The sequence below is a fragment of the Limanda limanda genome, chromosome 3, assembly GCF_963576545.1.
Source record: "Limanda limanda chromosome 3, fLimLim1.1, whole genome shotgun sequence".
Classification (NCBI taxonomy): Eukaryota; Metazoa; Chordata; class Actinopteri; order Pleuronectiformes; family Pleuronectidae; genus Limanda; species Limanda limanda.
This window is the reverse complement of record NC_083638.1, coordinates 31,730,110-31,874,288: the sequence shown is the minus strand read 5'-3', so window position 1 is coordinate 31,874,288 and position 144,179 is coordinate 31,730,110. Positions and strand designations below refer to the sequence as shown.

The 144,179-nt window shown below is 40.6% G+C and overlaps 4 protein-coding genes across 7 annotated transcripts; 1 reads left to right on the top strand and 3 right to left on the bottom strand.

Annotated features, from left to right (window-relative positions):
* Nucleotides 1-2,879: 2,879 nt before the first annotated feature.
* abhd17c (abhydrolase domain containing 17C, depalmitoylase) lies at nt 2,880-16,617 on the bottom strand. Its single transcript, XM_061068092.1, has 3 exons — nt 15,773-16,617; nt 5,168-5,347; nt 2,880-3,729 (listed from the first exon to the last, which is right to left on the bottom strand). The coding sequence occupies exons 1-3, from the start codon at nt 16,255-16,257 to the stop codon at nt 3,510-3,512; spliced, it is 885 nt and encodes a 294-aa protein (XP_060924075.1). The 5' UTR covers nt 16,258-16,617; the 3' UTR covers nt 2,880-3,509.
* A 12,642-nt stretch (nt 16,618-29,259) lies between these two features.
* arnt2 (aryl-hydrocarbon receptor nuclear translocator 2) lies at nt 29,260-89,774 on the bottom strand. 3 transcript variants are annotated; one of them, XM_061068062.1, is made up of 19 exons: nt 89,544-89,774; nt 82,538-82,649; nt 78,666-78,713; nt 75,895-76,108; nt 74,983-75,196; nt 67,314-67,416; nt 61,658-61,723; nt 59,067-59,152; nt 56,960-57,036; nt 53,962-54,096; nt 52,598-52,672; nt 50,703-50,854; nt 44,124-44,199; nt 43,452-43,575; nt 43,196-43,298; nt 42,933-43,071; nt 42,373-42,523; nt 32,307-32,452; nt 29,260-32,127 (listed from the first exon to the last, which is right to left on the bottom strand). In XM_061068062.1, the coding sequence occupies exons 1-19, from the start codon at nt 89,572-89,574 to the stop codon at nt 32,029-32,031; spliced, it is 2,151 nt and encodes a 716-aa protein (XP_060924045.1). In that variant the 5' UTR covers nt 89,575-89,774; the 3' UTR covers nt 29,260-32,028. The 3 variants fall into 3 exon arrangements, with proteins under 3 accessions (XP_060924045.1, XP_060924047.1, XP_060924046.1); XM_061068064.1 differs by having other exon boundaries at nt 43,196-43,262; XM_061068063.1 differs by having other exon boundaries at nt 75,895-76,096.
* Nucleotides 89,775-121,654: 31,880 nt separating this feature from the next.
* LOC132998472 (cortexin domain-containing 1 protein-like) lies at nt 121,655-121,837 on the top strand. The gene has a single exon (XM_061068141.1). The coding sequence runs from the start codon at nt 121,655-121,657 to the stop codon at nt 121,835-121,837; it is 183 nt and encodes a 60-aa protein (XP_060924124.1).
* An 8,025-nt stretch (nt 121,838-129,862) lies between these two features.
* fah (fumarylacetoacetate hydrolase (fumarylacetoacetase)) lies at nt 129,863-143,940 on the bottom strand. 2 transcript variants are annotated; one of them, XM_061068138.1, is made up of 15 exons: nt 143,786-143,940; nt 143,490-143,615; nt 143,225-143,335; nt 142,078-142,199; nt 141,345-141,394; nt 140,463-140,553; nt 138,987-139,084; nt 138,358-138,410; nt 138,108-138,207; nt 135,992-136,122; nt 135,005-135,080; nt 134,314-134,360; nt 132,877-132,978; nt 132,317-132,434; nt 129,863-130,614 (listed from the first exon to the last, which is right to left on the bottom strand). In XM_061068138.1, the coding sequence occupies exons 1-15, from the start codon at nt 143,864-143,866 to the stop codon at nt 130,538-130,540; spliced, it is 1,383 nt and encodes a 460-aa protein (XP_060924121.1). In that variant the 5' UTR covers nt 143,867-143,940; the 3' UTR covers nt 129,863-130,537. The 2 variants fall into 2 exon arrangements, with proteins under 2 accessions (XP_060924121.1, XP_060924122.1); XM_061068139.1 differs by lacking the exon at nt 143,490-143,615 and having other exon boundaries at nt 143,786-143,938.
* Nucleotides 143,941-144,179: the final 239 nt, after the last annotated feature.

Genomic DNA, 144,179 nt, shown 5'->3' with positions numbered 1-144,179 from the left:
CTTGAAAGCTCAGTGTAGCATTAAAGTGAATTTCAGCTGCTATGTGAGGGGGAAACAGAGGAAACTGTTGTAAGTGTGAATGTGTGACTGTAACTGGCTGTGAGAACTTTTCGTGTTGCTTCTCATAATATTTAGCTCCGAACCTTTGGTTTCCGTGACAGGATGGAGAGGGAGATGTGCCTGGCAGACAAGTTGTGGATGTGGTGCGTTTGGGTTTATTTGTGTTACAGTTTGCTGCTTTTATTACTAACCTACAGGTCCACTCTCTGTGAAGGGTCACATTTGACCAGGAACATTATATAATATATTTAATGTTAAATGTTGTAAAACTGCAACTTGCTAAATACAGCTGAATGTGATTGTACATTTAGGAAATTCATTTTCTTGATGTTGATATTTTTAAATGACGTTCTTCAACGTCATTTAACTTAATGACAATCAATTAAAAAAAGAACACTGCTTCTTAGATAATTAGTTGTGTTTGCTCTTCGCTGTCTTCAATGACAGGAGGAGGCAGTGAGTATTTTGAAAACAGCATGTCGCTTCCAGCAGAGCTCAGAAACTAAACACAGCTGGTGCAGGACAGAAACCCATAGAATAGCTGCTGCTGTGAACTCACACTGACTCTCACATTCAGCTTCCACCCACTCCTGCAGAGGTTTCCACAGAACAGCTTCCTTCAACAAACCCTTCACTCCATGGTGCCATTCACTCATTCTAATGTATCATGCATAAACATAAACGCACACTCGCATAGTCAGGACCAGAAGTCCTCATGCAGAAGAAATTGATACAATGCATGGAAGTCAACATAATGTAAGCTGTACAAACTTGTGAAATATAAGGACAAAAGTGGTTCTAAAGTGCAAAAACTACAATAAACAGGAGTCAAATGTATCACAGTAAGCATTCAAAGCGACATACTGTACGTGAATTCAGTAGCAGGAGGCATTAGTAGGAATCTACAGTCTGCTGCACGGATGCTGCAGGTGAAACCGTACTGATGTCACACTGTAAATGAGCCAGTTCATGTAGTGAACCAAGCCTCTGGAAAGTAAGGACAGGTAATAATAAAGGCCGACTGTAAAAACGCAGTGGAACAATAAGGTCACACACACACACTTTCATGCATCCTTTATTAGCATTAAAACATCCATTGTGCTGCCTTCTAGCGACAACCATCACATGTATAACAATCTGTTTCATGTTAAGGCTTATTTCATTTTTTTTTAAATGTTACACCCATTACAAATCTGATTCTACAAGCATCATGTCTTATTTGCATATCGTGAATCCAGTGTTAAAATCAATAAGACTAGACTGCCCTGTGTAAGGGCTAATATGTATAGAGAAGGTATTGAATTATACCAATACAGAGTATTATGATACGAACTGGCTTCAGACAGTGTAAATCTATCAACATTAAGTTTGGAAAGCCTTTGTAAAAATGTCAGTATCAAAATAATGGTCAGGGTGTTTATTTCCTTTAAAAAGAGGAGCTAGAAGAGATAGATGAAGAAAGGCTCATTATCCAGAACACCGGCCCAACATTAGATAGAATCAGAAAACATTACTATCCGACTGACAAACCACTTCACAGCAATACACAGATCAGTCAACGATCATCACAGGTTGCTATGCAAATATCCTTCAAACACACACTTACCTCTGAAGACATTTCAGCTTATTCGTCAATGTGGTAGTGTTTCACGTATTTTTTGGTGTGATTTAAACTTCATCCATTAGTGTTATACTTATACCCCCCCCCCCCCCCTATTTGTTTTGGTAAAAGAACAAATTATTCAAATACTAGTTGTAATGTCCACAACACTCAAATGTGATTTAATTTCCCCTTTATAAATCTCTCACTTGTCTTTGTTCTTATCCCAGCTTCAACTCCAGACTGTCACAAGGCTCAGAAGACAACAATGTTTTTAAAAGAGGGGCATTCAGAGCTCCCATTACAGGCGGGAACACATGGGTGACCGAAGGGGACGGTGATGGTCAGGCTGAAATTGGTTTTAGTACCATGCTGTCATGTCAGTACCCCCCACACACAGTGTCCAGCTGTCATGAGAGACTTATTGATTCCTCTGATAAATAGCAGCAGTTATCAGTCCCACAAGAGGCTAGAAATGTCTAAGTGAAATGTGTACGAAACGTAAGGCTTTACTTGTAGTGTGACACGACTTATATATTAGAAATACACATCCAAATCCAGCAGCATGTGCACCTAGAATACGTTCACATAGAGCAGGGTTCATAGTTCAGTGTCCGGAGGTAAACCCAGCACCATGCTGCCTGGATTCAGTTTACAGTATAGAGTCAAGTGTGTTCCTGTTGGAAACAGTTGTCAAGTCTCATTAGCACATGAAGTCCAGTTAACAGACATGCAGCCCTGATACATGCTGCTCTCTCTTCTTTTGAGGTAAACTTCTACAATACCCAACATCTGGGATGTTCATTGCTGCGTTGCTTACTTGCAGTTTCACACACTTGCATTTGATGCCAATATCTCAATGTCAAATGGCCCACAGATTTCAGGTTGTGTTTTAATTCCTACAACATAGTTAGATAAAATCGCTACCAGAATTGGCCAAGTGTGTGTGTGTTCCAATAAGCAAGGCATGTTGTAAAATGTTATATTTCTCAATGAAGTTTGGTGCAATCTTTCTCCTGTATGCCCGGTGGTGCATGCACCAGGGACCACAAAGATCACAGCTATAAAAGGCCAGATGCGCAGGGGTGCACTCTGGTTAACATGTTGTAAACACACACACACGTCTGGAAAAAAAACTAATAGAAGTTAAGAAAAACATGGAATGCCAATAAGAAAAAAATGTATATAAACATCTTCAAAAGACAGAAGAAAAAAATCATTACCTGAAAATGTCAGCACCTTAAAAGTGCAACTGTTTAATCAACCCTGAATGGCAAATTAAAAATACATAAAAAGTACAAAACTTCTATTTGTAGTTCTTGGTGCAAAATTGATACTTCTTCACCTGGTATAAAAGAATACAAAAAAAATCAAGCTTGAACATTGCAAAGATTCAGTCAAAAAGAAAGCAAGGGATCGTGGGAAAAGCAGTGGGAGAGAAAAAGGAAATGTGACAAAGTGACGCTCACATTCAGAGACACTAAAGACCGGGGGGGGGGGGGGCTGGAGTGGAAAATTAGTCCAGATTCAGCAGCGAGTGCAAAGAGTGTCTAGGCCTGGGCTCATTGGTAGACTGGGTCCACATGAAGGAGCATTACATTTAAAGCCAAAGCTGTATTTCTTGCTGGGACTAGTCTTTACCTCAGCTGCACCTCAACAATCTAAAAGGAGCTCCTCTTCCAATGTACAACATGTTACCAGCATGAAACAGCTGCAGGCACAGAGGAGCACAGTGGGATGAAGCTGCTCCAGTCCTGTGCCCTTTGCCAACAATGGGAGCTCGAAGATGATAAGGATGAGGCTTCTTGATTGTGTAGAGATGAACCCCAGCCTGATGGCTGAGCTCCCCTCAGGAAGTGGGAAGCTCGAAGGAGATGAACTGCTTGAGTCTCTCCAGGTACTGGGCATACAGTTCGATGTCGTTGTGGCCAGCTCCCTCCACCCACAAGGGTTCGACAGCACGGGGGCAGCGCTCGTACATGGCCAGACCATGAGAGAAGTCGATTACCTCATCCTCCGTACCATGGATCACCAGCACGGGGGATGCCACCTTGGACACTTTGTCAATACTGCAGAGAGAGAACAGACAGAGACATATCAAGGGCTAGTATGAAAGGGCGACGGGCTAACAGGAAAAAAATGGGTCAAACCATGAAAACATTTTCGGTTCTGTCAGTTTGGATCAGAGTGCCGACCACAGCTACTCTTCACGGTTATAAATGGAAGATTTGGACTCACTGGGTTGGAAACTAGGGGACTTCTCTCCATATATAAAATAACTAATCTGGGGAATCTCAGAGTACACTCAGTGTCCGGTTTTCACAATATTAAATGGTATAAAAAATTGATAATTATCATGCAAGATAGTCTCTCTCCCCATAAAAAGAAGGAAAGCAAAGGCATGGGATCATGGATGTGAGGTTTCAGAAGGTGGAAACACCTGTTCATACATCTTGGAGACAACCATCCCTCTGTGCAGATTACAGTAGGTGTCCCGTTAAACTAATTATTTTCCACATCACAGATACTCACAGATCCCCACATCTCCTCTGTATGTTCCATAATGAAACCTCTGACTTGCAGACACTGACCCTGATCCTAAACACAGTCTTCCCCAGTGTAGATGCCATTGACTGGCCCTCACAGATGCAAAACTAGAGAAGAGTCAGTCAGGAAGGATAAGTAGAGCAATTGTCTGTGGCCACCACATGCAAAACCATTTCCTTTTTTAAGGTTGTCTTGATTTTGCCTGTCTATTGCACCTGTTGTCACTTTAATTTGCACCAAAGCATGTGAAATTGATTCACACTTGTAAAGTAAATGGCGTATTCTTCTTCAGACGTAATAAACTAAAAACACAACATGCCTCCATACGGCTTGTGTGATGTCATCCAAGTGTCCGCAAGCCCCAACATTCCTATTAGACTCAAAATTATGTATTAAGCCTAAAAGTCCACCGTAAGAAGCAAAGCTAGGAGACGTAGCCACACAATGGGATGTCAGAGGGTCCGTGAATGCACCTTGTAGGAAGATATGAGCATGGTGTAAATGACACCATTAAGTCAAATATGAATGTTGGGGCTTTCGGACACTAGTTGACACCAATTGAGCAATATGGGGGCATGTTATGTTTTTTCTGTTGTTTTACTAAGTCTGAAGAAGCACTCACCATTGGCTTCCAATGTATTGGATTATGCTTCAACAACGTTTACCCCCGAGACTCCAATAGTTTCATTTTTGAGTGAACTATCTCTTTGACGTGTAATGTGAGTGCAGGTCAGTTGGGCAGTGAGGACAACCAGCTGGGTGATATGACATGGAACAAAGCGTAAACCTGAGAGTTTGTTAATGCAGGAATTGGGTAAAGTATTAACCAAATTAATTGTCATTACCAAAATTAGGTCAGTTAGAAGTTATAAAAGTTGGTTGGGATAAATTTTCGGCTTTTTCCTAGCCCTGTGGCTTTAAGTTGGCAAGATAAATGTTGCTGTGGTGTGCGAGACTCACCTGGGGAAGGCATCGAAACAGTAGGTCTTGCGAGTTTCAGGGAAGGCCACCCGTAGTCCTGACATGAGTGGAGAATGTAGGATGACAGCGGCACATTCATAGCGAGCAGCCAGGTCAATGGTGGGCACTGTACCAATGCTCTGACCGTACAGGATGATGTTCTCAGGTGCTATACCGTACCTGTACAACAACACACAGCGAAGCAAGATTTATGTATAACATCATTTTAATGAACAAATTAATTTAACATTGGGAAATATTTTAAGGACTTTATGTTTCAATGTGTGCAGGTGTGCACAGACATGGTGTTTAAGTCAAAGTATGCCACTGCGGCAATGACTACTTTAAACCATTAAGTGTCTCTGCTCTTCCACCTCCCTCTCCTGAACTGCCCCCATAAAAAAAGACAGCATTAGTGTCAGCAGGCTCCTCATAAAGAATTCCCTGACTGTGCAGGAGATTTTTTAGCCATATAAGCTCTGACATTCAGTAGCAGAAAAAAAAACGTTTTAACACTAAAGCATGGGAATAAGGTGGATCATAGGCTTAGAGATTCATAAGTCACATTTCCAAAAACACTGTACATGATATGTTAGTCAGTAATTCTGACTTTTATTTCCAACAGGATCATTAATATAAAGCCCCCTTTTACCATTTGGTCTACTGAAATAATGTGAAGTCTTGCTATTGTTTCCGATTTATTTCTATATTACAGATTCATACTCATTTAAGATCTGAAACAGGACATCTTTAATGTTGGCTTTGTCAAATAGTTGGCAGGTCCAAGAAATTCACTATCAACTAGTATCTAAAACTGTTACACTATGATAAAGCAGTGAGAAGGCCAAGTTTGAAAGTCTCAGATTAATGCAAAATCATTAGTGATTTATTAAAATACTATGGGAACATGTCTAACCCTATCCCCAACTTTATTCAAGAGTGTGGTTTTTAAGTTGAGAGCAGGATTTACTGATTTCACAAATGTTTTAATGCTCTCACTCAAAAGCCTGCTCCTGTTTGCTGTGAAAATGTGAGGAAGTGAGTGTATAACAAGAAATTGGTTCTTGGACCTGGGGAAAGTGTTTAGTCAAGATTCACAAAGTTTGATATTATGGAGCTCAATCACATTGAATGGTCTTCAGACAACACTGTTTCCCAATGAAGACCTTTGGAGATGTTTAAAAAGGAAAAAAACTTTTAACCTTGTGACCACCGTTATTGGACACTTCATATCATTGCAGGTTTAGTGCAAATGTGTATTCATACATTGCTGAGTGAAGCCACTATATGTTGTATTGTAAAAGGCAGATCAGTAGATTGCAACTGATGCAACCTGTGCAAGCTTGTGGTAAAACGTATTAACAGTCCACAGTTGCCTGGACCACATGACATAACCCCATCCTATCTGAATATTTGTAGCTCAGTGAGCTACATCTGGATTCTTTTGGAAGTACTTGGAAAAACATTGTAGAGGATTCATGGATTCAGGTATGAACTGTTTGATTTACAATAGTGAACTCTGACCTGAACAGTGGCATAGCTTTTCCCAGCCTCTCTTATGAAACACTATGGGGTCAAAGCCAGTGCTGATAGAAAACAGACCTGTCTAGAGGACAGGCATGCTCCCTTGGCAGAGCCCACAACCTAGGAAGCTTTAAGCAAACTGTCCCGTTTCCTGACAGTGCTGGAGATGCAGAGAGAGGCTGAGCAGACACACTCAGCAGCCCTCTGCCACAACACGTACAGAAGGATTAGGCCCTTGCTTAACAGACAGCCATGACAAAGGATTTGGACAAAAGGTGTTAGATTGTATGTGTCCTATGAAGTGATGCCATCATAACAGCTCTTCAGATAACAGCTTGAGTGTGACTAATCTGCTGGCCTAGACAAATCATGCCTCTGATAAGCAGCAACCCAACTGAGCAGTCATCCTTATAGGAGATTATGACCCCATAAACAAAGTGCCTACAGGCTGCCAGCTGACTCACCAAACACTAGAACGCCTCTGACAGGACACCTCACCACTGTGAAGGTGATAATAGCTCTAACGATCATGAAAAAAAATCTGACTCCAAAAAAGACCCCAAAATGGAGTTAAGACTCTTGTGATCCTACAGACACCATTACAATCCCAAATGTGTTGTTCACATCTGAGAATATAGTCTTAACGGAGACAATTCAAGCAAGTACTTGTTTGAAATATTCTTCAAACTTTAATACATAAAACATATACATACTTTGACATTTGTGTAAATTATAACTATACAATGTTTTGTAGTAGCCAATGTATACAAGTTTCCCAAACCCACAACTAGAGATGGTATGAAAATGTATCGCGATTATAGTGAACAAAATGATCATCGTTGTCGGTATTATCGCTTTGTGGTTAAAATGGGTTGTCAATGTTCAAAAATTACTGATACACAAACTATATATAATTTCTAAAATAAGTTTTATATTGACATATACATTATCAATAACAATGATGAAAGTATTTTCATCATTTCTTAATGGTCAACAACTTGTTACATTGATGTGGACCTCAAATGTCAGGATAAAAAAAATCTGCATTTGTGTAGTTGCATTTTATCATACAACAAATGCTGTGTGTCCTGACTTTGGATATGGGTACATCGAGCTGGTCATTCTGCACATGCGTCAATGCGTTTAAAAAATTAACGCGCTTATTCCACAAATTAATCATCCCGTATTAAAGCGTTAATTTTGACAGCCCTAAAAATAATAAATCAATTGTGGTGTTATTATTATTCTTTATATTTTAAAGCTCTACACATCAATGCACAAATGGTTTGTGCGGTGAAAAACTCTGATGAAATCTTTTTCTGTGTCCGGTGGCCTCGCTGGCCCCCTCTTGGCAGCACCACTGCATTGAGGCACATCACTCAGCGCTGGTCAACAAGCAACTCTGCTCCTTTTTCTCTTTTCTAATCACTCACACGCACAATTAATCTTTAAAAAAAACTGCTGAATTCATATTTGTTCATGGATAAACTGAGCAATGCTTTTTGTGCAACAATGAAGTGTCTGCAGGAGTGTGTGCGTGTGTCTACTCATCTCTGACGATCTTCACACAAACTGAAAATCACATTTAGTTATTAATCAATGGTGTTGGATCATGAATCTGGAACGTTCGGGTCACTTTAACACTGATGTTCTGGCTTTGCAAGTCATATCTTATCTCGTGTTGTGTGTGGCAGGTGAACTTTGGAAAAGGTTGGAAGTTTTAAATAAATTTGTTTATGTACATCCCCTATAAAAGAGTGAATCAAACAACCACAAATCAAACTTCCCAAATGCACATAACAAAGCCCATGGTGCATGTGAGTGGGACACTGTTTTTACCATAAGCTTTACATCATGGTAATCAACTGCGGTTTTAATTATTATTTTAATTTCACACGGTAATGCTGACATCAGGAATTTCATTGCTATTAACCATGAAACCGGTAACCGTTTGTCCCTCTTGTCAAGAATCTCTAGGACAATTTCTTGTCCAAAACAGTCAATGCCATTTTTCAGCTATAAGATGGAAGTAATGTGGTGTGATATCTGCTCTTTTGCTTTTAACAATTAAGTTCTTGCAACTTGTTTCAAGATAATCAAGGATTCCTGCAGGAATTAGAATTTTTGTTTGGTTTGGAACTGTTAAAGAAATAGTTCACCCAGAAATAAAAATCCACCCATTATCTACTGGTCGATGTGTTTGAGTCCACAAAACACTTTGGAGTTTAGTTCAATATCTGCTTGCATGTTATTAATTTAACATGCAGGTTCAAACTGAAGTATAATCCCACATGATTCTGACATGCTTATTAATCTGAATTGACTTTATCATAAAATGTGGAAGTCTACAGACTGCAGTTTCTGTGACAGGGTCGTAAGTTAGTATTTGCAACTACTACAATAGGTAAAAAGTTTCAGCACAACATACAGTTCGGTGGATAAAGGTTTGGTTTTTAAAGAAACGCTCAAAGTCAATGAATAAACGGTGGACAATCAGACAACCTACAACCAACTGCTGGGTGTGTGAAGTTAGATAAAGAAACCTAAAACACAGACATCCATCAAATTAGCCCTGTTCATACATGATGTACATGGTGATTCTTAGACCCCATTCAGACCTTGTAATAACATCCATCCTGAGAGATCTGATCACAAGTGGACAGCTGTAAGTACAAGTCTGAACAAACCCAAATGAACAGAGGCAATGTCAGTTTAACCTTACAGACCACAGAGAGTTTGTCTAATCTGCTTCATTTATTCTAATGTCAATTAGATAATATTGATTATAAACCAAGGCTTGTGTAAAACAAATACAAGTATAGTTGATTACCAATTCTTCATAATTGCACCTTGATTGAGAAAGGAAGGCCAAATGTGCCTGTGTTATGTTTTAAAACGGCTTTAACCTTAAATAAGACGCGGAAAATGAGCCAGTTAAATACTTCAAAATAAAAACATGTTTGATTAAAAAGAATAATGACCTTCATTATCTCCGGCATAATTACTGAGCGAATCTACTGATGCTACTCACTGTTCAAGGAGTGGCAACAATTGTAATGAACTATGTTTATTCTGTGAATAGAGGGCTACTTCCAAAGAAACAGAGATATAGAGGGAGAGAGAAAGAAAAGGAGAGAAAAATGTTTCCACATACAAACTCAAGCCAGTATAAAATGGCTTGTTCAAACATTTTTGAACAAATTCCATGGAAACATCAGGACTGGTGCAAAAAACTGGAAGACAAAACCAAGATAGAACAGTCTCCCAATGGAAGAAGCAGTATTTTTTTGCATAAAATGTTTACTACAGGTCAGATTATATAAGAAATAGTAAGGATTATTAAATAGTTGTATCCAGTACAGATAATAAATCCTCTTACTGCTTTCAGAGATGGCAAGTGATCAAAGCAAGTGATTGCATACATTTTCTGCCAAAACGACAAATTTTCCTTCATCCTGAAAATAATTCAACTCAATACAGAATGAAATATCAAAAAAACTATCTTTTTTTTTTTAAAGGAAAAACAAGCAGAACATCCTGTACCTCTGTCACGCGCCGTTATTGCTGCAAAAAGACTATTTGTTAATAATTATATAAAAAAGTAAAACGGTGTTGTTAAACAAGACCACAGACACATCAAACACAAAAGCTTTTCAGTGAAAATGATAGTAACAGCCAGTGTCATTTAGATGAAATATTGTTTCATCAGACATTGTTTCGAAACTGTGATATGCCGCTTAAATCATTCTACTCCATTAAAGCCTAGTGGGGGAATTGTATAAAAAGGCTTTCCGATACAACTGGCATTACAAATCACTTTTGATTAAGGTCATTAAATAGACTTGGTGGATGACATGTTGGGTCTGTCCTAAGTGATGCCTGAGGCATTCAGGTGGATTAAAAAAGGGGAAATTATGAAGGTTGAAAAAACGATGTTCATATTCTGAGATAAGGTGTTCTGTTAAAATTGATTTTAAACAATGCTGTGGGAAAATATGATCATCAATAAAACACAGCCAACAGCTCATCATTACTCACAAAAGAGGAGGAAAAGAGCAGTCATCTAAACACAACATAACATCGAGCTTTACTCTTGGATTCTCAGACTCTGTCTAATGTACCGCGAAGGTCGACAGCAGATTAACCTTTAAGTTGACATAAAGGTATTTGTGTTGTTATTACAGGAGACTTGAATATTATGCAATGTCAGTGCTGGAGAATGGTCAGGCTGAACACTGTGGCTTGTTTGCATTTTTTTAACCAATCACAATCCTTTTGGGAAGGACTAAGCCCAGGATGCAGTGATAGTGCTGCTGCAAAATAATGTTGGAGGTAGGGATGTCCCGATATGATATTTTGGTACTGCGATCATTGTCAGAGGAAATATCAGTTTCACGATTATCAATTCTATAGAAGTAAGAAGACAAAAGCAATATATAGCCTATATATAGCTTATAATATAGCTAATGAACTAAAATATGTATTATTATCAACTATATCCAGTTAGTTTTTATAGTTTAAAAGTAATTAATGTAATCCATTTTATTTAGTTGCCTTATTGTGGAAGGTTGGTCAGTGAATTTGTGTTTCCTGTCATCATAAGCAGTGTATCTGTTTGGGACTTTTATTAGGAAGGGTCACGGATGGAAGTTAATCTGTTTTGGGAGAGAAGTGTGACTAGTTGTGAAAAACATTCTTCATGTCCTTATTATACTTTTACTTCTTAGTACAGGTGAAGTAAACTGCCATCTACATTTACTATGGTTAATAGGAAGAGACAGAGAGAGAGCAACAGACAGATGTGTCAGCCGCTCCTTCAGAGCTGGTCAGAAACCGTAAACAAGGACCTGATGGAGTTTTTTGTCCGGCGTTGTAGGAAATAAGGCTGTTACATCAGTTCCCTCTTCGCGCACACAAAACGTGACTTATGAAAGATTTCACCGCACAATGCACACACAAATGACCTGACTCACGAGAGGCAGGACACCCTAGTTAGATATTGTAGGTTTTACAATTCTTACGGTTATGAAAATGTGACTTTAAGAAGACGCGGTTATCGCAAAACCGGTTATTCCCCGACATCCCTAGTTGGAGGGACTGTGAAATGACTTGCAAACAGAAGGCATGGCAAAACTAGGAAAGGAATTTAAATCAAATTCTTTGTGTACCTTGATATGTTCGGTATTTAATTCACCAAACCGGCAAAAAGATACTTCAAACTACTGCTTCATCCATCAATATTAAGGGTTATTTTTACTATATCATGATATATATCAACATTGCAATATGCAATTGCAAAATACAGTGATAGAGGATTTTATCCATAAATTTGTATCTATAAGATACCAACAATAATGGGAGTGCCCATTGTACTCTACAGCACCATTGTTCTAAAATATGTTCACAAAGTATACTATAGCAAAGTCACACTTAGGAAATAAGGAATTTTTGAAGACACCAAATTCCAACCTGTTTCTAAGAGACAGCAATTTATATAATGATATGTAACAAATTGTACATTTCATTATATTTTTACAGTGAAACTTCAAAGCTCATGCTAATAAAGGGCAGTGAACCTATAGACCCAAAAAAGATGAAATCCAATACAGCGTCCCTGAGCTAGGTATGGTAAAGTTAAATATTATTCAATGGGACTTGAAATGCAGGGGAAATAAATGCAGGGAAGATAACTTGATGCTTCTCTAGATTTAAATAAATCTCAGATTGTGCAGGCTGGAATCTTTGCTTAGGCCACTTGGGAAGTTGCACATCATCGGTACAGGGTCACACTGTCTGTTCTGCCAATACCAGCCACATCAGAGACAGAGCAATGTCCAGCATAGACAGAATGAAGCCAAGGCTCAGAGGCAAGATATTTCCATGCTTCATTTCTATCTCTCAATAAAAGCACGGGAACTTCCCCCCGGGCTGCTTTTCAACCACCAACCACAAAGCTCACATTCTCAGTGATATGATGAGGCCTGTGTAACCATAATGAAAGAAAATCTTACTCAAATTGGCTTATTGGAGTAACCAGCTGAGCTTTGAGGTCTGTAAACCCAAATGGTGATGGGGTCACAGATTATCCTACTTTATTTGTTTTAAGACACACTCCCTGTTTTTTTTTATTACATGTTTCCGCTAATTCAGTTTGATTTCTCAGTGATGTTCCAAAACCATGACCATAAAGAGAACTGGGGTGCAGAGGAACTCTATGGTCATAACGGGAGTGTAGTGCATCTTTAAAGTCTACTGTCTGGATATGCAATTTAAAAAACGAGGACAATAAACTCAGCAATAACCAAAATGTAAAGACAACTGATCTTTGAGCAAAATGAATATTTTATTTTAGAAGTCTTTATGCCCTGAAAGCTGAGTAACAGGACGAAGTTGTGTTTAAAGGCACAGTCTGAATGATTTCACAAAATGTGATTAAAAAGATATTGAATAAGTATAAACCTTCTCCTCAGGTGCTTAGTTCCCCGAAGAAGAGCCTAATGATTAAAACAGTTACACTGAATGCTTGGCTAGCTCACTCTACAAAAGGGCAAGGGGACAATTACATTTTTCATTGTAAACAGGTATGTGGGGAGAGACGGTATTGTTTTTCTTTCAGTTACTGTAGACTGTCTGTCGAATGGAACATTAATCTCAGGCATGTGCGGAATGAGAAATGTATGGCTTTGCTTAATTTTATATGGAGTAATGATCAGCCTTTGGCCTTTATCATTATTTGATAGCAAAGGGACAATAACAATAGGACAATTACACTGTCGGCTCTCTTTCATTAAATATGCATTACATTCAGAAGTATTCGATCAGTTATACAACAGAGGCATTGGGATGAACATCAGACCACCTCGTACCAGGTATATCTGAGAGATTAGTTGATATTGGTATTGTCTGTATATTTATAAAGCACTTTTCTAGTCCTGATGACCACTGAAAGCCCTTTACAGTACAGTTTTACATGCACCCATTCATACAGTGCATCACTATCTTTATGAGAAGGGGCAATTTTAGTATCTTGCACAATGACACTTTGTCATTTAGACTTGGGAAAACTGGGGTCAAACCAACGACCTTCTGATAAGAGGATGACCGCTATAACCCCTAAGGCACAGCCGCCCTCATCTACATACTAATTCTACAGTCTGTATCGGTATGTATGTGGACCATTCTTCTTATCAAATTCACACTTGGCGCGTGTATTCTTAGTGGTAACGGGAAGTTCGGTGCCAAGTTTGGGGCACTTGGGCTATTTGGACACAATATGTTCAATATTCATACAGATTTAATAAAAAGGCAACTAACGATCTATAGCAGTCAGTGTGTGCGTTTTAGCGGGGATAGGGGGTCTGTGGACCCACTTGCATCTTCTTCAATGTCTTTGGATAAAATACAGCAGCAGTTGCCGACTGGGTCAAATTGCGGGTGATTTTGATTTTAGACTGATCTACAGACATTCTCAGGTGCAGTGGGTGCACATCTCTGTCATGAAAGTAACGTTGAAATGAATCACCTCATGTTTGTTATTTTTGTCTTGAAATTAAGAGCACAATTGTTTTTTGCTGCAGTGGTTCATATCAATCAGAATGACAGAGCTTCCATTTTTAAAGAATGATGAACTTTCTGTGTGTCTATGCTTACGCCAAGGTCCATTAGATTCGGAATAGCCGCAGAGCAGCTTGGTTTTCATTTCCGCGTCCATGTTAACAGATAAGACCTGACACACCGGATGAGGCGCAGGTCAGCTCAGCTGCTCTCCTGGAGGATGGAGGTCTTGCTGATTTTTTCTGCGTTTCGAGCAGTTCTCAGCAAAACAAATTTTGTCTCCCAAAAAAGCTTGGGACAGAATCATATTTGGTTCATAATTGGATCTTTTCATACATGTCGGCTCTGTCATTAATTTACTGCTCCTCTCTGTCTCAGTTTGGCTGCGCGAGCCAAACTGAGTGCGCACGTGTCCGATGACAAGGTTTGTTTGCAGCTATGAACAAATATTTTACTTATTTAAGAAAAGTATCGATCATTATGTGGTCAGTATTGAAATTGTGGCAGTGATTTCGAACAAATTAACGTTTAAACTGAAGTGAGTCAGAGACAACAGCTGAGTTGGTGTCTGTATGTGCGTCTGTGTTTGTGTGTCGGCTCATTTTCACTCCCTATCAACTCGCATCTAAAGTGTAATCTAAATTATGCTTAACATCCAGCATTATCACGCTTCAGAGTACAGAGGTTACATGGCGTGTGTGTCCAAAGGGAGTTAGTCATGATAAATTCACCAAATGCTAAAAGCGTATGTGTGATCATCATTTTATGAAGTTATGGTGTTCAGCAGCCCTGTCAGCAGCCCTAGAAGAGGCATGGCACTCAGGGCGCGTGTCCCAGTCACTATGGGTCTGCTTGCAGCCCACAAACTGGGATGCAGTAATTTGCCATGTCTCAATAACAGGGCAGCATCTTTCAGAGGATCCAGTCACACAGACAACGCCATTGGCACCTCACCATGTAGTTAGCTGTTGGATCGAGTTCTTACAATGACAAATCAATTGCTCTTACATTTTCCCCTCGCTTTTTGCCACCATTACCTCTATGAATACCAGATAGTCACATCAGTGCAATGACACATGGGATATGTTGGGCCATGGAGGTTTCACTTGGTGGAGCATAGGTGGAATGCCTGCAACATTAGGAGGAGCCTTTGAATTGTGATAGTCTAACCCCTTCTAACCGCTGTGATCAGTCAATCGGTCTTCAAGCCTGAGAAGGATAAGGCCCCGAATTGAGACACTGCCTCTGTTCGTTCTGCACCTTGATTCATGGTTGGGTCTGTGAGAGTGCAGATTAATCATAAATGTGATGTGTTCAAATTCATTTTACACAAACATACCAGCACCGGCACCCAGTACACACCAGGGTGTAAAGCACACATCTCGTCTGCAAGCCTTCGCTGCTGTGTCAGTTGACTAACGGTTATCAATGATAAACAGTCAGCACTTTTTTATTTAGAGTGTACGTTTGTTCATATGACCGTGTGTTATCTTACTGCATGAACTGCTGATTCAATAGTGAACTCACTTGTTCCTCAGGACCTGCCAGGCCGCCTCGATGTCCGCGTACAGGTTCTTCTCAGAGGGTTTACCGGTGCTCACGCCGTAGCCTGAGTAATCGTAGGAGAACACGTTGCAGTTGATCCTGGAGCCGAGGCCGATGTAGAAGCTGCACATCTGCCCCAGGTCCACGGCGTTACCGTGGGAAAACAGCAGCGTGTAGCGGCTGTTCGGGGCGCAGCGTACAAACATGCAGCCGACCCGGTTCCCCCGACTGCTCCTGGTGCTGAACACCTCCACTGCGTCGAGCTCTCGCTGGGAGTACTGCCAGTCCGCCCGCTCGGTTAAATGTAAGCTAGCTACCCCGTTAGCATCGGTGTGCACCGAGTACGTGGGCTCCGGCGGGAGGAAAGCTAGCTTGGCCGCGATGCGGCTGGGACAGGGCGGACAGCAGAAGAGCCAGCACAGTTCACCGAGAGAAAACCCATTCATCCTGGGGCCTTGTGGGGGCATTTAGACGCGGGGGGCTCCAGATATGATTGCTTCCACTGAACCAGAAAAAAACAGAGTTCTCCTTTGGTTTGAGGTCCTACCTATCAGCCATGAACCGCCTGGAGAGAGCCGCGCTGGGTGACAGGTGGCTCCTGTCTCGGCTTTGCAGCTAACACGTTAGCCTGCTAGCAGATAGCTAATAGCACAGCTCACACTTCATGCAAATGAGACATATATAAAACTGTTGAATTCATACTATTTTACAACACAAGGCAGTGAAGCGACTGCTGTCCCCAGAGTTATTCTGCCTCCAAAACAGAATATATCGTGTTAGCCAAGGTCTGCTGTATAAAGAGAGAGCTAGCAGCCATATCTCCAGCACTGATGACACCGGTTTCCGGTTCAACGGATATCCTGCTTGTCGTTGGTTTGCTTCCTTTCCGGTTTTTTCAATGTAAATTTATTGTAGTCATTGTATATTAATATATAATCCAAATACAATACTTACTGAGTAAAAACCCCTAATACATGTGAATACATATAACAAAAACAACATAAACCAAAGTAAAACATATATATATTATATATTATTATCATTATAATTAGAGTAAATCTACCTCATGGCTTCACATTCAACTGAACATGGGACCCGAAAAAGGATATTTGACTTTCCTTGTATATTTCTGGTAAAATAAATCAGCTGCAAATGATAGTTGTTTTTTTCACAGTTAATATAAATCGGCCACATTTTTTACATAAATAATTTTCCATTATAAAACAAAAAGCGGTGCCCCCTCTTCAGCATGCAGCTCTCCAGTCCTCTTCCTCAGCTCTCCTTCTGTCTGGTGTTTGCCCTCTGGCTTGCCCATATCAGGTTGAGTCGGTCTGAGACTCCATCCATTAATTTTCTTCCACTTATCCGAGGTAAAATGTCTTGGCCGCAGGCTTAAGAGGGTATTGCAGACATCCCTCTCCCCAACAATGCTTTCCAGCTCCTCCTGGGATTCTGAGGTGTTGCCTGGAATCACAGGTCCTGAGATTTTCAAATACTAACAAATAACGCCTGTGCCGAGACAAACAAAAATTCAGATTGATCCTTTTAGCAAAGGGTTTAAATTTTACAAACTCAAAATTGTTTATCTTGGCAGCATTACCACAAAATCCCAACAAATCTACATATTTGTAAATTGCTAATTAGTTGAATATGGATGTAAGATTTAGAAGACTCCTTCACAACACCTGAACCGCCTGTTGTATAAACCCATACACCAGTTAACATTAAGCAGAGAGTGTTCAGATTCAGTAACAGTAGAGGAATGTGTCCTCAGATAGCTGAAGCACTTCAAATCCACCTAGGGAGAAGAAAATCCACTCCACACACTTTTCAGCGCTGCCACTAATAACCATATGGGGACAGGACTCAGCTGTGATTGTTATAGCCTGGAGGAGGAAAGCTATTATGAGATAGTCTAATGTGTTAAAATCTAACAGACTGCCGTGATGGAGTCTGGGACAAGCTTCCCATACAAATGTTCCAGAAGAAAGTGCCAAGATGAGGTAAAGTTATGTTTTTTTCCAGGCATAAGACTTACCTGAGGCTGAAAAAAAGCTTCAGACTGGATATGGGTCCCAGGTCTTTTACAATTTATATTCAACAGAAATAAGAGAACTTGGAATGCACCTGCCAACAATAAACATCAACATCTCTGGAGGTAAATGGTTCCATTCCTGGCTCCTCTGGTCCACATGCTGAAGTGTACTTGAGCAAGATACTCACACCTAAATTGCTGCTGATGGTCATACCATTAGACATGTAGTGTGAAGTGCTTTGAGTGGGTGATTTCTTTGACTAGAAAAGTGCAATAAAAGATGTTTTCCATTTACCATATAGGTTGAACTGTTCCTTTTTCTCTTGCCCTCATTGTATAACTTTAATTGTAGGCAAAAGGGTTCTTCAACATATTGCTTCTTCTTCTCCATCATGATGCATCGTAAAAGTCAGAAGAGATCTTCCACATTGGTGAGAACTGGTGTTAATGTGTAAAAAGTGACTTAATATGAAAGTCACTCGATTTGTTCAATGCGATATATTTTATATCTTCACTTTATTATAATATTAGTTTTATAGGTTGCATTCTAAATTGTTTATCACAATACCAGTACTTCTCTTCTTCAGTGAAAACTGAAATTTATTATTTCAAGTGCAACGTTTTTAAATAGGTTATTAAGTTTTATTAAATATATATTAAGTATATATTATTTTCTATTGCACTTTTCAAAACAAGCTTGTACATTGCTTTGAGAAAAAGCAAGGTAACAGAACAGTTAATTAATGAAATAAGTGTTTATATTAAGCTAATAATACATGAGGACCTGAGGTGGGCGAAGAAAATCACCTCCACCATCAAGAAGGCCCAGCAGAGGATGTTCTTCCTGCTGCAGCTCAAGAAATACAACAAGGACAAGGGCAGACTTCAGTGGATCATTGGGTCAGCAAGAGATCCAGGCAAGATCATTGCTCATCCTTCCCATCCCGGTCACCACCTATTCCAGGGACTCCCATCTTGCAAAAGGTTCCGGGCTATCAGAAACCTTACGCCACCTGAAGTTTTCCCCATGGCAGTGGGGCACCTTAGCACCGTACGTGCCATAACTTAGTGCTCTTACTCTATATATTGTTGTTTTATGTCGGATTGTTGTTTTATGTAAATTGCACCAACCACACCAAGACAATTTCCTGTATGTGTAAATATACATGGCAATTAAAAGAATTCTGATTCTCATTCTGATATGATCAGAGACAGTTCCTCTCAATGAGAAAGGATGAATTCAGACACATGGGACGGATGGTTGACAGCTGAGGCACTTTTAATGCTTGTTTCAGTTTTTACATGCTGCAAGAATATTCGACCAAGAAACCAGCTGTCTTTTCGGTCTCCCATTTGTTTCTTTTCTTATTGGCAGCTATGATGGAGTACCTCTTAATGTTGTTATATGAGCCATACACACCACTGTCTATGTATGTATTGTAATGGTTATTAAGGTGGGGAGGGCTTGTTAACTTGTATATTTAGTTTGAAAATAGTGTGTGTATGTGATGACAGCATGAGGATTCTTATAAAGTCCTGATGGGGGCGCTGTACTTAGCTTCTGCATCAATTGACAGACATGGTTGCTATGGGGCTTTCTAGTTGGGCAGCGTGGACTGGGATTTGGATTCTTTTTTTTAAATAAGAAAAATATTTTTCTTTTCCCCTTTGTGATAAATTATGCATTCTTTAGCCTGAAAACATTTAAGCACATAATCCATCAATGTACATGTCTTTGCATAATTTCTTGAGCAATTTTTGCATTACATCCAATGTAATGTAGATATTAAATTCATGTGGGCCATGAACATGTGTTCAAGTAGTCGGACACGTAGAAAAAGGAAAGAATGACACTGGCTGGTTCTCTAATATAATCAGATGGAAATCCGTGTACAGAGGGCCTTTCCAAGCTCCACTCAGGGACGACAAACAAAGCAAGGTTGTCACATTCAAAAAGAACACATTACAGATAGGTCTTGGGGATGGGAGGACAATGGCAGTTTTAAAAATGAGTGATACAATTAGGTGCAAGGCCCATTAAAAGTAGGATAGTATGAATCTGTGAAATATGTTGTTCCTGTGTTAAGTAAGTAATGTTTACTTATGTCTTAAAACAAACCGTTGCAGAAGCAAACATATGAGGCCATGAATCGATGCACGAGAGGTTTGTTGCTTCCCTTCCTCCTAGACCAAAACTGGGTTATGTAACAACACAGTTTTTTTGTCTAGGAGGAAGGGAAGCAGCACAGCACCGATGGTGTCTGGCAAAGCAGCCTTTTACTGTTAACACTTACACAAACCCCCTACTAATGCACAATATTGGTCAAAAATGACCGGCATTAATTTCCTATGTAATTTCATGCATGGCTGAGGAGTTCTTTGCTATATCTTTGCAATCAATTTATTTAATATTTTAATATTCAAAGTATTCATTAAATATCTTGTTTTTGATTACCACAAATCATTATTTAAATGGTTCCTTTCTTACTTTGAAGAAGAAACATGATTTTTGTATTTCTTCATAAATTTTACACACTTTGGTCAAAAATTACCCATACAGCATGTATTCAGTACGAAGCACCTGCCATTCATTTCACACAGCTGCTTTTGCACATCTGATGCATTAACATCTTATTTTACAGTCCGTTACTAGTGAGAAAGAGAAATATGTACAATACTAACTAGCTGTTTACACATTCTTTTCTAGCTTGCAAACCATAGATAGATCAACCAAATTTATTTTAAATAGATTGATGTGCATGAAAAACAGGATGAGAAAGATGTGGCTGTTGGTTATTCCCTAAATGGAGGGATGCTTGTTCTAGTTTGACCAATTTTTTACTCAATCTATTGGACTTGGTCAGAGTTTCCTCCTCACTAAAATAATTTACTGCAAAGATATAGAAAATTAAAACTGAGTCGGGTAACTTTTAACCATTGATTTATATTTGCAAGAGTGAAAAGTAAAAAAAATGAGATTCGAAGGGTTGGGGCAGAGGGTGACGCCAAATCATAAAATTAACAAAAAGCAAGCCCTCTTCCTAAACCCTGTCTGTACTCCACTGACTGACAGTTTCACACAAAAGAACACCAGAAAAACCTGTCTACCTAACTAAACTAAATTCAGGCCGCCACCCATAAAGCCTAGTGAACTAACACAAAGAATCTGGGTGAAGTGCACAATGAAATAAAGACAATAACAAACTAAACTAAAGCCCAACAAGAACCCTTACTATCACAAAAGGAGTGCTTCACAAGTTAACATTCACTAAGTCCAAGAGTAAATCGATACTCATTTAACACACACACACCAGAGTTAACATGACACAGCGAGAGGCACCGAGGTGGACAGATCACATGAAATCTCAACACATAGGGTTTCTTAAATTCTTGACCACAAGGACAAGGGAGCCCGGACGGGTACTCCAGGAAGTATCCGCTGGAGTTGCGTAGGGTGGAGGAGGGGTTCACCTGTGAGAGAATAAAACAGTTTGCCCCACATCTTAATCGGAAGCAAGGAAACAGCCAAGGCCCGTAACAACAGGTTTTAGATTAGGTAATCACCAGAGGCTGCCACGTTCCAGTCGGGCACAGCAGCGGGTGTTGTCTATGGTCCACAGTCTTGGTGACAATAGAAACATCTTGGTTGTTTTTGTGTGTCATTATTGTTGGTGGATACTGCCATTGTTGGACTGCATATCATTCGTTTACAGTACTTTAGGAGTAGCCTAGTACTACACATTTGAATCAAAAATGTCACTCAATAGAAAAAAAAGAAATGGTGGCCATGTCTGCCAACATCTGCCAACGTTCTATGGTTGAGATAAAAGTTGAGGAGGTAAACAATCTATGAATTCTGGATGAAGTCTTGAGTCAGCTGATGAGCCTTAAAAGGAAAGTCTGAGTTTCTAAGAAGCACTCTCAGTGGTAGAAGGAACAGGTGTAGGTTTTTTTATGGCAACTGGTGACCCTCCCGTCAAATCCCTTCATCTGACATGTGTCTTTCTTCGTTTAAGTTTTGATAATTATTGTTTGTTTTTCAGTGAAAATTGTTTTGCTCTTTACCTGCATCATAATGCAGCTGTGTGACAGGAAACCCTGCTGTCTCTCAGCTCCACAGCCAGACAATCCCCTGTGAGAGGCTAAATGTGAGAGTAAATCAGCTTTTACTGCGATAACCACAGCCTCCTGTATTAGCATAATAAGATAAAAGCCAAGTCAGCCTGATGCTGCCATCAAAGCAGCTTTTCATAAATTGCAGCTCAGCACTCAGCAGCTTTTGTTAAGAATGGAGGATCACAACAATCAGACTCCCTAAAAACAATAATGTTCCATCAGCATCAAAGAGGGTTAGATGAACAGCTGTGACTGTTGCTGGGACGATGAGCTGCTCGATCCATCCTCTGCACTGACTAGAAGGGCCCAGTGTGAGTGTGCATGTGTGTGTGTGTGTGTGTGTGTGTGTGTGTGTGTGTGTGTGTGTGTGTGTGTGTGTGTGTGTGTGTGTGTGTGTGTGTGTGTGTGTGTGTGTGTGTGTGTGTGTGTGTGGGTGTGTGTGTGTGTCATGTCCTTTTCTGCCACACTAGACGTGTTCACCAATCGTTAGTAGGTTCTGATTGGAAAGGCTTATCATAGGACAGAGCAAGACAACTCTCATCTCTGCTGTAACAGGTAACGTGGTGTTTTCTTTAGCCTTTGTGATGTAAAGAGATAATAAACCTCTTGAGTCTTGTGGATGGTTTATTTAATCATCTGACTATAGGAAGATAAAATGCAGAAGGCATAAAAAGAAAAAAACTCTTATGGCAAAAACTACAATGTTGTTTGAACCAACCACATGAGGATGACTTCATACCTTACCACTGCTTTGTTCTGTTAAGTATTTATTATTTATTCTGCTAATCATGGCTCCTTTTTACTGTGGATACATATGACTGTGCACACAGCATCTTCATCACTATTAGATATAACCTTCATCCATCTTCAAACTCTTGTTCTGTTTTCATGTTGTATGTTATTGTGACGACTGGAGGCAGACCTAAACCCAAACTCGTGTGCAGGAGAAGTAGATAAACTTAACTTTAGCGATGAAAAAGAATCACGGGAACAGAATGCTCGAAAGCTAGACAGAAAGACACTAGACAATCTGGCAGAGAGTGAATGCAACCGAACCGCTATAAATACATAGAGGGACTAATGAGGGACTGGGATGCAGGTGAGTATGTGGGTGGGGAAACTTGGGAGAAGGGAATGAGATAAGAAGAGGCTTGTGGAAGTGACTGGATCTGAAAAGACAGGAGAACAGAGACAGGATCAAAACAACAACAAACAAGCATGGCAGACTAGGTTTCTGCAGTTATGTTATGTTGCATGTTTTTGCACATTTCCTTTTCCTATTTACTGAAGTTGACTTGAACTTGAACCTGAGACTGATTGTGCTTTTTTTCCTTCTTAGATCTGGTTCTGGAAAGTAGCGGGAGTGTTTTAAGATCTGATTTCCAATCAAGGACTCCTACAAAGACAAAGCTGGATGTGGGGAGGTATGGTGGACAACTGGATTGCAAACTTGAGACACAGTTAAATAGGCATTGTACAGGACTCAATTGCTGAACTCCAATTCCGGACCTCACTCACTGGGTTTGGTGAGTGACCTTCTTTGTGATAAAAGGAGCCAGTTGAGGCAGTTTGCCACGATCAGGACACCTCCTGGACCACTTCCTAGAAATGCAGGCAGGATATGCCAGGACAGCCCCTGGCAACATCATAGAAGGATTATAAATATCATCTCATCTGAAATGAGCACAAAGACTTAAGAATATAAAGAACAAAAAAAAAGAACAATGGCGTGTTTACATGGAATGTGAAATAAATTATCCATTCTCACGATTCACGCGGCAGGATAATTTGTCTCCTCACGCCACTCTCCTGAGCAATTTGACTAAATACAACCCACAAATATTTGCCTGTTCTCCTCCGGAATGTAGGAGAGGAAAAGTACTGGCTGGAGTGAGAACAGCTGCTAAGTTGTCCATGCTGTGGAGAAGTCATTGTGTGTGGGTCCTAAAGAGCACACACAACTGTTTTCTCCAGGAACTGCATCTGGATGAATCCTGCGTTACCTGAGGCTGATCAGTGGCCGGACTGATGGCCTGCTGGTTTGGATTGGTGCCAGGAGTGCAGGGAGTTTCATTCTCAAAAGCTGATTGACTTTGGAGACATTGATTGGTTTCAGTTTAGCGATTAACAGTTTGCACCATACAAGTAATTAGAAAACATGCATCTATTTGCATGTTTTCGTCAGCAGCAACATCATTGACTATGTTTATGAGTGTGGGTTTGCATCGCATTTTGTGTGAACGTAGCATAACACTAACTTTATGGTTTAAAGAATCTGTTCCAGACATCGTAAGCAGCTTAAATACATGTTCATACAAACAACAACAACAAACAGACAGAGAGCATTCCTAAAAACAAATTTTAAAAAGTGTTTTTGAGAGGAAGCTCTGTTGAGTGCCATTATGTGTCATCGTTGATATTGGCATGAAAACGTAATGTTAATGTTAACGTTCAAGATGAATGTTGTCATGCCACCACTTTATGTGTAAATATGACAACAAGATAAGCATCATTACCTTTAACCAGCATATTAAACTGAGTAGGCTATTAGGCAAACTGTAACTGCTAATTGAGTCATAATTAAACTGAGTGCCTGTTCGCAACATGTGCAGCCGAGGGAGAGGAGGGTGCTGATGATGAGTGAAGGTGCTGGTGTCAACTTTCCAAACACATGCAAAACACAATGGCATCTGATTCACAATATTAGAATAAACCCTACAAAATATTGTTTTGTCACTAGTGTTTCAGATGAGCTCTTGCCATTGGTATAGTTTGGATGAGCTAAACACAGTCCATGTGAGTTAGTACAAACTGTCTGTGGAGGTGAGGGGGCTGAGAGAGCAGCTTCCCCTGCACCACGGGGAAAATACATTTGCAAATAGTTAGCGTTTCTATTTCTACACTTAATAATTTATTGAAATTACCTTTAAAAAGACCCACATGTTACAATGTGGGCCACAACATTTACTTTAGATCACTTTGAGGACTTCTTGCATGTCTTCTGGATAACAAACATGGTATATCAGTATCATGCTGACATGTGTTGTCTGAACAGCCTCCAGCAGCATCAGAAACCTACAGAAAACAATCCCCCATACTGTATGGATTTCTGTAGCAGTATATTCGGCTATGTTTTTTAAACATGGTGCATTTCACGTTCAGAGTCCGCAAGTGCAGCTGCCATACTGCATACATCTTAAAGCAGAACAACACATCCAGCTTTGGTCTTTACAAGTGCTTTCTTGTGGCCTCGTGTAATCCCTCTAAATTCCATTGTAAATTAGGGGTGAATAGACCGACAACTACACAGCACCAACAAACAAAAGATATTTCCAGGCTCTCGGCTAAACTGATTAAACTAACTGAACTGCTTCTATAAATAATCTCACTGCCGTAAACAGAGCACTGTTCAACAAACTACGATAACACAACTCAGCAAATTCCAATATGATGACTATGGAATGTTATTGAGCTTTTGCTTATGACAAGAGGAATAACACGTTCCAAAGCTAATTTGCCTCTGAGGACTTCCATATGTTTCTGTCTTTAAGAAAACTAATAATATGTTTGATAAATTTCAGTCAGGTTTTTTAACCCTTCAGTAAAAAAACTGCTTGATCTTAGACCAGCTTTGATGCAATTGACCACACAGATGTGATGGCTTGCCTTTAAAGTTAGTCAGCCCATGGGATCCCTCTTTTTTCTTGGGCAAGACACTAAACCCCAAATGGCCTATACATAAATTTGACGATGAATACAGACCTTTTACCATTTACCAAATAAAAATGTATTATTATTTTTGGTCAGCAGGGTTTTGAGGTGAGATTAGGGGAAGTCAGCTGCCTGTCAGTGTTCCTTTTTGATAATGATATTATTTGTTCACTTTACCTGCATCGGTTCCAGGGGACCTGTTCTCTGTGCTGGGCTGCGGCACCGTTTCGTTCTGCCAAACTCTCCTGATGCCTTGTGAACACAGAGCGCTGACCAAAAACAGTGGGAATATGAATGCAAGACTGAGCTGCATAGGTGGAAAATAAAAAAAGTTGTGTTGCGTGTGTAACTGCAGGTAAACAGGCAGCAGTGTTGATGGGCACATTGGGTTGTTTTTCTCTGTGTGGTTTGAATGCTGCTGTCAGTGTGTTTGGAGGAGATTCTCAGCAGCATGATTTAAGATAGACCTGTCAGTGAGGAGACACTATGACTGCAGACGAGCATGCAGCTACGCTCTGCCAACCACAGTGCACACACACACACATGCACACACTCCACAACATCTCAGTGGCTTATGCAAATCAAACACTATCGCACAGAACCACACACCCTCCGACATGCACGGCACAGCAGAGTGTCTCAGTGATGGTTTCAGGCCCTGAGGTGAAGCTCTGTAAAGACACCAGATGCCATTCGGAGGCTATTTACAACACTCGAGTTGGGATTTTGTTAAAATAAGCTCCATCTTCTGCACTTATCATCTCATGACAATCAGTCAGGAGACATGGAGTGGAGCCAGACGAAGGCAGCATGTAGATGCAGAATGAAGACATCGTGAGAATGAAACGTTCCTCCCTCCCTTCCCCTCCAGTCCATCACAAATGCTGCAGAGCTTAGCAAATGTCAGAGGGGAATTTAAGAGGCTAATCGGAGTGCATGTCATGTCAGGAAGGAATGTGGGAAACTATTTCTCTTCAAATCACCTACCAGTTTGTTCATGAGTTGAAGCTGAAGAAAGGTATTAACGTGCCAAGCAGGAGAGCTGCCAAGAGCTGCCACTTCGTGTTAATGAGAAGAAAAAGAACAGATCTGAGCTTTGGCATTCCACTGATACTTGACAGGGTTTAGAAAGGTTTTCACGGCATATGTGCAGCTGATATAGGCGCGATGGTGAAATGCTACAGCACATGTAGAGGATATATATGTAGTGTATGAGTCTTATATGTTATATTTACACAAAATTACAGTTAAGATGTTACAATAAGAGTCCTCTATTAGAACAGCACAGCTGTCAGGGGCAATTTGGGGTTCAGTTTCTAGCCCAAGGACATGTCGGCATGGGGTAGCCTGGGATCGAACCACCGACTTCAACAGCCACCCTGACTTACTGCAATAAATGGAGTCCAATTCACTGCTTGTGTTTGATCCTAAAGGTTGAGGATATGAACACATTTCCTGATCACTTAGTGCATATTAATGGAAATCTATGCAACAAAATAACAACACCACCGATACGTTCATAACTCAAATACAAATATAAATCTTCGGTAAACAGCTGACTCTTGCAGTGATGTCATTTCTCACCAGGCTGCAGTGATGAGCAGGTGTCCAGGTCTCCATGGCACCATGGTGGTGGTTTTGGTTATAGTAGCAGTAAACAGTGACGGTAAAAGTGATCACAGGTGAAACAGGCTCGACAACGCAAGAGGGCCAGAGGAGCATGGCTGAGAGCGATAAGGCAAACAACCAGCACTAGCAGCACCTGACTTGAACCTGATTTAAAAAAAAAACGATATATCTGTTGTTAAGTCTGTTTGTATAAATGTAGATTTCTCTCGGACCACAGCGTCTGTCCAGGATCTGTTCACAGGTCTGACAATCTTGAGTGAGGAACGAAAAAAATATGCCAATGTGCCTACAATTACTATACTGCTACCAAGAGATTACCCCTCATTACCTTGTTATTCCCAGGCCTGAATGTGAAGTGGTGCCACTGAAAGCTACTGTATAGATGCAATGCCTCATTGATGGACAGGTTCAAAGAATAACAGCTTTTATGATATTCAGACGTTTGTCTCCAGACCTGCTGAATATCACAGACACCTAAGGCTCTAATGGAGAGTGGTTCGAATTGACAGTTTTGTTGCGTAACTGATTATTCCTTTTAATTAGCTGAGCAGGAGGCAGCACCTCATAGGCACCGTACATAAATACATTCACTGTATCTGTCTCCTTGAAGCATGTGCAGACATGTCACTAATCACTTGAGTTCACATGTTTACAGCACATGCATCCTGCTGACGGAACAAGTCACTTTGACTCTGTCACAATTGAACAGCAGTTATTGAGGATGTTAGTACAGTGTGTGATGGACAGAAACCTCCTAAACAAAACAAACAGGAAGATGTAGTCAAGCTGTCTTCACATTCTTCTCAAATTACAGTTCAACGTTTCTTTTGGGATGGACAGAATATTTCTCCTCCAGCTCGCTGTCTTGGTCCCAACGACTTTACCTCCCATCAGTATAGAAAGGATGGGATTGTGCTTTAGCTCTGTAGATTCCTCCTCTGAGACCATTTGTCATTGGTAAAAGTTATAAAGTCATCTGAAGATATACACGTTCATTCATCATTAATAAAAACAGTGGCAGTAATGTAAGAATGAAATGTTGTGATAATAAAGAAGACAGGAAATCCTTGTCCGTTGTCTTGAAGTGACAGATGAGGTTGAGTTTAGGTCTGGACTCATTGTGACATGGTTTACCTTTGAGCACTGATGATGCAAAGTGACATCACGGAGCCCGATCCAATCAATTACCTGTCAGTGCACTTGACTCAGTGTTTAGACATCAGAGATCACAAAGGTAACATAACTGCAAAGATTGTTTACAGCCTGAAAAACTTATATACAGGATCCGCATTAATGAGGCATTTCCCATTCAGAAATAGAACCGCAGCTCTGCTTGGCTTTTTGGAGCTTCATAATGACTGTTGTGTCTGAGTTGTTGTCAGTGAAAAGGCTTTGCATGCGGCCAAACAGCAGACAGGCACATTCAGAAAGCAGCTGGCAAACTCGGTGGAGCATTTAGCTTCTGAACAGCCAGACATTTCCCACAGGAGGTGGAGGAGACCAAACTAAGAACAAAAAGAGAGGGAGCACTGGACTTTCGTTAAACTTATTATTTCTAATGAATAATAATGTTGTTTTATAAGTCCTGGATGTGTAATTAAGCAAGTGTTTGTTCTCCATAGTTCAACATATCAACTTGAAAAGTGATTGTGTGTCAGTGTTATGTTCACATCTGGAATCTGTGTGAAAATACTTAAGTTCAAATATGCAGTTGTACTAAGAGACTTTGATGTATGCGATTGGCACAGTTAACATTAATCATTATCAGAAAGTTAATATTGTCATAGGTAAAAGAACTCACGTAAATTATATCCAATATTATTATCATCTCATGTTATTGCCTGTGTGAATCTAGTTAACTACTAAAAACTCCAAGACAAAATATCCTCTGAGATAAGCTTTATACCCTAAAATAAAAGATTTGTTCTGAATTTAGTGTATGAACGATGGAAGAGTAAGACGTTGAACAGAAGCCACGTAACCAATAAGAATTTATTGTCACAAGCACAATTTGTTACACAAAAATAATGGGTCACATTTACACCATTTGTACAGGTCTAGAACTCAATGTACAATGAACAGACTAACTAAATACCAATAGTTAAATATGTAGTCACATTGCACACAATATCATTAAAACCTACACAAAAGAACATGTACTGTGTGAAAGTAACACGAGTCGACATAAAAATCACATTATTTACAAAAAGAAAACATCAATTTGAGATCTTTAGCAAAATGATTCGACGTCTGTTCACGCTTATCCATCCGTCTGTCAGGGACATTATACAATCTATCATGTAAAAGCTCCCCTGCTAGAAAGTATTATTCAGTCTCTTAATAGTTGAAAAGATTATAAAGTAATTAAGTCAAGTAGCGAGAGCTGAAGAACACCAAATACACTAGTAAATACTGCGATTTGCTTGGACGGTATGGCGGTTTTTCCCTTATAAAGCAGGCTGGTGAGATTAGCAGTTAGCTTCATGAAGTGCACTTTAAGCCTTTGCTTAATAACTGTCTGCAATGAGTTTATTTCATTCTTTTTTGTTTCATGTATACATAGAATCCTTCGGTGCTCGCATCTGGACATCACTACATATAGTATAGTATCATAAGGTTGACGGAGAGAGTGAGGTCAGCAGCAGGTGGAGTGCAGCAGCATCTCCTCACCTGCTGCTGTTTGGCAGAGTCAGTGATGGTGCGTGAGAGGCGGCACCAGGCAGATGGAGGTGAATGTCTTCAGCGCTCAGACATTTTACTTCTCGTCATTGACATCCCTATTGTTGTCCACTGATGCTCTCTACAGTCACTGCAGGTTTTACCAGGAGGTAACTAGTCTCCTACTAGTGTATGGGTCCTATTGTAGTGTGAGGTAAATGACATCCTGTCTGGGCTGACACTGGCGGTCCAAATCATAAATTGCGATTCAAATAGCAGAACTATTCCTACAGTCGTCAGCTGACTTAAAGAACAGTTTCCATTTTGTTAGGTCATCATGAAAATATGTGCACGAGCACACAGACACAATTTTTCTGCAATCACAATGAACATGACTGAGCTGACATCTTTTAGTTACACTTCCACTGCCTGACATTGTTGAGCTGTGACAGACACCAGCCGTTCTAATGCACTGGTGACTATGTGTTAACCTGTGTGCTCACACAGCAAATCATGTTTTACAGGAAGTGTAAAAAGCTGGTGGTAATGCTCTCAATCCCAGTTGAGTTGAAGTCTCAAACATTTGGGAAACTTTACTGGAAAAGCAGACCTAAATTCCTCCGTAGATAAGTAATGATGAATCCCTATGGTGTAACTTTAGCCTATTTACACTTCATTGACATGTGGATGCTTTTACCTGTCAGCTGCACGAGTGAAATATTAAATCCAAAATAATTATCAGGCCAGATTTATTGCAGATATTTCATTTGACCAGAAACAAGTGTGAATTTTCTGCATCACATTAAAAGTCAATCTAATTCAACAGCTCGGGAGCAATATTAATTTATTAAATAGTCACCCTGTGTATTTCTACATGACAGAGCATCAAAAACTTTAAATTTTCTGTTGAGTTTTTTCCTCAGATATCATTATTCCATCTTGAAAATATGTCATAAATGGTGGTCACCTGCGTGAGCAGCTGAGAGAAATGATGTCTGGGGGACATGGAGGTTTATTGAAACCTCCTCTTATCGGATCTAAAAGAGAGGAAGTGTATAATCTTGACAATACTCAACCAGTGTCTGACACGTCCAGCTGGAACCTGTTGGCTGTCCTCCTCTGGTTGTGCTGCTGACTGCCGAGAGCTACAGATTTCAACTGCTTGTTATAAAGGCTCGAGACAATGTCCATCCCTGTGACGACAGACAAACAGCTGATAGACTGATGCTAGCTCGTGTTCCTTCCATCTGACCGCAGTGCTCCTCCTAACAGCAATGAGGTATGTGTATTTTCACAGATACATACTGTAGGCCTCGGGGAGGGGCAAACGCCGAGGGCTGTGTGTGTGAATGACAAGTGCACCCAGACATTCACTGTGTTGCACATCATCTGTGTGTGTATGTGTCACCCAGTAAGATAGACTGCGGGTCAAATGTTTTACAACACCTCCATTTTTGAAATTAAAGCATCGAACAAAAACAATGTCTTTTTTTTTTTTTTACAGGATAGATCATGGGAATGTTTTTTAACTCAATATAATCTCCAGCAGACAAACACACTCATGATGTTCTTTCTGCAATGGAGATGAAACATTGTTCAGAAAAATACACAGTTTCACCACTAACATTTTAGTTTTAGTTTCATCCTCTGTCCCCTTCATCAAACCTCGTGCTGCTCTTCCTCATGTGAAGCATCTGTCTGCTTCTGTTCTTATCAATAATAATAATAATAATAATAATAATTCAATTTTCATGTCATTATGTTGTTGTAGGATAAAGCTATGTCCGTCTTCATTTGTTTTCCTTTTCTAACCATTCTGATAGAAATATGCAGAATTACCTCCTAGATCTTTCTTTTTCATTTATCTAGGCCAGTTTGTTGCTGACCTTTGTTCCACTGAAGCTTATTCACTGGACTTGAACTGATGAAATTTCATAAAAACTGGAAAAATGGGAGTGTTGCTGAACTTTTGACCGATGGTGGTAGAAAAAACGAGACAGAACATGAGCGATGAATGAAAACATTAGTCTAGTTCTGAGAGGGGGAGTGATAGAAAGAGAGAGAGAAACACACAGAGAAGGGGGGCTGGTTACTCAGAGAAGGGTGGGAACATGCCGAGGTCAGCAAAGTCCTCAATGTTGTAGTTGGCTGTTCCCTGAGTGGGATCTCCAGCCATGGGTAACATGTCCTGCAGAGACATAGAGAGGAAGGGGAAGAGGTCAGGGGTGTGCTCAGGACATGCAGGTCTTATCAGACATATCGCATATCTGTGCACACTGGTCAGCAGCCAGCAGTCGGACATGCTGTGGAGACACATTGCAGCACAGTCCAAGAGCAGCAGAGTGTGTATCGGAGTTTGTGTGTTACCTGGAAGACTTCTGTCTGGCTGGGGTTGGGGTGTGTGTGCTGTTCCCCCGGCTGCTGGGAGTGATGCTGGTTCTGCCACTGGGACCAGACTTCGCTCGGACGACCCTGGAACTGGGCTCCACTCTGACTGCTTTCCCCCGACACATCTGGAAACACACACACACACAGCAGGTTATAATACCATCTCATAATTTACTACAGGCAACCTCTTCAATCTGAATTCAAACACTTTGCATTACTTTTGTTTAGAGTATGAGACAGTTCGACCATCTTTATCTTCCCCTCCGTAAAACTGTTGTTATTATGACCACTACTCCCTCATCGACAGCTCATTATTATTGTTTCACTTTCTTAAAATAAAACTGTCACTTCTCTATTGAATTAAAGATGTTTAGTTAATCTAGTCTGTGTTGCTGTATCCTCCTCCCTATAATTACAGGACCATTGTCAGCTGACTGATGCTGTGCTGCTCTCCCCTTTGTTAAATTCTTAATTTTGGGGAGAGCTTCTCTTTCACTTGCCTGTTTTTAAAAACAACAAAAGAGGTAAAATAATTAAAATCATCTCAATTAGCGACAAACAATTAGCTGATAACTAAATTAATCAAAATTGTTTTTGATGACTGATTAAAGTAATTTAGAAAGCATCTAATATTGTTATTTAAGATGTAATGTTATGATTGAAAAAAGAAAAGACCTGACACAGACACAACCTAACTAATTGTAGTGTATTTGTAACAGCAATTAACATTAATTAGACTCATTACTGGTTAATTAACATCCTGGATTTGAATCTCTCAGATTTCCACTGTGCTGTTTTGACACATTGATGTTGACTGCTGCTGGTGTTAGTCATAATATCTCATTAAAATGTACACAACTGCAACAAACCATCGCCAATTCATACAGATAGGATTGACAGAGGTTGAGCATCTGGGAGTCTGATGATTTTTGAGGTCTATTAAACTGTCGCTGTTCACATCTTCCAAGATAAACAGATGAAACACAGTTGGGAAATCTAGAAGTTTCTCTCCCATGTTGACAGATGCACTGGCAGTTGTTTCCATTCTGACACGACCATTAGATAAATCCCTCTCTGAGAATGATGACATATTTCTTTCATGCGGTGCCAGCTGTAGAAGGCCCACAGGCCGCCTTTGCTCTTCATCTCATATGTAACTATCTAACACTTGTTGCTGTTGCTATATTACCCTTCATGATACCCATGGTGCACATCAGGTGGATGGACGAGTCTTCACCTTTGGGCCAAACTTGAAAATATCAGATGGTTCATGTGCTCTTAGCCCTGATATCAGTCCATGGTTGAGTTTAAACAAACTCAGTAGAGCGCACAGCTCTGCCAAAGCCACCTCGAAAGTTGTCTGATTTCATACATTAACATCGAGATACTGAGAAAGTGATGTCATCAATGTCAAAAAAGATTCCCCCTTTAACTGGATCAGCACCAACATTTACTGGGTTTTTCTCTGGCCCAATCACTCCACACAGTTTGGTTATCAGGTCAGCAACTTTTGCATGATCCTGCTGATAATTAAACAAAACCTAAACCAACAAACACGAGGAAAACATGACCTACTTAGAAGAGTAATATTATATTATAGATATGACACTATTAACAGTAGCAGTAAAATAATATCTCATATTGATTTTATGTTGTATCAAGTATTTAGATATGGTCACAGATTAGATCACTGTGTATATCAGAATTTGTCTGAACAATCCAGTAATGTTAACATATTTATTATTATGATTATTGTATAATGATGCAATGATGGAAGCTTATGGTCTAAAGCTTAGGGACCATGTCACTTTAAGATGTGTCCAAACTAGGGCTGGATGATATATTGGAACTGCATGCAGCTCAACGTGGCGAAGACGAGGGAGATGGTGGTGGACTTCAGGAGGAACAAGCCCCTGCCCTCTCCTGTCTGCATCGGTGGGACGGATGTGGAGGTGGTGTCTGCATACAAGTACCTGGGTGTCACTCTGGACAATAAACTGGACTGGTCCACCAACACAGAGGCCGTCTACAAGAAGGGCCTGAGCCGGCTTTACTTCCTGAGGAGGCTCAGGTCCTTCAATGTCTGCAACAAGATGCTGCAGATGTTCTACCAGTCTGTTGTGGCGAGCACCATCTTCTTTGCTGTGGTGTCCTGGGGTGCGGGTATCAAGGCAAAGGAAGCCAACAGACTGAAAAAACTCATAAGGAAGGCAGAGTCTGTGGTTGGCTCTAAGCTTGTCACTCTGGAGGAGGTGGTGGAGGACAGGATGCTGGCAAAACTGCTGGCAATCATGGACAATCCCTCTCACCCCCTCCACAAAACACTGGACAAGCTAAGGAGCAGCTTCAGCCACAGACTCATTCAACCCCGCTGTTCTAAGGAACGTTACAGGAAATCGTTCCTCCCAACCGCAATAAGACTGTACAACTCATCTACCTCTGTCAGAGCCACCATCACAGAACTGCACTAAACCTGTCTCCTTGCACTGTGTACCCTGTACAACACTCCGCTCCATATACACTTACTTCACATCATATGTGATATGTGTTCATATAAACCATATTGATATTATATATAATTTTATACAATAATATTGTCTTTTGCACTCATATATACATATTCTTACACTCATAGTATATTATATTACCTATTGTATAGTCAAATACTTATATTCATACCTCTACTATATATCATATATTATATCATACTCTCTGTATATTCTTTGTATACATAAGTCTATATACACATATTTATACATCTGTACATGTTATAATTACTATTATTATATCACTATTACTATTATTATTATATATACTGTTGCTGCCATTATTATTATATACTGCTTTTATATTGGTACAATTACTATCATATATAAATATATATTATGTTATATTATATACTATATATACTGTACTATTCTTATATACTGTCTAACAATAACATTACCATCATATCATCAGTACTATTAACATCATCTTGCCACTGCACCTTATCTACCTATTTTATTTTATTTTATCTTGTGCTTCTGTTTTTTATTCTTTCTACCTCAATATTTTTTATTTTATTCTATTGTATTGTATTTTATTGTATTCAAATATACCGGCTGCTATGACGACTTAATTACCCTTCGGGGATGAATAAAGTACTCTATCTATCTATCTATCTATCTATCTATCTATCTATCTATCTATCTATCTATCTATCTATCTATCTATCTATCTATCTATCTATCTATCTATCTATCTATCTATCTATCTATCTATCTATCTATAATTAACGGTTATTCCATCACTTAATCACCCGATTAAATTCTACTGTGGATACTTCTAGTGATCACGTTTGTCCCAGTTCAAATTCATCCCTATGAACGGTTGATTATATAAAATAAATTTGTAGTTATTTATGATAGTCCGAGAACCTGAGGGAAAAGTAACGCACTCTGACTCCGCTGCGCTCTCTCTTTCTCTTTTGTCGACTCTAAGCACATTGTACACCTGCCAATGTAGGTGCATATCATTCTCTTGATAATGTGCCTTAAAATAATAGTGAAATACTGCAGAACTGAGTGACTATTGTGATGTCCAGTCAGCAACATACAAGGATTCTATGAACAACGTTAATGTGTGTGACAGACGTTCTTCCACTCTACAGTAGCATCACCCTACAAGCCTTCTCCCCTTCATTCTCCAGTGAGAACTTCATTCATATAACATAAATTATTGAAGCTGATCAGCTTCATAGTTCTGAACCAGGGCCTTCAGCAAATTAAGTTATTTGGTGAGAAATACAGGTTGCCAAGTCTATCGGCTACACCTGTTATGTCAGCGTGCCAGATCCATATTTAATCAAATCTGCAAAGCCTCTGTCGCTGTGTTAAAGTATGTGACAGATTTGAGTCAGTACTGGCAAGTACCCAATAATAAAGGTTTCAGGTCTGGATCAGGGCCCACAGTAGAAAAAAAAATGATCAGGACATTTCCTAGAGGAGATGTTGCTTTTTATTATCTGCATGTTAAAAAAGGGCACCTATCTAACATAGTTGAGAGAAAGAGTTATTAACTCTTTCTCTCAACATCAACACAAACTGATAATAGCAGCAGTGTCAGCTTCATGCCTTTGTTCTTAAAGCTGTCCTTTGTTCATAAAGCAGCTACACACACTATGTGAATAAACAGATCTGCACACACACATATACACTATCTCCCTGCAAGGCTGTTTTGAGAGTACATTAAGAAAAGCTGATTGATAAACTGTCGGCCTCCCCTTGCAGAGCACCCTGCTCGCTGATTGACAGTAAAAAACTAAATACTCATCTCCACGCAGATACAGGCAAGAGGCTGAGCTTGGGATAAAGAGAGGAGAACCAGATGAAAAAGTCATTCACCAACACAGAAGAGTATTGGTTGTGTATACATGAAGTGGAAAGCAGAGGAGATAAGGAAAAACAACAGCTTATTAAACATGAGTGAAGGCTGAAAAACATGTGCAACAACAGAGTGAACGAACAGCGCTTGCTGCAACTGACTTCATCCTTCATAATGGCCTGACAGGCAGAGGAAAACTAGTGAGTAAAAATATGATACATAAAACCGCCTTAAGCTGGGCATACACTATACGATTTTAGAAACACTGTTATTAAATTCCAACTCATACTGTACAAGTAATTGTCTACTATGTGATAGGGATGCACCGATCCGATATTTGTATCGGTATCGGTACCGATATTGAAGAAATTTCTAGATCGGGTATCGGTGACAATGGGCCGATCCATATCGGCGGATCTATTCAGTGTAATTCTATGCTGTGCGCTGTGACTGACGTCATACACAAGCATACACAGCGAGCGAAAGGATCAGCTCCCCCGTGTCACTTATGAGTTTAACAGCACACTGGGGGGGGGGGGGTCCGGTGGCGCCTCACGGCGTCGCTGGTGCGGGGGGCTTTTTCTCATTTTCTTGGGACCGCGGGTTGGTGTCCCCCAGCGGGCGACGTAGCTGAGGTGATCCCCGAGAAGGGCCCGACACGCGTCCAGAGTCGCCGCCGCTGCCGACCGCCGTACCCGGTCCCCACCGACGGCCCGCCTTCCGCACCGGCAACGACTCTGGACGCGTGTCGGGCCCTTCTTGGGGATCACCTCAGCTACGTCGCCCGCTGGGGGAACCCTCCGGTCCGGGGGGGGGGCCCCTCCGGCGGTGCGCCTCGGCTGGCGCCTAGCAGCTGACTCAGAACTGGTGCGGACCAGGGGAATCCGACTGTTTAATAAGTATCGGTATCGGATCGGTATCGGCCGATACTAAACCTCAGATATCGGTATCGGAGGTGAAAAAAGCGGATCGGTGCATCCCTACTATGTGATGTACTAAGGGTTAAAAGAACATAGAAACCTCACAGAGCCACATGTGAGGGATCCCATCTCCCAGGACGGACAGAAGTGCAATAGGAACTAGTGTTGTCACGATACCAAAATTATGACTTCGATACTATACCTGCCAAAATATCACGATACTCGATACTTTCGATACGATACCACCAATACGATACAATACCACAAATACGGTACGATACCACAAATACGGTACGATACCACAAATACGATACGATACTGGTATATTTATTTATCATAGTAATAAATAAAACATCGTTAAGGTTCCCTTTTTTACCAGCTTGTTCCTGCCCAGCTTTTTGAACACTTAACAAATGGTATTCATATTAGTATTATAGAAACAACGACTTGTTTTCGTGTTCCGCCGTGTAAGAGATGCGGACGTTACAGTCCTGCGTCACATCCCCCCCCTCTCCCGGTGGCGCGCTCCACCTGTTATGTCTCCGCCCGGCCGCGCCACAGTTAGAGAGAGAATCACTTTCAACAAGCCGAGGACGGTCGGCTCGGCCAGGTCTCTCTGAGATCACTCGCTGTGAGTGACGGCTGCCTGTTGCATGTGTGCGAGCTAGGTAGCCCCGCCCCTCGCAGTCAATGCATGCAGTAAGCGGGACAGGGAGCGGAGCAGAGAGTGCGCTCTCTTTGCCTGCTATTTTAATAAAGTACCGGTACTAAAAATATGCTAAACCGTATCGTTTTTAACGTAAGGGTACCGCAGTATCTTTCTAGTACCGGTACACCGTGCAACACTAATAGGAACATCAGCAAGATAAGAGTATTTGCAGCATTGATTAGAATAAACACTTTGTAGCATAACTGAAGGTCAATGAATTGATGGATTATTGTCAGTAATGGTCGAGTATCTGAGGAGAAATATTGTATATCAAGCAGTCTTGTTGTTATCATAGTCTATGGTCAGCAGCCACCACAATCATGATCCACCATCAAGATCTGATGCCACTATAGTCCACAGTCATGGTCCACGCCATCAGGATCCATTGATCCACCACCATTATCAGATGCCAACACGTAAAAGGATCCGTCATTATTATCACGATCAGCCTGCACGATACAGAATCCGCCAAACAGGATCCACATAAGGCAAAAGTACTCCAGAGATGAAGTCAAGTCAGTAACATGTATTGATGAGATATTAATTACTTTGATGTGATATGGAGGGAGAAGAGGAAGGAGAAGCTGGAAAGTGAAGCTCCGGGTGTCATGTGTCCCCTGACATTCTAGATCTAAAGCAGCATAACTAAGAGCAGGTCTAAGACAAGCCTGGACCGGCTCTAGCTATAAGCTTTAGAGCTGCGCTGTGGCAGACAAGGATAGAGCCCTGTGTTTTCATTGCTTATTAATAACAAATGTTTCCGATGGTCAGAAGCAATACATTTCTGCTCATTCTCCGCTGAACACTGCAAGGCAAAAAAGCACAACAACGCTAAAAATCATTTGACTCTTTTAGGAGTCGTACAATTCTCAGAGTTCGGGGCAGATATTGGCTAAAATCGCACAGTGTATGCACAGCGAGAAAGAGACAGATAAATCATTTGGCTAATGTGTGTTTCCATTAAAAGGCCATCAACATGCTTTATTCCTACAGCTAAGTAGACAACAAACAAAGAGAGTCCTAAGAAACTGGTTAATGAACCGTCACTGACTCAACACAAATTAGTTCAACACACACTAGTTCAACAGTCCAGGTTTCAGTCCAGCCAGTGGTCTGGGAAATAACATTTTGGTCAGTCGGTCAGTGGTTGATCACTGTGGTCCAGAGGAAAATGCCTCTGCTAGCATGCCACCTTCATTTTAAGAGATGATAATAGAAACAATTCTCTGGTTATATCTCACTTTTTTACATCTACTTGTGAAGTTCATAAGGGAGTGACTTGACTTTTATATAGGCAAGAAACCCCTCGCTGACTAGGCTGTACAGTACTACTATATTTACCCAGACCTTACACCAAATACTAGGGATGGGGGGAAAAATCGATTCAGTTACAAATCGCGATTCTTGTGAATGACGATTTTAAATCGCCATGCTGCCTCCCAAATCGATTAAAAAAAAAAAAAAAAAAAAAAAAAATTAAATTTTTTTTTTTTTAAAACATATTTATTGGTTTACACCAGGGGGTCTATATGGGGGGCGCAACATCAACCCAGAGCATGTTGACCAGCTCTTGTTTTTGCACAAGAATCTAAACATACCCAAGCACTAGCTTTGCATCGCCTACATGCAAACAACAATAGCCTACTTTTAGTTTATTTCAAAGTTTATATTTTAAGTAAACTTTTATTCATTCTATTTAATTTACCTTTTATTTATTGTTTAAGAGTAGCCTAAGTGGCATACATTTCTTAATCTGTCAGTTTGTGTGCAGTTGACTGGGGCTATACAATAATAGGGCACATTTTTATTTATTTTCTTTATTGGCTGCCCGGCAGTCATTAAGTTAATGTTAATATTTGAAATAAAACTTGTAAAGCTCTAAGTGAATTTGACTGTGTTGTATTTGAAGGTAGGATTCAACATTTTTCCATGGTCCAGTATTTAAAAAAAAAAATAACCAAAAGAAATCCCAGGAAATCGTAATATCGAATCGCAATACTTACAGAATCACAATACCCACAGAAATCGCAATACATATCGTATCGCCACTTAAGTATCGTGATAGTATCGTATCGGGAGGTCCCTGCCGATTCCTGTCCCTACCAAATACACATAAAACTAGTTGTAAAACTACAAAGGTCACACATCTGAGAAGTTGACCTGTCGAGAGGAAGCACTGTGACTACTTCACTCTTTAGTGGTTTCCAACTTGCACATGCTTCAAAAAGATTAAATTCCGTCTTTAAACAGCTTTATCTCACTACCCTTTTTCCTTTTGCTACCTCACAATGTATATTTTATGGTTTTAATTGCTTAATTGTTTAGATGTTGCCAGATGTTTGCTCATCTATTTCCACAATTGAAAGTAGAAAAACACCGGCAGACCTTATTGAGTATCATTATTTCAGTGGGATCTTAGGTGAGTATTATTTTTACCTAATTGTTATATAATATAAAATGTATTCTGATAAGTTTAGGTCCAGGTCAATTCCGACACATACATAATTGACAGGCATACAAGGAAACAAAACAGCATTCATCGTGGACCTCAGAGCAACATTGTTTAAAACACCAAACATTACATTACATTTGAATGACACTTTTGTCCAAAGCGACTTGCAATAGGAGACACAGCCTATTTGCTATGAGTGAGCACTGTTACATTAGTATCACAGTGGGTGTGGAGCAGCGGTTATTGACACTTTCCAGCAATGAGGTTCTGGGTTTAAACCTGCCAGTTGTAGCCTTGAGTGAGTTTAATCTCTCACCCCATGTCTTCATGGGTTTAATCCAGGTAAATCAGCTCCAAAGACATGCAGGTTAACTGGAGACCTCATCAACAGTGATGATGAAAGAACCAACACAACAGCTCTTGCAGGTAGACCGCTAAACTAACACCAGCAGTGAATCCCTTTTCACCAGGGCTGGGTGATATGACCAGGACAAGATATTTCCTCTAGGATTTTTTAAAAACTTTCATGTTCTGTACATGTCCAAGTAACTTCTGATTAGTGTTGGTGTTCATTGCTAAGGTGTAAAGTGTAGAGGGAGGAAAGTATTAACCATATTAACTGACATGAGCATGATTAAGAAGTTATAATGACGTTTTTTATACGTTTCCGGTTAATTGCCCAGCTCAAATTTTCAGGAGTTTAGTTGCAGGGGAGAACAGTCTTCGAACACACAACAATCTTGTTTAATCCTTGTGGATATAAACTCACTGTTAACTGCAACCAGACAGCATTTATTCCCTGCCGTTTTGGGGCGAATTAGTCCATCCACCTCTACAGCAATGTCCATTATGTTGCTGTGTTAGCCTGTTTCCATGAAATGTAGCCAAAATGTCTTCTGATATCTTCCTACGAGGGGCATTCACGGCTATGGCCTCTAGCTTTACCACTTCCGGAGGACTTTAAGGCTTAAAACAAGGTGTAAATTACCTTGTTTCGAGTAGAATTTGAATGTCAGGGCTTGTGGACAATTTGGTGACACCGCAGGAGCAGTATGGAGGTATGTTAGGTTTTTCTGTTGTATTATTATGTCTGTAGAGGGAGTCCCCATTGACTTCAATTGTATTGGATTCTGCTGCAACACTGTTGTTGAGACCCCTGATACTCCAGAAGTGGAATTAACACTTCATCCACCCCTCCATTGGCATAGTTGAGTACATAAAGAGTGAATATTAATTTTTCATTGAACTATCCCTTTAAAGGTGCTCCAAAAAAACGCCTTAAATAGTTGGTCTGAAAGAGGCCATCAATTACTGCACTACATTACACTCGTCATCATGGTGACTTAACACTACTTGTATAGTCGTATTGTTTTTAATGTCATTGCCAAGCCCCACCTTGCAAGATCTTTTAACAGTGAGGTAGGTATGTGTCAATATCAATGTTGTTCCTCAATCCCTATATTCATATGATTGGGTTTGCAGACAGACCAACACACAGAACAACAAACCAGTGTCCAGAACTCCACAGCAACACAGGTTGTCCAACACAACAGATCACACAGCAATAAATGAGGATAAAAGATGAAGACAAGAGCTCACCAAATGCTGTGCTGCGGTTTGTCAGTCCTGAGTAAGCGTTGCCACTAGGAGAGGAAGTGGCTGGTGATGACAGAGGACTGTAGGAGGCCGGGTCGGTCTGGTAGCTGTGGCCAGAACCAATGCCAAATGGACTGGACTGGGCTTTACTGGACTGGAGAGCACAGATACAGAATATTAGAGGTGTTACTAAACACAGTGGGCGACTCAAGGTTCAGTGTAATACGAGATTCAGAGTTTCAGAGGTCAGTGTATTAAACTTATTTTAACTAAGTTTCCTGAAAACAAAGAATGAGTACTTATTTAAACCTTTCATGTGCAGAATATATGTTTGAACCTTCCTACAGCTCTTCACTTTTTATACCATTAACTTAATTAAGTTAAAGCTGCATTTAGTTTGTAATTGTTATTTAGTATAAATATTAGTGTGCAGTAACTTTACAGAACACACACGCACACGTCTTGGTTACATGAGTTTGGCAACTGTGGAGATTGCAAACTTTTCTTTAAATGCTTTCACTTCAGCAACAGATACGTTTTGTGCAAGTGTTTGTGTGTATTACCTGTCCCGAGAAGGGGGGTCTGTTGCCTGACCATGCAACCTGGCCTGGATTGAGCTGCCTAGAAATCTGAGCTAGATTCTGATTGGATGAACCTGATGGCTGGATATCATTAACACCAGGGACGTGGATCACAGATGAACTGTGGGCACAAAAATATACACACATAGACAGAGATCCCTCAAAAAAATCTTGTGAGTTGTGAATCGTCAAGCTACACTTTTCTCCAGAGAGACATGCTGCTATCACATATCACTGGCATGTACCTGAAGCTTTTGCCAGAGTGTCCCTGCTGGAAAGGAGAGCCCTGGGAGTAGAGCTGCTGTCCTCCAGCTGTGGAGGAGGGAACCATCATTTTCTTATCTCCCGCTGTTCACACACACATACACACACCCGCATCAGCATGATAAAAATAACAGGGAAGAGATCACTCGTGGTTAAAAGAAGTGCAACGCAAAAAGCAACCATCAGGGCGTGTGTATGAAGCTGATGTTTGCTTATTTCTGTGTGTGTATGTCTTACAGCCAGAGATGCCGGTGTACATCTCAGCAAAGCGTGGGTCTCTCTCCTGGGAGAACAGAGCCTCTGTCTTGTCGATGTTCTTTCCTGCCTCATGGACTCCACTGCTGACGCTGGCCACAGGCACCTGAGGGAGGGAGGGAGGAAGTGCATGTCGGGGGGAGGTAGGGGTAGAGCGGGGGAAGGTGTGGGAGATGTTTGGGATTATTTGTTTTTTGTCATAAAAATGCCAGACACACACAAGTTGCACCTACACAAGTGAATCCGATTCCATCCACTTTTTCAAGCTAATTAGAAGCTTTTTAATGAAGCTCTGATTAAAGGACAATTCCAGTTTTTTTCTACAGCCTGGGAAGTGAACATTTTTAGCCAGTTATCAAGTCTTATTGTTAAACACCTGATGCACACTGTGATAGAAAATTTCTCTTCTATTATAGCTGTGTTAATGAATAACATCTTTGCTCTTAAATTTGATTTGAGCAATTTATTTTGTTATGTATTTCTTTACATGGACTGCTCTGTATGGTGCAGGGCAAATTCAATTTACAACAAAATGCTTTTTATGAATAAAATGCACACAATATATATATATATATATATATTGATTCAATCCAATCTTTAACTGATATTCATTATAATTCAGAGGCAAATTGCAGTTCTTAAGTTGATTGTTACCTGGGAGAGATCGTAGGCAGTTAGTCCATCTCTCTGGTGAACTTCCAGCTCTGCTTGCTGCTGCTGCTGTAACTGCCTGCAAAAATAAGTAAATAAATGTGTTAGAAAAATAAGGAAATGCCGGTTCTTTTCTGGCCGACTATGACTATGCTAAAGTCCTCCACTGTCCAACAATAAAACACCACCAACCAGTGAAGTTGTTGCAATTTCGGTCACTATCTTCCTTCAAAAGTATTTTGGCAGGACGCTATGATGTCACAGTGAAGTTAACCTTTTATCTTTTGGATATGAAATAAAATGTTATCATTTCATTATTTTATGCTATTAGACATTTGTGTGAAATGTTGTATTCCCTATTTTACAACTTTTTCAACACAGGATTGGAAAATCCTTGCTCATACATACTAGTTACCATGGTTAAACATCATCTTGCATTATATATCACTTGTCCAGATGCGGTCTTGTGACTTCTCATGATCAACAGCTGTATTTAAGAGTAGAGGGTCAGGGTTCCATGTATGACTTTGGGAACTTTTTTAACCATTGATTTATTAGTTCTGCAAATGCTAAGATAAAAAGTAGAATTGTGACCATTTTCCTTTAGAACTTCATCTGATGATGAAGATATATGAAAATCTCCAGAATACTTAATCAGTGAAATAATTGTGATTGTAAGGTATGTTATGAATTCAAAGTAAAATCATTTTATGATCTTAAAGGCCTGTTGATCTGCTTAAGCCTCAGAATATTCTGTTAGTTTTCAGTCACACGTATCTCCTTTGTTATCTGGAGACATTCCCAGACCAGATGGGATATGTAATCACTCCAGCATATACGGGTCTGTTTTGTATAACTGGGAGGCTCCTGTCCTCCAAGTTGTACAGTTGGGCATGGATGAACTCCACAGGGAGGCATGCAGGAGGCATGAACATCTTATCTGGATGTCTGATCTTTTCTTTCTGTCATCTTCACATCCATTGAACTGGGTTTAACTCAATGTTGTCCAACCATGTCTAAAGGCAAGAGGGCTTATACCTATGATCAGCGACACTCTAAAGTGTAGCGAAAACCTTGGAATTACAAAGAAGAGCAAGATGTGCTAAAAAAACTAAATATATTATGTAATAAAATGCAATACATGCTGATGAGTGCTCTGCAGAATCTGGTTGAACAGTGACTGCCCCAAAGGGACGTTATAAGAAGCAGAGTGAACGTGCCCATAAAAAGGCAGTGCAACAGTATATCTGAGTTAAACAAACAGTCTTGATCGGTAGGAGAGCAAATTTGCACTTGAGAAGGTACTATTTGAAAGAAAGAGTTTTAAAGGAAGGCATAACAAAATGTGAATGTAAATGGTAAATGGATTTGTATTTATATAGTGCTTTTCTAGTCTGATGATGACCACTCAAAGCGCTTTACAATGCAGTTTCACATTCACCCATTCATACACACATTCATACAGTGCATCTATTCACAGCACTTTGTTATTCTATGGGGGGCTATTGAGGGTTCAGCATCTTGCCCAAGGACACTTCGGCATGCAGATGGTTCAGACTGGGGATCGAACCGCCGACCTTCAGGTTGGAGGACGACCACTCTACCCCTCAGCCACAGCCGCCCACGTGAATGTGAAATGAATAAATAATTGTCTCGAGATAAAGGAGACGCTCTTGATTAAAGAGGAAAGAAACTTTATCATTGCAATGTACAGTAGATGTTCTTGTCTGATTTTAAAAAGGGCTCAGACTCCCTGTGGAGAAAACTAATTTCTGCAGAATGTATGATCTCATTCTTTCAGCAATTATTGGTGTGCTCTCAAAGGCAGAACAACTGGCAGATCACCTTCGCCTCCATGCTCCTGTCGTGCTTTATCACAGAAGCCCAGTCCAATGCTTGCATTACAACCAACATTGTACTGATCCAGCTGTCAATCCCATGCTCCATGTGTTGGTGAACCTTAGAATGGAGGCACATACAAACCATGCAGTAGATAAAAGAAAATAAGCATAGATAACATGTTTTAAATGCAACAGACTGGAAGGAATTTTATGGATACACTAATGGTGTGATAGTTTTGGATTATGAAGTCTACATGAATCGGTGAAGATCTCTTACCGCTGATTCTTAATTTGATATTTATAAATTTATAACACAGATTCTTTAGTTTAAAATGAAAACAAAAGAAAGAAAGAAAAAAGAAAGAGATAACTGCATTTACACCTGTTAAATTGCATCACAATGAAGACTTGACAACCTCTGGAGTGGGTTTGGCCTATCGGGTTACCATCTCTTCTCAATATGTCCATTTACACCTGTACTGTCATCTGACTCCATCTGATCACCCAACACACATTTCACTAGAGGTGTTTATTGAGGAGATCATACATGAACAAATGTGCTGTTGTAATTGATAGTAACTTTATACTATTTGACATCACCAGCTGTACCGTCCTTCTCTCAAACTCGCCCACACACTCACCTTACAATATACTGCAATCCAACAAACAACTTAATTCACTGAATCGTTGTTATTGCAGAGTTAAGACAACACATCTCTTAAAATGTATGCGAGTTTGCTGAGTAAAATAAATATATAAATAAACTATAGATGAGGGTTGAGCCGAATACTCGGATGAAACGAGTATCCAGTACGGATAATGTACTTTTACGAGTACTTGTTCTGAATAGTTCTCTTACTCTTGTGATCAAAAACATTGATATGAAGCTCAATTCTAAGGCTGTTCTGTAAATAGTTTTCTATTCTGTGTATCAGCAAAAAGAGCAGATTAGTAGTCAAATCCTCAAATCTTATGAAATATGGCAGATCTTACCTGAAGAGCCACATTTGTAATGCTGTATGTGGATTTTTGGTTAGATGCCATTTTTCTATTTTAACACAACACCTAATATAGTAAGTCAGCATCCCCTGACTTGTAGAAAATATTCAGAAAATATGGTCAAAAATTTGCATTTAGATTGTCTACCATAAGAGAACTTAGGTTTATTAATCAAAAAACACAGTGTTTAGCGAGATGTAGCTATGTACGAACATGCTTGTCTTATATTGATTTTCACTTCTTCGCACATGTGCAGTGCATTGATGTGATCTGACAAAAGGGCTTGGGGGCCATAACACCACAGCAGGATATGACAAGTTCAAGTCGCTCACTCTCCACTGCCTCCTCACATTCAGCTTATCCAGCCAAAATAAGCTGTAAATCAGGCTCTGCGGAGATTTACTTTATGGTTTGCCTGAGAAGACCAGATGGAAGGTCTGAAAAATTTGGGGGCAATTTAGGACAATGCACAACAAGAGATTAGAACTGTATCTATTACAGCTGATGCATATAAACAATGCACAACACAATTTTCCAATTATATTCCAATTTCTCTCCCACATTCAGGGATCTGCTTTGTTCTTGTGATCACATAAATTTCATAAACAAACAATGTTCTATTATATCTTGTAGATACTTTACAATGCAAATCATATTAGGCAATAATTAAATGATAACATTTTTCCTGGAACAAATTTATACCGCATCACTAATATCATCACAAACAACTTTCAGTATTTATTACATAAGATTGTCATTGAGTGCTGTATCCACTGAGCTCATTAAATTAAATCATCCCTTCCCTTTTCACTTTATCGTCTCACTGGCCTGTATCAAACTGAAACACAACTCTGTGCAGCAAAGAATGAATCAGCGGCGTGCACATGGTTTGTAAACACTTTCCCAGAAAACGTGTCCCGTGAAGCTCATGCCTCACAGCTGAGCAGTCTGCATATAACCAGAGGACACTCAAACGACCGATATGAGAGTTGAGCAAACATGCACCACCTGAGCACACACAGATGTTCACTGTGCACACTGAGCTGTTCAAAAGACAGCTCATCAATATGCATGTTCAACAGCGTAAGGATATTGCCTACTCTGCTACCGCTAACACATAACATACATCACATAACATGTGCAAACATGCAAAGTTTTAATCATGCCGTGAGGACCTTGAGAAAGCCATCTGCTTCTCAACTCCGTAGTTTTCCGATAAATTTGATTCTTATCATAAATCTAACATATATACTGTTATAAGTGTGCCTGCCATCGCAGCCTCAGGGATCTGTTGGCAGAGATTCATGGATGTGATCACACACACACACACACACACGCATGCACACATGCTATTAGCTGTATGTTTACACTGGTAATTGGTTGAGCTCACGGCAGTCCTTCACTGATGATGACAGCCAAGAGCACATACAGGAGGGACAGGACACGAATAGCTGCACATGGTGTCAAACACAGTGGTGCTATTTTCCTGTAAAGCACAAACGTTATTTGCTCCACTGTACTGTTTCAGATCTTAGTAAATGGTCATGCAAATTCTGTGCAGTTCGTCGCCTACTGGTCAGATGCTCAGTGCACTTTGGTTTCACCATATTTCCCTTAGTTTACTAAATGAAAATCACATAAACGCACACAAGGCAACATCTTTATATACAATCTCCTGTCTATTTATTTTCTGTTTTTTCAAACAGTGGACATATGATCATGCAGACACATTTTTCTTCTTGACTGGCAATAATGACAGCTAGACAGGACAAATTAATGATTCCTATCAGCTTCATAATCCACAACAGTTAGTAGGTAGTCTATACTGATGGCCTTTCCTTCACCTTGTCACTGAGTGCCTTTACAGCCGCCTGAAGGCAGCAGGTATCTGTTCCATCTGTCTCTCACAGGAGTAATGTTGTCTCTGTCAGACCAACATGACATACATCACATCTGCTGGTTACATCTTATGCAACAAGCAAACAGGCTGCTGCAAAGGAGACATACAACCCCTACAAGTATGTGCAATAAACTTGCTTTAATAAATTATTTTAAAGTTTTTACTACAAATCAACATGCAACACCACAAATGTAAAACTTTTAATATTTTCCATGCTGGTAATTTTTTGGAACAGCTGCAGCAGTTTCTCATCTACAGTTTCAGCATCTTGACTATTTTTCAAGTGCGATTCTCACTAAAGATTTATATTATTATTATATTTTCATCATGTTAACGTCATTAAACATCTTTCACTATTGAATTTTTTTAATAATTTTTTTACATGTGTATTTCACAAAGGACAAACAAGAGGCAGGTGAGATTACAGAGAGTGAGACTCTGCACCTTTCATTTCATCATCAACAAAGACTGTGGTTGAATATCATCTGCCCTGAGCGTTCTTGGGACAGACACTATTTCTTTTCAAAGATCTTAAAAGCCTCAGTATTATTCCTGCTGGTAAAGGCAGCAGACTTCATACAGGGAATGGAGCGAGGTGAGAAAAGTGACATGTCAGGTACAATCAGAACACTCTAATTTCCTACCCAAGGATATAGGGTTAAACTCAATATAAATCTGCTCTGAGTGGAATCTTAAAACAACCTGTGTGTAGAATTACATGTGATGTTATGAACAACTGCTACTACTCACAACAACTGGTGCTGTTCACTTCATGCTATTAATATCTATTGTTTTTTTAACATCTCTGCTTGGCCCTTGCTTTATTGAGATGCAGCTGCAGGCCTCATGACAACACATGGTTAAAGCGAGGAACACTGACCAAGATAAGTCATTCCATTTAATTCAGTTAGTAACTTGAAGAGGTAAGAACTCAACTAACTGTAATGCATGGATTTGACGAAATCTAAATACTGTTTCTCGAGGAAGAAGTTCATATTAATGACCCAAGAAAAGCCATAAACTAATTTAATCATCAGAGCAAAGTCTTCTAAAATTCACTTAAAACAAAATGATGTTACCTTCTTACCTGATAGGCCACTGATGTCCTTTCATATGGCTTTATCAACAAATATCAGTGATGTTTATTGAAAATGATATGATAAAATGTAGCTCTGGGTTTGGTTTCCCTTCTATCTTTGCAGTTTTCTACACAGTGCGTGTGTGGCGTAGTGATATTGTCCTTTTCAGTTGTGCCATTAAAATATTTAGGCACAGTGATCACTTTATTTGTCCTCAGAGGACAGCTGGTTGCTCTTTAGTGTATCAGTCTTCAAGGAGATGGTATAATCCAGCTTCAGCTGTTTACATGGTTACATTTGGTTTCTAAATAGGAGCCTCGGTGCTTTGCTGTCTCCTGCTGTCATTAGAAATAGAGATGAAATGTTGTCTTTTTTTAAACTTGGCATTTCTGTTAACTTTTATTCTCTTTAATCTGGACTGTGGTGAAAAATATTTCATCATTTCCAAGAAAATCAATGAATACATTTCTTAATTGAACAGACATATGCTGGTGAAAACTTTTCTAGGTCACCTTTTCCTGTTTGGAACTTCAGTTCACTGAAGGGAAAACCCTAATGTAGTAGCATATGTTGCTACTTAAGACAAAAGCGAGAATGTTCTGTTCTTGTGGCTGCCACGCCACATGCTGTGTGTGTGTGTGTGTGTGTGTGTGTGTGTGTGTGTGTGTGTGTGTGTGTGTGTGTGTGTGTGTGTGTGTGTGTGTGTGTGTGTGTGTGTGTGTGTGTGTGTGTGTGTGTGTGTGTGTGTGTGCGTGTGACCTACTTGACGTTGGTGTTGGTGCAGATGATGTACTCTATCTCGTCAGAGTATGGGTTCTGGAAGGTGAAACTGCTTGTTCGGATCAACATCCACTCTCTGTTCTTCATTCGGAAACGATACATCACTGACAGAACTTGTCCCTTCAACTTCACCACCTGCAGAGGAAAAAAATCCCTGGTCATCATTGTTTCTGTTGTGTCTTAAATATCTGGCTGGGTCCAGATGTGAAAACAGAGGCAGAGACTGAAACTACTGTCACAACTTAGTTTTATGTATTTTTCATCAAACTACATTTTCTTCAACATCTTCCATTCTGTTCATCTGGAAGTTAAGACTTTAACCAGGAGAGTGAAACATTCACTGCGACACATTTTCATTTCATTAGAGCAGCCTTTGCTCAGACAAGAGCAGATGGGGACACATTTATTTAAATTGACACTTTAAGAGTGTACAGAGCAGCTGTGTAAAGGCCCATATTAATAAAACCGATTCTAGGTTTTGAACTGTGCTGTTACATAGTCATGGTTTGTGCTGTGTTATTTACTCTGTGTGACAGGCTGCTGGTAATAAATACTAGGATCTTTCCCCTCTCAGCCCATCACTCTAGTGACTGTCAGTCCAAGTAATGACAGCACTGCACTTTATCCCCATGTGAAATTGAACTTAAACGACTTTGAAATGAGCTGCTGACGAAGGCCAGAGCAGCTGATTACAGATATGGACAACTTTTCCAAACCGTGAGGGGGAAGGAAAGGAAGGAAAATTCAGTAGTAAGTGACTCGTTTTGAATGATGCTGTTACGCAGATTAATGGGGCAGATACTGGTCTCTTTGACTGCATATGAGAAAACCAGCTCAAAAAACACCAGATGAAGAGAAAACGAGATAACCACTACAACTGAACCTGATGAATAGATTCCCTGATGACATAATGTAACTATCCATATCAAACAAAGCAGCTATCCAGCTCTAATCAACCAGAAACTCATCCCACCCCATGAGATTAGGCATTACTGTATAATTGAAAATGTTGGACAATTTTCTTTGTATCTATCTACATGTCACAGTATCCACATTTCTTTTTCATGCAGAGCTGCTTCAAGTACAGTATGTGAATGAAACAAACCTAGTTATCTCTTTGAGTATAGATTGGACCTTATAACTATTGATTAGTGTTGGTGTTTATTGGTAAAGGGGAAAGTGAGCGCAGGCCAGCAGGAGTGGGGGGGAGGGAGGACAAAGCAACCTGTGCGTCATCCTAATTCCGAAGTAGCAGTGGTGATAATGTTGCAACGGCAGAGGAAAGCTTACAGTGAATCAATGGCCATCTAAAGACTATAGGTTTCAGATCAGATTTTTTTATGGATCTTAATGAGGAGCACCCAGCAACATGATGGCAAAGAAAGAAAAGACTACCAGTTGTTTACGTCCCGTCAATCTGACTGTAGAGACTCAGTGAACTCTAACTGAGTGTGGATTTTGTGAAGGAAAGACTTGTGGAATATATTTGAGTGTGTGTGCATGTGAGTGAGCTGGATGAGAGCCAGAGGTTTCCACAGTTCATGCAGAAGGAAAACATTCCAGGTGGTGTTGACATTTTGCTCGATCAAGCTGTTGAGGGTAACAGAGTGGGTAACATTCGTGTTTAACTGTATGGATTCATCTCTATCCATCACCAGTGTCTACGCAGAACAAGAACATGCTTCAAACTTTGTTGTTAAAGGGATCTGCACACTTTACTCGTCTAAAGCCTACCTTTCTTCATCCTTTCTGTAACTTGGTTAGGAAAAGTGCCATTAAAAGTAAACTTACAGGTTATTTTTACAAAAAAGAAATGAGCAAAGCTTTGTCAACTTTTTTCTTTTCCCATTTCTCCAATTAGGACAGTCCATGTCTTACCTGTTGGAAACTTTCTCTCAGGTGACTCTGATCCTCAGGATGACAGAACTCCAGAATATCTTTTCCTAACAGGTCCTACAGGACAGAATAACACTCAGTTAATGTGGATACCTATGGAATAATCAAATAAATACTCAAACCGAATTACAGATTGTATCCTATGTACAGAGCTTTGTCCCTACATGTGTCCCATGCTTGTTTTCTTTAATACAACAGATTGACGGGTTTGTTACATTTGATATATTCAGAGAAAAAAGTTATTGAATCAAGACACAACCAGAGACCACAAACTAATGCTTCTGAAAGAGGAAGCTGCAATGTTCGACACTAGATCTGAATGTCACTTTGTGATAAATTGAACACAAAATACTGAGTTCCAAATCTAATTTTTTTTTTGGGGTCAGATTCTGAAATAAAATGATTGTCATTCATCGAGCTGTTTAATGAGGTGAGAAAGTGATTTAGAGCCGACTGCAAAACTTTCAAATTTCAAAAGGTGAGAGCAAATTGCAGATGTTATGATGTTGGTGAGCCAGTAAATGAAATGCCAGAGATTCCACCTTATAAATAAGACTAATGTTTTGCAGAAAAGGACAAGTATTGTTGAAGAATCTGCTCTTTTTATGGATAATAACGAAGATTTGTTTACTTTCTTTCTTGTTGAGTAATCGGGGACACATTCATTGTGAGCAGCCACAGGACTGTCTTTACCATAAAGGACCAGTGAGGGCTGTCGCCTTCGTCAACACAGTTATTCATGTGCTTGGCTGATAATTAAAGATAACAGGAGAAAGAAGAACTGGGCAATAAAACAATATCAATAATTACCACAATACATTTTCAGCAATAGAAATATAATAAGAATCCAATGATTATTGATAGCACATAATTGCTCTACCTCGAATGTATAAAATATTTTTCTGTTCATCAAGTGTTTGTAATTCTCTGCTAATAAAAACTTTAAACCAAAACCTCAACTCAGGAGCAGAAATCTGCAATAACCTGACATTTATTTTAATAATTATCAATCGACTGAAATTTCTTTATCTTTGTATAATTTGTGGCCATATCACCCAGCCCTAAGATGAAGAGTGAGCTGCAGTGTGTGGTTAAAATAATCAAGACAACAAACATGGAGGATGCAAAATCCTGAGTATAACGTGTAACATACACTAATATATGCTTGTTTAAAATGAGTACCTGGTTCGTTGAAGTACATTTTTTTACGAAAACCTCAAAAAAGATCAATGTTGGTAGTTCACTTTGCATATTAATAAGCTGCTAGGACAAAGTGAATTTTCCTTGCATGAAACTTAAGGGGTGGAAACCCCACTGTCTCCATTATAAATGTGTTCTTTGTTCACCTGAGGCTGATAACCAATGACGTTGATACAGCGCGGGTCAACGAAAGTGATGACGCCATCTGAGTTATGACGTGACAGGAACTCTGTGGGCACCGACAGGCCATTCATATCCATGGAGACCGGAGAACTGGTCACCTGAGGGAGGCACACACATATTTAAGATGAAACATTTTATTATAGAGAAAATTGAATACCAAACCTCAGCCACACTCAGTTCATGACTATGATAAAATAGCCTGAAACTGTTCCCTGGGTTTATTTGTAACAACTCAATAAAACTTACTTTGGCAGACAAAAAAAGATGAATGTATATCAATAGTGAAAAACACAACATCTGTGGTCAATAATTCTTCTTAATTGTTTTTATTTCTTTCAAAGATGGTGAGGAACAAATGAATAGCTCAAAAGAAACCGAGAGGAAAATGTATTTACACGATAAATAAATTTGCGAAAAAATGGGATAAATTAGGTAATCAAAGCATCATGAAATAACAGAGGGATTAAATTATAGCCAATAACAATCAACTAAAAAAACAATAGTCCAACTGAAATCTTTAGAGTCACAAACACTCATGTCATGTCAGTAACTAATTAGAACAAAAGTGACCTTTTTCAATGGCAAATAGAAAACACTGACACCTTCAGCTTCTACATTTAACTTATGCTCAAACTGTGGCTACATCCACCTGTGAGCCCAGCTACATCCCCTCGTGAAGCTCTGTGGCTCTGATTGGAGCAGCCAGATGAGAAGTGTCTGATGCTGGAGGAGCTGTTTAAAAAATGTCCATGTAAATACCATGTGTACCTGATTTACCATGTCTATCCAGTGTTTCCCCTACCACTATATTAGGGGGGCGCCCCTCCCCAACGGCACCCCCCGCCCTCCTGGAAAATCAAATTATTATTATTATTTTTAATATAGCGCCAAATCTCAACATAAGTAATTTAAGGTTACCTTTCCTATAAAAACAGTCTATAGCTTGCTCTTTTATTAAACAAACTAAATTGCCTTATGTTATTTATCTTATTTACACAACGGCATGTCATTTCTGTCTCTACATGGTCGCCAGTTAGATTTCTCCTCTGCTCTCTGTATCGCACACGGCGTAGTTCCATCCTGAAGCGAAGACACGCACACAAAGACACGTGCCCGCATACACACACACACACACTGACACGTGCACGCACACGAAGGTGAGCACACTCCCACCAGCAGACAGAGAGCATCCGTTGTCATAAAAACTCAAAAGAAGTTTAGTTTGTCCAGTTTGAGCAACTGTAAAAAACATGGCTGCCTCCGTAGAGAGGACACGCTCCTGATGTAAATACAAAGTCTTTAAATATAAAGGGCTCTTTCATGGGTAAGGAAACCAAACATTTGTACAGTTTATATGAAACACTAGTGAAAACCTCACTAGGATTCTTTTATATTCAATTTCTGCCAATAGATCATCTTCACCTAAGTCTTACACACTGGACCTTTAAAGGCTGCTTGTTGTTGATGACCTAATGTATCACAAGATGACATTACTTCTCCCTTTTTATCAGTTTGATCATCTCTCGTGTAAATACTGTTTAAAAATTGTTCTAAGAGCACTGCCTCATCGTGTCAAGATTAAAAAAAAAAATGTGCATGAAGAACACAACCTGAACATGATTGGATCCTTCAGACCACATGCGATGGCGGTCTGGCTCCTATTCTGATAAGATCTTAGCGAGGTGTGAATGCCATGAACAGTCTGGATACATTCTTAAGAACAAAGTTCACCCAACATTTAGGAAGGTCACACAACTCTTCCTGCTCCCGTAAACTGACTGTCAACAAGGTCCAATCGAGCTCTTCATCAGTGAAGGGAAAGAAGAGGCCGCACAGCAGCTTCACTTCAGACCCTCTCGAGGGAATGCAACAACTTAAAAAACAAGGGTCAAGTGACTGAAAAGGGAAACCAAGCTTCTCCGTTGGCTCTGACTATCTCTTTAGACAATAAAGCCTCTTTTGTTTTTTTCTGACCAAACAGTTCCTGGAACCAGAGAAAATAACTCTGAGTCAAGAAAACATGGAACTAAACGTTTGTTTTTGCACATTCCATCCATGACGAACCATGAAGATTAGACCAATTAGACCAATGACGGATTAAAAAAAACAATGACGGCATTGAAATGCATCTACACAAATAGAAAGTCTTGCAATCCAGTGTTGCATGACTCTGATGTTTTGAGTGGAATGAATAAGAAGGAGACACATGGGTTTAACAGAGACTGAAAACTCCAGATTGTCTGTTCTGCAGTCAAGAATCTGCTGAGGGTTAGATGATTATTTATTTCCTGCTTTAGAATGGAACCAAAGTGAAACAATCAGTAAATAAAGTTTAATTTCTCTAGACTTGTTTTGTCATCGCAGCTTATTCTCCCGCCAGCTGTCTTCATCACTTCTCTCTCTCCCTCCCTTTCTCTTTCACTCATACTCACAGCTCCTTCATGCAGACAGTATCTCTTTTTTTCAACCTAGTCTTTAAACATGACTAAACATGTCCAACTCTTATCCTAACACTGATATCAATGACAACATGTGTTTCCTCATTTTTGTAAATGGATATGTACACAAGTTCACCAGGTTCAGGTCTGTTTGTGACGGTGAGACTTGCTTAACTCAACCAAGAATGTTTGAATTGGAACTAGTTTTATTCCCTGTTTCCCACTCTTTCATAAATGTCTGCCTTTTATACAGTTGACAATAACGACATGATTGGGGATGAGGAAAGGGAGAGATGGGAAGTGACAAGCAACAAAGGCACCGGAGTCAGAGGATGTTCGTGTGTTTGTGATGGTAACAAGAACAAGGAGGAAATACGAGAAAATGTGTTAAACCCATCTGCTCCTCTGCATAGATCAAACATACTTCCCACCACACACACATTCACAAAGAGACAGACGCATACACAGACACACACACAAGAAAAGTTTTATCTGGAATAGGTCAACAAAAACAACTACACACCTGCAGTCTTCCGATGGCCACTAGGCAGTACTTCCCGGTCTGACCCGCCTCTGTATCTTCTTCTGGTATAGTCATACCTGAGGAAAAGAGATAGGCAGAGAAAGAGAGAGAAATGTTGAAGAGAGACATTTAACAAACATTCCTCACAAAGCGTGAACACTTATTTTTCCATTTGCTACTTGAACTTTTCAGCAGTGAGCGGTAATCTAGTGCCGAAACAGCCACTGCACCTTACAATGATTTATAAATCATATTTTAAACATCAAGCCTCCACACTGTTAGAATGTTTTCTGCCCAAACACCAGACTTCTGCAACATGTTTTAGAAAATTCCACATCACAATCTTTCTCTCATTTTAAAGAGAGCTGCTTTTACTTTACTATAAGCTTTGGCGTGGATTCACATAGTTACATGTGTGTCCTTTCTCTTCAGGCCCAAGAACATACATATATATATATGTATAGGAGAAGAACTAGAAAGGAGTGCTTTTATGACACCACCAAATCACCCCATTAACAACACCCACCACCTCAAAGGTGCATGTGGAACCATGGAAACCCCTAAGGAGCCACTTCATTTCCTGAATTTCACTTTACTGTCTTCATTTCTTGTAATAAACTAAATATTCTGCCTTAATTTTTTGACCTCGATTCTCACAAACCTAAAAAGACCTTTGAAAACCCATATTCCAAACCTTGTCTGGATCTCAAAGAAACCGAGACAAAAATCCCCAGTCCATCAAATGTCCACAGGGAGGAGTATATTAAGAGTAATAAAACGTCTGTAATATATATCTTTTTTTTGCGGAAATTCCTGAACAGTCATCTATGGCAGTTTACCAGACAGCGGAGAGAGTTTAGACTTTGTCAGGCAAAAACATGACCCTGTCCTCACTTGTGGACACATTCCTCTCCTCTAACACAGTTTTCAGTCTGCAGACATTTTACTGCTGCTCAATGTGCAAGGCATCTGTGTCTGCGCCACGTCTCTATTGTCCATCTGGGACTTATAAGTGTAACGTGCGTGTGTCTAGCATGATGACTCTCTGCCAGCAGCATTTTGTCCAAAATATTCCAGAGGAGTATTTTTAGTGCAAGGAAGCAAAGCATGTGTCAATGATTTCAAGACACATATGGTGAGTGTGTTGTGTGTTTGTGTTATTGCTTACAATGTTCCAGCATGACCTCAAAGTTTTGAGAGGCGATTTAGATGTGTTTTACTTGAAGTTGTTCAGCTTCAACGCCCACCTACACATCTGGTCTGAGAATGTACATACATAGACACGTTTGCGTCTGCAAACGCTGCACCCTCTGTGTTTGTGTATACTGAGAGTTCATATGAGGCCTTATTCTGATACAGCTACTAAGATGACTGAAAGTTAATAGGAATAACTAACTACTTCTTAAATACTTCTTTCTTCTAAAACACATTCATCTAAAATTTGATAACATTTTAGCTTAATTTTTTCTGGTCAATAACTCCCAAGTAATGACCTATTAGCAGTCCCAGAAAGAGAGAGCTAGAGTGATGTGACTACAAGGTCGGACTGGTTGTGGATGTTGATTTTGTTCATGTCAATGAAGAAACTGATTTTTTTTTCAAATATTTGCAGCTCTGTGGCAAAAAGGAATAAGATACACATAATAGTTTGTCGTTTAATCGATTCAGTTCTTAACTCTTTATGCGACTTGTTGACAAACAGAAAATAAAACTAAGAATAGCACCAAACCTGTCCTTTAAATGCAAGTCCTGAATTGAAGTTGTTGAATTGTAAAATTAGTTCAGTGTCTGCAAGGGTTTTTGTCTGCAGGTCAGTAAAACAGTTGGACTGGATGCAAGTGAGCTTTAGGGATTAATTTAGTGCAAAGTAACAAATGTGTATTTTGGCTGACCATAGCAGCTGTCCACTACGTGCTTTTTAAAGTCCCTTCCAAGCACCTCACACCCAGTGGATAGGATACCAGAGCTACACAAGCTGTTGAAGACTTGTGGTTGAATCCAGGTCAGGATCCAGAGCCCACAGCTGCTTTAGGTGAGGCCTGGCCATGCTCACTCAGAGATGAAGTTTGGGTTAAGCAAGGATAGAGACAAGTGGATGTGTACAAACCTGCAGGGGGCCAGGCTTTGATGTAGCCAGTGCAATGCACCACAGAGTACTGAGCTTCTCCTTCTTTTGATGGTCCAAGGCCATTCCTGTCCGTTAAACACAGACACACACAGACACAAACACAGACACAGGAGCATGTTAAATATTCAGACACAGCTGTGAAAGACCTTTACAAACAATACTCTACTTCTTAGACATTTAGACCAGTGGTCCCCAATCCCCGGGCAGTGGCCCGGTACCGGGCCGTGGGTCATTTGGTAACGGGGCGCACAGAAAGAATAAACAACTTATATTTTTTCTGTTTTATCTATTATCCGGTCATTTTTCAAAATAAAACGCTGTCATAACGGGATCCTCTCCGTTATGACTCATGCTTTACGCATGTCAAGACGCTTGTCTCGTTCATGTCACTTTTTCGCTGAACACAAACCAACGCGGTATTTGTCGGACCCATTTGTCAACAAACCAGGTGAATCCAGCATGTCGGTTTAAGAAGAAGATCAGCTGCTGGAGATCGCAAATGACGGCGACCTGAAAAGTATGTTTGAGAAAAAATCATATCTGTAGTGAAATCGGTGGAATTATTTTAAATTAACGAATTAATTTTTTATTTTAAATAACAAAAACAACTAGGAATGTTGGAAAACCTTCGGTGGACCTCAGGTAACATAAAAATGTTACACTCTAGAGTCTGTGTTTCGATTTTCCCATTCGGGGCTATTGTACAGACATGGCAGTCCAAGATGGTATCCTCTGTAGGGAAGTTAAACATCTCCACATTGTTGTGTGCCTCACTGTCAAAACAGTAGTACAACTTGCATCATTTGATCCTTAGGTACCAGTTATAATTGAGTATAATTACATGTTAGGTAGGAGGGAATTGCTGAAATTGATTGGTGTTTTCAGTAGCCTATAACGCTAAATGTGAATCACTCCCTCACTGCAGCAACATAAGACACTAGGCACTATTTATTTTCAGCAATTCCTTTATTATATTTGGTTTCATCTTCCTGTTTAAGTAATGGCTTTAAGGCTCACTTGTATATTAGTTGTGTAACAAACAGCTAATCACTTCATCTGTACATATTAATATCTGTATTCAGACTGTATTGGAAGTGAACATGGCTTGTATCAGAGGCATGTTAATTATGGTTAAATGAAGAGATGAATGGAAAGGCAATGTCTCTGACGAAAAATGAAATTTTTAAAAGTAGGAGGTGGTCCTTTCAAAGCTTCTGTGAAAAAAGCTAAAAATCCTAAACGCTGTCTTGGCTCATAAACATGCACCATTGAGAAAGTCTCTAACTTGGACTCTCCCGCTTCCAGCTCCAATTGACAGGCTTTAATGTCTAAAGACGGGGTGATGATGACCTCTTTGTTTTCAGCCTCCAGCACATTTGTTAAAGGTTTGGCAAATCCTCATCATGAAAAGTCAATTTGCTTTGGCTCCTTGCAGCGTCTGCTCACACTGCTCAAGACCTGCATTAAAACTAAATGACTAATACAGATCTAAGTCTGATGGTTATTGGAAACGATTCACTGAGGGAGCACCTGAAGGTTAGAATTCTAAACTGATGCTTGGATTGTGTCATGTTTTAATGACAGAAGTTTGTGGTAAATGTGCCAGATCATGGAGCTGCAGCAGAGGATGGTGGTGTTGAGTAGACAAAAGTCCAATGTTTTTCGAGTCTCTTTACTCTTCTTTGTATTTTCTCTGCATATTCAAATAACCTGTTATATTTGTTAACACCCACACTGTGTATTTCTCATAATGGCTCCATTTAAATATGACAGGACTGTTATGGAACGAGCTGGAAAGCATGCATCATATTTGACATCTGGTATTTGAGAGGGAGCTTTGCCACTAAATAACAGTATCAACTGATGAATTTGTTTTGGCTGTTTTATACAGTCAAAAAAGCAGCAACAGAGCATTTCAATTGTGACTCATATTTAATTCATATTTCCTCTCACATGCTTTATGGAAAACAATTTTCAGGATATTCCTTGGGTAATGAAAGCAGTTGGCCTGCAAGAAAGTAAAAAGAAAATTGAAAGCCTGATGGTCTGATGATTATTGTGGTTTACCAAAGTCGGTTTATTTTTCCTTTTCTCTTTCTAAGCTGATCCGCCACGAGAAGAATCATCCTCACAAATCAAAAGTGGCTTAATGAGTTTTGTGGTTTATTACATTGATTTATTTGTCTTGGCACATATCAGTGCTATAATTAAATCTCCCAAGGTGGATTTAACCTTTCACTGCTGAAACCTTTACATAAATGTGACAACAGATTCAACTTGAGCTCTGTTTGACATGTAACAGGTTCATTTTCAAAACCTTCTATTAATTCCCATATATAATGCTGCATTTATATGCAAAAATATGAATCTAGCAAATAGCAAGATGCAATATTATGATAGAAATGGTTTTCTTCTCTTTAGATATAAATCATTAACCATTACCAGTTGTACATTAAGCGATATTAGAGAAGAAATATCAGGGGGTTAAGCCTAATCCTTAATGGGAAACACATGAGGAAGAAAGATATTTTAGTGGATCACAACCATGATTAAAGAAGCACTTCCTGTACCTGTATCTCTTCCTCATGTTCGACAGACGGTTTAGGGAGATGTGATCCAGAGGAGCACTGCCGCACCTGCACACAAACACAAAAAGCATACATCATGTACTGACACTACTATTGTCACAGCAAAAAAATTCTAATTATCAATTTTATGTTGTGGGGAGGTCCATTTAAATGCACCTTAGATACATTGTACAAAATGTTTAATTAAAATTTTTTTAATAATTAGTTTATTTTATGATTTATTTATTGGATTAAAAAGGGACATTATAGACAGATTGTAGTTACAAGCTCATTAGCAACTGTAGCCCTGAAAACATTTTATCATGAAAACAGTGAAATGCTCAGAATGATCCCACTGATTAGAGATCACAAGCATATTTAAACACAAATATTAAGTACCAGTTTAATTTAAACAGATGAGAGCGCACTTTGACAACAGCTGATTAGAAGAAAATATAATAAAGGTTAAATCTGAAATATATTCATTATATATAACTTTATGAAGTCCCTGAGCAAAGCTGCATTTTCCCAAGATGTCAGAAAAAGGTTGGTAACTTAGAGTTTGATAATCAATAGCTGGATTAGTTTAACACAATGTGGTCTGAATACATTTCAAGGATGAAAGAGGTAATTTAAAGAAGAGCCCAGAGACACACATCTGCCTCTTTGTCTGCTCCTAAATACACATACAGAAAACTCACCAGCTGTCACACAGATGAACAGAGACCCACTGTATACATCTGATCACAACAACACATGAACACTAATGAACTTGCTATGAAATTATTTTAAAATTAGGGTTTGACTGAGAGGTCTGCTACTCAGCTTGCCTGATACTTGAGTGAGTGAGAACACTTTGCAAATGTCCAGCTTTAGCAGGAGGTGTTTTTTGTACCATGAGAACAGAAGCCTGATTTCAATGCTGTAAGTGTAAAGAACCCCAAATCAAAGATTACAGATTAAAGGCAGTTTTTGCCTCCAGTTGAGTTTCCTTCAGCGGGTGTTTTTCTGTGGAAAAGGCCCGTCTGGTGGCTACACATTGCATAAGCCTGCATGGATCTAATCATGGCTCCCCCTGAAACATTAGCCTGCTGATCCTGCTGTGTTTATGTACGTGTCACAGAAGTGAGTGCATTTCACTTCTTGCTTGAAGTCTCTTTCAGACTGTCCTAGCAGCATGTTGTTTGAATTATGCAGGGCTTGGAATAGCAACAGAAAAGAGGAACATGCCAGTCCAACAAAATCTTAGCAACACTGTAGCGTGTGGCTTTTCATGCGAGTCTTAGGCCTTTGTTACTGATCCAGACAAATCAAGGCTGCAGCAGCCTCTGATGCCTCTGCTCTCTGGCACCAACACAACCAAAGCGTGTCAGAAAGAAATTGGAAATAGAAGGTTGTTTTGTTAAAGCAAACACATGATCTAGCAAGCCTACTGTAATGGTCGAAGCTGCTTTGATGTAGTTTGTAACCAATGAGAAATGAGGGCTGTGGGGCAAACGGTGATATCGTGTCATAGTATCACAAACAACAATATTTAGCAAGAAACTGGTTTTGTAAAGGGTCTGACGCTTTGGTACAACAAATATCAATGATTATTAGAATACTAATGGCAAGCCTGTTGAGTCTAATTAATGAGTGTAGGGAGACATTGGTCATCTAACCAAAAACCTCTGAGGAGCACAAATATGTCGTTGTCAGAACAGAAAGGCATTTGGCCTGAGGTTCATGTGGTGTGAAATGGGTTATGGGTCCATGAGCATCTAAATTTAAACAGCAGGTATGAATCATATATCACACGTTAGATGCATAGTGACTGCACAGCTGTCCAGGTTCAAAGCCGTTGTTGCAGAACAACAATTCTCATAACCACATCTTAAATCAATACATTTCAGTACTTGTCATCAATCTTTACAACAAAAACGCTCAGAACCCCCCCCCCCCCCCTGCTCCTTCCTTCACGCGTCTGCTACTAACACAGCAGAATCTTATTCTGCGGGAAACACTGTACTAAAGCACTAATTTCTTTGCGAGGACTTGATGATACCTTATCAATTCAAGATAATGCCACTTTAAAAAATGTGTCAGATGCCAGGAATTGAGTTAAACTCTCATGGGAAAAAGTGATGACATTCCAGCTGTGGTGGCAGGTGGCAGATGACAGGCATTCCTGGTATGAAGTATCATTAGAGAGGCTGGAGAAAAGGTCATGATATCGTTCTCTATTATACATCAGGAAGCTCTTGCGCCGCCCAGTTTAGTTATTTAATTATTGCCATAGTGATATCTATTAATCTCACCTGAGCAACACGTCTTCACTTTGACCATCCTTCAGGAAATCAATCTACTTATGTTATCTGCTGGCTCAGTCAAAGGACAGTTATACAGCACTTGTATTAGGAGACATCTGAAATGTACGGTTGCTTTTTCAGTTGATATCATTCACTATATCTGCTAAATAAAAGATGGGCTTTGTTTTTAGAATATTTTAGTCTAAATAACTGAAAGTTTGAAATGTCATAAACCATAATTTAGTAGCCTGGGTGCCAGACGAACTTAGCCCCGCCCACAACATTTTCGGTCGGGAAGTTCGGTCTTGAGTCGCTCTGTTGGGGAGAAATTAACTCCGAACAGAAGCTGTTCGGACCAATCAAATTGTCAGGGCGGGCTTTATACGATGATGGACAGATGATCAACAGTTATGTAATCAACTACGTCATCAAAGATGATTATGAGTATGACAACGTCAGGCTAATAATTTAGGTTAATTCCTCAGAAAAGCGTGCACTGAATATCTTGATGACAGGCCAAAAGAAAAATACGTCTGTTGCCTGGTTGAAGTGTTCTCAGCAAGCTAGACTACTTAGCTCAAAGTCACAGGTAGTAATAGTACCTGTTTCAAGTGCAAATAGCTACGTCTTAGGCAAACGTGCTGTATGGGTCTCTACTCTCTATAGATGCACCTGCTGTTGTGGCTCGTGAATGAGCAGCAGCAAGATCACAAAGAGCCAAAGGGCTGATTAAAGGTAAATACACACGTGATGGGATTAGGGATGGGTATCGTTTGGTTTTTATCCGATACCGGTTCCTAACCGATACTTTTAAAACGATACCGGTTCCTAAACGGTGCCTGAACCGATACTTTTTTCAAAAAAGTGCACAAAACGATGCTTGACTAAGAAAGGCTTTTTTTATTGCCAAATATATTAACTGTTTAAAGTAGATTATAAATATAAATTAATACAAAACCCTTTTTAACTTAAAACTATGAATAACATACGAACTGTAAACAAAAGTTTACACTATACTTAAATAAATAAAAATAAATACAAAACACACACACTCTGACTCGACTCTGACTGCGGTGCCTGAGCCAAATGAAGACTGAGGGTCGCTTTTCCATCACTGGGAGACCCCCGTGTCTCCGCGGCTGGGGCTGTCGCAGGGGGGCTTCGGCCCGCCTTCGTCCCCCTAAAATGCGGTCGCTCTTATGAAACATTTCTCGGCGTGGTCTTCGTTTCTCCCACCCCGAGCCTTTCCAAGCCGACCCGGAGCCGGTCCCGGAGCACCGCCAAGGAGGAAATGCGCCCGGTGGGGGGGGCAGCCAGCGCCGGGGAGAGGACTCGCGAGGAGATCCTCCCCCCCCCACCACCTGCACCGGAGCCCTGACGCACACGGGGCGCGGGGACAAGAGTCTGTCCACCGGCAGCCGCGGCCGCGGGGGGGGGGCGGTGGGAGCCGCCGCTTCCCGTGAAGGAAAGAGGGGAAGTGTGAGGAGGCGGGACGAGCGGAGACCTCAGTCTTCGATTGGCTCAGGCACCGAAATGAGGCACCGAAATCTCCGTTGCATTTCGGTCCGGGTAGGTACCGGTTGTATTGGAACCCAACCCTAGATGGGATGGTGATTGATTAATTCACTCTCAGCCAGTCACATCACTGGTCTTGCAGCTAAGAAACACCTGTATCTATCCCAGGGAAGCATAACAGCAGCTCAGAATGATGCATCTCCAACCAGAGGCTCTAGATTTGTTAACTTATGTGTCCTGCAGGTATTTACTGAATTTAAGGAGAAGGTTTTGATACACTATACAGCAGTTGTGGACAACACACACTGTGACATACACTAATTTAAATGCAGCAGTCCTAATTAAACTGTTTCTGCTGGTTGGATAAAGATTAATTACATTTCTTTACAGTTAAAGCATTATTTCTTTTGAAAGTCCAAATCACTTTCCAAATCAATTTTAAAAAATCATCTCAGTTTTATTCAAACACTAGAGGTATGAACATTTCTCGATTATTAGATGCATCGCGATACGGACTTGAAGGACTCTGCATCGATGCAATGACTGAAAATAATTGATTGATGTTTTCCGCTACGTTCATTGTTCGATTTATAACTAAATACATGTGATTATCAGTTTGTGTGAAGACTGACAGAGACAACCAGACACTCACGCCTACTCCAGCAGCAGAAGATCTTCCTGCATATTACGTTTTAACGCAATGTTTTAACTTCATTGTTAGTCTCCTTTTAAATGATGTGTGTAGCATTTAGTGGTGAGATTGCAGATCGCAACAAACTCAACAACCCTTACCTCTCCTTTATCAAGCATGTAGGAGAATCTACAGTGGCCCCGAGGAAGCAAAAAATGCAAAACCGGTCCTTTACTATATATAGGACCTGTAGCATTCATTTGTCTAATGACAAATATAAATGTCTGATTTAGTATCTACATCTGGTATTTCAGTGTTTCAGATATATATTTATTCAACATTTAAATAAATAGAATTATTGAATCAGATGTTCCTATCATAAAATAGTCCTGATAATATTGTAATATTGATTTTGATCCCACTGCTCACCCCTGCTTTTCACCTCTTTCAATATCTTCCATCTAGTTTCCTCCTCTGCCTGTGACTCACCGCATATAAGTCTGTCAACTATGATTAATAGCCTGAGCAGCCCAATCAATCACATATGAAACAGTGTTGTAAGGGCTTCTGTAGGGCTAATTAGAAACAGCTCAGCAGGACGACTCTCTGTTCCGGAGTAGGCAGTAGCTGAGAGAAACAAACCTGCCATTGCTGTCTTTGTGAATGTCTAATGGCTGTCACTTTGAAAGCAACATATTCCTGATTGCCTGTCAGATTATATGAACCCCTGCTGTTTGACACTGTGTACCATTTTTGCATGTCAATTGATACCCATGTACAGTTACAAAGCAGAGGTGACCTTTTACGAGAGGCTCCATTCGCTCTCAACAAGCTTCATTTTATCTCCTTCTAATTCATTTTACGGAGTCATTATGATCGTAATCCATTATGATCATAATGCCTCACAATTAACACTGCTGAAAAATGACATCTCTAGAGCATACTCATCATTTCTGTAAGCTTTTCAGAGAAACATGGATTTTAATATTTGCAAACAGAAATTAGATATGATCAGTTCAAACAGAAGTCGGTCTGAAATTTAAACTGGTTTAACACTGTTACAATTAAATGGGTAACAGTAGTAATGCCAGACCTGAAAATGTCAGGATGCCCTGTAGAAAAGCTACATTTTAAATACATCTCAGCGACATCTTGAAGACAGCAAGTCATATTGCAGATATATAAACACATATAATCATAGTCATACTCTCACACAGACACACACCTCATGCGGCAGATGAAGGAGCGTCGGGATCCCATGCACATCCTCATGGAGGATTGCTGTCCCTCCTTCTTCACTGTTCCTGTCTTTAGGTCCAAAATCCGTCCTGTTAACACACAAACAGTAGCTCAAATTAGAGTAGTTGCATTGCAAGTACACATTTAACATCACCATATAGAGCAGTGAAGGTTCACGTACAACAAACAGTCTCTTACTTCTTGTAACCTAGATACTGTTTTACATTGAGAGTGGACAAAGTTGTTCTTTATGTGCTCAGCTGTAATCAGGTACAAAAGAATGAAATAATGAGAAAATACTATCTGGTCCCATGGGAAACAAAACTGAAGCTGTGCAGCGTAACCGGAGGTCAAGTTAACTAAATATTTTACATCACTGACAGATATTTTTTTAAATGACGGAAAAAAATCGGAAGACCATCCATCATTTGACAGATTAGAACAGTGAGGACAACAGCCACAATCTGTGTGACCGCTGTGGGTTACAGAGAGGAGCAGAAGAGCACAGGAGAATTGGTTTGCATGGTGTTGACATGAATAGTGACCGCAATGTTGGTGTCTCTTTTCATTGTTTATTTACATGATTTTATCATTTTTTATGAATACAAAATTATATTGTGATCCAGTTGTTTTCGAAATTTCAAACCCATCCAATAGACTGTGCCTTAATAAATATATATAATCAATTAGACAGGTGATAACAAATTATGAATACAATATTACAACCTCATCCGTCAGAAGTAAGTCGAGCATTTCTTTTGATCTTGTCAGAGCTGGACAGGTTGTCTGATCGTCACTGTGTGAAACTGCCAATGACACTGATATGAGGGAAATTTTAGCTTAACTTGCTTTATTCTAAATAAGCTTTCATTTGTGAAATTGGAGCTCTGGATCTCCTCAGCCTCAGCAGGAAGAATAAAGTCAAATTGTTTTTCAGCTCCCAAAATAAAAGGTCCCAGAGATGTCTGACCTCCATTATCCCCAGGATATGTTGAAGCATACACAGGATATTGATTTGGACTAGTTGGCATACAATCACCTAAGTACAACTTTTCCTGTGGTCCTGTAAATTGACGTGCTGCAAGTGATACTGTCCTAAACTGTCAAAATCCCCTCAGGGTTCATGCAAGGACAAAGTATCCTGATGGCCATATTATATTTTTGTTACGTTTTGCAACCCACAAGGCTTCCTGACTCCTTGTTTGGGAACCACTGGTCCAAACAATTCAGTGCATTTTTAACTACTATTCAAAACATACATAAAAATGTATATAAAACACCAGTAATAGTCTCAAGAATCACTTTCAGCATGAGCATATACATGTGCTGGTGAACAAGGTCGTCACTCTTCAATATTTCTATCTGGAAAGAGTTCACAAAGTCACAGTCTTGTGACCATATCCATAGTGAATGTCATAGTTATTTACTTGACCAGCAGTTGTGAACTTGCTGAGGACAACAGCAGGTTCTTGTCACTGCAAAGCACAGCCAAATTCAAACCGTCACACATGGAGAACCCCATTCCAACAATCCTAATTCATTTTTTCCGTTTACTTGTGCAGCAAAACCGCTGTTCACTGTACACACACACATACTTAAAAAATAATTAAAATGTCCAGGGAGCAAAAACTCAGGGTGAAGTGCTCCTTCGCATATCAGAATTATTCTACAAGCCTTCATGGGCACCTTTTATTCGACATCAACATCAGACTGCCATTTGTGTGACCTAAGTGCACAGTCATTTCCTCTACCACTTCTATTTACTGGCATTGACGCAGAGATGAAAAGAGAAATTCTGGTGAAGGTCCAAACTGACAGCTGATCTCTAGAGCTGCCAGAGGAGGGAGTAGAAACTCAGCAACACAGTTCAGACATCTCAATGTCTTGATAAAGATCACATTTTAGGAACCATCACTACTTTAGAATAGAGGTGCTGACAGTGAAGCCTAATTATTAATTGAAAATAATTATTTATCATTTCCTAACCATGATTTCTTGTGGAGTCTGTCAAACTCAAAATATTCTTCAGATTACACAGGAGAACAGAGACCCCTGAGGGATTTTGTGTTCCTTGATCACATGGAAAAAAAGGTTTGTGTAGGACTGTGTAGACCCAACAGCTTGGTTGTTACTATAACCTGCGCAATCAGTATCCATCATCATTAGAAGAGGACTGATCCCTTAGAGATGGAGAAGGAATTCAGAGTATCTCGCAAATATGCAGTGGACTGGAACTTCCCACTCAAACAAACAGTGAAGAGGACGCAGATAGGAGACAGATGAATGACGACCACGGAAAACACAAAACAGACCAGATGCATGCTCCGCTCCCTGTCCCGCTGCCTGCATGCATTGACTGCGAGGGGCGGGGCTACCCAGCTCTCACACATGCAACAGGCAGTCCTCAAGGCCGATTTAGACTAGGCTTTTTACGCACGCACGCGAGAGACGCAACACGGCCCTCGCGTACCTGCGGGGGGCGTGTTGCGGCTTGCGTGCGTCAGCCAATTTTTCTGACTATACGACAAAGCGACGCGAGCCTCACGCAGCCTGCAAGGCTTGTGATTGGTCTGCTTACTACATCCCGTCCGGAGTCTAGTTTCCGGTTTCAATCCCGGAAACTGCGGAAACCACGGAAGATTTAGAAGAACGAATATGGACCAAATAGAAGAGCACCTGGCAGAAAAGATCCGAAACCATGTCCACTAGCATAACCCGTCACTGACCGGCGGATTTGTCCGCCAGAAAAAGGCTCTGAGGAGCCGCCGTGGCGATGTAAATTCGTGCCAAACCAGGAGCGGGCCTGTGTGTGTGTGCGTTTGTGCGCGAGCCCACGCCCAGGCAGCGCGCACACACACACACACACACACACACACACACACAGGCCCCGGAGCCCCGCCCCCACTCTCTCGCTCAGGTGGCATGTTTTTACTTTTTTTTCACCTCAAACACACATCTGTAAAATTATGTAACTCTTGTGGAAATAACTATGTAGTCATATAGTCAGATACGGACAATATGCCTGCATAGCCGTATATAATCAATGCTATGATGTCACTATGTAGTTTTCATTAATATCTTGCTGTAGGCTAATACTAATATGAATACCATTTGTTAAGTGTTCAAAAAGCTGGGCAGGAACAAGCTGGTAAAAAAGGGAACCATACAGATGTTTTATTTATTACTATCATAGATAAATATACCAGTATCATATCGTATTTGTGGTATCGTATCGTATTTGTGGTATCGTATCGAAAGTATCGAGTATCGTGATATTTTGGCAGGTATAGTATCGAAGTCATAATTTTGGTATCGTGACAACACTAGTTGCCATTGCATTTTAATTTGCAAAACATGACCATTCATATATCGTTAGGCTACTTTAAAATGTATTTTATATTTGGTCTATTGATTATATTAAATTGCAACCTCTATTGTGAATGTCAGGTGTAATAATCACTGGTTGGTTTAGGTTGTGGCTATGCAGACGAGTCCAGGTATGGAGGTAAAATAACTACCACTGTCAAACTTAAGTAGTCAGTGTAAGGTGTAATAGGTTGTCATTGAAAGTTAGGGAAGTGCTTTTGGTTTATTGTGAAATGGATGATGAACGCAATGACAGAACCATTTATTTATTTTTGGGATGACAGTTATTCTGTCAGAAGAGCTCCATGCTCCAAAAACCCTCACAGAAAAAACAACAGAATATCGTTTAAGGAGTTGCTCAGAGGTCACTTATGGATGAAACTGTGTGATGTTGCTCCAGCCATGACAGGTGAGATGAGTGGAATAGCTTCCCTGATGTGCAGTAAAGTACAGAAATCTAGAGAAGAGGTTGTGAAAATGAATTGTACTACATGTCAGGAAACTCTAAAGGCTAGAGACGCCCAGCTGGGTGAAGTGATGTGTCATGGTGAAATCTATTAATGTCAGTCAATCAAGAATTTCACTGAGAATTTCAGAGGATCCTGTTGGAAGCTGATGCACAGAAGTTTATGGCAGAGAAAAAAAATCTTGCACGAAAAAGGTGGGCTGAAGTAGTACAACAATGAAATCATTGGTTTTTGAGACTCAAATCACTGCTACTCATTTCCCAAACACTACCATTTACGTGAAAATTATGAAATTTGTGACTGTACTCACATAACTGATTTCAGTGGTTTGCTGCCGTTATCCATAATAAGGGAGTCTTCTCCATGTTGACATTTGAATCTATGATTTGAGATCAAACCTCACCTGAGAGCAATACTTGCATCACTATTACCATTAGGGGGAATATTCACTGGTGACTGAAATGTCATATTTACCACAGATTTGACTGATGCATTGGGTAACATGAATCATTATTTACAAACAGCTCCACAGACTACGGCAAACACGCACAGGAGCACAGTTGCCTTTTTCCGCTCATATGAAATGCTCCAGACATTTAACTGAAATTTGCAAGGTCTGGGACAGAGTATGTCATAATAGCATAATAAGTAATTGTGAGATGTGATGAATTCATAGAAACTGACATGCGCTTCTGCAGAGGAAATACACCAAATAGGTGCCGAGAGGGCAAGGCTGAGGACAACAGCCTACAGTTACGTTACCATAATCACTGATGCATTGAGCACTAGGGTTAGGAGCGTCAGCCCAACAACCATCTATTGAGGATATATTGGTACAGGTGTTTGTGTGTGTGTCTGTGTAGGAGCAGCGGGAGAGAGGGAGAGAAAAGACAGTAAATGGAGTCAGAATGAATGAACGCGCACAGCCATGAAAAGAGAATTTACAGATATATGAAAAGTATCAGTCATTACGTGTTGAAGTGGCGGTAGTTACAAACTCATCATCATATGGACACTGAGAAGTGTAAAATTACATTTAAACTGCAGCGTGTCAAAAGACATCAGCTGAGTTGTGTTGGTGTTTCTGCATGTCAGGGCGAGCAAGAGAGAAAAGGTGAGGTCAGGATGGACTGAATTAATGAATGCATAAATATTTAATTTAATATGTAATACGTGCTATTTCCTAGGTCAATTATTTATAGAGTTAAATATATTTGGGAGAAGGTAGGGAAATTATATTTGCAAAAAAAAAAAAGGTGAAACTGATCCATGCAATATTATCTGACAGCTTTTTCAAATGTTTTTTTGATCTCGAGCACGTACCTATTTTCCTAACTGTACTGTGCAGAAAGACAAACAAGCACTAGTTCACACACAGACTCACACAAGGTGAAAACAATACCTGCAACACTGGTGTGGCTGATGACTAGCCATAGGAATACACAGATCTCCACAATATTAATGACCTCAAGAAGATTCCAAAACAGTAAATCACTTCTTATTCCTTCAGTGAATTACAGACAGCGACAACTGGTTTGTGGGAAGACAATCACTTATTCCACTTTAGCTGAGGAATGATTTTTAGTCCCTCCACATCTGCAGGCTGGACAAAAATGGTTCAACGGTTCAAACAGTCAAGAGCAGAAAAAGGAAAAGAGCCTCCAAAACCAGTTGCTTTGGTTCAACTGAATGAAACTTGACAACTGCTGGCACTTCAAAGGCTTCATCAAAGCGCTTGTGTGTGGGTGCATGCTCACATGTGTATCTTTAACTGCTACACCACTAGGGGTGCAACGATTAGTCGACGTCGTCGACAAAAATCGATGACAAAAATAGTCGCCGACGAATTTACTCGTCGATGAATCGTTGGTTACGTCATAGCGCGTGTTTCTCGTGCCGCGCAGCGGAACTAAACGTTATTTTACCGGAGGTGCTGATAGAAGTAGCTGAGGAGTGAGCCATCTCGCTCCCTTCCTATCTCTGAAAGTAGCGCATGTGCAATAGCAACAAAACATGGACAAATGGCGGCGTCCGCTGCCGCGCGCACCGGGAAGTAAAACGTTCGGGAGAACTTCACTCTTAACAGCCCGAAAAAAACTACCTGAAATATCTGCACAGCGGACCTGCTCTCCAGGGCAGCAGGACACGCGCATTTGAGGAGGAGGAGTCACGTGTGACTTCGTAACGGAGACGATGCGGACTCGCCTCTGTCAGATGTTATATCTACACGTATATACCTGCACACAGGATTCTAGAATCCATTACAAAAATATGGTGTAAACTTTTTTTAACGAGTTTAAAAGCGAAATGTTATCCTATTGCCTGACAAACGTCTTTTTTTAATCACAATTATTTAGTCTGAAGAAGACTGTAGTTTCGTTTGTTGAAATTTTTTATTATTGTTATTTTCCCTGTCATTTTTGTTAACTGGAAAAATGGATACTTGATTTTTAATTTATTTTTAGTACCAGCACTTGGCCTGTTCTTGGTTTACAGTAAAAAGGGAAACTTGAATTTAAATAAATTTTTTTTATTAGCACTTTGCCTGTCCTTGGTTTTAAATGGACAAAAACTTGATTTTTCTTTGCTTTTGTGTCAACAGTACCCTTATATGCAGCAAAGTTTATTAAAAGACATTTTTTTTAGAATGAAGTATCTATCTTTATTGTCTTTACTTTCAGTCACCACATGCCTCGAACAACCTCAAGCTAAATTTAAAAGCTGCTTGCTAAATAACAGCAATTGAGAATTTGTGTCATACATAATCCGATTAGTCGATTAATCGTTTCAATAATCGGTGACTAATCGACTATCAGAATAGTCGTTAGTTGCAGCCCTATACACCACTACATGGACATGACTGTGTTTTGCTGTTTATATAGCCTCGTGGGTGTTCAGTGAGATGAGGAGGGCCTCTGGGGTCAGATGGACGAACTGACTGACACTTGAGTTGGAAAATGTCTTAATGATTGGCATAGGAGTGAGACATCTTAGTGTTTCGTGTCATGACACTGTCAATAAGTTGAGTTTATGGATGAAAAGCTCTAAAATACAAGGTGTGCAATTGAAACAAACTTAAACAATTCTACATCTGTTATGTCAATGTATCATACTCAAACACCTTTTTATCAACATTTAATGGCCATGAGTGACATACATTTAGGATCGACTCAGTCTTGGCAGATTTCTGAATGTAACAGCATTGGATCAGCATGAGGGCCAGAGAAACTTGATCAGGACACAACTAACAATAAGTGACAATTGTGTTATTTATTTATTATAATTTTGACACTAGAATTATAGCATGTGTTGTGTTTGTTTGTGTATATGCAGTTGGGGAGGCTCTCGAAGTCATGTGATGACTCTTAGCCAACCCTAACAAAGACAAGCAAATACAAACTCAGTGGCCCGACTGTGAAACTGTGCAGCCTCCATAGTGCCATGGAACACTGAGAGGATTAACAAGACTATGTTGCCCTCTAGTGAGCACTGGGAGTATTTTAAAAACCCATTTTAACACTTTAAATGTCAGTGCCATATTACACAGTACTCGTATGCATCTAGAATTACTATGAATGATAGAAGATATGGAGATTAAACATGGGGAAAAAAGATTATATTTTTGCCTAAACCTGGTAAAGATTTCATGTCGCTGGATAGAAATAAAGTGATTTCATACTGCAATTGCGAAGAGACCGAAGGACAAAGTCAAATTTTAAGTACAGGGGGGGGTTTTTTGGGTTTAAAGAAGTGAGCACTATGACATGAGAACTTTTTTAAACCACAAGCTGACTGTTAATTAAGTGGCAGAACTTCCTCTACCTGTCATGGAGTTCTCTGTGGTGCTCAGCTGTTCCCTCAGCTTGTCAACATCGTCGGGGTGGACCTGCTCATACAGAGTGCTGCCAAACCATTCGGATACGGGGTGGTTCAGCACCGGCACCACTGAGTCAGACACATAGATGACTCGGCCCGTCTCTGCTGCGACAACAAACAGGAATCCGTCCGCCGCCTCCAGAATCAGATGTTTGAGTTCCTATGGGCAGTGGAGAGTTTAATCAGCACAAAGTCTTCACCCCACACACACACAAACAAATGACATCAGATATATGTTTACCGATTCTGTACTATAGGATGGAAGAAATCTACTTTAGATTCAACTCAAATTAAGAGGCCTATTGTGGGTGTGGCTTAGTTTAGTGTGAGAAAGTCCAGTTGGTTTTGAAAACGTTCTGGAAACTTTTAAACTTGGTTTAATCTCAGAGCCTAGAAAAAAAATATGTGTAACTATTAAAATATTTACCATCGACATAGTGCCTCAGTTGATCAAGCACATGGTGAGAGATTAAATTAGGGAGTAAATGTGAGACATATTCTGTCATTAAACAGACAGTAGTTTCATACAAGATATGGATAAGGTTGTAAAATGGAGGACCCTGGTTATCAGTTGTGCAAATAAACATGTCTTGGTTTCACAAACCTAGAATTATCCATATTAATATAGTCAATGCTTCATGAGGGGATTGAAGGAGCGTGTGAATGTGGCCCTCCAACCTAAGGCCTTTCAGTTATTTTTTGTAGACCCAATTTAAAAGATGTTAATTGTTACATGTTCATTTGGATATGTACATTTTTTCTGTTCAGTGCCAAAAAAAACGTATCCAATGAACCTGTTTTACAATGTATTTTTTAAGTTTAAGCTGATAAAGCTCTCTGTTTCTGTGAGTACAGTACCTGTTCAGTGAGAAAGGAGGGCTTATAGGCCCCATCAGTGGATGTGTTTCCAGTGCCCCTCATGGATTTCATGTGGGAGACAGCCATACGCAGGATGGTAAGCTTGTCAGGTTTCCGGGCTAGGGCGCTGCAGGTAGGGACCATGTCCGACAACTCTGTGATGTACTGAGTCATTTTGTTGCGTCTGCGTCGCTCAATCTCACTGTGGTTCTCTCTGAAACAGAGAGGAGTAGTTATACACTTGTAGAGGGTTCAGACAGGTAACCAACAGCCTACCCTGTTTTAACTAATGAACTATGATGCAACTAATCATTATTTCTGTACAAACCTCTCCAGTATTTTGACCATGATTCAGGTTTTGTTAAGGTCCCTAAACTGCAACGTGTGATCTGTCTGAGTCTGAACTGAAATGGATGATTTTTACATTATATCTCTTCATATAAAAGTGACAGCAAACTGTTTGGAATCAGTAAAATACTGTCGGGATCAACGTTATGGAAAAAAGTGATGATTTATAAGTAAATAAAATTGCGTGCCAACTGCCATTTTTTAATTTCGGAATTTGAGTTTTCTTCTCAGGGAAAGATTACGTGCAAACAACAGTGCAGGTCAGCCAGTAGTAAAGTTTCTCACTGACTGAGGGGGCTTTACTTTCACAGCAGGAGGGACACACATTGATGCCAAAAAGAGACTCTTGGACACATTGTGCTCTGGATATCTGAAGACACTCTGCAGCTACCTCATGCTGAAAGAAAAGCAATTGATAATCCATGAACTGACCTTCCTGCTTTTAATGATATCAAATTTGAACCCCAAAAATAAATCAATTGAAAGCACACAAAAAATGTTTCTTGTTGAATATTGCCATTATGAAGGCGGAGGGAGGGGTCCAAATCACACTCCTGTATGTTAGCACATCCATTATGCAGGATGCCGCAGGTTTACCTGCAGGTTTCACAGCAAGCACAGAAACTTCTTATGTTGTGCCTAATCCTCACGACACAGACCAAAACAGCTTCATCTGATAAGTTTAGCTGACTAAACAATTGTGGTATGAAAAGTGGCCTCATTGTAAAAGACTGCAATTTGATTGGTTAGAGATTAATTCACTTCTGTGATTTTTTTTATTTTAATTTTCAGTTCACTTTCAAGCAAAGTTTACAACCGATTCTCTTTTTGTGGTCTGATAAGAACTTTCATATTGATTGGAAAAACTAACTAGCAAATAAATCTTTCCAGTGTATTCATATATATTATCAGGATTTTTTTTTTAGGACTTGTCAGTAATTAACTTTGTATGGATCAGAGCAGGTGTGACATTCAAAGTTTGTGGTACAGCCTGTTGATCCCTAAGCCAATGGAAAATCCTCTTGGGCCAAGGTTGGTTCGGCCTACCTTCCATATCTCTCCTTATCCCCACCAGGAATCTGATCATCATCATACCTGCAGAAGAGAGAGAGCAAACAACATGTAACACACTGTGAATACATATAGATGAAAAGCATCATATAACTGCTTCAGAATCCTTATTCTTCACCTACGATGGTTGTCACATATTAATGCGTGACAGGCGATGGTTTCTGCCTGATGATAAAAACATGAGCAAAACGTAAGAAAAAAAAATGACATGTGTGTCCCATGCAGTAATATAATTTTCTGTACTAGTCTGAGGGAGGTCAGGATACAAAACGATGCTTCTTTCACATTCTGGGATAGTGGACTTTTTTCATCTCAGTAACATTAATTCCCAAACTTGTCTGCAAACATCTCAGAGGACAAGGGGACTTCACTCAACTCAACTTTACAACAGTAAAGTAGCAATGTAGGGAGGGGGTGTGATCTGAGCACAGACACTCAGTTTCCACCCTTTTTCACACTGAAAATGGACCATAAACATGATAGACATTTGTTCAGTTTACATATGTTATAGATCTTGGTCAAACAGTCAAAAAAAAAATAATTGTATTTACTCAAATTCAATCACAAACATTGCTGATATTGGACTGGATACACCCAAATACTAAAACAGTCTGTTGTGTGAGGTAGAAATGTGACTGGGATGACATTAGCTTCTCCTTAGTCATGTCAATGTATAAGATACTGATGTTACATCCCACAAAATGCTAAATCCTCCTAAGTAAATATTGTGGATTGGATTGACTCCCTCTGTCTGTGTGCAGCTGTACATCACTACATACAGAGAAGCAGGGAAACAGTAGCAGATGTTCACTTTTATGGGAATAACATATGCACATAGTGTATACAGTGGTCAATCTTGCTGTTCTGCTAACTGCAGTTCCTCAAGTGTTCAACAGAGAGAGCAGCTCCTTCTCCCATTGTTACCACTCAACTTAGAAACAAATCCACTGCTGTTTCCTCAGCTCACTACTAAAGTACTTACTGTGCACTCTACATTCTTACACAATATGACAACATGACAACAAAGGAAAAACAAGCTGAGACAAATTAAATGTGGAAGACAGTTGAGATGCAGTGACAGTCTCTCCTTAAAAAACAAATATATAACAGAGCACTGCATTTGTGATGGAGTGAAAAAAAAACGTTATGAGGTGTCAATGCTACAAACAGAGGGTATCTGCTGGGTTCTCAAACACAACTTTGGGACTGTTTTTAAACAGAGCCATGTAAATTGTAAGCCATTTTGAATCAGAGTGCAGTAAATTGTATTGTACCAACAGATAACCAAATGATCTCAGTTAATAAGTTTAAAAGCATTTCAGTCCAGTGTTATCTGCTTTCTGTGTTCTCACCTTGAAAATTTGCTAGGTCCCTCTCCATCTTCATCATCAAAGTCCATTCTGAGAAACAAGGAAACACAGTTACTACTTATATTACGCTGAACGACAAGAGAGCTCCCTCAGGACTTAACTCTCTGCAAGACATACAGTTTATATATAGATGTATTCACAGTGACCTGAGACAATAGAAAACATCAGTTTGAAGCAATGAAGTTCTCCCCCAATTGGTTCTGCTGCTGCAAAGCGACAAAGTTGTGTCTGATGCCAAATTAACTAAAAGAACAACCAATAGACCCCAGGCACATAGATGATCGATTCTGTAAAAGCCAAAATCAGTACCTGTTAGAAAAGCAGGTCAAGAGCAGGCATACAGTTAACAGGGCAGTGCACAATCATTTAATGGAGTATTAGAGTATACAGTAGTGCCACATTTTGCAGCAGTGATATCACCACTGCTCCAGCTAAAAGAAGGGAAGTGAGTGAATCAACCACATGCACCCAGCACGCTCACACTGCAGTGAGGTCAGAAAGACTCAAGGCTTCTCTCTCACATCACAAATGTGTCTGAAGTCAAATGAGCAGCAGTAGAAACAAACTCATTCAGACTTGTTACGGCTACTTTGTTAGTTTCACTGCTCTGTTTAATGTGGATTGATTCCTTCGCTCAGCTGCTACTTTGAAACGCCTGCAGTTATCTTGTCAAGTGAAAAGCTGATTAGAAACACAGTTACACACATACTGTATAACTGGCAGAGATCTGGCTGAGGACATCAGTAATCCTCTCTCCACTAGTGTGATGACAGAAACAAGCTTAGTCTTTTAAATGACAATTAGGAAATCAGCTTACTGGAGAAAACAGATCGAACCTAGTTACATTAGTGCTTGTAAACACACTGCTACTTGATTATTGTCATCTCTTTCACCTTAGGATTTCACAGCATTATCAGTGAAACCAGAAACCAAGGGAACTTGACGAGATCATTGGCAGCGAGCTCAGGCAGAACAGAGGCAGACACGAACAGTCCCTGTGGGCTCCCTGTGCCATGTTTATTTTCTATTTTACCTACGTCTATATTATTTATTCATGTTTATGTAGGCCTAATGCCTGTGCATGGGTTAAATGCATTGCTTGGGCCCACGAGGATTATATGTACCCCCCCCCCCCCACAAACAAACAAGTAAGGCAAGTCTAAAGCACTCCTCCACCATATTTTACAGCCTCAATCTTAAACTGCCATTTACAGATAATCTCTATTTTAAGATAATTTTATAAAATGTCCCTCTAAAAGTTATACAACACGCGGCTCCAGAACCAAAAACTTCACCCGCACAATTTAAACACTATTAAAAGATATATAAGATATAGTGCATTTACATGTACATTAGTGCTTTGCACGCTTAACCCAGTTTAAGAAACCTGGATGGGATTCTTATCCTAGCATTGGGAAACCAAGGAAAAAAGTCTTGGCAGAATATTCATGTAGGCAGGGAAACTAACAAAAGGAATCACTGGTGGCTTGCAGCAGCACTCCAAATTATTTGTAGGGATGGGTATCGTTTGGTTTTTATCCGATACCGGTTCCTAACCGATACTTTTAAAACGATACCGGTGCCTAAACGGTGCCTGAACCGATACTTTTTTCAAAAAAGTGCACAAAACGATACTTGACTAAGAAAGGCTTTTTTATTGCCAAATATATTAACTGTATAAAGTAGATTATAAATATGAATAAATACAAAACCCTTTTGAACTTAAAACTATGAATAACATACGAACTGTTAACAAAAGTTTACACTATACTTAAATAAATAAAAATAAATACAAAACACACACACTCTGACTTCGGTGCCTGAGCCAAATAAAGACTGAGGGTCGCTTTTCCATCACTCGGAGACCCCCGTGTCTCCGCGGCTGGGGCTGTCGCAGGCAGGCTTCGGCCCGCCTTCGTCCCCCTAAAATGCGGTCGCTTTTATGAAACATTTCTCGGCGTGGTCTTCGTTCCTCCCGGAGCCGGTCCCGGAGCACCGCCAAGGAGGAAATGCGCCCGGCGGGGGGGGGGGGGCAGCCAGCGCCGGGGAGAGGTCTCACGAGGAGATTCCCTTTTTTACCAGCTTGTTCCTGCCCAGCTTTTTGAACACTTAACAAATGGTATTCATATTAGTATTAGCCTACAGAAAGATATTAATGAAAACTACATGGTGACATCATAGCATTGATTATACACAGCGATGCAGGCCTATTGTCCGTATCTGACTATATGACTACATAGTTATTTCCACAAGAGTTACATAATTTTACTGATGTGTGTTTGAGGTGAAAAAAAAGTAAAAACATGCCACCTGAGCGAGTGAGTGGGGGCGGGGCTCCGGGGCCTGTGTGTGCGCGCTGTCTTGGCGTGGGACAGCGCACGCGCGCACACACCTGTTTTTTTCATGCTGGTCTGGACACGATGCTGATTTGACAAATGAACGTGACATTCCCGTTCAACATATGAACACTGCACAGGGAGCCACTGCAGAGGGGCCGAGGAGCCGCGGGATGAGACCCCCCCCCCCCACCCCCCGGCTCCGGAGAAACAACGACTTGTTTTACTGCTCCGCCGTGAAAGAGATGCGGACGTTACAGTCCCGCGTCACATCCCCCCCCTCTCCCGGTGGCGCGCTCCACCTGTCATGGCTCCGCCCGGCCGCGCCACAGTTTGAGAGAGAATCACTTCCAACAAGCCGAGGACGGTCGGCTCGGCCATGTCTCCCCTCCTCGCTGTGAGTGAGGACTGCCTGTTGCATGTGTGAGAGCTGGGTAGCCCCGCCCCTCGCAGTCAATTCACAGTCAGCGGGACAGGGAGCAGAGCAGAGAGTGCGCTCTCTTTGCCTGCTATTTTAATAAAGTACCGGTACTAAAAATATGCTAAACCGTATCGTTTTTAACGTAAGGGTACCGCGGTACCTTTCTAGTACCGGTACACCGTGCAACACTAGTTGACAGTTTGTGCATTGTGACAAGAGGGAAAGACCAGATGAGACAAGAGTCAGAGGAATAAGTGGGGCCAGTGTGAGAGGGGTTTAATTTCTCTAGAATCAAGAACATTTTAAAGATTTATAACAAATGAAACTTGAGCTTTTCATTCATTCAACTCATTATTTTAATTCAAAAGACCACATGACCAACTCTTGTTTAGAAGTTCTTATGTTGGGAAATTAAAACAAGAGATTCTATATTAACTTAATGTGAATCAATAACTCACATTTATGAGTATTGTGTCTTATGTTAGCAGGTCTGAGAGCACGAATCTGACACAAAAACTGTTACTCCATTAAACAGTGTGAGATTACTGAATAAAAGAACACCAGGTTGTTAATTATTAACAAGGACCTGTTATCTAACATTACCAAAGATGTGTCTACCAAAGCTCCCGGAAGCTCATTTGCAAGCGTTAGAATTTGCAACCTGGTGATTTTGGAACATCCTCAACATGCGGGTTTGCTGTTACATCAAACACAACCGAGGGTTGTTTTAGTCACAACAGGTTGAAACAAATACTGTGGCTTTTCTGAAGGATATTGTGTATAATAAACTGAATCCTGGTTGTTTTCTCTCAAGTTCAATATCAAAATTGATAATACTCCACCCAATTGATGAAAATATGCATGACTGACAATAATTCCCCTTCAACACTGTAAAAGGGTTGTAAGAATACCTGTACTTAACTTCTACAGTTTAAAATTTCCCAAGCTAATGGGACAAAAAGCGAGGAACAACTCTTATCCAGCCCCTGGGGACTGGAGAAGAGTTGCCTCTAGTGTTGTTTTCATGCTTTGAACCTTTGCTGTAGTAAATACATGTGTAGTGGTTTTCACAGCAGGTCAGCAGTTAGAATACTCACCCTCCTGATCTCCTCTTGCCCCCACGGCCTGGCACAGCACCTCCCATCCTAACCTGGCCAGCACCAACTGCTCCGGCCATCCCTACTGTCCCTGGCAACTCACTGCCCATCTCTGCAGGATACAACAAAAACAGTGAACCGGCAGAGGGTTAGTACAAGAACAAACAAAATAGAAACATATTTGTCATTATTAAAACTCATTACGGTACCTGTATCTACAAACAAAGCCAAAAAGATACACAACCTAAATTTTAGAGAATTTTTCCTTGTAAGAAAAACACATTTAATATTATCCTGGTATTTTAAATATGTGCGTAAATATCACACCACACTGACTACTCCATAATGTGAAGATAACTATAAGTCCACCAAGGTTCAAACTCGTCTGGCTTTTTAAGGGAATGGCAGATTATCACTCTGATCGGTGTATTCCATGTTGCTGCCACAACACATCCATGATTAATTAAGTTCAACCAACCAACGCGCCTGGGAAAGCAACCTTTTTGCCATGACTTGCTCATGAGCTGTAGTTGGTGCTCTTACATCATCAAATATAACCCAAAATGGTAAAAGGTTAAAAGATGAAAAACAGGCCCTCTGAACATTAGGGATAACATTGTGGTTCAAAAAGTCTGACTTTAGTCTCCAGATCTATATTCCACAGCAGAATTGAGAACTGATGGGGACACTTGAGGCACAGTGAGGCCTGCAGCTCTGCCTGGATACCAAACTCTATCTGATGATGTTTTGTACATACACATCCTGTTTCTTGCACAGGCCCTTTAAGAAGCTTTTAATCAGTATTGTCAGAGGTAAACAATGTGCCTGCTGACCAATACAAAGCACCTGTGTTGTGTGTCATTGAGTTTGAGAGGAATTACACTGCAAGCCAGAATAGACTCCATCATTCTCTCATATTTCCCCCTCTTTTTCTTTCACTACATTATTTCCCCCCTTGTTCATCCAGAAATCCATTCTATTTGCTTTACTGTTTTCCTCTTCATCTCCCCGCTCTATTCACTCACTCACTCATTCAGTCAGATGCAATGGATTGGCCAAACAAACCCTATGGTATGCACCAGTGAACCACGTAACATAGTTAATATTTGATAGTGTGCATTCCCCCTCTGCTTTGCTCCCAGAGCAACACACACAAACTGGAGCACAAGGCCTTCCAAGAAGCAGTGTTCCATCATTCATTCATGAAGTGGGTACGAGTAACTCACGGATGTAAACTAGCATAATCTGATGAAGAGAGATCTCCCTCTTCATCAGTGTGGTCACTCAGCCTGGTGGGTGAACTGACCAAATATGCACTCTAATAAACAACTGAAACAATACATTACCTAATTTAAGAGTCTCACTTACCTACATTATTGGTGTATTGGGTCTTGTCAGACCTATTAAAATCTGTTCTGGCCAATCTGATCACAAGGACAGCTCAAAGTTTGTCTGTTCACATCTGATAACTTTATTTGTATTGCATTTATCTAAACAAGGTTAAAAAGTTATTCACATATTAATGGCAATGAAAACAAATAATAAAAAGTAAGGTAAATGTAGGGACATACAACAAAATTTGAATATATAAAATTGCAATAAAATGCATCCTGAATGTGTCTACTGAGACCGCTTGATTGGTATCAAATCTTACTTTACTGCTTAAAACACAATCATTTCTGTCCACAAACATACTTACAAAAGAGTAAAAATATGTTAATGGATTATGAAGCTGTAGTAGATCATAGGCCATCAGCTGAGCAGGCATTCTTTTATTTGATGCCCAGGATATTCGTGTGACCACATACTTTCAAGACCACCTCCGAAAGCAGTCTGAGTGATCCGATCTTGAGACATGCATTTGGGTGCATTCACAAAACAGACAAGTCCATGTGTTAATTATTTGGCTAAGTTGTGTATCGCTTTAATTTTTTTTTTTTTTTATTATAAGTTTTCTGCACAGCAAAAGTGGAGTTAATTATACTCTGTACATAGTCAAAACTCATATTTAACTATAAGGTTGGCAAATAGTTGGTTCAAAATGAAGTGTGTTTAAATCAAATAATGAAGTGTAAATTCAATAACATTAACTCTTTACTTTCCACTCTAGTCTGGCTGTGACACCTCAGGAGTGAATTCCAAAAAGAGTCAATAATTACACGTTATTAGTGTTACTGTTAAATTAACAGGCTGTGATCCATACACTTCAGAAGAGTTGAAATCAATTCTGACAGTTATTTGGGGTATGCTGATTTTGCTTTGTGGACAACTATGCTGGCCACAGAAACTATTCAACGATTATCCACGCCAAGCACAACTCTTTCTACCAGAACACTTTACTTGAGAAGTATACAGTTAATGTTCACTAGCATACACCAACAGTGAAAGTTTACTATACAGCTGATTAGCAACAGCAGAATAACAATGACCAATCTCTTGGACCAGATCAGATTCAGCTTAAATGTGTATGGATGTTATATAATGTGACTTTTAGTTACTCGTTGGCTACTTTCTTATTTTTAAGTACTGGGTTTTTAGTTTGGGGTGACTTGTACTAAATAATGCCTGTTTAAGACAAGTTTCCATAAGGCCCGACATTCAAATGTGCCTCAAAACAGCATCATTTACACAATTTTATGCCTAAATATATCCTCATCGGAGCTGTGTTCGTGTGTGGATCACAGCAGACCTTTACGCTAAAAACATAGTGTAAATGACATTGTTTTAAGTTGAATTTGGATTGAATTTGAATCAGGGCTTACAGAAACTTGGATGACACCACAGGAGCAGTATGCTATTGTTTTTTAACGTTCCAAGAAGTGATGTCAATGGAATGAACGGGTCACCAGTTAATTAAATTGTATTGGATTTGGCTGCGGTTTATCCGTGAAACTCCAAAAGTGTTTTGTTTTGTGGACTCAATTTTGGGTGAGCTATCCCTTTAAAAGTAGGCTTAAAACCTTCCTTATTGATAAAGCTTATAGTTAGATCTAACTAGGGCTGCCGCGATTAGTCGACGTCTCGATTTCTATAACGTTTCATCTCAATTCAATATCACTACGTAACGCCGGTTTTACACCGGACGCTGAAGCGCCGCTCCATTCTCAAGCGTGCAGGCGTCTGGCAGTTCACACGGGACGCGCATTTCTCAGCGCCGATCAGCCCGCGATTCTGCTTTCTCTGCCTGTTGTTGTATGTAACCCGTTCAATGTACTGTTTTGGGGGTAAATGATGATGGTCTTCAAACCCCCATCCCTCTCTTTCTCTCTCTGTCTATCTGCTTGTGGGCTTGTAGTGGATGGGCATAGGGGGACATTTAAATATGTGATTGGGAAAATTGGGGAAATTAAATATCCAGGACAACAGAAGGGGAATACAAAGTATGGGATGCATATTTAATCATTTATATCATATAAAATATGTTGTTAATATCGTTTAAAATCATTTTTCAGTGGTACTCCTTGTGGCTTATCATTTGCAGATCCAGGATCACTGCTGCGGCTTAACAGGGTGCGACATCCGTGGTAATTGACCCTCAGCAAGAAAAACTACCAAAAAAACATCTTGTTAACATCCCCCCTGCTGATGTAAATATAAAGTATTTCAATATAAAGGGCCCATTCTAGGCTAAATCATTTTTAAAAAATGAAACACACCCATGAGAACATCACTAGGATTATTTTGAACAAAATTTGTCCATAGATCCCATTCACCTAAATCTTATAAACTGGACCTTTATGTTAAATATAATGTTACTGGGTGTGTATGGTAATATTTTTGCCTGTTAACTATGTCATATGTATGTGTATATGTACATAGTTCAGGGATCGGAATCTGTGTTGTGATTTAGTCTGGTTGGTAACGGCTGTGTAGGAACTAGGCACTTTATTTTAGGACCCAAACCTAATGATGATGCTAAAGTTGAAGCATGGAGCACCAGAGCCAACATTCCTCCAGCTGCCTATAACTGCTTTCAAGTTCTCTTTTATGTGACATGTAGTCTTTCACAAGTCTGGTTTTAACTCTGTCATATATACATTATTCAAACAGCCAAGAGCTAAAAAGCCCTGAGGTCAAATGCATTAATACGCCTGTTGGCAGAGCACGGTGAATGTTGCGTACTTTCTCCATTTCAATCACCGCTCTCCCTCAAACAAGGTTATTCTCTTTCATTCTTTCTCTTCTTCCCTACACCATCACGTCCCCTAACCACCAGCTCTATGATACAGACAATTAATACTCCAAAAGGAATTCACACAAAAAACACACAAGCACTTGTTTCTTCATGATTCCTAAATTATTAACTAACTATATGCAAACCAAGAGAACTGGCTGCAAATTTAGAAGGACATCACAGCTCTGTGTTTACCTGTTTTAACAATTACTGAGCTGTCGATAAACCTCTCTTCCTCTTTTTCTGTCTATTTAGTATTTTACTAGTTTTTTTGCTGCCAACTACACAGCCATGGAACAATAATATCAAATCATTCCAAGCAAATTATGATTTAAGTTTGGTAATGATGCATGTTGGTCAATTAAATAAAATATTTAATACAGAAATACCAAAACATTTCAGAAAATACTAGAAAAAGACCATCACAATTTCCCATAGCACATGTTTAAAATTCATGCTTTGCCTAAAAGGTTCTCTGTGATATAAATTAGACAAGTCCAACAAACCCCCAGGAAGAATCAGAGTATGTTTTGTAATTTTGGATGGAATTAATCATTCAAGGCAAGGTTTTCTGTTGACTGAAAAATAGCATTAAAAAAAAAAATACCAAAATTTAAATCAGGAAGTATTTGATCAAACAATAAGCAAGAAAAATGTGCCAACCATGCATTTTCTGCTGGCTTTTAGTACTTTTAGTTATCTATACAATTTGCAGTTTTCTCTGTTTGTTCATGAACCTGAATTATCTTTATCCGCTCTAAACACGCAACTCTGATTAAATCATTTCACTCGTCATGTTTCACATGCTCTTACACCAATTGGATCTGGGTGACAGCCAGCTGGAGATAATCCTGCAGTGACATAGCGTTCCCACTACCCACTGGTATCTGGTCTGAGGTCAACCCACCTGACCGTACTGCCGTTCCAGGGGAAACATTAAGTCTGATCACAGATCAGCGAGCTAACTTTGTCCTCCTCTGGCTACAGCAGCAACAGCAGCAGCATTAGGCATGACTTAATTCTAACTGGGTGTCATCACCGGTTAGAGGAGTTCTCACGTAGCTCTCACTGCACGCTTCCTCTAAAGATCTGAGAGGGTTATATTACACTACAACAAGAATTACATGCCCAGGATAACAATTAAGGCAATAAGTTTGTCCTTGGCCTAGAAAGGTTTGGTGCTGCTTCCAAGAGATATTAGACTGTCATCTGCAAAGACTGACAGACCCCCTTATCTTTAAACAAGAGAGAAAGGAAGAGTTTTGTTTCGTCTTCTCAGAGGTCCCTTCTGCTATCTGTTCATTGTTCATTCAAACAACACCTCATCTCAACAATCTGTATGCAGCCAAGGTGCTAATAACCAGCGAATTCTTTATTTATATTCCATTGTAATTTACATTGCCAATGAAGCGGCACAGAGCGTGAGGTAGAGTATGGTTGACCTGTTTTCATACAGAGGTCTCGGGAACTCAGGGACTCTTTCCTCTGCACAGTAGTAATTACTTTGCCACTCTTTCCCAATTTGGACTGATCCTTTTGGTGTTATTCTCGTTGGCTAAACACTAACTAATACTATCGATGATAATGCTGAATAATACGTTTAAGGCATGCTCCAAGACAGTGACATACAAGGAACATTTTGTACAATTACTGATTTCAAATGTAATTTGTTTATTGTATTGCCTTGGCAGTTCGTATTCAAATGGTTAACTATATGTTCTGAATATATAGTGATTATGAAGCTCATTAATCAAACTGATAGAAAGATGGTTACAAAATATATGATTTACATGTTTTACTGTAGTAGTAGTCTAATCTGGAGACAAGAGACATACAAAGGTGCATAAATGTCTTCACCATTAAGCAAAATCACCACCAGCAACCACACCACGCCAGACTCTATTAATACATTTAGCAATTTACACTCTCTTTGTTCATCAGGGAACCCACACATCAGAAAAGAGCCCCACGTATGATTTGGTTCATAATAAATAGTATTGCAAGTAAATCGGCATAAACTGTGAAGCACTAAGGGCTAAAGATTTCAATTTAGTTCAAACTAAAAATAACTCCTTCACACAATTGAACTGGTCCCCTCGAGGTGAAGGACTCGGGCTACAGCAGGAGCATGGATTCGGAAAGTTTGGTTGATTTGAACACTCGTTGTTTGAGTGACAGTGGCTGGAATGCCGAATTGGAAAATGCCTTTGACGGGATAGTTACACGTTTGTTATGTTATATCCAGACAACACCTCAAGCCAGTGGAATGAGACAAATCACAGTGGTGGATGTTTTTCAATGCACTTTGGCGATCGGCTCTGTCCCTGAGAGCCGCGCAGGGCGAAGTCATCCAGTGTTGAATCGTTTCTATGAAATGAGGAATCAACAGGCGATGAAGATGTTCGTACAGTCTTCTTCACTGCAGGACAACAGACGTGTCCGGGGTAACACGTCACATATGGAGGGCGATGCGGAGAAGCAACAATATGCTAAATAACCCTTTTGTATCAGAGAGTGGGGGAAGCAACGCGTTAGCCTAGCTTTGCACAGAACAACAGGGGCACACACACACAGCACAGGAGCACGGGCGAATGTAGAAACAAAACCAGCAGGTCGTTTGGACACTGGGCCCCAAGAGTGGTGGAGAACAGCCGTGTTGTTAGCGGTTCAGTGGGGGAAGGGGGATGGATGCTTGAGCCAGGCTCCGGCGGCCTGTCGCCGCTTTAGCCCTCGACAGCAGCGGTCTAAACAAAACCCTGTTTCCTTACTCCCCCCTCGATTCGACTCAAATGTTCTGCCTCTTCTGCACCGACACACCGGGCAGCGACTTACCGGACGGGTTGACCGCGGCGGGAGCTGCCATGTTGCCTCCGGAGGAAGAAGATAGCAGAACGGCAGCGATGGAGATGACGCACAATACTGGTGGAGAGCCCCGGTGCGAGAGCGTCTAAAGTCCGCGGGATTGGCACGCGAGGCTCGGTCCGACCGCCTCACATCCGCTAACGCACTGTGACGAATGAGCAGGACTCAAAAACACAGCGAAATCCCGTTTCTGTGTGGAAAACACACACATGCACACACGCATAACAATGTATGTTTATGGAGATTTTCCCCCGGACCAGACTTAATAAAATGCAAGATGTCTGAATGGTAGCACCGCGAGATTTTAGGGCTGCTTGAATAAATTAATGTTACACAGTGCGACTGGTGCGGTTATGGATGTAATGAAGGCTTGTGGCGCTTTGAGCGTGATGGCCCACCGGGCTAAACGTTGACCTGCCTGGTTGTTAGGGTGAAGATGTACCTTTTGAATACTTTTTTAAAAAAGCGGAGGACCACCTGTTCCCCCCCCCCCATGATGAACCACTGTGTGGGTCAGGGCAGTAGTCATACGAGTCAATGGGGGGGACGCGTCCCCCAATAAACTGAATTGTAAACTGGCTAAATAATAATAACACGTTTATACTATGGCTACAAGAAAAACAGATGAGTGGAAAAGAGAGGATAGATGACTGGAGGAGGAGAGGAGGTTAGTGTAGGATCAATCAAAACCAGTTAAACCAGTTGCTAAACCTTTTGCTATTATAACTGTTGTCTATTGTCTTCATAGATCTATAGCAATGCATATATCTCTGGTCATTGTTTGAAAAATAATACAATAAAATATTAAACGTTGTAGGCCCTAATATGTTAGTTGTCTTATATCTGAAGTCTGATGTATACATGCAAATTTAAAGATATTTATGTATATTTTATATAATTTCATATACTTATGTATTTGTATTATATTTTATAATATATACAAAATATATAAAGTGGTATACAATACACATAAATATGTTTATATTATCGAGGACACATTAGACTTAAAAAAAATACAGTATTAAACATTGTTTTAATAAACAAAATACATACCAAGTCATCTCATGTGTTAATAATAAGTTGTGAGATTTTGGTCCCCCCCAATGTTCACTTCATGACAAAGGCCTTGAGACCCAGTGGTCATATCAGACTATATTCCACCTGTTCTTTAAGATGTAGATGGGTTACACTTTACAATGACTGTACATAACAGCATGAGTTATAAATGGTGGTAGTCCATTAAAAATGTTCATTTGTAAATTGTCTATTAACCATCAATATAGGAATTAAACCCTCACCAACTCTCCAATAGTGAGGCACTGTAAAAAACCGAGATCTATCTGGTGATTTAAATCATACAACTTAATAAAACCCCAAGTTATAGGTGTCTTCCCTGATGAATATAACTGAATTTATTATAATGTATTTATTGCTAGAGGTAAAGAAAATATGATGCATTTAAAAATTGCTCATTCCACACAGATCTATTATCCACACAAAAAAAGGGGGGGGGGTGGCTGCTTCAGATCCTATGGTAGTCAGGATGATTCTCTTGTTCAAAGTATCCTGCAAACTGACAAAGGTCAGTTGACCAATCCAATAAGAAGAAGAAGATACACTTTATTTATCCCACACACATGCACAAACATGCATAGACACACTCATGCAATGGGGAAATTAGTCCTCTGCATTTATCCCATCTGGTGTGATCTTTGGACAGACACACAGAGCAGAGCAGTGGGCAGCCATGTACAGCGCCCGGGGAGCAGATGTTGGGGGAGTAAGGTGCCTTGCTCAGGGGCACTAGACAGGGTAGGGAGAATAGTCTTTTGAACTTTTGGACAGATCCAGGTTCGTCTTTATGTTGTTATTCTATCCAGGTAAGTTTTTGTTGAAACTCCGTGGAGTCGAACCGTGGAGTCGAACCAGAGACCTTTTTCTGCCAGTAGTCCAAGTTTCTGCCACTAGTCCACCGCCTCTCCCCAAATATTACCAAATCCTTATAGTTCTGATGATATGGTGGGATTGGTTATCTTATAATACATTTTTCAACGTTTCAAAGTTTATATACATTCACATGGGGCCTTTTACAGCCAAGCTATCTGCAACCATCCCATTTCTTCGTGTTATCCAGGGTGTTAATGACCTCCCTCTCCCCAGCAATGTTTTCTAGATCCTCCAGGGGCAACCTGAAATGTTCCCAGATCACATCAAATTCAAGCAAGTTCTCCTTCCAATTACACGGGGCCCAGAAAACGTCTGAAGGAAGGTATTCTATTCATGCACCCAAACCACCTCAACGGCCCCATTTGAATGGCCAGCAGCTATGTTCCGAGCTCTGTTTGGATGTCCATGCTCTTTTGTGCCACTTGTATATTCTGTCTTATTGTTTCAGTCACCACCCAGATATCATTAGCGTATGTCGACTAAATTAAAAGCTTTGCCTCATGGATAATTTTTTCATTCACAACAAGAGACTTCACATCACTTGGTGCAATAATATTCTGCAGGAAGACATCTACTTTTTCCAGCAGAGAATCATGGCCTCACACATGGAGGTGCTGACTCCTGAAGGTCACAGTCTCCGACTTTGTAATTTAGAGGTCAATCATCCAGAGTAACCAACAGACTATTTGACAACAGAGACAGTGTCAGGGTTTTCTTTTGAATGTATATCTGTGGTTTGATATGTCTCCCATTCAAGGAAGTGAGTGTTGTCCTTGTCTTTCAATAGAATGTTAACAATGAAAAAGGACAAAACCAACAACCCACTACCTAATTTCCTAATTCTTTGCCATCTCCCAACCCGACTATGGGCCTTAGCAACAATTGTTTTCGTTCCTGCTGAGAAAAGGTGACAGATACAATACATTATTTTAAATCAAAATAATTCTCCATTACTTCAACAAGGAAATTTATCTGGATGTAATTGGAGTTTAGCAGATTATCACAAAGTTGGTGCCTTTGTGAGTATTTCCACCAGCCAAAATAAAGTACAATGCGTGCTCATGGTAATGAAGGTAGATGTGACAGAGTACAACAGTGTGAATCACTGATGTGTTTTTAATTGGTTTGGTCGACAGTGAAGCTCGATGGCACAGATACATCAGGCTCGGGATAAACACAATAAAGACAGTTGCATCAATTCATTGTTAGTCGTGGTGTTTTTTATAGGATTTGTTGAGAACAAGAAAACTATAGAATATGTTATGGGCCGAGACAATTTTATATAAATGTGTTGCCAAACACTCTGCTGCATCTATCTAGTGCATAAAACAGGCAGCGGCACCCACAGGGAGTGAGAGTGGAGCAGGAGCAAGGATATGTGCAGCAGTCTGCTCAGCTCAGTTTTCAGGGCTCAGTGTGCAGAGAGGGGTTGCAGCAGCCAGCAGTGACTCTTTATCCCGGCTCTCCACCCATCTGCCACCTTCCTCCAATCTGCCTTTCTTCTTTCCGCATTCCCATTAAATTGCCAGACGTCCTCCGTGACGATCGGGAGCTTTCCTACCTTCAACAAACCGTTCAGGATGTGAGAAAAGCAGGTAAGAAGCCCTCACACGCTTTTCTCTGGCTGGATCTATGTCTTCCTCTTTAGCCTACTACACAGGCAACAGTTGCTTAATTGTCAGAGTGTTTGTGGGAGGATTTTCTGGAAGATATCTAAGCTTGTTGAGTGTGTTGAATGTTCAGATACATTTTGAGGTTATTCAAATTGTGCAGTGCAGAGTCGATTCAGTAGCAGAGATCATGACTGTTGTTTCTTGATTTTAGTTGTGCCTGAGACACGGTTAAATCTCAGATTTGACAGGTAAATGTCCCAAGACGCAGAGGTGCTTGTTTTATAGTTGTATCCTCAGGTAACTTGATGGCAAAGCTCAACAAGGACCTTCTAATTTTAAATTAGAGTGAGTAGTTGGTGGAAAATATCTTTAGCATTCATTTAGATCTGCAGCTTATCGTGATTTCATCATCTATTAGTTGATTTACAGATTAGTCTATATCAGGGGTGTCCAAACTTTTTATCCCGAGGGCCACATACAGAAAAAAATACGAAGGTCTGGGCCACTCACGCCGCCACGCCCCCCTGCCCTGGAGCGGACTGATGACAATCGCGTCGCTCAGGGCGGGGGGGGGGGGGGGCGTAACGGTGTTAACTGAGAAGTACAATACAGTGGGCCATAGTCCATTACATTACATTTAGCTGACGCTTTTATCCAAAGCTACTTATATTAAGTGCATTCAAGGGTACCCGAGGGTACAAACCCAGAACAACAAGAATCAAGAAAGTACAATTTCTTCAAAAATAGAGCAAAACTACAATAAGTGTGTATAAGTAAGTACCATTTAAGTGCTACTTAATTGTTAGTTTAAAAAAAAAAAAAAAAAAAAAAAATATTATTATTTTTTTTTTTTCTTAATTTTTTTTTTTTAATTTTTTGAGGCGGGCCGCAGATGGCCCGCGGGCCGTAGTTTGGACACCCCTGGTCTATATAGTGTCTGAAAATAATAAATAATGTCCATCAGAATTTTCCTAAGCACATTTTTAATTGACTTGCCCCTCAAACAAATCCCAGCAGAGAAAAGGACTAAAGTCTCACGGAGAATTAGGAAATTTGCCTTTGCATAACTTGATCAATTAATTAATCATAATTATTAATTAACTGACTTCCATTTAAATATCTGTCAACTGACTGAAGTGATTAAGTGTCTATGAAAATACAAAACAACCAACAATCTGACTTTTTGCTGAAAATCAATTAGTTGAATTAGTTGAAATTCGAACTGTTGATAATTATAAGAAAAGAACGACTGAAACAACTGTTACCATAGCGAATGTGAGAACTTGAGTTCATCAGTTTTATCATCGCAATGTCTGCACTTAAATTATCCTCTGCAGCATGTAGATTTCATATAGATGGGCCATAGATTTAGCCCAAGCATTTGGATGGCCTACCGGTGGCTGGCTGCAGTACAGGTCATATACTGTACCTGTCTCCTCTATGTCAGCAAGTGGGTCAGATAAAACCAAAAAATGTAGGTACATTTCAAATACATTATTCTCAGAGATGGTTTCTTTCATTGTAGAAATTGATTTGTATCAGGACGGCGGGTCCCCTCCACATCAGCACAGACTCTGGCTCCAAATTACATGAAACGCACAAGATGGCAGCAGCATCTGGAATATTTTGGCTTCATTTTACATAGTATAGTGGAAGTGGACACATTGTCCATCTGTATATACAATCAGTGAAAGGAGACTGGGCATAATGACTGTCGCTCTTCTAGTGGCAAGATCCAATCCTTTAGTCCCTGAGAAAATAAAAAATAATCAAGAAACTCACTGGAGCTTACCCTTTGACTTGATCTACGCCAAAATGTCGTGCTTTTTTCTTTCTAAATGGTTCATTGGGAGAGATTGCAAATTCTGTTACGAGACATTCTGCAGAAAGCTATGAAAATACACTGTGACCGGTATCTCAAGGAAAAGAAATGCACACAAGCCTGAACTGGTGCTCCTGGAGGAAACAACCTTGGGCCCAAACTGACACCAGAGTAGACACAGAGTCAATCACATGTCAAGATCCAGTCCAAAAGTGTTGTGTTGACATCACAGTTGGCATGCGCACTGACCAGTTGCACCAGTCAAGTATAAATGCAGCTTTAGCATCAGCGTATTGATGGAAGTTGAATTTTCAGCCCAGTCAGGTGTCTTGAGCACTTTGAACTAGGTTTCCATTAATTGTATCGCACTTTTCTCCATTCAACATTCCCTCAACCCTGACCCGGACAGCATGATGCTACCACCACTACGCTTCTCTAATTGGATCGTATTTGGTAGGTGATGAGTGGTTCCAGGTTTCCTCCAGACTTGATGCTTTAAAACGGATACTAAAACAGCTCGGTCTTGGTTCCATGTGAACAGAGGATCGTGTTTCTCAGTGGAGTGCTGCAATGATGGTTGTCCTTCTGGAAGTTTGTCTCATCTCCATCTCTGGAGCTCAGCCAACGTGATCATCTTGGTCACCTCTCTTACCGATTACACTGTTCAGTTATCAGTGATGTGAGTGCAGTCACATATTTCCCCATTTCACAGGAATGTCAGTATAGTTAGTTGGTGTGTTCCGTGCCAGATAATGGTTGTTTTCCAGTTTGATTTCTTGCATCTTGGGTGAAATGATAAATGACTAATGACTACTGACACGTAGAGCGTAAGTTTACAACCAATTTTCAATAGAGAGGGCAGCCAAACACTGCTTTGTTGATGGGGTATTTGCAGCATCAGGGCATCACAGTATCTTTAATGGAAATATGGAGGATCTGTGGAGCTCAGTGCATTTCTGAAAGCACCTATAGAAATGACACTTCCATGTCCAGAGCATGTGACTGGTTTGGTGTATTAAGACGGTTTGCTGTAATCTACAGAGTTTGTGATATATGAGAACCAATATTGCCAGTGAGTAAATACATAATTTTGGCAATGGGACAAAGTTCTGCAAATCCAACAATAAATGTAATTGTTTTTGGAAAAATTGTACCCATAGATGTGGGACATACACTATTTAAAAGCTACAGACACATCAACAATGGATTGGAGAAGTAATTTCTTTTTCAGCAGTATAATGTTCCAATATTTATTTATGTGCATAGACATAAATCAAGTTGCAAACCTTGCCATAGGCAAATGGAAGAGTTGCATTTCGAAATATTAAACTTAAATATTAAAGAGCAGGGCTGATACAGAGTCCAATGGGACACACTGACAGTAGTAGTACTTTTGGAAAAGTATGTATGTGGTCCTTTCCTACTTTGAAATGTACTCAGTGTGAAAAAGAAAAATAATTATTTGATGTTTCAACTTAGATTTGGATCTAAGTTGATCTAAATAGGGTCTCCTAATGACAGTTATTGGTCATTGCATGTAATGGTTGTGATGCAGTTTGATGAAAATTCTGTATATGCTGTATGATTGATCACTAGAACCTTTTAGGCTTATCACAGGTGAAGGCCTTAGTTGAGGGCTGTTCAATTCAATTAAACATATAATTTTCCTACGCAGATTGTGTCACTTTAGAAACTATTAAAGTTCTAAGAAGGTCAAATGAATCCATGTGTTACAAGAGAACAATATTCAGTGTGCGAGGCTATATCCTCACACAGTGCTAGCATTCAGATGCTTAGCAGATATGTTTACCATGTTCATATTTTTGAATGCTGACATTTGATCGCAAGATGTGAATGTTGTCTGTTTGTAGTTATTATGAAGAAATCTGTTATCATTATTCATTCTTATTCATCCACATTTATAGATTTAATCTGCTTACTGCAGTAATAGGCAAAATTTGCAAACATTCTGTTTTGCATTTGTGCTGCATCTGAACGGTGATTTGCAGGTGGTGGAATTTGAATGTGTAATAAATGTGAGTTCATGGATTTTGGAAAAGGTAGAAGTGGAAATGCTTCGTTTGAAAGCAACAGTTTGGTCCATGTTTTTTGGGGGGTTTGTGATAAGTTTTGACCAAAACATGTCAGCAATGCTCAAAGTTTCAGTGTGTAAGATCCTAGTGATGTTTTCACCAGTGTGTAATCATCTAAATTATACAAATTGTGGTTTTCCTTACCCTAGAATGGGCCCTTTTTATTTAAATACTTTATTTAGAATATAGTACAAGATGTGAATATTCCTTATATGTTTGAAGGTCTTCTGCACAATTTCGTTTACCAACTACTATGTTAGCGTTACGCCCCTATAAAAGGGGAAAAAGAAAGAAATGAAGTGGACACAATGTTGCTGGCATCAAGTCCAAAGTGTAATGAGCAAGCAAATATACAGACGTTGCATGTTCTGAATTTTACAGCAAATATCAAACACATCAGGTAATTCAGAAGATTTGAAATGCACAAATAAAAACTAACTCTTTCACTTTGTCCCACACACAGCCACACATCTAATAACTCAACTCAAACTGTAATACATCAACAGTTCCACAGTCTCATGTTCACACTTGTTGAACTTACTTGGCAAAACCCCTGTCCGATTACATATCCATTACATTAGCAGTTGGTGGTCACAAGAAGATGTTAGGGAGATAACTTCTAAAGTTGTGTACCTTAGCATCATCAAGTGTTTTGGCCTTGTAATCAATGACAAAGGCTGAACTTGCGGGCACGCTATGACTAGGTCCTCTCAACCGAGGCCACCATAGCTACATACCCTTTTTAGTTTTTATGGCAACTGAAGACTACCATAAGTTCTCATTCATGTTTGGAAGGGGAGGATGAGACAAGTGGTATTCGGCTGCAACATGTAACCTCACCACTACATATCACAAAATTCTACACAGTGAACCTTTATTGGAGACATATTATGCTCATATTCAAGTTCATTGTTTGATTTGGGTTAAGATTCCGATGCTCCCATATTTGAAGAACACATCTTTCAACATATCGTCTATTGCTGCAGCTCCTCTTATCATTAGGGAGCAGGTTACACTGTCCTTTGGGGTCCAGCAGGGATCGGTTCTGGGGCCTTTGTTGTTCTGTCTTTATTTGCCGCTCTTGGGTGAGTTAATGAACATTAACTTAAATTTCCATTCAAGCCTTGTGAGACTTTGAGGCTGTTACTCAGCTACCAGAAACTGAGAACTCCTGACAGCTTAACACTAATAAGTAAGACATTTTGATTTTCGAATCAGATAAGTTCGTACCCCTGATAAAGCAAATATAGGATTTCCTTTCTCAGCCTCCCACTCCAACCTGTGTAATTTAAAGGTTATATTCCATCTGTCCATGTCATTCAACAACTACATTAAGCAGATAAAATCTTGTTTTTTCCACCATCATCTATTTTGGCAAATGTTTAACCCCACCAGTTAAAATGGATATGTAAGAATTAAGACTTGGTTGAGGGGTCAGGGTTTAGGTTTATGTTCACGTTAGGTACACATAACCAGACCAATCTCCCTAGCACTCTGTTGGTGCTGGACAATTATCCATGATCATTTTGCTATTGGGGTCTATGGCATGTTTTTTTAAATATTGGCCTAATTCTAAATGACACTTTCTTTGATTAAGACATGTGGTCTAAGAAGTGTTGTGACAGATCACACTCAAGTTCAAGGTTCCAAAAATAAATGGGTTCACGTTCATTTGTTCAATTTTTTATTGGGATGATTTAGGTCACAAACTTAAAATCCTGTATTTAATTATTAAGCAATGGTGTCAGAGCATGTCTGCGTGTCGCTCCGGGCACTTTAACACGAGTCCCGACAGTAAACGTCACTTCTCGTGTTGTACTGAGAGCACGACCAACTTCTCATGATGTTTAAATGCAGCCTCTGGTATCATTTATAAAACAGTGCATGGGATTCATACTAAAAGTGTATGTGCGCACAAAAGCTGGAAATGGCGTACGCAAAATAAAATTCAAATTTATAAAACCGTGCGCACGCACACCTCAACGCAATGTTCACTTTATAAATCACAGTCCACCTGAAAACGTTCATACTTGAATTTGCCTCATACTCTGCCCTCTACAAGCCCACATTCAAACATAAATGGTCAATGCAAAGCACCTCATGAGTATTAAATAATGCTGCTGACCAATGGGTTTCCACGGCGATTCATGACAGAGCCATGCCATCAAGCAATGAGAACAGGAAGCGAAAAGTTCTGACACTGACATCGGGGTGTTTGTTAGTGACTCAGTTCAGCGCAAAGATCACAGATCAATAGAATCTGTATTAGCTAATCAGACATTGCTGAACACTTGTTTCCTCCTCATCCTTCCATTCGCATGCATCCATTACACAGAACCCCGCTCCACTGTCACGGCAGTATTTATGGCAGTATTTATTTATTTAGAGCAACCGGACCGATTACCTCACATTAGTGGATCTTCACCTCCACTCTGGGATATTATTTGGAAAGTGAATCGATTTTCTACGTTTCGCTCACTAGTGATTTGATGATGATACACTCAGTGTTAGAAGATATTATTAAAAACTATTAATAACTCGGCTGTTTAACGGAATCTGAACGTAATTAGCTTTCAGTTGTTTTATATATTTTTCAATTAAAAGGTTCCAGAGCACAACTACAGCTGTTGGTTTTAATGTCAATGATGAAGTGGATCAATAATCTGGTTTCAGTTAACCTCCTCACGTCTGCGTCGCCGCTTTCCGGTCTCCAAAATGTTTGTATGCGTGGGGTTAGAGTTTGTGTGGAAATGCGCATATTTTCCTGTCAAGTTTGTTTTTATAAATCCAACCGTTTGCATGAGAAGTGGCTTACGTATGATTCAGGCCCCGTGTTGTGTGATCGCAATGGTTATAAATGAGACCCCAGGTCCTGATAACTAGTGATGAGTGTTTAGTTGTTAAAGTGAAATCAGGTCAGCAGGAGAGTAGAGGAGGACACAGGAAACTCCAGCATGGTTCAAACCAACTGCAGCTTCTGTTCAGATCATTTTTGTCACATTGTAATAAAGAATTTTGTATTATAACTACCTCCATACGTTTGATTAGTTTGTAGTTGTACAGGCGATTGTGACATGACTGTGGAGTTACCTGGGAGAGCACCTCCACCTGTATGAGAGGATCCATCAGTGCAGGTGAGAGCTGTTAGCTGATTGATCCTCAGGTTTAAAAGGCAGCAGTGGGGCTGCCTCAGACGGCAATGCGGAGAGCCACTCGGAGAGACAGAGACAATGGGCTGCAAAGCCAGACACCAGCAGAGACTGCTGGCCACTATATGTTGAGTTTTGTCTTTAGGTTTGCTTGTGTGTGCTGTATGGAGGATATAAGATGCTGGAAAGCAACAGTTTTGTTACTGGCGGTGTGTGGGAGAGCCCCGTGGCATGGTCATTTGCCACAGACAACATAACTTTTTTTGGTTGAACAACCATGCTGTAAAAAAACTGTGATCACACTGAAAACAAACCAAACCGTGGTTCAGTTTGATCCGGCCCCAGACCACCTCTTTTGGTCAGACAAAACTTTTGTTCCATTAGTCTGGACTGTAGTCACATTTCAGACATGTTATTGGTAACTGTTGGATTTCACATTTGTATGTGTTGTAGTCTGTTCCTGTCCCGTTTGGTGGCTGATCCAAACTAGACAGTTTTGGATGTGCAGAGAACAGGTTGGATGATGGTTTAGAAATGGTGTTGGCTGGCTCCTCCTGAAGTCCACTGTCATCTCCACAGTTTTGAGCTTGTTCAGCTCCAGGTTGTTCTGACCACGCCAGACGGCTAGCTGTTCAACCTCACATCTGTACGCAGACTGATCACCGTCCCTGATGAGGCCGATGACCATTGTGCCATCTGCGAACTTCAGGAGTTTAACAGACGGGTCTCCTGAGGTGCAGTCTTTGGTGTAGAGCAGTGGTTCCCAAACTGTTTACAGTCCCGTATCCCTTCAGACATTCAATCTCCAGCTATGTATCCCCCAGTATTTTTTTCATGGTTCATGTTACAGAAAAGGAATAACGAATCCAACTGTCCAACTCATCAGTTTCGGGGAAGTAGCTGCGCAGTTGTGCAGCCAGCTCACTGAGGTGCATTGTAATGTCCCGTTTGACACTGTCTGTCCCACCTAGGTGATTTGCACACAAAAAAATCATGTAACGACAGAAAGACCTCTGTTTTGTTGTTCATGCAGTCTTCCCAGAGCTTCGACTTCTTTATCACAGCCTCAATTTTATCTTGTACATTGAATACGTTCGCGGAGAGCCCCTGTAATCCGAGATAAAGTTCATTCAGACGAGAAAAAATTTCACCTAGGTAAGGTAGTCTTGTAAAAGAAACGTGTGATTATGCAAATGATCAGACAGGTGAAACTTATGGTCAATAAAGTCGATTTTAAGCTCATCTTTCTAATCAAAGAAACGTGTCAATACTTTGCCCCTTGACAACCAGCGCACGTCCGGGTTCAGTAAGAGCGTCGTATAGGTCATAAGGTCAACCCTGTTATCGTTTCATCCCGCTACCAAAAAAGTTTGTCGCTTAAATTCCAGTCGACTGTCGATGCGTCTATGTTTTATGCAGAACTAGTGTCTTCAGAGCGTTATAGGATTTTGGTCCCAAGTGGTGGCACGGTTCGACACGTGATCGTTCTACACCAATGAGGTAGCTGCTTTTTGTCAACAGAATGGCAAGATGGCGGCTCCCATGGTTAGATTCAACGTTACCGATAAAGAGGAAAACTTAAGGTTAAGGAGTTAACCCCAGTTCTTTGAAACATGAGTGAGGTATCTCACTATGGGACACACCCTCGCGCTGTCCCCCAGAAGCAATTTTACACTCGCCAGCCCTGACTGGCAGGCAGACTTGACGTCTGTCAATAGAGGAGGGACCTCCTACTCTATATAAGACCGGATGTCACGTCATCGCCTTTAGTCTAAAAAATAAGCACACCTCTTCCTCGCTCCAGGCAAGGAGGGTGATCTGGTGAGATACCTCTCATGTTTCAAAGAACTGGGGTTAACTCCTTAACCTTAAGTTCTCTTTCAACATTCATGAGGTATCTCATTATGGGATATAGCGACTCCCGTATTGCCAGATAAGCTTATCAAAAGACCACTGAGGAACGATTAAATCCGTCAGTCAGACAGGGACATTTGTGACTGACCCCACGCTCAGAACTGTATGAGACCATGGGGGTACAGTGACATCCAGATTATAAAATCTGGTGAAGGTATGAGGTGATGCCCAGCTGGCTGCAACACATATCTCTTCAACAGGCACGCCGTGGAACAGTGCCCATGACGCCGCGATCCCCCGAGTGGAATGAGTGCGCAGGCCTATGGGGGGGTTGTAATCCCCTGCAATGATAGGCTGTGGCAATTGCCTCCACGATCCAGTATGACAAACGCTGCTTCGTAAGAGGCTTCCCCAAGTGCGGCGTAGCCCAAGACACGAACAGCTGCTCTGACTTCCTGAAGCCAGATGTCCGGTTCACATAAGTGCGCAATGCGCGCACCGGGCAGAGCGCATTCAGCCGTCCCTGCTCCAGCGTGGAGAACGGTGGAGGAGGGACGGCTGATAGGGCGATATGCTAATGCCGAGTTAAAAACTTTAGGCACAAACGCGGGATTTGGTTTGAGAAAAACCTTTAAATCCTCCCTAAAAAACCGCATGCATGACGGATTCACTGACAGTGCATGAATGTCGCTTACGCGCTTTGCAGATGTCAGCGCCAGTAAGAGAGCCGTTTTAAACGAGATGCTAATGCCGAGTTAAAAACTTTAGGCACAAACGCGGGATTTGGTTTGAGAAAAACCTTTAAATCCTCCCTAAAAAACCGCATGCATGACGGATTCACTGACAGTGCATGAATGTCGCTTACGCGCTTTGCAGATGTCAGCGCCAGTAAGAGAGCCGTTTTAAACGAGAGCATCTTAAGCTCTACCTGCTGCAGTGGCTCGAAAGGTGCGCCAGATAGCGCGTCGAGCACCAGAGTTAAATCCCACGGTGGGGTTAAGCTTCTTGACACCGGCCGCGTCCGCCGTGCGCCCTTCATGAACTGGCAAACGAGAGGATGCTGTCCTGCCGTTTTGCCCCCAAAGCCTATGTGACATGCTGAAATAGCAGCTAAGTACACTTTGACCGTGGAGAACGCCAGCCCCTTGTCCAAACGTTCCTGTAGGAATGTCAAAATGACAGATGGAGGGCTCTGAAAAGCCTCCACACCTGCTTTTGCGCACCAATCCTCAAACGCACGCCATTTGCCATCATATGCAATGCGTGTAGAAGGGGCCCTGGCGCTCTGAATGGTTTTGATGACACTCTGTGGAAGTCCAGCTGTGGTCAGATTCAGCCTCTCACGGGCCAAGCCCACAGAGCCATGCGCTCTGGATGCGGGTGGAAAATCTCTCTGTGCGCCTGTGACAGGAGATCTCTCCGTAGAGGCAGAGGCCACGGCTGAGCGCACAACAGCTGGTAGATCTCCGCTAGCCAGTATTTTCCCAGCCAGCGGGGAGCTATAAGAATTAAGGCATGACTCTTCTCCCGCACTCTCGCCAGAGTGGGTGTGATCAGCTCTAACGGGGGGAAACCGTACAGTAGAACCTGTGGCCACTCGTCGGGCACTGTGCGTTTTCTTCTGACGCGAAGAGATCCACCTGAGCCCGGCCGAATTTTCTCCATATCTGCGTTATCACCTCGCCGTGGAGTTTCCAATCCTTGTAGCGAGGGCTGCCCCTGGAGAGCAAATCCGCTCCCCAGTTCCGTGTGCCCGGCACATGTGTCGCCCTGAGGGATAACAGGTGAGAACTGCTCCACACTATAGGTCTGTGTGCCAATGTGTGCAGATGACGTGAGCGCAGCCCCCCCTGTCTGTTGATATATGCCACCACGGTGGTATTGTCCGTTCTGACCAGAACATGTTGCCCTCTGAGAAGGGGCAAAAAATGTTTCAGTGACAACGATACAGCCAACAGTTCCAGACAATTTATGTGAGCGGACTGCATTTGTAAAGTCCAAGTTCCGCTCACTGTCCTCCCCTCGTGCGTGGCCCCCCAGCCCGGCATCTGTTGTAGTAACCCTCCGTGTCATGACCGTTCCCATGGCAACGCCCTTGGTCAGAAAACCTGTGCATCTCCATGAGTGCAGCGCATGGACGCAGGCCATAGAGACTAAGACCTGGCGATGACGGTGGTGCTTCGGGCTCAGTTTGAGCGACGCTACTCAGCGCTGAACTGGTCTCATGTGTAAACGACCCAGTGAAGTGACCACCAGAGCTGAGGCCATCAGTCCTAACAGTCTGAGGCACGACCTGAATTTTAGCAACGCCCCCCTGCGAAAAAGTGCCAGACAAGCTTGGAAAGCTTTTATCCCTTCCGCAGACAGACACGCTCTGAACATGACTGAATCGAGGGACAGCCCTATGAATGTGATTTTCTGAGTTGGAATCAGAACACTCTTTTCCCAGTTTATCGCAAAACCCAGGGTTGCCAGATGCGATGTGAGCTGACTGGTGTGGGCCTGAGTTTGCTGGGGCGACTCTGCCGCTATGAGCCAGTCGTCTATATACAGCCGTGGCCAAAAGTTTTGAGAATGACACAAGTATTGGTTTTCACAAAGTGTGTTGCTTCAGTGTTTTCAGATCTTTTTATCAGATGTTACTATGGTATACTGAAGTATAATTACAAGTGTCAAAGGATTTTATTGACAATTACATTAAGTTTATGCAAAGAGTCAATATTTGCAGTGTTGACCCTTCTTTTTCAAGACCTCTGCAATTCACCCTGGTATTCTGGGTCACATCCTGATAGATGGCAGCTCATTCTTGCATAATCAATGCTTGGACTTTGTCAGAATATGTGGGTTTTTGTGTGTCCACCCGCCTCTTGTAGATTGACCACAAATTCTCAATGGGATTAAGGTCTGGGGAGTTTCCTAGCCATGGACCCAAAATTTTGATGTTTTTCCCTGAGCCACTTAGTTATCACTTTCGCTTGATGGCAAGGTGCACCTTCATGCTGGAAAAGGCCTTGTTCCTCACCAAACTGTTCTTGGATGGTTGGGAGAAGTGGCTCTCGGAGGATGTTTTGGTACCATTCTTTATTCATGGCTGTGTTCTTTGGCAAAATTGTTAGTGAGCCCACTCCCTTGGATGAGAAGCAGCCCCACACATTGATGTTCTCAGGTTGCTTCACTGTTGGCACGACACAGGACTGATGGTAGCGCTCACCTTTTCTTCTCCAGACAAGCTTTTTTCCAGATGCCCTAAACAATCGGAAAGGGGATTCATCAGAAAAAATGACTTTACCCCAGTCCTCAGCAGTCCAATCCCTGTACCTCTGACAGAATATCAGTCTGTCCCTGATGTTTTTCCTGGAGAGAAGTGTCTTCTTTGCTGCCCTTCTTGACACCAGGCTATCATCCAAAAGTCTTCGCCTCACTGTGCATGCAGATGCACTCACACCTGCCTGCTGCCATTACTGACCAACCTCTGCACTAGTGGTGCCCCAATCCTGCAGTTGAATCAACTTTAGGAGACGGTCCTGGCGCTTGCTGGACTTCCTTGGGCGCCCTGAAGCCTTTTTAACAATAATTGAACCTCTCTCCTTGAAGTTCTTGATGATCCAATAAATGGTAAAATCAGGTGCAATCTTACTGGCAGCAATATCCTGGCCACTGAAGTCCTTTTTGTGCAAAGCAATGATGACTGCACGTGTTTCCTTGCAGGTAACCATGGTTAACAGAGGAAGAACAATGATTTCAAGCATCACCCTCCTTTTAAAGCTTCCAGTCTGCTATTCTGTCTAAATCAGCATGACAGAGTGATCTCCAGACTTGTCCTCATCGACACTCCTGCGTGTTGCAGCCCGAGGCACGCTGAACATACAGGGTGGGTATCTGCCCCCGATATTTTGTTTCCACATGTGCACAACCTCGGTGGCACCTTGCTCTTGCCCATGGTGAGGACAGGAGCCGGGTCCATGGTTGCCATCTCTTCCTGATTAATTGGAAGCGGCTGAGTAGATAGTATGGTGGCTACCTACAGTACAAACCCCAGCCAGCTATGTAGTGTTAAGGTAACGCTCGTCGACCGAGTGGTTAGCTCGCTCTGTGAACAGTTTTGTTGCCTTTAGCTACACCTGCCGTCTGAGATTATGCTTCTAGGAGCGAGAAGAGGTTTTAGACTAAAGGCGATGACGTGACATCCGGTCTTATATAGAGTAGGAGGTCCCTCCTCTATTGACAGACGTCACGTCTGCCTGCCAGTCAGGGCTGGCGAGTGTAAAATTGCTTCTGGGGGACAGCGCGAGGGCGTGTCCCATAGTGAGATACCTCATGAATGTTGAAAGAGAACACCCGAACATCCTCAAAAGTGGGCCAAATAGATTCTAAACAGTGCTGTATAATAGCCGCGTCCAAGAAGAACAATGAGACAAATATACGATAATGTTATGTTTATGTCAAGTCATTTAGATCAAGTTTGATATACCTGGGAATACACCTTACTGACGATCTAACATGGACTGTGAATACCCAGCACACACTGAAGAAATCAAGGCAAAGACTGTACTTCCTACGTCAGCTGAGGAAGTTCAAAGTATCAGCACCCATCAGCTGTGGATAGTGTCCTGACATGATAATGGACTTTTCTAAATGGTAAATGGATTTGTATTTATATAGCGCTTTTCTAGTCTGATGAAGACCACTCAAAGCGCTTTACAGTACAGTTTCACATTCACCCATACATTCATACAGTGCATCTACTTGCAGCACTTTGTTATTCTATGGGGGGCTATTGAGGGTTCAGCATCTTGCCCAAGGACACTTCGGCATGCAGATGGTTCAGACTGGGGATCGAACCGCCGACCTTCAGGTTGGAGGACGACCACTCTACCCCTCAGCCAAAGCCGCCCAAAACACTGAGGTCAGGCAAACGTCTCTGCTGCTAAAAGACCTGGACAGAGAGACTGAGGAGGAGCTTCTTTCCTCAAGCATTCCGTATCCTGAACACATACAATGACTATATAAACTGCAATTACACTTTTTTTCACACTTGCACATGGACTGTACACACACTGCACTTTATACTCCCTCTTGCTATCTATGAAAAATATTTCTTGATCTTTCTTTCTTCACACTCGCACAGAAAAAGCTTAACACCAAACGAAATTTCACTACACGCTTCACGTTAGTATTTCTATGTATGTGACAAATAAACCTCCTTCCTTGTATCAATAAAAGGCAGTAATTGTACTTATACCGATGACCATTTGTTCGTTCATTGATTTAGTCATTCATTCATTCTTCCACAAATGAAAACAACACTGATCATCATATGAAAAATATGAAATATGATGTACAAAACAGAATAAGGAATAACAGATTAAGGACACTCAGTCCTCACTGTCTATCTCAGGACAGTTATCTTCCAGTTCCTCAGTTTCTTTTGTGTTGGCACAATTACAACAACGAAATAAGTCTGTTGTTGTAATCGTAGTTAGTAGTTACATCTAGTTACAACTACTTGGAAGCAAGGTACACAATGTCTTGACAAACAGACCACACTTTCAAATGCAAGTCATCAGCAATGTTGACATAATGATCCAGTGTTGGCTCCTCAGTGACGCCTATAGCCTGTAGTGTGAAGCATCAAGACCTTCATTTGCTTTCACCAGTTCAATGAAGGCCTTCCTCAGCTGGCCCATTCTCAGCACCTCTTGGTTGACAAGCAGCCTTTGGCGAATGATCCTCTCACAGAATACACTCCTGATCAAAATCCTAAGACCAGTTAAAAAATTGCATGAATTTGCATTTTGCACTGTTGAATCTTAGGAAGGTTCTAAGTAGAGTTTCAAAATGCAAAAAGAAGAAATGGGAACAAGAGCCCAAAAGTTGTGAGCAGGCAATTTATTGAAAACAACAATTTAACTGAAGTAGGCTGTTCATCAGCTGATCAAAAGATTAAGACCACAGCTCAAAAAAAAAAAAAACCCTCATAAAACAGAAATTAAAGTGTCAAACTGACTCAGTAATGAGTAGCTCCACCATTATTGTTGATTACTTCAAAAATTCGTTTTGGCATGCTTGATGCAAGTGTTTCCAAAAGGCTAGTGCGAATGTTGCGCCAAGTGGTGAAGTGGCTTCACAAAGGGCATCCACTGTCTGGAACTGAAGTCCATTTTTGTAAACTTCCCTTGCCATCCATCCCCAAATGTTCTCAATTGGATTAAGATCAGGGAAACACGCAGGATGGTCCAAAAGAGTGATGTTATTCTCCTGGAAAAAAGTCTTGGTCAGACGGCATTGTGAATTGGAGCGTTGTCCTCCTGAAAAACCCAGTCGTTACCACACAAACAAGGGCCCTCAGTCATGAGGGATGCCCGCTGCAACATCTCCTCATAGCCAGCTGCTGTTTGACGCCCTTGCACAACCTGGAGCTCCATTGTTCCATTGAAGGAAAAAGCACCCCAGATCATGATGGCGCCCCCTCCACTGTGCCGCGTAGAAAACATCTCAGGTGGCATCTCCTTGTCATGCCAGTAACGTTGGAAGCCATCAGGACCATCAAGGTTACATTTTTTCTAATCAGAGAATAAAATTTTCTTCCACCTTTGAATGTCCCATGTTTGGTGCTCCCTTGCAAAGTCTAAACGGGCAATTTTGTGGCGTTGAAGGAGACGTGGCCTTTGAAGACGTTTCTTGTTTTTGAAGCCCTTCCTTCGCAGATGCCGTCTGATGGTTATTGGGCTGCAGTCAGCACCAGTAATGGCCTTAATTTGGGACGAGGATCGTCCCGTGTCTTGACGGACAGCCATTCGGATCCTCCGGCTCAGCGCCGGTGAGATTTTTTTGTTCCATAACCCTGAGGATCTTTTAAGAAATGCAAAATGACTGTCTTACTGCGTCCAACCTCAGCAGCAATGGCACGTTGAGAGAGGCCTTGTTTATGCAGTTCAACAATCCTACCACGTTCAAAGACGGTGAGCTTTTTTGCCTTTGCCATCAAGAGCTCTTCACAGTGTGATTACTTGACAGGAAATGACATGGAATCCAAATTTTTGCACAGATTTTGACTTTTAAAGGCTGTGGTCTTAAACTTTTGATCAGCTGATGAACAGCCTATTTGAGTTAAATTGTTGTTTTCAATAAATTGCCTGCTCACAACTTTTGGTCTCTTGTTCCCATTTCTTCTTTTTGCATTTTGAAGCTCTACTTAGAACCTTCCTAAGATCCAACAGTGCAAAATGCAAATTCATGCAATTTTTTAACTGGTCTTAAGATTTTGATCAGGAGTGTATCTTATTGCTGATATCAAACATGGGCTCATTCCTAAAAGACATACGAATGAGAAGTAAAGAAATGAAGTGTTGTGATTGTGTGCACATACAACCGAATGCAGATTGAATGTTTACTTATATAATGTTAAGTTAGCAGCTCCTTGAAATGCAATATAATAAATAACTTACTGTTCTTTCTCTGGTTTTTTAGGCCTCGTCAAAAACCTGGTGTACTGATTGCAACAGCCTTTGTGGTACTGCACCTCCAGAGCCACACAGTCTTTGTCTTTTATATGTATCAGAATACTTTGGTCTTCCTTCAACTCGGCAGCTTTCTGCAATTGGGCCTTAACGAAACAAAAAGGATAGATCAATGAGTTTGTTGACACATCTCTCACACATAATTGTACATTTCAGTCACTCTATCACAGTGTGTGCGTTTGTGAGGTTTGTTTACCTGCTGTTAATGTAACCCTAATATGACTCGCCCAAGTATCCCTCGATTTTCACTCGGACTTTATGACCACCAACAAGTGACACAAAGCCATCAAAGATGAATGGATCAAACGTCACCTCGGGGTCTGCCACACACGCAGGGGCGCACGCCGGCCTGTCAGTGGGCAACTCCAAGTAAACGATCGCAGGCACTGGAACAGCCAGGATCGAAGCCTCAGCAGTCGTGTTAAAGGATTGAGCTTTCTTTACTTTGAGCACTGGACATTGCCTCATCCAATGACCTTCTGCAAAACAGTAACCACACGCATCCTTATCCAGAGCGGGCCTTTGCACAGGCTGATATTTTTGAGCAGACCGCTGCTCTTGAGCTTGAGGCACAGGTATACCGTTAGGCCATGACCGAAAATTACCTGTATCCATTTTTGCACGATCTAAGCGTGAACGCTGCATCAGCTCCCATTCATCAGCCAGCACGGTTGCCTCGGAAGCAGTGCGCACCTTACGCTCCACAATGTAGGTAGCGACACCTTCGGAGAGCGTGATCTTATACTGTTCTAACAAAAATAGATAGACTAAATCATCCAATGTAGCAATACTTTCGGATCTTCGCCAACGAATAAACTGCAAAGTTAAAGCTCTCACAAACTCAACATTCGTTTGCTCGTATATCTTCCGCATTTTGCGGAAACGAAAACAGTAAGCCTCTGGCACTAGTTCGTATGCTTTAAGCACTGCAGTTTTCACCTTATCATACACCTGACTGTCTGCCACAGACAGTGTGGCATAGGCGAGCTGAGCGCGGCCGGTCAACACACACTGGAGGAGCAGAGTCCTCTCCACGTCTGACAAACTGTGCGCATCAGCTACCCGCTCGAACAATTGAAAAAAAGTGTCCACATCAGCCTCTAAATAGTGGAACTTAACAAATCTTCTTTTCAACGTTTAAATTAGGCGTAGGTGGAATTTTACCATCTCGCAGCAGATTGATTCGCGGTTGCTCTTGATCAAGCTTTATTTTCTCAACCTCTTGCTTTTGACGGATTTTCTCAATCTCTGTCTACCGCTGCATTACCAGCAGAGCCTTTTGCTCCTCAAAAGTAAACGCTTGAGGCGCCGGTGGCTCAGATAGTGGCGCTGTAGTTATTAGCACCTGCCAATCCACTAACCCGGCCACAACTACGCACCTAACGCTCTCTTTTAATCTCCTTTGTACTAAGGAAACAACAATGTTATAATTGTCCACAACCTCGATTAACTGCTCTTTAGTCATAGAGTTTAATAACTCAGCTGACGGAGTTTGGATAAAACCAGTCACAATTTTTGAAGCCATATTCAAACAAACGAAATATTCCCCAATTAACTCTTGATTTGCTTTTGAGATCAACAAATTATCCGATGCCTGTCTAAACAGTAGACCCTGCTTTTCTACAGGTGGAGTGAGACCGGGGATTTTAAGCACGGAGCCCGTAAATCCAAAAGAGCCACCGGTTGATAATGACTCCGTGGAAATCGGAAGTGCCCCCGAGACGACCGCTCTAGATCCCTGCCACCCAAAAACAACAAACCAAAGTAACAAACCACGCACCCGAAGACACGCACTAATCTTAACCAAGGTAATTCATTGATCCGACTTTCCAAATCTAAGTTTATCAGAAATAATCACACGATGACGCTTACTCACCACGGTTTGCACAACCAACATGCACCATACTCCGCTCCACTAGAACAACGCACTTTTCAGATCAACGTATCAAAGAACGATTTACTCAATATTACTTATCCAATTTGGCTACAAAACTGGCGTTTTAGACGAGCCCCAATATATCAACCAGCCCCCCTCCCTCCTTCAAGAAAATGGATTAGGCATTACGCCTCCGGTTCCTGTCTGGCCAGAGGGCCTCATCCACATCAGAGGCAATGTTCTCCCTTTCCAAGCAGCGTTGGAAGAAACGCCTCGAGTGGCGCATGAAGCCCTGATAGGCCTCGACACTCACGTCGCCACAAGCCTCCTCCATGGCCTGGAGAAGTGGGACCTGGTCCTGTGGGTTCCGTTCATATACCTTCCACCTCCAAGCTGAAAAGAATTCCTCAGTGGGAGGTATAGAATGGAAAAATGCGGGTGGTCCTGGAACCACTCACGCACTTGAGCAGCCCGGCGGAAGCATTGTCCCAGATGACAACGTGATCGATCCGCTGTGGGTCATCTAACTGGCCAGGTGGTACCAGCAGGTCATGCAGGCCATCCAGGAAGACGAGGAGACCGGCAGTGTTATAGGCCCCTAGGTGGGCATGACGGTGCAAGATCCCATGGTAATTCATTGCAGCACACATTGTGTGTTCCCACCACGCTGGCCTGGGACCTCAACAATGGCCCACTGGCCAATGACGTCTCTGCCCCGTTGCCGCCTCTTCACCAGGTTGAATCCCACCTCATCAATAAAGATGTACTGGTACAACACATTAGCTGTGTCATGCTCCTGGATCCGCTGACACAGACAGCATGAGAATGCAAGTTACAGTATGGACACAGAGAGGTCAACACAGTGAGACACTGTAGAAAAGGAACAATATTGGAATACAGGTACAGTACATGCATGTCAGTGCTGAATGTATGGTACTTACAAGCACAAACTCTCTCCGTAACTCCTTGATGTGGTCTGTGATCTGTTCGAATGGGATCCTGTACACTTGTTTCATCCGCATGGCATTCCTATGAAGAATACGGTCCAATGTAGAGAGGCTGAAGGTCTGGACGTTTCTAAATGTAGCATGGTCAGCCAGGATCCTAGTTTTTATTTGTCTGAGTGTGAAAGCGTTGTTCTCACGAACCATATCTACATCCTGTTCGGCTGTGAAAATGCATGTTCTTCCTCCACGGTGTGGTTCTCTTTCAGTCCTGCAAAACACCTTTTGGAGGGTGGCTGGTGCTCCATGTATTCCAAACAGCATCACTGTAAACTGGAAAAATCCAGTTGGTGTTCAGTTGGTGTTGAGTTCTTCGTCATGAACACAAGGGGATTAAGGTAGGTGTCTTCAATGACTCTTTATTCGCTCCACACACACACATGTAAACAAACAAACTTAAATCACACGTAAAGCGACAAGCTTTGCAGCTTAGTGTCTCTGAGTTTCTGAGTCCTGGAGTGATCTCCTGGTTCCTGGTGAACCCAGCGCGCTACTGCTGATAAAGAGGAGAGAGTCATTAGTTGAACTGGAACACCTGTGTACAATCAGACTCTCTCCCTGGCACCGATCCCAGAACCCCATCCCCACTCCCTCGACGACTTGACTTTTCTTGTGGCACCTGCTAGTATCCCTTGCACAGGTCAAGAGAGGTGATGTTTTTGGCAGCCACGATGTTCTCCAGCAAAGCATACATTTTCGGCAGCGGGTAGGCGTCAAACTCTGAGATGGAGTTGAGCTTCCGGAAGACAATGCATATGCGGAGTGATCCATCCTTCTTAAATACTATAACCACTGGACTGCACCACTCTGAGTGGGAAGACTCAGAGTTTAAGCATATCCCCCATTCATGCTGCAGTCTATGCCCCAACTGTTGGTATGGATGCGGAGGAAGGGGCCTCACAGCCTTTCCGGAGCAGGTCCAATGGTCCCTGTACGTCCCAGCTATAAAGTAGCTCAAATGGGGAGAAACCTGCCCGTCATTCACTATCAGACGACTGATACGTAAATAAGTCTTGTGGCGACCAAGGTGTCCAACCCTTGGAAGTGTGTGTGCTAGCTGCATAATAAGTGAACATGAACAGCATACAACACCCCTGTATCAACATTGGACATTTTTTTACCCACACAGTTAACACTTGTCTTTTCTACCACCTTAGCAAACAATGGTTTCAATGTTTCATCTTGTCTCTGGTGAACAGCAATATTATCAGGCACTTCCCACAGTTTATCATTTAGAAAACTCAGGTTCATGTTCCATTGGCTTGAGCTGTTTCTCAAAGCGGCGTTGTCGACGGGATTTTCTTGGCCCCTTAGTGCCACCTTCACACACTGTCAAGGGTCTGGGAGTTGTTGGACACCAGCTTTCGCCTGGGATCGAGTAATCACAAAGCTGGAGTTATATTTATGCCCCTGCATTGTTCTATTTACCTGGCTGCAGATCCCAACAAGTGTCTCTGTGTTGGTTACCTGCTGACCCCAAAACACGCAGAGGGGTGTGTGTGAATGTATTGTTCTGTGTCTGGAACTTATCTTCTGTAAAGGTGTGACTTAAAGGCTGTGTTGGAGAGGAAATATTATAATTTATGGTTAGAGTGTTGTGTCAATCAGCTGAGTTCTTCAAACAAAGGACAAACACAGTTAAACCAGAGTAGAGCAAAATATCACTGTAGAATTCAGGTGGTCTCAAGATCAACTTCTGCAAGACATGAATAGACAAAAGGCTCACATGCTAGACAGTGGATGCAACATAACGTTTATGTGGAGCTGTACCCTAGATTGAAATGTCTGCTGTAAGCATGAACTAAGAATTCATTAAGTCAATTTCCATTACAAGCCACATAAGCTGTTTTCAGACATGAACTCTTGAAAATGTCTGCTTCATAGTTTCTCTTTGACACATGAAGAATGCAGCAGGAGATTCTCCAGTCAGACGGATTTACAACTAGAGCCTTGAGCATACAGAACATACATATGAATTCCATTGTTCTTACATATTGACACTGACATCGGCCCTTATCAACAAAAGCTCTTTTAAATCTTGTTACATTTCCAAGTGGACATCTTTGTAAGGATCTTCTACACACATGGCACCTATTTATAAGTTGCTTTGGCACATACAGCCCATCCAGATCATTTCAGGAGATAAGTACAGTGCATATCTGAAAGCAGCTAGAAACTCATGTCAAGGGCTTCACCGGCTCCACCCACAGACGCACCTGTCTTTCATCTACTGATTAGTCTCCCCAGTATATCTGCCTGCCTGTTCCCTTTGTCCTCTGCCAGATCGTTAAGTGTGTTCATGCCTGACCTTCCAGCGTTTTCCCTCCTGACTCATCTCCTGCCTGATTCCCATCGTGACCTGCCTGTTTTTCCCTGGACTTCCCTTTTGCTTACTCCTTGTCGGATTTGTTTGTTTTGAACTGACTGCCTGGCTCCTGACCTCTGCTCTGTCTATCCTGGATTCCCTCTTGCTTGCTCCTTCTCGGATTTGTTTGTATCGGACTGACTGCCTGGCTCCTGACCCCTGCTACGTTAAATAAACCTAAATGAACTTTGCTGATTCCCACTCTGCTTCTGTGTCGCTGTTTTTGGGTTCACGCCTGCCATTCTGCCAGCCCTGACATGTAGCCTGTGACACCAGTGAGGGGAAACGTTAGCAGGAATGTCTGCACCCTATATTCACATAATAACCTGTGTGCGCATGTAAAATATCATCAGTTGACTGACTCAATTTATGTTAGGTTACCTGCCACATGAGATTTACAAGAATAGAAAATATTAAAAAAATATTGTTCAGATTAAATATATATGTATGGTAACAGATGTAACACAATTATGGTAAGAAAAGAAGCAGGGCAACTGACAAATTATAACCCTACAATTACCTTACAAACAGATGCCACAGATAGAGAGCAACATTAGCATTCAGTTGGAGTTGTGTTGCCGCTTGTGTCCACCTGATGAATTTAAGTCCAATATCTGCTCTCCTCCAACTCCACAGGGAAATATGTAGTTCTTAAGCTGCTGATGCTCCACTATATTCACCAGCTGGTCCCATACTATGTCTGCTTAGCAGGTAGTTTACAGTGCTTTTAAGTAGGCTTCTTCTCTGAAAACAGCTGCCTGCTGCTGCTGGGACTGAGACTGATGACAGTCTGGATGTAGGGCTTAGAGTGGCTCCATCACTCCAAGCTACCTTTTTCGCATTGTACATTAGGAAATGTAAAATTTAGTTTTTATCCATCGCTGGGATAGTTATCCTCAGAGACACATTGTGGTATTAACTGAGTGTTGCAGGTGGGACACAAGATAAGCTGCTTCTTATCTGTGAGATGCTTTGACGAACTAAACGCTCAGCGAGGAACAGGAAAAATAAAAATAATTTCCTTTACCAGTGAAAGTGTTTTGTGCCAAACCTACATGATGTCCCCATTGTGTGTCAGCCTCAGAATCATTGCATTATGAGGCCCATTAATCAGTTTAATTAGAAGTCCATAGAAGAGCCATTATAATAGCTCACAAAATGACACAAGCGGCTCTTACTGATGACTCTTACCAGAACTTTTACTGTGAAATAATGTGCAATTGACTTCAGAATGCATTATCGCTTTACATTGCCTCAAGATAGCAATGCGGGTGACCAGACCAACAACCCTGCAGGCACTCAGATAGGTGAAAGTGAGTTATTTAAACAATATGGGTGCTGAATGGTAAAATTACAATGATATATCTAAGTAGTCTTTTGAAATCTGTAGATTAGTGTCAATAAACCAAATCATTGTGGTGATGCAAAAAAAAGGACAAAGTTCACAGTCCTTGTAACTCAATTTGGTCTGTATTTATATATTGCTTTTATAGTCTTGATGACCACTTAAAGAGATGCACTGTGTGAATGGGTGGATGGCAAGCGCTTTGTGAGGTCGTCAAGATTAGAAAACCGCTATATAAATACAGACGATTTGGTGAGTCCAAAAAAGTGAAAAGGTCTTATTTGAACTCTGAAAACGTCACACTCAGCTCGTACGTCCATTCCTGAAGATGCCACTTTTCGTACACTGTCAGTCACGTTGGACTCTCCCGTCTCCTCTCTGCTGACGACTGAGCTTCTCTGCAGGTGCTTTTCTTCAAATAAAAAATATCAACCCTGCCACGTAAATTAAGGATTTCACATCCATCCATATATCTATTTTCACCGCCTTCCTTACAGGGTCATTGGAGATAGTGAAATGCTTTAGTATCAATATGAATTCTCCATAACTGACCAGATGCTGTTGAAGATACTCACTTACAAAGGTCGTAGGCTCATTATAAGTAACATGGCAAGTGCTGAACCAATAAAACAGCAAAACTGCCAATTCAAAGCACAAACTTTGGAGATGTGTATGTAGGAAATGTGATCAGACAGTTGATCAGACAAGTTATAGTTGCACAATTCTTTTACCATTCATATTATTTTTTCTTCTGAAAAAGTTTTTACCTCATTGACTTTAAGTTAATCATAATGTTAATTTCATCTAAACATTCATTTCTAATCTGCATTAACACTGATCTATTCGATTTTGGTGTCAGTGTTTTTAATAAATAGATGTTTATTTATTTTTTGTCACAGTGAAACAAATAAAATCCATATGAATTGCATAGGTGTTTTCAAAAAATGTGTTTGATCATCTGTCAACTGTTTCTACACCGGATCGTTATTTATGTTAAGACACAGTTTCAGTGGCAAACAATGACGATTTCAGCAGAACAGACTTATTATTATCATTATCACATCACAAGAAAATTATACCATATAACATTATCTGTAATTGTGGTGATCTTTAGTTCTCAGCTACTGTTGGAGACATTATTAGAGCATAGTTTGACTTTTCCTCACTCTCATTCCCTTGTGGTCTCTACTTTTATGGTGACCAATTACATGTGTTTTTTTTTACTCTTTGTGTGGTTGTGTGTGTGTGGAGGGGGGGTTGTGTGTGCTAACAGCCACCATGCCGGTGAGATAATAAAATTCTGGTGAAAGAACTGTCCCTTTATAGACAAATTGTGTCAACAGTTAAAATGGTGTCTCTCTGGAGTAAATTACCTAAACTCAGACATGTGGTGAGTCATTGAAGGCAGGTTTTTATGATCCTTAAAGAAAACAGCAGAGATCTTTACCGGTCCTTTTCAATTAAAATAGGGGGGTTTAATTATATGGTGTTTGTTTCCCCGGGAACAATGAAGTGTTTTAAGTGTGGGCAGGAGGGGCACCTGGTGCGCTCCTTCATGGTGAAGGGTGGAGCTGCCTCCGGCGGGTAGCCTTCGCGAGCAGTCCAGCCTGAAGCTGCTGCTGATGGGCCCCCTCCCACCAGCAGCCTCCTCCATTCCTGGCTGGGCCACAGCCCCCTCCAGTCCTGGCTGGGTCGCAGTCTCCTCCTGTCCAGTGCCGGAGGGTCCCGGCTGACGACACTCCAGTTCCGGCGTCGGGGGTCAACACAGCGAGCAGCATAGATAACACTACAAGAGCTGCGCAGAGCCACCATGAGCCTGCAAAACGGCAGAGCTCCAGGGATAGATGGCCTTGACAATTCACCAGAGTTACTTTTACACACAACAAAGACAAACAGCTGTTTTCCTTATTAATGAATATTAACGGTCACCGCCTATTCCAAAAAATCTGTATATATTGTTGTTTTTTATATTGTTTTATATATATATATATATTGTTGTTTAATGTTGGATTGTTATTTATGTGCACCAACCACACCAAAGCAATTTCCTGTATATGCAAATATACTTGGCTATTAAAAGAATTCTGATTCTGATTCTTCCTGCTGATTTATGTATGTACTTTTGGTCCATCATAGGACAGGATCTGCTCGTTTATTGACTTGAAGAACTGGTGGCCGGCCTATCTGCTGTGCACAGATTACAAAATCCTGTCTAAAGCTCTGGTCCTCAGACTGAGGGAAGTTATGGCGTCCATCATCCAACCTGTCCAGACTTTCTGTGTGCCCCCGGCAGGCTCATAAGTTACAATGTCACATTGATTCGAGATGTTTTGGACCTCTCCAGTTCATTGGCGGTAGAGACTGGTCTTATTTCAGGAAAAGGCTTTTGACACAGTTGAACACCAGTATTTATGGCAGACTCTGGCTGCTTTTGGGTTCAACCCAGCCTTTATAGCCATGAACCTTTTAAAAAAAGAGAGAAGGCAGCAGAGGGAGCTGCAGGGGTCTCCACGCTGGGCCAGGTGGTGGAGCTGACCGGGCCGCAGCTGGAGAACAGATAGATTGGGGATCAAATCAACCAGGATTATAGAGAAAATACTGGAGCACTTGAAACAAAAACTAACAGGTCAGGACATCCTGCTTTTAAACTCTTTCGTGAATGGATCTTTTTCCCCCAATTTGGACGACCCTTTTCCCGGCACTTTCAGACCTTTGATACAAAAGACTCTTCTGGGCGAGAGAAACCATCTTTCATTGTTTTTACTAGTGTCGTCTGTCTGATTATTTTCTGTTTTTACAAGTTGTTTTTACCAGTTTTAAAGATGTTTTAGACAAGCAGGTTTTTATTTATAGTTTAAGATACTCGCCAGCACAAACAGAAAAGCCAGCTTTTAAACTTTGTTTTAGGGCAGCCCAAGATGGCAGGATATATAACCAGGAAGAGGAAGGTAGAGGAAAACCTGCATACTGAGTCGGTCCCTGTCTGCATAAACATGATTAAATCCAGAATATTGGTTGATTTTAATTTTTACAAAGCAGCAGTTGACCTGGACTCTTTTAATGATCTGTGGTGTTTCCAATAGTTTTTAAATTCTGTGACAGCTCGAAACTTGTTAAGGCAGATTACCTTGAGTTTATTTTGTATTGATTTGTTTTTTGCCAAAATGTTTGTTTTTATTATAATTTATTAGATGGTACAATGTGTGTAGATAAAAATAGTGCTTAATAAATATAATAGCTCACTCTCTCTCTCTGCAGGTAACTCTGATACCCTCCAGAGCTGCATGATTCATACAAAACAACTATTACTATTATACTATTCAGAGCTGAAACCTGATGGTGCACAACTGTTCCTGGTCTCTCTCTCGCTCTCCCTCCCTCTCTCAACTCTTTTCCACCCATCTCTCCTCTCCTCCACATTTTTCCCTGCTCACCCCAACCCGTCAAGGCAGATGGCCTCCCACATTGAGTCTGTATCTTCTAGAGGTTTCTTCCAGTTAATGAGGGAGTTTTCTATCTCCACAGTCGCCAAAGTGCTGCTCATTGTGGGAATGTTGGGTTTCTCTATAATTTGTAATGTCTTGACCTTCTATGTTAAGGGCGTTGAGATAATCTATTTTATGATTTGGCACTATATAAAATTTGTATTAAATCGTTAGTCTCAGTGAATTCAGATAACCCCAAGAGAACCAGGCTAAATTGGAGTCACTTCATGGTGCAGGCCCCAAGAGGACGGACTCAGTAAGCAATAGTGAAGGTGATACCACCTGTGTCTTCTTTCCTCTACCCTTCACTGTAGATCTCCAGGCTAACACAGCTTATCTCTGTAGAGCAGAGGGTGGATTTATGGGCTCTCTGGTCAAGACAAATCACCATTAAACAGGAATTTAATTCCTCAGCTGACACACACTTGACTGCACTCTGAATATTGATGGGGCTTTATGCCGTTGGTGAGTTGATGAGTTCTCACAAAGAGTATCTACTGTTCTCTTCATATATCCAAAGACTCAGTTGTTTCACCTGGTGGAGGGTTGAAGACAGTGAATACTTTTCTGAATCTCCATTGTTTTATGGTATGGAACACAATTTAGCTAACATATTTTTGCAATTGGTGCACATAAGCTAGTCTTTGGTGAAAGTCTGTGAATGTGCTCTCTGGGCTTTAACTTGAGTGATATGTTTTTTTACTTAATAAATAATAGTTTCAATCCTATCTGAACCAGGTCGTCAGTTTGTTATGCCTTCTGTATATCCCAATCAAGTGAAGGCCATGTAAGAGAGGCTCCCATTTCATTGTGACGAGAGACTGATACGGAAGCTCATTCGCAGTCACTCAAGCATGACGTTTCTGACAGAGGAACCATAACAAATCGCCTGAGTTGTTTTTTTCCAGAGTTTTTGGGTCGGTAGACATGCCAGATACCATAATAAAGTTTAGAAGCGCTAAAAAAGTGGAATTTTCATAATATTTCCCCTTTAAACTCAATCTCATCTGATTAGAAGGTCTAAATTAAAAGGTCAAAGTAACATTGACCTCAGTGATAGCAAGTTTCAGCTAAGACTCACAAATTAACAGATTTTGGATGGTCCAAGGTTAAAGGTAGAACCACAATGCAATTTTTGTTTTAACTTGTCCAATAGCTTTCGGAGTAATCCTGCTATCTAACAGACCAGGATCATAATGCAAGATCACTGGCCTTGTAACACCTGGTATTAACATCTGACTTGAGAGATCCAATCACAAGTGGCCAGGGTTTAGTACGTGTGTTGACACGTGGCATTAAATCCGTCTTGAATGTGTCTCCTGTGACCACTATTAATCGGATCTCAATTCCCCGCTCTACATACAAATGATCATGTACGTCATTAGTGTTAGTTAAGACAACAATGTTGTTTATAGCCAGTCTGTGTCCAATGCTGTGTGTGTGTGGACACGAGCGAGCGAAAGAAGGAATATAGAGACAGATCAGGAGAGTCTGAATTAATCTTGTGGAGCTCTGATGAACGATTTGACCAATTTGAGGAAAGTGTTGATCATTACGTGTTGTGTATCGTGCCGGTGGTAACAAAAATCAACGAGAAGAGAAAAAATGTATGACTCGTAGTGAAACTGCAGCGGCTCAGAGGACGTTAGCTGAGAAGGAAGTCCTTCATATTCTAAAAGAATGTGGACCTGACCACCTTCGAATGTGTTCCGGCGTGACTGGATTGTATTTTGATCTAAGTGCGTTCCCATCTGTACTTGGAGCTGCTGAACCACATGTTGATACCAGGAGTGTACGTGGCCACAGAAAAAATTAAGCTGTTGACCTGAATGCAGCCTCTGGCAATTTGAGCATCATGTTATGACTTAAATCCCCTGATCTCTGACATCTCTCTGACTTATGCGTGACTTAACAATTGCTTCTTCTCTCTGTGCATCTGCAGTTGGGGCTTTAGGATGACAGCAGGATGTGTGGGTGTGTCTGAGGACAGCAGCAGACAACATCCGTCATGGAGGTGGAAGGCACAGTGGAGACAGCCTTCGTGGATGTAGACCAGGGCCTTACTCTGGCCTGCATCGCCTTCCTCTGCCTACTTCTTATGGCCATGATCATCCGCTGTGCCAAGGTGATCATGGACCCCTACAGTGCAATCCCCACCTCCACATGGGAGGAACAGCACCTGGACGACTGAAATACTCATATACATATTCATACCATGTATATGTGTTTTCCTCCAGGAAACTATACAAGAAAAAGATTGTTCTTCAAGGTTTTTGTAGTGAGGCTGTGAATCAGAATGAAACCTTGATGACTCCACAAACTATTTCATTCCCAAAAGGCACAAGCAAGCCAAAAATCTGGTTAATCAAAATAAATTGAATATTTGCTTTTTATAGGGAAATTTGTATCATTTTAAAGACTCTTAAATGATGAAGAAGCACATAAGAGTGTACTTCCTCTGTTCAAAAGTTATTTTCCTTGAATACAAATTCAAAAATGTTTATGCTATATACGAGTGTATTGAAGTTGATTTTTATTCTTTTGTTACTTTAAAAAAGGTTCAGTGTGGTACTTAGACATTCTGCAGTGGTAAATGTAGAGAAAACCTCTCTGTTACTTCAAAGAACTATCCCTTCACAGAGTAGAGAATAGCATGCAGAAAAAAGGCCTGGGCATGAATCGCACTCATAAGAAATGTCCATAAGGACAAATTCTGGGATTCTGTCTGCCGACTTAGCCATTGAAAGAGTGACAATATTGTAACTACAGAGTAAAGCACATAAAATTGGCTTTTAGCTCTTCTACGTACCTAGAGATTTCTTCAGTAGCCCTGGGCCTGCCTTACATTCCTGTCTGACTAACAAAAACACTCACTAATGGCAATTGGACGCCAGCCTCAATTGACCGCACATTCCCTTTATGTCTTGAGGAATCAGCACACGAAGAAGAGAAGTGGCACAGCCTGAACACGTTGTTAACTAATACACCGTAATCAGGCTTTGGTTTTATAACTTCCACAAGACTGGCTTATGAAATAAAAAAATGTCAATGTTCCACATCGAGACAACGTATCATGTAAAAATCTATAGTCTGTAATTGTTGGCCTCACCTATTGTTCTAACTGAAAGCATAATTCCAGGTCATTACAACTTGTATCCCTGTAGTTTTGTCATTTAATTGTCAGCATACGCATTGCTAAGATCTGAGAACATAACTAACACTAAAAAGTAGTAATACACGTGTCTTTAGCTGCCAGCAAGTGTTACCACATAAAAGCACAGTTTAATACTTAGCGGATTACCTGACTGCCCATGTTTATCATGGTGTTTCCAGATCTCCGCTGCTGCTACAATGAACAATACAAATGGTCACCAAAGCTACAAAAACAACAGACAAGTTGTAATAAACCATTATCATACATAGTTTAGCCATTATGTGTTGACAACATCCTGTACACATTAGAAATACTGTGTAAGAACATAATACCACATTGTGGGTGACTAATTACATGATATTGCACAATTTTGCCACACCTTGTAAGATGAGGTGTCCACAAATTCAAGAAACACACAAGGTCACAATCACTCACATTCTGTCTTTACATAATGCTTAAACTAAAAAAATTATGATTGAGCACATACCAAGTACAAATGGACCCTACCCAGATGTCTCATGTCAAAATCAGTTTAAATGCATTAATGCCGAGTTATCCTAGCGGTAAATCCCCAAGCTTTTGTTTCACCAGGCCAACTCTGACTGGATTAGTTTTATAGTTATGTAAAAGTGAAATGTGTTCCGTATTATAAGATAAATTAGTCACTACCAGAGTACTTAGCTGAAATCGATGATTGTATATAAAGATGGAGGACCTGACTCCGCTGACTCCAACAGTACAAAAAGTAAGCCAAAATATCCTGGATATGGGCGCTGCCATCTTTTGCTGATGATGTAATTTGGGGTCTGCACTGTGGTGATTGTGCAGTGGAGCCAATTTATCAAAGTCCCACCAATACATGTGCTCGACCAATTGCGAGTGAATCTCATTTCACACTGATTTGTATAGCATCAAACAACTAATTAAAACCAAACATATCTGACCAAGAACTATCTAAAATGACACACTTTGTACATCAGGTTGTACAATTTGTTCTAAGGCGATTTCTTCTTCTTTGCTTATTTCTCTGATAAAAGGTAAAACTGCACAGACAAAGAAAAATAGTTTAAAATACAGTAGATATCAGCAAATTCTGGATGTGAATGGCTTTACAAAACACAAGCTAAAACCTTTGGTCCTCACATTGCCCTGAGCTGAACATCGTTGAAAACTGTGAACAACTCAGACATCCTGTACATACATGCAACCTAAATATATTTCAGAGCTTGAAATGATCTTATAGGAAGAATAGAAAGACTCTTAGCTGAAATAAAAACAGTGTTCGCCAGTTGTGACATCTACCAAGCGAGGCCCTTTCTAAATATGGACAATAGGGTTGATGCCATCCATTCAACGTCTTCAAACTTTTATTTAACAATAAAATAACATTTGTCAGGAGACACAGTTTTCACTAATGCAACTTACCTCTGAAATTCCAGCTGCCGTCATGGTCAGAGTCTTCACAGACACTGAACATTAAGTAAACAGCTGAAAAGTGAAACATTTTTTAATAATCACCTTCCTCGTCTTGAAAAATTGAATAAGACTGCACCACAAGCCAGGTATTGTTCCACTAATGAAGTCCAAACATGCTACTAGCACAATGGGAAGTGTAGGATCCTGGGTTTTTGGAGTATGTCCCATGGAAGTGTGCAATATCATAGTGTGTTTCTGCTGATTAAGTTATCATTTTTTCATTAGATTCTTACAAGTTCCTTAAGTCTATGGAATTAATATATATCTGGAGTGTCCCTTTACCTCACACAAGATGTCAGAAAGGAAGCCTTTGTCTATTTATTTGAAACCACTCAAAAAGATTTTGCTTGTTTTTTAGAGTTGGGACATTCTCGCAGGACTTGATTGACTTGCTTGAGATTCAGCGTCTGAGTATATGCACTGAGCAGTTTTAGCCTTTACAGTAGCAGTCATGCTTGCTTATGTTTTATTGGCATAGCATGTCCTCTACTGTTGCTATACAAAATGCAAACACAGGGGCACACCAAGACACTGCTTGTGTTCAGAAATCTATAATCTTGTTTGCTTTGCCTGTCTCAGATATTAGTTTAGAACAAGCTGAGGTGTTCCTTTCCTTGTTGCACTTAAAGGTCCAGTGTGTAAGATTTAGGTGAAAGGGATCTATTAACAGAAATTAAATATCAAATAATCCTAGTGATGTTTTCACGAGGGTGTTTCATCTAAATTGTAAATGACCCTTGAATGGGCCCTTTATATTGAAATACTCTATATTTACATGGGGGGCGGGGGGGTCACCACAGGTTCTCTTTCATGTTTGGAAGAGGAGGATAAGGTGAGGGGTATTCAACTGCAACGTGACACTTCCCCACTTTATGTCACTAAATTCTACACACTGCAACTTTAACTGAATCTGTCTTTGACTTATCTACCTGCACTAAAAGCATTTATCATCTATGAAATGATTGTCAGTTGCATGTTATGTTGAGTTAAGTGCCTATGCTTACAGGAATCCACATACAAGAGCCATTTGGCACAATGCTGAGTTCCACATTACTTTCATATGCTGGACATCAAGAGAGATGGTGGCAGGGAGTGTGAAAGTCAACAGTTTACTGATACGCTCGGCTTAAAATCTGTGGAGTGGCGGTTTTGAAATAAACTCCTGTTTCATATGCTGTAAAACAATGAGGGTGAAGCATGCTTCAGAGTTCAGCAGTAGCATAGAGTGAGGAAGAAGAAAATCTACTGAGCATTGCTGCACCTCGCAGTCTTTTATCCACACCACCGATTATATGCTCCAGTTCTGTTTATGCTGCAGAGGCTCACATTTCGCGAAAGCCTGAAATACAATGTGAATGTACAAAATGGTCTATACATATAATAGACCTAGAATCAAAATGTAATCAAATTCCTTTAACTTGCTGACTTTGTCTTTGCATATTCAAAGAAACTAGTGCACCGCTCAAACCCGGCCCTCAACGGGTTATCATTATCTCATATATCTCAGCTTATCATTGTTTTGCATGAGCTCCATTTGGAGGTGAGGAAAAATAACTTCTTGGTGTAGTAAAATGATTAAGCAGAATAGAGTACAGCTATAAACCTGCATATGTGACTAAATTAACAAACACAGCAGGAACTAAGACCACAATGGAGCCATAACTGAGCCATTCGTGCAGCCATGTTGTAAGTGTGAACCAGCTGGGTTCAGTGGATGTGAGGCATAGTAGAAGCTGCTTCTGCAGACTTTGCTAAGCCTCCAAGAATCTCGAAAAATAGCAGCATGTATGAACAAGTTGACTGACTGAGTCCGAATTTGTGAGGTGCCTCACAATCTAAAAAAGACTGGACAGCAGTGCAATAAAGATGATTTTAAATTATGTACCTGTCATTTTATGTGCTTTATAAGTAACAAAGGAAAGTAGGACCACATCAGTTTAAAGATGTAATTGGTTCACACTAAAGGCCTGATGAAATATCATCCAGAGTTAATCCACGGGGAACCGTCTGCCAGCCCCAAGGCCAATTTCATCACTGTCTGTCTGGCATAATAGGCTAAGTAGTAGAGAGATGGATTCTCTGAGCTCAGAGTCAAGGGTGTATCCCGCACATTCAACCACTCTCAGGGCTTTGAAGGTCTTGTTCATGGTACACAGTGAATTACCATAATGAGGTCGGAACTGTATTGTGAGAATGTAAAACAGTGATTTAATTTGCTGTGGCTGTTAAATTATTTCCTGTCTCTCTCCTGCCTTTCACCTTGGCTCAGTGCTGGCAGCCTCCTCTCTGCTCCTGCCCTGTTTCTAAGAAAAGGTCAGTCTTCCTCTCATGTTGGGGGCGCAGGGCAACGTTAACCACATTCAGTATGCATCTAGCTGTGTGAGTGTTCCCTGCTAAAAGCTCTCTGATTTTTAGATTTCTGCAAATTCTGCATGAGTATTTCAAATTAAATCCTGGTCTTATATGCTAGCTCTTTGTTTGTATCAGGACAAGCAGTTGTCACTTATTATACTGCCAGTGTAATGAGGGGCAATGTGAATATTGTATTTCTATATCTTTTTATTTTACTGTCACTGTTATAAGAAATAAAAGGAAGGGTTTACATGGAGAGAGCTATTTGGGAGGCCACAGATAGCCGAACTATTTATGGAGAAAAAAGCAACATCTAAGGTTATAGCTAATGTTTGGTTTAATTAATATTATGGTATACAATGGAGTTTTAAGACCACCTCCCCTAAATTCCCTATCCCGGTGGGCCTGAAGTGGCAGTAATTGTACAAATAATCAAGTGAACATTTAAGATATCAAATTAAGGAAAAAACTTGTCAGGATTGGTGGGATTAGATGGACCCAGGAGCAGAGATAGTTAACAAAAGTAGTATTTAATATAAAAGACGCTTAAACTAGACAAACACTAAAGGAGTTAAACACAAAACTTAAACACTAAAGGAGTAGCAAACTGGAAAGACAAGAACATGAGGAACAAAACACAAATAAGCTTACACGAGGCTCAGGAGATCAGGACAGCAACCAGAAACACAGCAGGAAAAACAGACAATCCGACAGAGGACAAAGGGAAGACAGAGGCTTAAATACACACAGGGAAGGCAGGGGCAATTGAACACAGGTGAAACACATGAGGGCAAGGCTGATAATCACAGACAGGAAGAAGACGGAAACAACACACAAGGAAGAGGGACTACAAAATAAAACAGGAAACAGAAACAGGGTGTGCAAACATGAAAACAACTACAACAAACACTATAGAGATTTACTAAACAGAAAACACTTTTACAAACATAGACTAAAGTGCCAGATCCTGACAAAACTGTTGGAGAGCTCAGTGTAGAATGATAAATCATCTGTCACCTGGCGAAAGATTAGGCTAGTAGTGTGTGTTTTTGCTATGAGGACCAGGTGAGACTGTTTGATGACTGTGGTCCTATTCATTTTGTTGTTGTGTGGGAGTAAAATTTTTTTGTCTTTTCAAGTTGCTTAGGACAATAAATCAAAAATGTCTGACTGGGATTGTAGCTCATAATTTACACTGGAGAACATCAAGATCAATTCTCAATTTTAACCAAAGGTTCTTTTCCTCTGCAAAAGGACAGATGAAAGCATGATTTAGTGAATGGTTTGGTAAGTAATAAATCACTCACAATTGTACCTTACTACAATCACAGTGTCAAAGTAGTACAGAAAGATTTGTGTTTATGTGTGTGTAAGAGAGAGAAAGATTGTTTTTTTTAAAAACACTTTATTAAGATATTTTCATTCTCACAAACCGAATGTCTAAATAAAGTGCTGATGCAAATAAAATATAAAAAATACATGATTCAGATAAAGAGTGTGGTTAAGACAGCTGATTGTTAGTAACATTGCAGATGATGTTATTAAAACACCAGGATTTTTTAAAAGACTCAAGATCAGAGTTGGGTTGGAGTCTTGCCCTAAGGTTTGTCACCCACACTGCCATTGCTTCCTGCCTTCTCTATTCTGTTTTTCCTGCTTATGTAAATTGCCAGATTGGCTTTACCTGAGAGGAAGTTGAGGAGCTGCCACTTTAACTCCTTGTTAAATTTGTTGTAGCCAGCTTTCATGATAAAAAACATCTCAGTAAAAATTACGTTAAAAAGTCTAGAAAATGTTAAAAGAGAGACGAGGCTTGTCAGTCTCTTGCACTCTGTAAAACGTGATAAACAGCCTCATGCACATCGCAAAAAGGGCAATTGTTAGGAACTGAGGGATTTAGAACAGAAATAAAAATGTTGAAGCAACGGCACAGTGTAAAATTCCCCCCCGGTGGTCGCCAGTCCGTTTTTTGAGGGGATGTTGATATATAAAATCCTTCACTGTGGGTTGGGTCGACTTTTGCCCCACCTCTTAGACTACACAGTGGGGGGCCTGATGCTCAGTCCGGGCTGGGGGATGCTGTTCACACAGTTTCTGTAGATCTTTTTTTCTGCTCTTTTGATCCTACACAGAGGGTTTGTGGTCGTTAGCTACAGTGAGTAGGGGCCCTGCTTCTGCCCCAACCCTGGGCTCAGGGTAGGGGTCTGCAGCATCAGGTTTAGCTTCTTTGTTGTGGTAGGCTATCAGGAGGCTCTGATCTTTTCCAGAGAGCCTCTGGGTCAAGAGCTCCAGGATCCTCTGGGCCACCCGGGTAGACTGCAGCCCCATCAGAGAGCCCAGGGCCTGGGTGTTGTTTAGCGCCGTCCCCACTGCATCCACCAGCTGCTCTAGGGTAGGAGTTCTAGACCAGGTCATCAGCGCCGACATCAGGCCGGGTGTGGTTCTGTTGCTGACATCTAGTCCAACCAGTGTAGAGGGTCGGCTTTTAGGTAGCTTTTATGGTAAAAAAAAAGGGCCATTTAAAAACACCTTGATAACAAAAAACTTAATTTTAGAAATTTAGAATAGGTTAAAAACAGGATCATCCAACCCCAGGTTAATGGCACGCTAAGGATGCTGCTGGCCACATCTCTCACATCAGATCTGCCTCGACCTGTGAGGTAGATTTGAATGAACTGATGTCCGAAAGTGGCAGTCCGGCTGGCCAGGTGGACGAGGCTCTGTCCCCCCTCCTCTCTGGCTAAAATCTTTGAGGATATCTGCTAAAAAATCGACATCTATCTGGTTTCTAATAAAAACAATAAGATCGTCTGTGTAGGCAGATTGAATAATGTTCTCACTAAAACAACCCCTGAAGACTGGAATGTATTCTTTGGAGGAGAGGTTCCAGGGAGCGTGAGTAGTAGAGCATCCCTGACAGAGCACATCCCGCCTGACTAATGGTGTCACGTTTAATGTATCAATTGCACAACACATGTAATCACTCACATACACTGAGCATGCGTTTGCTAGTCTAAACAGGAAACATCTGCTAGTGTGTTGCAAAAAGAGCTAAACTACCTAATCCAGAGGCAGAAATGGCAAAAAGTAAGAGCAATTCATCATTGTTAGGTACAGAATTTAATTGCCCAACAGCTGTTGTCACCAAATGTATATAACTAGTTTGCGTTCAGTGCAGCTGGGACTAAAGACACCAGCATCTGATGGGCACAGAGAGTAAACAGGAAAACAGAAGACACAAACACAATGATGTTTATTATTTCATAATAAATCAAGAGCCTACTCACATAAAAAATCAATAATATTGATTCTGGTACAGCAGTAACACTGAAGTGGGATAGACACTTAACAACAATGGCAATACAACTCTACAGAGCATACAATGAATTGGATTGGAGCTCAGCATGTGTTTATGTAAGGAAGTGGTTGATGTCTATAGGGCTAGATATCAGCACAGGTTTCAATGTTATCCTTCATGATTCAATCATATGTCAACAATGTAACAAAACCACTTTTACATCCATCAAGGGAATAATTTGTAGGCAAATACAAAATAACTAAAACATGTTGCTCAATATTTGTTAGGTTTACAGGTGCAACAATTTTGAGTAGAATCATGATTAAAAAAGGTTAGGTATTACAAAGATGGCATCATTAGCAAATTCTCGGACACCATACAATTAGCCTAGATCTATGTTTTTACTGAGAAAAGGCGCAAATGCAAAGATCAGTCTCGGTAGGATTAAGTTTGATCATTCATATAAAAAAATCGCAATCAAATGAAAGTCTCCCAGCCCAAGTCACGAGGGTCAGAGCTCGGAGAGATGTTGTAGTTGTGTTAGTTTGGGCCTTCCAGTATTTATGCTCTATAAAAGGATGTGAAAACAAATGAGTAACAATAGCAGTGTTTCACTGTTGCAGGGCTTGCACGATGGTTCCAATGCAGGGTCCAAAGCCAACCCTGTATCCATCTCCTTGACAGTGACCTAGACAGAAGCAGATAATGAAAGTTGTAATATGAAACATGGGATCATGGAATTCATTTCAGGGATGTTTTGGGCTTTATTTTCCTGCTTCTTAATCATAATGGATAGTTTCCTCAGAGATGAGATTTCAAATAGAAAATGTAGCCACAAGCGGCAATGAGCGGATTCAAGCCTCAAACTATGTTAGGGGCGTGGCCTGTCAAAGAAATTGGAGTATGCAAAAGAAAATTCAGATTAAAAAACCATGTGCACGCACACCGGCACGCAAGATTCATTTTATAGATCACAGTCCTCCTGGAAACGTTCGTACTTGGATCAGGCTCCTATCCTGCCCTATTAACCATAAATGGTCAATGCAAAGCACCTCATGAATATTGAATTATGCTGCTGACCATTGGGTTTCCACCGTGATCATGACAGAGTCACAGCATCAAGCGATGAGAAGAGGAAGTGAAACTTTCTTCCTGACATTAACTTGTTAGTGAGCTGGAGGTGAAGAGTGATTTTATTGTACAGCAGTGATGTCATTAATAAAAAAAATACATTGACTCACTGCTGCTGTTAATGCAGTGAGTGAGAGCGAGCGAAGACGATAGAATGGACGGAGCATAAAATAAAAACAAATCCAATTCAAAGGGGGAGGCAAAGAAAACACACTTTTAGAATGGAATGTGGGGGGACTTGTCGTACCTTATGTTCGTGTTTTAATCATCCAAAACTGCAGAATTATTAAATTCAGAGACAGCTGATATGTCCCAAATCTATAGAATTTAAAATAATTATTATTATCTGCTTGTGTTTGTACTGGGATGGTTCGGTTCTATCTGTTTGATACTGGACTCAGTTCAGCTAAGAAATTACAGATCATCATGGGATATAGAGTCTTTGTGATCACTGAACCCTTGTTTCAGCCTCATCCTTCCATTCGCCTGCATCCAACACGCAGCATTGCACACATTTGTCACCACAGTATTTATATATGCAGAGGAAATCGGACCCATTACCTCACATCAGTGGATCCTAAACCCCACTCTGGGATATTATTTGAAGAGTGAATAGTTTTTCTTTATTTTTTGTGAGTGAACTACAGTGCGCTCTGAGCACTATGTGCGCCTGATGGCACAGTGACGTTCACTGCAGGGATTTAACAGACACTCTTCCTGGATGATACACACAAAGTGTTAGAAGATATTATTAAATCTATTAATGACTTCTCTCTGCAACTCTGCTGCTTATTAGTATCTGAAAGTAATTTGTTGTAAGTTTTTTTCAATTGTTTTGTGTTAATGATGAAGTGGATCAATAATCTGCTTCAGTTCACCTCCGCATATCTGCATCATCATTTTCCAGTCTCCAAAACATTTGTACGCATGGGTCAGAGTTGGCAGAGTTGCAAATACGCAAACTTTCCCGTCAGTTTGATAAATCCCAACGTTTGCCTGAGAAGTGGAGTAAGCACGTCTCAGGCTCTCTACGGTTATAAATGAGACCCCTGGCCCTTCAAGCCTCTAACCCTAAAAATAACATGATGAGGGGTTAATATGCAGCCTATTTTCAGTCACTGAAAAAAAAACATTTTAAAGTCTGAGCCAATCATCTCAGTGATTCTCTGCTTGGGTTTGATAATATAGTTTGAGAGGCAGTTTTTAAAAAGCACCACTTTTAATGTTTCCCCGCTTTTGTGCAGAAGCTTCAGTCTGACCTGTGATGGTGACTTCATCTCCATCCTTCAGGAAGGTTCGGCTCTCTCCTCCTCCCAGATCGATCGTCTTAGATCCCCTCCAGGAAAGCTCCAGCATGGATCCAAAACTCTCTGCCTCCTGTTGGGTGATAGAGCATTTTACATTACAAATATACTGCCCATAGAAAACACAGGACAGAGTTTGACCAAAATTCTTCCTTTGATAGATACGTGTTTATGAAAATGCAGGAAACTGGTCAAATTGCAGCTTTGAAATATAAAACCCTGGTGTGTACTTAATTTCTGCATCTTTTGAAATAAACAAATGTTGAATGTTACTTGTAGTACTTGTAGAAAAAGAAAAAATATTTTTTTATTAATAATTTAGTTCCACAAAAAATATAGATGACCTAAGAAGTACAAGTTGCTGTTGTTTTTACAGGATGAAAAAAGACAACAGAGACAGAGACAACAATACAAAAACAAATGGTCTTACTTAATCATGGTCCCTCAGGGTAGTCTTACATATCAAATAGAATAAACAGTTTAATTCACTGATCTTACAATAAATGCAGACTTACAGGTCCACTGATAGTACCAGAAGCCATCAGGTCTCCTGCTCTGACATTGCAGCCATTGACTGTGTGATGAGCGAGCTGCTGTTTCATGGTCCAGTACATGTACTAGAGGCCGGGAGAGAGACAGAGAGAGAGAGACAAACAGACTTATGACCTCGAGCAACAAGCTGTGACCAGAGGTTCTGAGGTCAAACCAAAGACAACTATGACACTGATTTGTGCGCATACCTCTGCCAAGGTCCGACAGTCTCCTTCTCCAAGCTGTACCATATTTCACACACTCATTAGCCTCCTAAACATGTGAATTATTAACTCTGCCAAAGAGGTCAGGATTCTCCCATCTATTTGTTTGTTGCTTTGTTTCACAAGATTACCCTAAAACAACTGAGCAGATTTCCACAAACCTTGGTGAAAGGATATCGTAGGCTATGGGAAACATGCAGATCAGTATGTTTATCATGTTTTTATCACAGTGATGTACGCTTAAGTGTTGTCTGGTTTTAATGACTTATTTATTGCTATAAAGATGGGGTGAGACAGCTGAGACTGATTGGTTGAGCGTTTATCCACAGGCACTCCTATGCAGTCTCTGACTCCAAATTACATTAAAAGCACAAGATGGCTGCACCCTATCTGGGATATTTTGGCTTCACTTTACTTTTTACAATGGGAGGAAGTGGAAATACGCCATCCATCTTTATATTCAGTATATGGTCGGTCACCAAACTCCAAGAGCAACATGTTTACAGTTGTGATGATATTGAAATGCCCTTTACTTTTCACTGTGAGCATGTCCCGCGTTAGTGTGCGTCCCTATGCACACTTGCTCATTTCCTCTTGGAAAGTGCAGCATCTACATTATTTTCTTTACAGTCACTGTGATGCTTGACAGCAATTAGAAGCTCTGTGCTTGTTTCCTTCACCCTGTAAATACCCGAGAGGAATAAAGACCGAACCACCATCTTATTTAAGATGGTCTTATTATTCATGCCATTTTCTTTCATTTTTCTCCACATAGGTGGACAACCCATGTCAACAGAGAATTGATAGTGAACATAATGGTTAGTTGTGGCCCTACTTTAATGCTTTAGTGACACAAACAATTCTGTGCACTACAAATGTAGCCTATGGATTTCCTTTTGCGTAACATATACATGAATTGGTGTACTGTTCTGTTGGTGTTATGTGTTAAATTGTTTGTAAATTGAACTTTAAAATCTGTGATATCTTCATAATTGTCTGCTTCCACAACAAATATGTGGTATATCTACTGGGCCATTCAAAAACCTGCAGACTATTACCAGAAGGTCACAGTCACACTCACTACCACTACAAAACATGGTGTATCTGACATGTTTAATACTAAGAAAACACCTTTTCATTCTGTCTGATTTACTTTACACGTTATCCAGAGTGGATCTAACTCAGTATTATTCTTACCTTAAAGTTTGAATTGCAGATGGTTGCTGATTCTGCCATGCCCTGTCCTAAAAGAGGAGATAACAAAAATGACAAGCACTTCATGACATAACACATGTACAGTGCTCCTGACATGAAACAGTGAGATATAGTGGAAAGCTGAATTAAGGTTTTGCACATGATAACTACCACATCAACTGTGATGGAAGGTAATGAGGTCTATTTACATCATATAAGTACAGTCTTGAGGTACTTGTTCCTTATAGTAGTTTCATACTTCTACTCCGGTACATTTCAAAGGGAAAAGTTGTACTTTTTATTCCACTGTATTCATCTTAAACCTCAACCTGCTTAACATGTGTGTTATTGCAGCAGCAATTATACAACAAGAATATACAAACATTAAAAACTGGCAGAGTACTTTATGCTGCAAAACTAAATCCACACATTGTTTGTGGGAGGGATGGAAAACCCCTGAGATGTTAGTGGAAAGTTCAGGTGGTAAAATATTAAGCAACATTAGAGAGGGGTGGAGAAAGGGATAGGGAGTCATAAACAGAACTTAATGACTACTCATTACCATGGATCACCTCAGGGCTCTTACTGCTAAGCAGTGTATGTGTGTGTGTGTGTGTGTGTGTGTGTTTGGCTGCACAAGTACAAAGTGAAACCATTACATTTGATTTGATTATAATCCCTTCGTGCACTGTACCTTTGAGGGTCACAAACAGGTTAATGTCGAAAATGTAAGGATCTTGGTGTTGAAGATAGGGGAGGGGCTCTGGATCCTGCAGATATAGGAGAAACAGAAACCAAATATTTAAAATAAATAAAAAAGAATACAGCCTCATGTGAAAGCTAAACTGACGGTTTATGATTAAAACCACACCTGATGGTGCACAGTTGAGTTTTCTCTATAATTTTTAAGGTCTTGAACTTTTATGTAAAGTGTCTTGATATAATGTACATTATGATTTGGGGTAATACAAATAAAATGTAATTGAATTGAATAGTGAGACATAGAATGTTATGTTTGTACTAAGGATGGCGCCAGAGGAAAAGCCTTTCGCTGTAAATCAGGTCCAGACAAGAGTAAGTAGAATCAACTTAAATATACTCTGTTGCATTTAATTTTAATGTCCAAGTGTAGTTCTAATGCAGCAAGTGTGACAATCAATATGCTCTGTTCCAGGTAAGTTACTATCCTCGTCCATATTTTCACTCCTATTGTTTTAATATCCCTCTGTCAGTCAAAGCAAGCTGTGGCCAGAACTTAATTTTTTCTGTCGACACTGTTTTATTGTCATTGATTGAAACTAGTTTTTAGCACAGCTTGCATCAGTATGTTAAACTGCTAAATCTCTCTCATAATGTAAATGTCAAAGCCGCACTAACTGTGTGCGTTCGACACAACTGACTAATCTAATCTACTACAGAAAACATGCACATTAACAAAGGCACTTCCTGGTTAAAGGTCAAATGATTATATATCTAATTTAATATTAGGAATTCTGTTTGAAGTCAAATTTTACGTAGAGAAAACTACATGTGAACTTGTTTTGACCTAGGTAATAATGTGTCAGCTTCTTTTAATACCTCTGAGTGAAAACTAGAATTAGTGGTTAACATGTGATACCTCTTACAACCAAGTGGAAGTTTACATCTATGGCTGTCCAAACTCATATATGTATGCACTTACCTGGATAGGGTTGGGCTCTGCGAAAGGTAACAGTGCCTCCATGGGGACAACCCAAGGGGAGATTGTTGTCCCAAAGCTCTTGCCCAAGAATGGACCCAGAGGAACATACTCCCATGCCTGAATGTCTCTGGCTGATAAGAAGCAAAAACATTACGGCAGAAGGTTGTGACAAGAGCAGGGAAAAGTTTGGTATCACTAAAAAAACAGAATGTTAACTAGTAATTGGTATTAAAAAATATATATACTTGAGTAAAGTATTTGATTAAACGTATTGAGTTACATCCCAGTATTCTCACATAAATATCTATCTATCTATCTATCTATCTATCTATCTATCTATCTATCTATCTATCTATCTATCTATCTATCTATCTATCTATCTATCTATCTATCTATCTATCTATCTATCTATCTATCTATCTATCTATCTATCTATCTATCTATCTATCTATCTATCTGCATTTTTCTGATGTACATATTTTCCATTAATATATTTATAAAAATGTCTCCAAAGAATTATAATACAATAAACCTGACATGATAAATAATATGCTATATATTTATTTCTTTATGTACAACACATTATGGAAGGTTTGAAATAATAAGTTGTAATGTAATCGCTGCTCTGAGACATCTTTAGCGTCAAATCAGTCCACATCTGACTTCACACATTTCCCTGCTCCTCACAGACTGTGGATGAATTATGCAGCTGGGATAAGGAGTTGGGGTTTTCTGACAGGGCCTGAGACTAAATGAGAAACTACTTAATTCCACTTGGGTTTTTCTCTGATCACGAGAAATTTGTGTCATGACTTTGAATATTAGATAATGAGTTTCTTTCAATTTTCTTTGTGTTTAAGTTGGTGCTCCATATTTTCTCCCTGAGTTCTCAGTTTTCTATTTTATTTTGAAGTTTTTACTCCTCATGTACAGTATTTCTAGCTTAACTTCCTGTCTTTGTGCTGTTTCCAGCCCTTCAAATTGTGATCATCTGTACCTGTTCCTTACACATGCGTTTCACTTTTGTTCAATTATCTTTGCCTTCCCTGTGTATATACACAGGGAAGGCAAAGAGACTTATATAAGTCTCTTTGCTTCTTGATTAGTTTGTCTATTTCACCCGTTAGTCGTCATGGAACTTTTTCGCTTTCTCTTTTCCTATTTCTTCTTCATGTTCCCAGTGTCTTCTTTTTGCGAGTGTTTTTTACGTTTAATGTCCAACATTATGGTTACCAGGGCTGTATCCATCTGTGAGGTTTACTGTGCACCTACTTCATAGCCATAACTCTAAGACCTTTTAGAACATTTGACATGTGAAGATGAAGATGGCTCCTCAGGTATTTTTTGATCTTTTCATTACATAATCTTAGGCATTTTAAAGCGATACTGTGAAATCCATGCTGTACATATACTGTATGTATACATTAAATTACAATGGGCATTAAGTCATGTTTAACACATGAAGTGACAGAGGAACTGGAGGATAAATCCCCCAAAAATATTTTTCAAAGGTCAGGTGTAAAATGGTATGGTCGCCCTTATAATGAATTATTGGAGAGGAAACTGTTTGTCATGCTGTGGTATCACAGTTCAGCCATAAGGAAGGGATATTAGAGAGAATGACAGTCAGAAAACAACAACACCATGCACGTCTCCTCCAGAGATTCCCAGCCCAATCAATAATATTTCCACTCATGTTTCTATGAGGACTGCCGCGGCCACTTCATCTGAAACATTTTCCATCTGTCTAAATCGGAAGCGACTGCATCAACATTTATAATGCAGAGCTAAATAAAAGAAAGTGTGTTTTAAAGTGAAGTGTCTCTGCTCATGAGTTATCTGGCAGTGATTTACCATTAGCGTCATCACAGAACCAGTTCAGACATCAGACCAGTCAAAACAAACTTTACTGATATGAACACATTTGGTTTATTGTTAAACACCTCAACATTTTAACCTTTTACTGAGCTCTGTCTAATATAAAAGGCCAAAAGTTCCTCTAAAGCTCCAAATCTTCTCCAAATCACTGCACATGTTTAGAAACTATTCATCTGAGGGCCCATGACGGTTCATATCATGATGCTGCTGGTGTCATATGTTTTGCAGAGACTCTTACCACTCCAGTCATTCATCAGTACCATGCCAAAGATGTGTTCATGGGCTTTCTGGATGGGAATGGGCTCCCCAAGCTGATTCCCTCCTCCAACAAAGAAGGCCTTATCCAAGAGCAGAAGCAATTTTAAAATATAACAACAGTGAAAAACTGCTAAGCTATTGTGGATCAATATGGATCACGAAGGCATCTCAGGCCTTTTTCTCAAGCATGTAATTATAATACTTGGAAAATAAATAAACACTGTAATCACCATCTCCAGCTCAATGTCCATCTGCTTAGACGGCCCAAACACTGGAGGTTTCGCTAGCAGACAGGAAAAAAAGAAAACACGGTTATCACTGTGTACTTAAATCAACCAAAATCTGTTCAATAGTCACATCCTCAAAATTATTTTAAATTTGCCAACACACTGCTCACTTAAGGGGGCTGAATATGGACTTATTAAATGTCCAAGGCCAAGCAGTGAACACAACAATGACAGACAGTATCACACCCATGGCCAGATAAACCTACTGGAGAACTATTTGATTCCAGGTGTGTTTTGTGGTAATATAATCACACACAAACTGACAACACCCACGTAGAGAGCCAAACCAAAATGATGGTCTTGTAACTAGATTTTGACAGAAAAATTTGAGCAAATCAATATCCATATATTAACGCTAGATCAAATGATGCTGTATAATGTGAAAGGTGTACTCAATATTGATGAACCCATAGGGATTCATCCGTAACTATATAGTTCCTCTCAGCTCTACTGAGGGTTCAGCATCTTTCAGCTCATTGTTTTGGTTGTTCGAGTAGCAGCAGGTTGTCTGTTAGAAGGCACTGATAAGAGCACTGTACATACACGTCCATCAACAAACATAAGTATCTTACTCTGGTCAGGTCTCATCTGGCCTGAGGGGCGGCGAATTGGGGTCCCAGAAACAACCACGGATGACGCTCTGCCATGGTACCCCACTGGAAGCCTCAGCCTGCAAAACACAACGGCCAAGTTACCACAGCAGAGACCAAAATGGGAAAATCAAGTTCAGTTTGTACTTGGGCTGTGTTGACTTATGTATGTTAAATATGCTCTCAATTGTATATACTTAGCTTCAGTTTATGTGGAAGCAGGTGATGTGTGATGACTAGCCAATAAGAGATGGTGTAAATGGCACAGGATCTGTGTGTACTACGTGATCAATAAAGTTTTCCTGGTCTAGCACTGGGTGTGCACAAAGAACACTGTCGCAAACTTACTCTTCTAACAGGCTGCTGTGCCCACAGTTCAGTGTTAGTCTACAAATTGTGCATATATGAATGAGAATTCACAGAGTTTTAAGGATGATGAGCAGAGATTGAAAAGGGGGACTATGTGAGATGTCTCTGCTCTGCCCAGGTGATCTCTGGGAAGTGAAGTACAGAAAAGCAACAGCAATGAGAGCTATTAAGTCAACAAGCTGTACAGACAATGGCACTCTCAACAAGGATACAGATGCAATTCTGACACTGAAAGACTGAATCGTCGGGTGGCTGGTCGGACAAATGGCAGAGGGGTATGTTGAACAGGGAGTAATTCAACCAACACAAACACTTCTATCAGTGTAGTGAAGCACTGCACTCTGGGGAGGCGCTCAGTGGCTGCAGTGATGAGCAGCTGCCTTCTGGGCCCCAAAATCACACTGTGAGCTGAAGCTCAATAAAAAGCTCTGTAAAGCACAGGGAAGCAGCAAACTGTTCATGAAGGTTCACTGGGGGTTCATTCCTTTTTACACTGACAAATACTTTTCACATTGTCAATTGATGGTGCATGGTTGATGTAAATATATAGATTATTTCTCAGAGCTAGTTTAAAACATGAATAAAAGAACCATATCAAACACATCAGTCGGATCAATTTCTTTTTCCCTTTTGGTCTCCCTTTTTAACGAAAGGATTCAAATACATGTGGTCCATTGCTAAAAACTATCTTGCCCCCTTTAATTCAGACATGAGTCTGACAGGCATGATGAACAACCTGCCTGTCAGCTGCTAAACCAAAGTGTTTACAGAGAGGCCGAGATGCCTCAGCCACCTTAGCACTCCTGCCATGTGGGACGCGGATTAAATGAAGGCTGTCTATGCTGCAGGAGATACTGCCGGGAATGTGATGTGAACTCCACCACAGCAAGCATTCTCAACGTCTGGTGCAGTAATGTCTGTTGAGGGCCCTGTTTCAGCGTATAAATGCACACTGATGCTCTTGAGGCCCAAATCAATTATAACTGTTTTCACAGAGCCAGTTTCTCAGTATCTATCCCAGCACTGGGGAATGCCTGGAGGCCTCCTGGTGAGCTTTGAGTTTATCAGTTTGTTTGAGTGAGAGTGTACCAGTTTGGCATCAGAGCGTTCTCCTTTCCCCGGAACATAATGCCGACGTTGGTGGCGTGATCTTTGGAGGAGTAGAAGTCAGTGTAATCGCCTGTGAAAAATACAGAGGGAGAAGAACTGAAACACACACATTTACCCCCTGGACTTTATCAGCACAAACCTGAATAATGGAGGAGTCAAAGAAACAGAATTGTGGTATGTGGTTAAACAGCGCCCCCCTGTGCTTTAAATCCACATAACTATGAGTCTGTCATTGTGTCTTCCTATATGATGTACAAAATAATAAAATAAGACATGATAGATCTTGTATGTCTCTGTGCACAAAACCAAGTTATCAAGGAAATTATTTTCCCCAGTTTAGCAAATAGGAATTTATATTCCAGCCCGTGGCGTGTCATGACTTCCTGTTATCCCAATAAGCACCACCAATAATAATAAATAAAAATAAATAAATAATAATCAGATTATTAGAGCAGTCTGTAGCCAGAGCTGTTATTTTGGGGACTTTTTTCTGTAAGCACATTTTAGTTATTCTTATAAAGAGTTGAATTGTTATATCAAATAATCAAAATGAGGGGAATTTAGGACAGGATGGGAAGGGAGTGTCCCCGGTTCTTTTGGAAGTGATGCCCTTGGCAGCTGTTGACATTAACACATACTGACAGTTCACAGCAACGGCAAACAATCTCTCTCCAAAGGTGAGACACGTCGTGACATTAAAGACTGATGACACTGACTCAAACAAATGCATTATTCAAAAAGTATGAGGGGAAATTAACTTTAGAGATGACGCCAAGGGGCAGATCGGCTCCGTTTTATTAGATTCGCCATTGATAAAACATACAACTCTGATGACAGGATTTATACCATGATATGACTCACCGATGTTTGCAGGAAGGTGCATAGTGGCAGTGCTCTGATGTACAAATGCTCTGCGTAGACAAGGACAAAGACACAAAAACAATGAACAATGAAAATGCCTAAGATCAATTAGCAAATAAATAAAGCTAAAAGCCTTTTGGAGAGTTAAAATATTAGGCTGAGTTTCAACACTACAGAAAATTATTTCCCAGAACAAGGACACTGACCTTATGTCTGAACTATTTACTGTGTGACTCAGAGAGCATACGTGACAGGAGATGAATAGCAACAGAGACATTTATATAGATCACTCTAATCCCCTTGCTTGCACAACCATGGCTGCATGAGAAGCATATATAAATCAATTCCATTTGTCTTTTTTGGACTAGACTAGAAAATATGATGACAGCTGTATTTATTGAGCCAATATGCCCAATGATGGCTGTGCCAGCAGTGTTTGAGTGTGAGGTAGAGAAAGTTTTGCATTGTTTGGATATGTGTTAATGGGTGGATGGCAAAAGTGTACTACAAAAGGACTTTGAGTGGTCATCAAGCCTAGAAAAGCACGATATAAATACACACAATTATCTTTTTTTTTGCTTGAAATGTTTAAGCTCACATGGTAGCCTACATCTGACCACACCCCACTTTGTCCTTAGCTTCTGATGATGACCTGCTGTGATCTCAGAGACAAGGTTGTGAAGGTATGTGCATTTTGTAGACTTCTGCATCTGCAAACACTACACAGACCGACCTGCTCCGAAGGCTGATGTCATCTCTCAGTGTGCTATCATTGGCTGACAGCAACACCTGCAACGTCTTCCTGGCCTCTCTCCAGGCCTCATAACCAAGAGCCATGAATGCGTTAAGTGTGGGCTTTTAGGGAGACAAGATAACAAACAAAATGTAATATATTAAGTAGCCCTTCTTGCTGACACTTTCATTGAAGGACAATGCATTTTGGTAATACCACCACATAGGTTTTGGGCAGAGCCACTAACTTGACACACAAATGACATCTTGTGGCAGGTTAAAGGTTATTATTATTTTGAGGCGTGGAAAAATGTGCATAGGAAATATTTACATATGAGCAATTCTCATTTTTACATGGAACAGATTAAACACTGTATGTCCAAACATGGCAGCCCAATCCAATGAAAGCTGCTGATTCAGCACATGAATTGCAATAGACATGATCATTAGTTATTTTTCAATCTTGTTCAACCTGGCTGAGCTGCACAGAGGAAGATAACATTTCCACCACGTTATTTAACAGCTCAGTCTTATAACCCATATAAGCAGATTAGATAAACTATAATTGTATAATATTATGTACAAGTTAGTCATTAAATTATCCAAAAGTGTATAAATTGCTAAATCGCTCCTGCTTGTTCAGATACAGCATAAAAACGAAGGTAATATATTTTTGCTTTCATGATGTTAATCCAATATGATAAAACAAGCAGAGGTAGCTCTGTGGTATGGGCGCTTGGTAGTTTGGTAGTACATTTTGTTCAGATGTCTGTAATTCTACCTAAAGTAAATTTCTTCTTGTAATATTGTGGTATTGCTACTTGTACTGAAGTACAGGATATGAGTACTTGGTACACCAGTGTCTGTGGCTGTTTGACCAAATTTGAAATCTAGTGGGAATTGGAACTGCTCTGTATGCCCAATATAGGGTTACGTAACCCCTCATCGCCTTGAATCAGAGTCAAAACTAAAGTTTAAAGGGTTTTAGGGTCATGGGACTCACTGGGCTTATTTTGGAAGGCGACAAAAGGACTTTTTTCAATAGCGCTGTTAATGTCATACTCTAAACTAAAAGATTTGTAGTACTTGTCATTCATGCCTGGCAAGAAAATTATTGCTCTCTCAATAGTCCTTATGATAAAACTTACCTGTTCAAAGACATCCTGATGTTTGGAAAGCACAGGTCCTTGAAACAAGGACTTTATTACACTGAGGTCCAGAATCTGGTCTCCAATGGCAACACCAATACGATGTTTGAGCTGCGGAAAAAGAGAACACTTTGACGTAACTACAAATAATAGACTGAATTTATCAAGTGGTTATAAATATTCTTATAGTTTGTGGTATTTCCTCCAGAAAACCATGCATTAATCATTTATAGTTGCAATTTGTGCATTCATAAACATATATTACCTCTGTGTGAGATGTGTACTGGCTGCAATCCTTTTGTGTGGAATGGCCCAGGCCCCGAGTACACTCACAGCAGGCATACACGCTGCACCACACATGCCAGTACACTTCTAGAAACTGCAATTGTGACTATGAAGATAAAGTTCCCAATTGAAATCAAATTCTCCCTCATTAGCCTAAAGTTATCCAAATATTTTATTTTGAAAATCTTGACCAAAGGTCCTCAGTGGTGTCTGTGTGACAACACTCCAGCTTTATATGTTTGAAAAGTCAGCAGAACAAAAACAAATGACACTTACCCTGTCTGGTGATGAGAATATACCATAAGGCAGGTTTTGGAAGGAGAAATCAGAAGCTGCATCAACTTTTATAAAAGACATCTTCTCTTTGGCTGTGGTTCTCTACTCAACCTGACTGAGTTTCTGAGCGACTCAACAGCAGCAGTAAACTCTTCCAGATGTTTGGACAGGCCCGCCTCCCACTGCCTAGCCAATCACATGCTGCCTGTAGTATCCTCCCTAATCTAGCCCTCTGGTAGTCAAACAAGCCTGGTAAATGACTCAGCAAAACTGTAGTGCTGGCTCTGACCAGTTTCAATGGTTGTAAGTAAAAGTTTTAAGAAAAGGACAGAATTAAAATAAGATTCTCATAGCAGCTATTTAATTAAAAAAGAAGATACCGGAAACATTCCAG

Coding starts and splice junctions, on each gene's coding strand:
- fah (XM_061068138.1), bottom strand. CDS start 143,866: ATGTCTTTTATAAAAGTTGATGCAGCTTCTGATTTCTCCTTCCAAAAC. Junction 138,208..138,357: donor TGGACATTGAGCTGGAGATG/GTGATTACAGTG, acceptor CTCTTGGATAAG/GCCTTCTTTGTTGGAGGAGG. Junction 134,361..135,004: donor CCTGTTTGTGACCCTCAAAG/GTACAGTGCACG, acceptor CTCCTCTTTTAG/GACAGGGCATGGCAGAATCA.
- arnt2 (XM_061068062.1), bottom strand. CDS start 89,574: ATGGCAGCTCCCGCCGCGGTCAACCCGTCCG. Junction 57,037..59,066: donor CAAAGCCTGGCCCCCTGCAG/GTTTGTACACAT, acceptor TCTTTTCCTCAG/GTATGACTATACCAGAAGAA. Junction 43,299..43,451: donor GTACACCGGCATCTCTGGCT/GTAAGACATACA, acceptor GTGTGTGAACAG/CGGGAGATAAGAAAATGATG.
- abhd17c (XM_061068092.1), bottom strand. CDS start 16,257: ATGCCCCCACAAGGCCCCAGGATGAATGGGTTTTCTCTCGGTGAACTG. Junction 5,348..15,772: donor TGGCAGGTCCTGAGGAACAA/GTGAGTTCACTA, acceptor GTTGTTGTACAG/GTACGGTATAGCACCTGAGA. Junction 3,730..5,167: donor TGTTTCGATGCCTTCCCCAG/GTGAGTCTCGCA, acceptor CTCTCTCTGCAG/TATTGACAAAGTGTCCAAGG.
- LOC132998472 (XM_061068141.1), top strand. CDS start 121,655: ATGGAGGTGGAAGGCACAGTGGAGACAGCCTTCGTGGATGTAGACCAG.